Source organism: Epinephelus fuscoguttatus, linkage group LG7 (assembly GCF_011397635.1).
Source record: "Epinephelus fuscoguttatus linkage group LG7, E.fuscoguttatus.final_Chr_v1".
NCBI classification, from domain to species: Eukaryota; Metazoa; Chordata; class Actinopteri; order Perciformes; family Serranidae; genus Epinephelus; species Epinephelus fuscoguttatus.
In genome coordinates this window covers 4,584,503-4,728,681 of record NC_064758.1, presented here as the reverse complement: position 1 = coordinate 4,728,681, position 144,179 = coordinate 4,584,503, and the positions used below count along the sequence as shown (strand labels likewise).

Here is a 144,179-nt window from a genome sequence, read left to right as displayed (position 1 = left end):
AATACACTACATTAGGGCTGGGCGGTATGACAAAATTTTCATATGTTTTTTAAAAAATCATATCGGTTACGGTATTTGACAGTATTGTGCTCGGGTTCAGCCCACTTGACATGCTGCTGTGTTGTGCTATGGCGTATTCAAGTGCTGGAATTTGTTATTTACTTGACAATGCCATCGGGGCGAAACTCCGCCGTGCACGATACAGAGAGCAGGGGAGAATTGTAAACGGCAGTGCGCCGCTGCTAGTTGCATATAGGGGAAACACTGCTGAGTTCTTCTGGGTCATTGTGTACAGTTGCTTCGCTTTCAGGGCTCTCTCCGGCAGCCATTCTCGTCTCTAGCACGCCTGTGGTGTGCAGTGGTGAAATGGGTCCCCGCTGAAACACTTTCCCGCCTCGCATGTTCCGGATGTTGTTTGGGCTATTCACCAGTATTGTGGTATATGAAAAATTCATATCATAACGAAAATAAATACCGGTTTTCGGTAGGTACCGGTATAACGTGCAGCCCTACACTACATGCCAGGTTTTTGTGAAGTTGTGCTTCTGCTCCTTTGTTATTTCAGGTGTTGAAATGAGGAAGATCACAGACTCCCACACACCATCAAGTCGCACAGTGAACACCACCCTCTACTACATCCTGTCCTCCTTTGTGGCTCCCCTGCTGGATCGAAGATTGAGTGGCGAGGAGCGCGCCCATCTCGAGTCCAGCCTCAACTATGCCGACCACTGCTTCAGCGGCCACGCCACCATGCACGCAGAGAACCTGTGGCCCGAGAGGGTGAGCAGTACCGCTCAGATCCTGCAGCTAGTCACGCTGTGGACTCTGACACTGCAGAAGAGAGGCTGCAAAGTGCTGGTGGCGGCCGGAGCCCACGGAGCCATGCAGGGCATGGTGCTCAGTTTCGGTGGCCTTCAGTTCACAGAGAACCACCTTCAGTTTCAGGCTGACCCAGACGTGCTGCACAACAGCTATGCCCTGAGAGGAATTCACTACAACCAGGACCTTATTAACCTGGCAGTGCTGCTTGATGTGGAGGGGAAACCTTTTCTTCATGTGTCGGTGAAGCCACAGGAGAAACCGGTGAAGCTGTATGCCTGCGAGGCCGGCTGCCTCAACGAGCCTGTGGAACTGACATCAGAGATCAAAGGTCACACCTTCCCTGTGATGGTGACACAGCCCATCACACCACTCCTGTACATCTCCACAGACCTGCGCCACCTGCAGGATCTCCGCCACACCCTGCACCTCAAGGCCATCCTGGCCCATGAGGAGCACATGGCCAACAGGTACCCAGGCCTGCCCTTCCTCTTCTGGTTCAGCGTGGCCTCGCTCATAACACTCTTCCACCTATTCCTCTTCAAACTCATATACAACGAGTACTGTGGCCCCGGCGCTAAGCCCCTCTTCAGGAGCAAGGTATAAACACCGGGTAATACATCATAACTGGAAAGAAAAAAACTGCAAACTGTTCAGCTCTGCTCCTTTTTTTTTTCGACCTGTGCGTGTGGTGGCAAAGATTTCCTTTCTCCCTCTCAATGCTCTCTCTGTGGGTTGGTTTTTCAGTTTTGACTTTCACTTTCCCTGAGTGAACTTTGTTTTCCTTCTCATGTGGTACATTTTTGGAATAGGCTGGCATAATAGCCTTACACACCTCCCTTACCCCCCTCTCACAAAAGGTGATTCCACAGTTTTTGTTCTGTGTTGAAGGAGTTTTTAGCAGCTGTTTGCATTTAAGAGACTGTGAGCAATGAAAAATCTGATCTCAGTTAAAAGCATCAGTAGAATAACAGTCCCATTCGAGATCACAGACCATGAAGATACAAGTTAATATTTGGTCTGTTTTGTCATTTTAGCACAGAACCTGTTCCACTGCACTCGTATTTGTGGAATGTAAAGCATTTGTTGATCGCAATGGAAGAAAAAAAAGCACAAGAGTTACTTTCTTTCAGATTAGGATGTTATTTTTTTCCTGTATTTTTACTACATTCACATTGTTCTGACAGAGCATCCATAAAGGACCATACCAGTGTTTTTGCATTTGGAAGAAATCACGTTTACTTAAGTAAAGAAACATTTTCAAAGTGCAACAGGTATTGAGATTTTCAGATGTTTTTTGTCTTTCTTTAAGGAGATCATTCGTTTTCATTAATTTCAGCATAATGTTAAAGTCAGTTTACAGAGACTTGTTTGAGTTAGGTAATCCATTCTGGTCTGTGGTGGTTTGCTTTTATTTTTGTAAAAGTGACTATACTGTTTCCTAAGGTATGAGACATTTCAGTTCCAGCTTTCACCCACAACATTTAAAGATACCCTGTGTAGTATTTGAACTTGAATTTGTTTCATGTGGACAGTTGGTGGCAATAATGTGCCAACAAAGGCAAGGCAAAAATAGACCACAAGCCAATGTAATAAAATGTCTTCTGAGGAAGGAAATGGATTCAACATGTTTGTGACACCTCAAAGATACACAAAGTGGATTTTGTTGAGAAACACTGAATGTAAGCAGATGTTTAGTTTGTACCTCCAAAGGGTACCTTTATCTAAATAACAGCAGCTTTAATGCTTGCTATGACCACGCCCTTACATAAACAAGTTCATAGTCAATTGATTTTTATACTGCAACAGAAATAATGGAAGACATACAGTACGTTTACATGTACAGTGAAGTCGAGCTATGACATTAACTCAACTGGGCCATTTGATTGGACTACTGTCCTTGTCCCAGTATACAAGCACAGGAGGGGAATCCATTACATCACAGACCAAACAATCAACAAACAAGTTAGCTATGGTTAGCTAGCGGCAAACTGGTACCATGGTGGACAACTTTACATTTACATATGTTAAGTTCCATATGCAGTCTCATAGGTAAGTATTAGGGGTTGGCGATATAACGACTATGTGCAATATATCGATATATTTTCAAGCAAGATATAGATTTAGACAGTACTGTTTATATCTATATAGGGTCAAGTTGCGTCACATAACGCATACCAGTGTTCATCCCTCCTCTCATACTCACACTCTCACACAGCTCCGCCTGCTCACTCCCAAGTTCACATGCAACACTCAGAGAGACATAGAGCTGCTCCTCTGTTTGATCTGTCTGTTCATTAGTCTACAGTGCGACATCAGTTTATATGTTGCACAAGCTATGCTAAATCAGTCTGTGAGATGAATGAAGTCACTGCAGTAACACACCTCCGATACTGTGGGCCTTTTCCTCCATCACTTTTGGCCATGCTGAATCAAGCCATTCTGCGCCGATATGCGTTTCAGTTTATTGACCTAAGTATGTCCATCTCTGCTATGATAGGTGGAGATATGCCCCGTTTCAGCTTGTTAGTATTCGGCCAGTTGACCTATTTTGCCACAGACCAAACAATGAACAGCAAATGAAGTCATTGGGGACCGCATTTAACAACCGCCAAACTATTACACAACATCTGTTTACAAACTCTCATACAACTCCTGCAGTATAACCATCTTACGCTCAGTATTTCCCAAGTACATGTAATTTCTTAAAATGTTACAATATAAAGAACTTGTGCCTGTGAGAAGCGTGCCCTAAGCATGCCTTAGCATGGGCCTGTGTATCAGTAGTAAAAGTAATGTTTTAGTGAAATTGCATGTGTTTGGGAAGTACTAAGCATCCGCCTGGATAAATGAGACCTGGATAATACTGCACAAGCTGTGTGAGAGTTTGTCAGTAGATGTTTTGATATAGTTGTGCTGTTGTGAAATGGGGTCCCCAGTGACTCTGATTCATGAGGAACATTTTTGGATTCTTCATTTACCGTGGAGGCATGCAATTAAAAAAAACCCCCAAAGTTTTCTTGGTGAATTCAATGTAACATGAGGTGAGTAACTGATATACAGATGGTCACTTTGCAGGTGAAGTGTACCTTTTAACCTAAAATACTGCAGAATGCTGAGAAAAACATGCTTATATTACTGGTTTGGTGTAAAGTCACATGAGCATGATTTTGAGTAACTTAGCAGTAACATTGGTATGGTCCTATTAAATGGCTCTTTAAGGAAAACTTTATTACAGCTTGAATTTAATTTCCGTAGCTCTGTTGCTTGTCATTTATGATAACTGTTGTGTACTCTCCAAGTGGATTATGGAAATCTGGAATGATGGCAACATGGTGAAAAAGGCCCCAATCACACAGAAAGTGTTTTTGCAGGTGGCAAAACGCAAGGTGCACTGCACTGCCTTTTTTTTCCTTAATTGAATGCCACTAGTAACAAAAAAAATGCCTGCTGTGCCTTGTTATTGCTGCCAGGAAACCACCCTATCACCTCCTTACCCTAACCTTTCCATGGAATCAATCTACCATTCATTTATTTTGTTTATTTCACAGTAATTAGTATCTAGTTCCTAAAATGGACAGGCAGAGGATACTTGCTGTAGCTCTGGTTGAGGGTGAGAAGCTATCAGCAAATAGTTTGTTGGGCACAGGGAACAGAGATCTGTGTGAGTACATGAGACCCTAAAAAAGAGGGTGGATCAAGGGCAGTACCACCAGTTGGACCAAGAGCTTCGTCTCCATGATGGTATATTTTAGGGTGACTGGGGGGCAATTTGACAACCTGCTGTCTATCGTCAGGCAATGTAGATCTGGGTATCCAACAGCCACTACCCCCAGTTTCTCCTCCATTGTTTACCAACTGTAAACTTGTTTTCTTGACCACCACAGAAGGCCCGCCTCTCAAATCATCCGATTGGATAATGGGGGAAAAAGTGGAGATAATGTGGGGCACTTTCTTCTCTGAGTTGAAGTTTTTTTGACTCAAGGAGTTCAGAGTGCTTCGGCAAAAACGCGAGGCACCTAGAGTGGAGAAATGCGAGGTGCGAGCAAAAAGCTTTATTCTCATTAAGAACAATCACAAAAAGACACATCCAGCTGCTAAAACACTTTCTGTGTGATCAAGGCCAAATAGGTCCAACGCACATGATCAGACTGTAAACAAACCTTCAGGTTGGCTAAATGTGTTTGGAGAAAAAAAACAAAAGGTGAACAGTAACACGTTTACACGTTTTGCTTGTGCAATGAGGGGTTATTAGCAATATTGCATGTTTGATCACTTGTGGTTTAAACCTTCAAATCAAGTGGTTTAGATAATCTGCTGAATAAGCTGATAGCCTGTTTCCAACCTGTCTGACAGTCCGACTGCTAATGTTTTCTGACATTTCCAGAGCTACGAAAACTAAAATTGAAAGTTGGAATAAATTTCACTCTTCCTTTAAGTGAGATGATTGTCATGGAAACCCAAAGCAAAATAATCCTGAAGAAAAATGAATGAAGCCTAAATTAGACTCGGTGTAGTAAATTGGTGCTAAAAGTCCATAACGTCTATTGTCATGTCAAACAGCTACTTGTTTACAGATGTCCTTACAGAAAGAGATGTTTACCTGCTGCAGGTTAAATGTTCCTTTCTGATCAGCTGTGTGCTCACTTTGCCAGAAGTCTTTATCTATTCCTTTTCCCTGATGATGTTTTATATTGAATCACTCAATTAAATTAACAAGAAATGTATGTGTTGGCTTTGGCTCTTCACTTCTGCCCTGTCAGACCCTTCTATGTTCCAATCACATCTCTCATCCTCAGCATGTGCATGTTTCCATTTCTCCTCGGAGCCACTGTGGATGGGTTGGGTAGTGGCAGTCAGTTTCCAGCTGTTCTAATCTTCCCCTCTGACTTCACCAGGTCACCCGCAAAAGTGAGGATGGCTGCTGTGACACCAGGAATGCTGCTTGAAAACTGCAATGCTATGCACACATTCAACACGTCGTAGTGGCTCTGTTTGACCTTTGCCAACAAGGGTTATATTAAGATGGGTGTGCTGGGGCTGAATGACATCCAGTTTTTGGGGGGGTTTAAATCAATTAGATTAGCAATGATTAAGCGGAAGACAGATGACATGATAAGGCAAGAGAAAGAAGCAACCAAAAATAACAGTATTTGGGTGTGTGGTGTGAGTCAAGTGGCGTCCAAGTGAATGCCAGGACCAAAGGTTTCCCAGCAAAATACTGCATTGTAACGAGATAATGAATGTTATTCATGTTACCTGTCAGTGGTTTGATGTTGTGGCTGAAGGGTATATGTTGACCCACTTTTGCCCCACAGTATATTCTAAAACAGTGGTGAAAGCCTGCCACACACAGATGGATGATAAATGAAACCCAACTAAGCACAGGTGATCATTTGAGGTGTGGTGACTATGACCTCACTGACTTACTTACATTAATAAAGACTTGGCATTCATTATAAGTTGATGCTGATGTCATCAGTTTCTATCTTCTGTCTGTCTGTATCTTCAGCTCTGGATGATTTTAAGCTTTTCCTGCGGTGCGCCTGACACCATTTTTGATTTTTGAAGCTTTTTGTCTGTCCCTCCTCTTCTCTCTTACTTGTCAGCCCTATAATATTAACTGTTATCTAACATTCTGCTGTTGTTTCACTCTGATAAATCTTCCAAGTACAATCAGCCTTGTAACACACTTCTCTGCCTGAGTGAACAGGGTAGAGAGTTTGGAAGCAGCTGCTGCATCGGCTAAGGATTTAGAGAAAAAGTGGTTTATAACAGCTTTGGTTTTATCTCAATACATTTGGCTGTTGGTTTTATTGGTTATGATAGCATTGTACACACCAAAACAACCAAACAAATAGTGATGCTTGATACTGGATTTTTTGCTGATATCTGATATGCACCAACTTATTTGACCGATACCGATAACAATATATCAGCTTTATTCCCAATCTAATTTTAGTGATTATCAGGTCTCTTCTGTGGTGAAATTAACATCATATTATACACACATACTCTTAATGTGATGACCCACCAGCAGATTCTAATTGTTCATTTTAAAGCTAATAATGACTGATACTGATGATGTGCTGATATTTTCATGCATCCCTATAAACAGACCACTTTTCTGTTCAAATGTGACCTATTGGATCAGCTGTAGCTGTGTACACTTCCAAGTGTATGTATTTCACCAATTTAAATGTTTTTTACATTTTGTTCAGGAAATTCACCCCAAATCCAGCCCTCTGCTCGGATCAGGATAATCCTCATTTTTTGGATCAAAGGTATCCCGATCCTACTACAAAGTTTTCAACAACACATTCTGATTTAAGCTAGATCTGATCTGATTTCAGATAGGATCAAATCTTGGAAATTGGCTGATCATTCTGAACCAGATTAAATTTTTAACTGGGCCTTGGAGTTCAAACACAAACACCTGCTGTAATGTCACTGGCTGGTGAGAGGCAGGAGTGCAACATGCTTCAAAGTTTTAACCCATAAGTAACCACATGCCTGTTTGCCACATGTATGTCTTGTTTTTTTTCTTACTGGTTGTTCCTCTTATTCTGACAGATCAAGTCAATTTGATGATGCAACATACTTCTAAGGCCTTGTAAATAATAATTCAAAAATAATGTGTTAACAGAATATTTAAAGATGGTTAAGCTTTTTCATTTTCTGTTTGTGAGTTTTATCCTGTCCTTGTTTCATGTGAACTACTGAGTGTGCCTTCATGGAAAAAGAAGATAATGCATTTAGCTCATGGCTATAGCCATAATCACATAGAATCGTACTTGAATGGTTTGTGATCATAAAAAACTGAAGTTAAACAAAATGCTTTGGGACAGATTGGGGGAGATTAAATCAGGGAACTATTGTGAGAACATTTATAATGATGTCTGACAGTTTATTCCATATATTACTGGGTTTGGACCAGCAATGTGTTTTTGCCACATATGGGGTCTGGGGTGTACCACTGGAATTATACACCTTACAATGTTTAATTCTGATCAATTAAAAAATACATTTAAAAGAATACTTTACCCACAAAATCATTAGTTGTATCAATTACTCACCCTGGTTACACTGAATTCATGCCTATACGGTGAAAGGAGAATTCTACAACAGGAACATTCTTGATGAATTGAAGTAAATGGGGACCACATTTAACAGCAGACCCTATATCAAAGTATCCATTTACAAACTGTCACACAACTCATGTAGTATAATCCAAGTCTCATTTATCCAGTCTTGTGCTCAGTACTTCCCAAACACATGCATTTTCACTAAAACATTACAGTATGAAACACTTCCACATAAACAGTCTCATGCACAGATGAATAGTGTACCTGGGCAAGCGTGTGTTTAAACTCTGTGCACTGAAATGAATGAGCAGAGTTCAAACACACGTTTCAGTTAAAAGTCATGTTTGGGAAGGACTGAGCATACGACTGGATAATTGAGACCTGGATTATACTGCACGAGTTGTGTGAGAGTTTGTAAATGGATGCGTTAGTATAGTTTTTCTGTAGTTACACATGAGCCCCTTCACTTCCTCAAGAATGTTCGCCATTTTTGGATTCTCTGTTCACCGTGGCATGAGAGAAAAACAAACTTTCTTTATGAATTCAACGTAACACACGGTGAGTTATTAATAAGCAAATGATGATTTTGTGGTTGAAGTATCCCGTCAAAGCTGTAATGTTTTTATATTAAAACTTATGTACTGTGAAAAGGGTCACTCATGGTGATAAAGCCACAGAGAATCATCACTGACTTTGCAGTTCCTCTCAGCTGTCTCAGCTGTAAAGAGCATTTAAGCCTCTTTCAGCTCATTGTTTTGGTTTCACAGCCCACAGCACTAGTTTGGTTCAGTCTCAGCAACCTGGTTTCCAGCAGAGGCAGCAGCAGCAGGAAGCTATTTTCATTGTACACACCTGCTGAGCAGCACACAGCAGGCAGACAAAGTTAGAGACTAGCTGGTGAACATAGTGGAGCATTTAGCAGCTTTCATACCTTTACCAGTTGGACACAAACACCACTCCAAATTAATGATAATGTCACTCTGTGTCTGCTGGATGTGTAAATGTGTACAAATAATCTAAACCCTAAACACGTCTCACAACATAAAGATAATGAGGAGCCTCTAACACAGAGTAATACATCTAATCAGTGTGGAGAAGTAGGAGAGAGGGAGGTGCACTCCAGGCACTCAAGAGGTACTACCAGAAAGATCCCAGTAGGAGTCCTTTATTCTATTTAGAGCCTTCAGGTTGAGTCAGCAGTCAGCACCTACTGATGGGAGATGTATATGACATCACCATGACATAATTCATGAATTACAAAATAGCATAGACAAATGGTTAGATTTGCCTATAAACGTGATGGGAAGGATAAATTTAGAATGATATGGTTGCCTAAGTTTCTTTTTATTTTACAAACTATTTAAAATATAAAACTAACGCACACCAAAAATTATTACAAGGTGCTGATCACTGGCAGTAGACTTGATTATAGAAAACGCTTGCATTTCCTTCATTTCGATGATGACGTTTCTGCTTTTAGGCCCTCTTCAAGATCACCAATCATACTGAGACACAGACACACTGATCTGTCACGTGTACTTGTGTCTCAGTATGATTGCTGATTTTGAAGAAGGCCTGAGGTCCATCATCAACATCATCATCATCAAAATAAAAGAAATGCATATGGAGCAAGAGTGTGTGACACTTGTTTTCTATAATCATTTTCCAAACTATAATATTAATCCCCCCAAAACATGTCTTTGTCTGACTCTCTGAACTCTTTTGTCTGTTCTAATAAAGCACATCAGCTGAGAATGCTTATTCAAAATCCAAGAACAGAGGAAAGTCTTAAATTTCCAAATTTAGAACTGTATTTTTATGACTCACAGACATTTTACGTAGATCACATAATTAATAACGCAGCTGAAGAGCCCTGGATAAATATTGAAAGCAAAAAACGAAAGCCTAACAACCTTTTTACATGTCTGTTAACCAAAACAATATGAAAGTATTTCATTTTGTCTATAACAGCACATTAAAATTATGGAATAAAATAAACTATATTAGGGGTGCGACTTAATATCCCTGGGACCACAAAACTTTGGAATAATCTGTCAATAAAAATCCAAAATGCAGAGTTTAACTGGGACACTTGGAGTACAAGGGGAATTAAATATTTATCAGAAATAATGTTGCGCAATAAGGTTCAATCATTTACAGAACTTCAGGATCAAATCACATTGACTAATCAAGTTTTTATTGGATATTTACTACTAAAAAAACTGAAAACGGAACATTTTGATTTACACTATGATTTGACCCTTTGAGGACCTCCTGTTTAAAGAAAGAAAAATTAAACAAATAATAGGTAGAATATACAACATGCTGCTTAAGGAACAATCTAAAGGTTCTCACTGTTAAGGATGTGTAATGAATGGAAAAAAATGCTTAAATCTTACTAACAGCCTTACGACCAGTGAAAATCTATGGATAATACAATGTAAACTGATGACTAGAATATATTACACTAGAGATAAAATGAATAAGCAGACTCCTCTGATAGCTGTGTGAAGTGTGGCTCTTATGACTCTCTGTTACATTCTGTCTGGCTTTGTACAGAAGTGAACAAAGTTCGGGGTGAAATCCAAGAGTGGATATGTATTACTTGCAAAACAAAAATTCAATTTGCAGCTGAGCTGTATATTTTTTCAAGAATAAATAAGATATCCAACAGGATGACAAATTATGTTTTCTTCCCTTGCTGATAATCATTTTAAAACACTGGGGGAAAAAACATGGGCCCCTATTTTACAGACTTGAAAAGGACTGATGACATATTATTTGACCATAGAAAAGACATTATCTGAGGACAACAATAAAACAAAGCAATATTATATGCGTACTCGTACTCGTCGTCCTCCGCTTATCCGGGTCCGGGTCGCAGAGGCAGTAGCCTCAGCAAAGAAGCCCAGGCAGTCCTCTCCCCAGCCACTCCTGTCAGCTCTTCCGAGGGAACCCCGAGGCATTCCCAGGCCAGCCGGGTGATGTAATCCCTCCAGCGCGAGGTCTCCTCCCAGTTGGACATGCCCGAAACACCTCCCATGGGAGGCGCCCGGAAGGCATCCTTACCAGATGCCCGAACCACCTCAATTGGCTCCTCTTGATGTGGAGGAGCAGCAGCTCTACTCCGAGTCCCTCCTGGACGTCCGAGCTCCTCACCCTATACCTAAGGCTGAGCCCAGCCACCCTGCGGAGGAAACTCATTTTGGCCGCTTGAACTCGCGATCTCATTCTTTCGGTCACTACCCAGAGCTTGTGACCATAGGTGAGGGTTGGAACGTAGATCAACCGGTAAATTGAGAGCTTCGCTTTCTGGCTAAGCTCCCTCTTCAACACAACGGACCGGTTAAGCACCTGCATCACTGCTGACGCCGCCCCAATCCGCCTGTCAATTTCCCGCTCCATCCTACCCTCACTCGTGAACAAGACCCCGAGATACTTAAACTCCTCCACCTGAGGAAGGACCCCCCCCCCCGGCCCCCACCCCAACCTGGAGTGGGCAATCGACCCTTTTCCAGCTGACGACCATGGCCTCAGACTTGGAGGTGCTGATTCTCATCCCAGCCGCTTGCAAGAGCTGGAGGTAACTGTTCGATGGGGCTAGGAGGACCACGTCATCCGCAAAAAGCAGAGACGGGACCCTCCTGTCACCGAACCTGACACCCTCCACCACTCGGCTGCGCCTAGAAATTCTGTCCATAAAAGTTATGAACACAACTGGTGACAAAGGGCAGCCCTGGCGGAGTCCAACTCTCACCGGGAACAGGTCCGACTTACTGCCGGCCACGCAAACCAGACTCGTGCTCCTTCGGTACAGGGACTGGATGGGGGGCCACCAACCCCATACTCCCATAGTCTTTCTCCATGGCCTCACCAAACTCCTGTCACGCCCGATTTTTTGCCTCCGTGACTGCCGCTGCTGTGCTCCGCTTGGCCCGCCGGTACCCACCAGCTGCTTCCGGAGACCCACAGACCAACCATGCCCTGTAGGCCTCCTTCTTTAGCCTGACGACCTTACCGCTGTGACTGGCCCCAGCGGCCTTGCGGCCACAGCTCACAACCACCGCCTCGACAATGGCAGAGTGGAACAAGGCCCATTCAGACTCAATGTCCCCCTCTGCCCTCAGGACGCGGTCAAAGCTCTCTCGGAGGTGGGAGTTGAAGATCATCTTGACCGGTTCTTCCACCAGGCGTTCCCAGCAGACCCTCACTGCTCATTTGGGCCTGCCAGGTCTGCGCGGCGTCCTCCCCTGCCATCTGATCCATCTCACCACCAGGTGGTGATCAGTTAACAGCTCTGCTCCTCTCTTCACCCGAGTGTCCAGAACATATGGTTGCAGGTCAAATGATATGACTACAAAGTCAATCATCGACCTGCGACCTAGGCTGTCCTCGTGCCACATGCACCGATGGACATCCTTATGCTTGAACATGGTGTTAGTTATGGCCAAACTGCGACCCGCACAGAAGTCCAATAACTGAACACCACTCGGGTTCAGATCGGGCAGGCCATTCCTCCCAATCATGCCCCTCCAGGTCCTGCTGTCATTGCCCACATGAGCGTTGAAGTCCCCCAGCAGAACAATGGAGTCCCCAGTTGGGGCACTATCCAGCACCCGTCCCAGGGACTCCAAAAAGGGCGGGTACTCTGAACTGCTGTTTGGCGCATAAGCGCAGACAACAGTCAGGACCCGTTCCCCGACCCAAAAGCGCAGGGAAGCAACACTTTCGTCTACTGGGGTAAACCCCAACATATAGGCAGAGAGTCTGGGGGCTATCAGAAAGCCCACCCCGGCCCTCCGCCTCTCACCCGGAGCAACTCTAGCGAAGGAGAGAGTCCAACCCCTCTCAAGAACTTGGGTTTCAGAGCCGGAACTATGTGTCGAGGTGAGGCCGACTATATCTAACCGGTAACGTTCAACCTCTTCCACAAGCTCTGGCTCCTTCCCCGCGGGAGAGGTGACATTCCATGTCCCAAGAGCCAACTTCCATAGCCGAGGATCGGACCACCAAGGCCCCCGCCTTGGTCTGCTGCCCGATCCACAATGCACCACTCTCTTCTGGATCACTCTGCGGGTGGTGGGCCTGCAGGGGGACGAGCCCATGTAGCCGGTTCGGGCTGGGCCCATGGGCGAAGGCCCGGCCACCAGGCGCTCGCCCACGGGCCCCAACCCCAGGCCTGGCTCCAGGGCGGGGCCCCAGTAAGTTCGTCTGTTGTTGTCCATCATGAAGGGTCTTTTGAACCGTTCTTCGTCTGACCCTTCGCCCAGAACCAATCTGCCATGGGAAACCCTACCAGGGGCAAAATGCCCCCAACAGCAGAGCTCCTAGGGTCACTAGGGCACTCAAACTCCTCCACCATGATAAGGTGACGGTTCTCGGAGGAGTAATATTATATGGAAGGGCATTTATGAGGCCCTAGAAGACTAATTAGAAATACAATAATATTTATAAAAGAAAAAAAATGATATACTATCTTATACATCAAACTACTAGACCCACGTTTTTCAGAATACAATTGTGAACAAAACCTCATGGTGCAAAGTATTAAATCAAATAGAGATAATTATCAAGATATCACCATGACATCACATGTGACAGTAGCAGAGAATACCACATAAACAGCAAATCCGGTGAACAAGAGACAGAATAAACAGCAAAAGCACTCAACAGATTTCATACTTCCATCTTTCAAAAGCTCATTTCACTGATGAAGATTATGAGTTCCAGTTGAAAGCTCAAAAATAAAACCAAGTGGGCCTTTGAGTTGAGATCATTTTGTCACAAAACATATTAACCCTTGCCAACAGTGACATCGTACTTACATAGAACAGTGTTGGGTATCCTCCTGCCATGTGCACTAATAGTTAAGGTAATGTAGAGGTGATCTTGCTGTTTGACATAACAAACCTGTTCTCCACAGGATGTGATGGTTAGTTCCAGCACTGATGAACAAATACAGTAAAACTGTTTGAAACTGATCACATGCAGTAAAAATTGTTCTAAAGGTTTTTGAGTTTAAAGGTTCAGTGTGTAGGATTTAGTGGCATCTAGTGGTGAGACAGTGGAACTGAAACTTCTCCTGTGTGCCACACATGAAGGAGAACTACAATGGCCGACACAAGAACAACAATGGCCCTCTATAGGGCCAGTGTGTGATTTGTCTGTTCTGGGCTACTATAGAAACAACATGGTGGACTCTGTATACAAGGAACTGCTCCCTATGTAAACATAAACAGCTCATTATAAGGTTAGGAAGACACAACGATTCTTCTCATAAGATTATACCCTCATGAAAGCATAATTATTAGTATTAATTTCTGCCAATACACCCCCTAAATCCTTCACACTGGACCTTTACCCATTTGGTATTCTCTACAGGGTCTCCACTAGGGCTGTCAAAATTGCTCAAAAATGACGTTCAAATATTCCTTCTAAAAATAACTCATAGGTTTGAACCATTCGAATTTTTTTTTTCGCATTATGTCCACAAGAGAGCAAACTAATACAAGGAAACATAACTACTAGTAGGTATTTTTATTTCAACATAAACGTCTTTGAAAACATTTACATACCTACACATTAAAACACATAAAACAATTATCTATAACATTACGTTATAAACGACTGCGGACCTCTCGCTCGCCCACCCTCTCTGACCTGTCATGCATTGCCTTCAGTGCAGCGGCCCAGGCCAACACCCACTTGCAAAGAGGACAGCTGCAGTGCTGGGTTTTTTTTCTCCACAATCGAAGATATTATTCGTTGACAGCCCGAGTCCCCACACATTTTTATGCCTCCACGCCAGCAATGGCTGTTGCTGGAGGCAGTATGTTGTCAGGTTGTCCGTCCATATGTCAGCACGCCTATCGGTACATCCATCCATCCCATCCTCGTGAGCACGATGTCTCAAGAATGCCTCAAGGGAATTTCTTCAAATTTGACACAAATGTCCACTTGGACTCAATGATGATCTGATTAGTTTTTGGTGGTCATAGGTCAAATGGCAAGGTCACTGTGACCTCATCTGTCTCATTCTCATGAATGCAATATCTCAAGAGTACCTTAAGGGAATTTCTTCAAATTTGGCACAAATATTCCTTAGACTCAGCAATAAACTGATGAAAATTTTATGGTCGAGGGTCAAAGATCAGGGTCAGAGTGATCTCATAAAATGTATTTTTAGTCAAACTTCAAGAATTCGTGTGCCAACTTTGACAAACATTCTCGCAAATGTCTAATAGGATAAATAATGAAGGATGACATTTTATTTTCAAAAGGTCAAAGGTCAACTTCAATGTGACATCATAATGTTCTGTAAAAAACACTTTTCTGGCCATTATTTAATGTCGTATTTCAGGAAGAGAAAGGGAAATATTTGGTCAGATACTGACTGGTGATATTTATCTTGGGTGTCCATCTTGAAACTGTGCTGATTGTATGAATCTTCTGTGCTGTCATGGGGGAAAATATGTGTGAAGCATCCATGTTTTCACAGACATGAATGTAAATTGTGAGAGAAACTCGAGTGGTGTGCTATGGCACGCAACCGCGGGCTGGTAATTAACCCAACCCCCCCCCCCAAAAAAAACGAACAAACGAACTGCATCTTTGAACCGGCTCTTCAAAGTGAATGAGAGCCAAAGAACCAGCTCTCACAAGTGAACAAGAAATCCCATCACTAATCTCCAGAGCGCACACAACTTTCAGGGAGAGCATCAGTCCTGCAGAGCGTCTGTGCATCTGCCTATGGTGAGTCCACCTCCTACTCAGCTGTGGGGTAGGAACTTTGAACTCTGACCAATACCACCACCTACAGGTAGTAATACCAAAGTTTAAAACACTCTGTTCCAAGTAAATGCCATGTAGTCATAATCTTATTAAAGTAAAAGTGCAAAAGTATTAGCATTAAAATATACATTACCAAAAGTAAAAGTATTATTGCAGAATGGCCAATATCAGAATCATGTTCAGACTCATGTTTTATGTATTACATAACTGTTTTATAGTGATACATACTATACTGTGTTAATCTTTTAATGCTACAGCTGGTGAAGTCATCATCATGTTTTATTAGTAGGATTTGTGTTAATGTAGTTAGTAACCTTGCCACCACTGTATGGGTTAGAATCGATTACATGTGTGTTGCTGTAAAATCTCTCAATTTATATATTGCCGGAAAAATAATTAATTTAACTAAGCTACTTGCTTTAGCAGCTGAATCTCTTGTGTTGAATAGGGTTCTAATCAGCTGCCATCAGTCCTGAAAATATTTTGGCATGCAATGGTTGCATTATCCAGATTAAATGAAAATGATTTTTCCCATATGATAAAACAAAATATAATTTCTGTTAGAATTGTGCATTCATTGAATTGAGTCAAATCCTGGCAGTGAGAATTAATTCTGATTAGAGTTCTTAAAAAAAGATGCTATGTGCTTAAACTGACAAAATAATTACAACAACATTTGTCTCACATTATAGGTTCCTTGCAACAGGGGACTCTTATAAAACAATAGCATTCAGCTATCGCGTGGGGCACTGCACAGTGGCACGGATAGTGAAAGATGTGTGTGAGGCGATATGGAGCTGCCTTCTGGAGACCTACATGCCTGTGCCCAAGAGGGAAGACTGGCAGAAAATTGCGGCAGATTTCAGTACCCTGTGGGCATTTCCAAATTGCTTAGGTACTATTGATGGGAAGCATGTCATTATCCAAGCCCCACCTTGCAGTGGTTCCCTTTTTTTCAACTATAAGTTAGTAAGTAAGTAAAATTTATTTATATAGCACTTCTCACAGAGAGGACTCACAAAGTGCTTCACAAGATAAAATACAAAAAATACAATAACAGAAACAATGCAAAATACACAAAAACAAATAAAAAGTAAAGTGCAGCGAAATACAGAGATGATACAATGGACAATTAATGGAACGCAAGCCTAAACAGATGTGTTTTTAACTGCTTTTTAAAAGTGTCCACAGAAGAGGCCACTCTCAGCTCATGAGGTAGTGCATTCCACCATTTCAGTGCAACAGCCTTAAAGGCTCTATCACCTTTTGTCTTTAATCTTGTGTGAGGGACAGTAAGTAGGTGGCCTTCAGCGGACCGCAGTGACCTGACAGTGGACAGTGAAAGAACACCAGATCCGTCAAGTATGCAGGTGCTTGACCATGGAGGGCTCTGTAAGTGATGGTTAGTTGTCTTGTGCTGGATCCTGAAATTAACAGGGAGCCAGTGCAGGGATGCCAGGACTGGAGTAATGTGAGCGAACTTATGAGATCTGGACAGAAGCCTGGCGGCAGCGTTCTGGACTAGTTGGAGGCGGTCTAATGAAGTTTTACTGAGACAGGTGAAAAGAGAATTACAGTAATCCAGACGTGAGGAAATAAAAGCATGGATGATCATTTCTAGCTCGGAATAAGTTAACATGGATCTGAGTTTGGAAATGTTTTTGAGGTGGAAAAAGCAGGAGCGAGTGACAGTTTTGATGTGGTCATCGAAGAGCATGGCCTGATCAAATGTGACCCCAGGGTTTCTCAACTTGCGGCGCACATTTGCACTGAAGGACCCTAAGCAGCTGGCCACTTTAGATGCTGAGGCATCAGGTGCAATAATTAAAATCTCAGTTTTAGCTGTGTTCAACTGAAGGGAGTTAGAAGACATCCAGTCCTTAATTACATTCATACAATCAGTGAGTCAATTTCATCAGTCCTATCAGGGTTAAAAGAAAAATATAACTGGAGGTCATCTGCATACATATGGTATGAGATACCTTCAAAATTGCTGATGACATCTCTGAGAGGGAGCATGTATAGCGTAAAGAGGATTTACCGGCTTCGGAGGCCATCATGATGTCATTGGAGACCCTGAGAAGAGCAGTTTCTGTGGAATGTAACTGACGATAACCGGACTGAAATTTATCTAAGATATTGTAACTGTTCAACGCTGTCACTAACTGGTTTGCAACTGCTTTTTCTAGAATCTTAGATACAAAGGGCAGCTTGGAAATGGGCTGGTAGTTACTAAGAACATCGGGGTCCAGATTGGGCTTTTTGAGAAGCGGTTGAACAACCGCTTGCTTGAAATGGGACGACCACCACGACCAGAAATCAGTGAGCTATTGATTATGGAGAGCAGAGATGGACCAATAGTGCTGAAAACATTTTTCAGCAAAGTTGTGGGCAGGATATCCAGCGGACTAGAAGAGATCTTCATAGTGCACACAAGATCTGCTAAGTCTTGTAAGGAGACAGGTGAGAAATTGTCAGTAATTGACTGTTGTTTGGGAGGATCAGGAAGGGAGGAGGAGGAGGGTGTTATACTGGCCTTGACACTGGCAACCTTATTCACAAAATACATTAAAAAATTGCTACAGTCCTCATCAGAGGACACAGGTAGAGCAGGCAGTTACGCACCAGTAATGCTACTTATAGTGTCAAAAATGACCCTGGGATTTCTCTTGTTGGAGATGATGAGATTTTTAAAATAAGAGGCTCTGGCTACCCTAACAACAGAATTGAATTCAGCTAACAGTTCTTTAAAATAAAGATGATGTACATGAAGCTTGCTTGATTTCCACAAGCGCTCAGCTCTCCGACATTTATGACGAAGGCAGCAGATGTCATCGTTCAGCCAGGGAGTGGGATTAGCTGCGGGGATAGTTCGAGGCTTTAAAGGAGCAATCTTATCAAGAATAGCAAAGCAGTGTGAGTTAAAAGTTAAAACTTGGGAGTCAACGTCAACATTAATACTAACAGGCTGCACCACACTGTTAAAAGCGAATGAGAATTTCTCAGCAGAGAGGTTATTTAACATACGGGTGAGTTTTGTACACTTGCTGGTTGAACAATCAGAAATAACAGACAAATTAAACAGGATGCAGTTGTGATCGGTGACGGGCAGCTCCTCAGAGACGATACAATCAATGTCCAAACCAAGTGTAAAAACAAGGTCCAGCGTGTTTCCCTTAATGTGTCCTTGGGGCACATATGAATGCGCAATCAGGCGGCCATAGCTCTTTCATGGACACATAATCTTCATCCCTTTGCCAGGTCTCGGTGAAAAACATGAAATCTAAATCTCTAGCGATGAAAAAATCATTCAGCGTGAATGATTTGTTGTTGATCAAGCGAGCATTCAACAATGCCAGCTTAAGAGACTTGGGACCAGCTTTGCAGACAGATTGTGATTGTGACAGTGGTTGCAGATACCGGAAATTGTGGGTTGTGTGGTTTTGACGTTTGTGATGTCTGTTGTTCATTACTACGGGTATGAAGGTGGGAGATTGTGGGACAGTAGAGACTAGGCCAGTAGTTGGGGTAATAGGAAAGCAGGAGGGATTGTCTGTAGAGGTTAGTGGCAGCTGGAGCCTGTAGGGGGAGCTGCGGGAGGCAATGTCTACAGAATGCTCCGTAGAAGAAGAGGCAGGCACTGAGAAGGGGGTGTGGCACGTAAACAGTCACGTGTGTGTGAGTGGCGTTGTGTGTACGGTATGCTGTATGTTGGCTGCTAACACGCGGCTTCCTAACTTGCTCGGGTGAAGTCCGTCATGTCGATAAAAGGAGGGGCGGTTCCAAAATAAGTTAAAATTGTCTATGAAATAAAACCCGTGGATATTGCAGGCGGTTCGGAGCCAAGACTGGAGTTGGAGGAGCCGACTGAACCGCTCTGCGCCGAGGCCGAGTGTGGGAAGAGGGCCGCTGATGAAGATTGACATCCCGCAGTCTTTTAAGGCAGAAAACAGACTGTTAAAATTGCTCTTTAGCAGCTCAGACTGACCCCGGACCACGTTGTTGGTTCCGATGTGCAAGATCAGACGTTTAATGGAGTGTGTAAATGATTGCAGTAGATCTGGGAGTTTATCTCTGATTTTTGTGACAGTGGCTCCTGGAAAACAGTGGGTGGTGGAATTAAAAAAGCGAATGTTCCTGGTTATGGAGTCACCCACTATGGCGGTGTTTGGGGGGAACAGTGGCCAAGGACGAGGGGGCGAGCACCGCTGCTCTGTGGGGACTGTTTGCGGAGTGTGAGGAGAGGTCACAACCTCAGCGGTGGCTGGGGGCTCACACGACCCTTCATGGCATGGAAGACCGCCGGAGCGTCTCGCCCTGAGAGCAGCCTCCTTCACGATCCTGCGCCTGGAGGAGGAGGTCGCGGACCTGAACGGGGGTCCCGAAACAGACCCCACAACCCCCCGGGCTGCTGGCAGTGAATCAGTCGAAGGGCAAACGGGAGGAGAATGGACAGTTTGCAGCGGAGGGAATTGGGAGTGGAGTTGTTAGTTCTGAACCTCGGATTTGGACTGAAGGTGAAAGTAGCTAAAATTGCACTGCTGCTCGCCCATTTAGGCTTGCCCCCCAGCAGCGGCCACGGGTCGTCCGCCGGAGGATGTGGGGCTGCAGCTGAGGAGGCCAGCCTGGATGTCGCTGTGGCGGCTGGATCATCAGCTTGGAGCTGAGGAGCCGAGGCTGACCGCTCAGCTGGGGCCAAGCCAGTGGAGTTGGGATCTGCTGTATCCATGGAGCCGGGACCAAATTCTGGGATGGTTGAGTACAGATCCGCAGGATTGCCAGGGGGACCAGGACCTGGAGCGACAACGGAGTCAAGCCGCGCCTCTTCATCCCTAATCCAGTAGAGGTTTGAAATGCGCTGCTCCAGCTCCGCGATCTTCTGGGTTTTGTGGATACAGCTGTCACAGTGGTGTGGAGAGGTGAGTGGAGCCAAACTCCGGCAGCAAAGGTGTAATGCGTAATTACGTGATTATATTCTCCAGAAAGCTACCTTCTCAAGTTGTTTTTTTTTTTTTTGTTTTTTTTTTAGCAGTTGGTATGAGCCACAGTAAAAACTTAAAAACTTACAAACTTACGCGCGGAGACTCCAAAAGTGTGTTGACTCAGATCAGGGTGGGTTGGGGTCCGGTAGAAAGCGGGACTTACCGGCGCGTAGAGGTGAATGAGTGTCCGGGAGAAACCAGTGAGTTTCGCCAGATAGCTGCAGTCACTCCGGTGTCCAGAAAATGGCACAGAAGGTGTAAAAAGGCTTCTGGGGTGGCCAAAGTGTTCACAGGGACTTTCACTCTCAGGCAGGCAGTATCATTGTAGTTAATCCAGTTGTAGAGCAGAGAAAAACTAGATTGTTGCTAAAAGTTAGTGAAACGCTAACAAAGTCCGCCAATCAAAAACACGAGATCGGCCATCCGGCCAACCACCAGACTTTAAACAAATAAAATCATTAAAAGTAGTTCATTAGACATGGCATAAAACTGGTTTAAAGTTATAAATTAAGAGCCGAGGTGACGGAAGACACCGACTCAAGCAGGAAGCGGAAGGCGGCAACTATAAGGGGACTTTCTCAATTGTTCTCCTTGCCGTGGTGGATGCCCACTACTGTTTCAGAGTGGCTGATGTTGGAGCATATGGGAGAAACAGTGATGGAGGAACACTGCATGCCTCTGCATTTGGCAGGGCCCTACGCCAGGGTACATTAGACCTGCCTGCGTGTATTCAACTTCTGGCTTTCCCATGCCAGGAGAATGGTAGAGTGCTCCTTTGGCATCATGGCTGCTCAGTGGAGGCTGTAATGGAGGGCTCTTTGTGTGTCTCCAGAGGTTGCTGAGAGCGTTGTTAAAGCAACATGTATGCTGCACAATTTCATGAGGTGGGAAAATGGCGGATCTGTGTAAGTGACTACACCATCAGAAGAGCCTTTCCATGGTGCCCAGGACATCCGAAGGGTTGGAAACAACAATGCCACCAGAGAGGCCATTGCTGTCAGGGAAACTTTTTCAAGATATTTCACATCGACAGGACAGGTGCCATGGCAGAATGGAATCATCTGAGGACCTCCCATCCATCTATCCTCCTCCAACCACAAACTTTAAGTCTCCCAAATGAACCATCAATGTAAAATTAAACAATAGTAACTGAAAATATTGTAGTGATAGAAGTGGTAGTAGTAGTAGTGGTAGTAGTAGTAGTAGTAGTAGTTGTTGTTGTAGTAACAGCAGCAGCGGTGGTAGTAGTAGTCATAGTAGTAGTAGTATGCAAATCAAATTTTTGTTTTTAAATGATGAATAAATGTTTTTAATACCTTCATCTTGTTATTTTTTATTTCAAATAACAACTCAGAGCTTAAGGAGCCATGAACAGAAAAAGTTTCAACAAATGACTTGACCAGGCTGACAGTGGTCACTTATTTAATGAATATTCATGTGTTGAACAGATGAATTGATTATTAATTTGAAAATAAAATAAAATTGATTGTTAAAACTGTAAGAATTACATATTTACAGATTATGATATATTGAACTGATTGTTAAAACTGTAAGAATTACATATTTACAGACAAGTGAAATGTTGATTAAATGTGTGTGTGTGTGTGTGTGTGTGTGTGTGTGTGTGATCAGAAAATTCAATGTCATATAAAAATTGCTGAAACTTAATTCTAACAAGGGCTTTTTGTCTGTTGTCCAGCCTTTTCATTGCTGGTGCAAGGCTTAAAAGAAAATGTTCCTCTCTCCCATGTCTCTTTTCAAAGCATGTAGCACGCTCTCCTGGAACACAGAGAGGGCTGCTGGTTGTGGTGGAGGTGGTGGTAGGGCTTTTCCCCGCAGGTGCAGCGGTGATCTCTGGGGGTGGTGGAGGTGGTCCTGAGATAGAGCACGGTAAGGTTTGGGCAGTACCCGGGGAAAAGCGGCTGACCTCAGGGTTTTGTGTTATTTGTTGCTCCTCCTCCTCGCTGCTCCAACCTTGGGTCATCTGTTTGATAAATTACTGTAAGAAAAAAAGCTACACATCCACAAGTAACATGCAGTTATTCAACAAATATTAGATATTTTTGCTATGTAAACTAACGTGCATATTTCTGCTATTATGCTTAATAATAAAAACTTGTCTATATCACCTACAATCCCTGATTGCACTCAATTGATCGTAATGATGATAACCTCAAGTAAATCATTACCTCTGTCATATTAAATGATGGAGACATGGACAGCAGCAAGGGCTCCACTATTTCTGCCTGTGTGTCCTCCCTGAAGTTGGAGCTTGTCTCCCTATCTTGGATGGGAGGCTCTAAAAAAGCCAATATGTTCATAAATTTCCATCGTTTTTTCTCCTGTCCACCTTCTGCCCCACTCTTCTTCTCTTTCTCTGCCTTTCTTTCCTTTCTATACTTATCCCTTAAATATTTCCACTTTGAAGTATCCACTGTCTCCTCATTGGGAACAGTTGAAAAAAGACGCTGGCCGCCTTCTGGAGCTCAGAAAAAGGCACAATATGGACACAGGGCTTAATGGAGGGATATCCAGTGGAAAACCTGCTATCCTATTCTTCTCTAAATCTGAATATGTATTTCTCAAATATTCTTCAACCTCTAGCCTTTCTGCTTTAAGCTGCCATCCCTTTTCCTGGCTAAACAATCCTTTAACAAACTTAAAAGGGTCCCTAAAAAATCTGTCCTTACTTGTTCCTTCTTCCTCCTCTTTTTCCTGAGACGCTGTCCTTCTAAGAACTGCTAGCCTGCTTCTCAACTCCTCTTGCAATTCCCTCCCTTTCTTCTTCTGTAGCCTTTTTCCACTGCTTTCTTAACTGTCTCCTTTCCTTGACTAACTTCTCTATTTCTCTTTGCCGCCTAGACTTACCTGACTGTACCATCTCACTCCTCTTTCTCTCATGCACCCCAAACCTCTCTGCACCATATGAGTAAATTACATCTCCCATCTTTTCTATTGCATTTCCTCTAAGCCTACTTAAGATTACTGACAAATCTCTATTAACTATCTCCCATTATTTACTGTCATTTGCCCTAGGCCATCTAACTCTAACCTTTTGCTCCATGGTTCTCTCTCTGACTGGCACACTGGCCTCATTGTCACCTGCATCCTCTCTTACTGCCCCTTCCTCCTCAGTGGCAGTATTACTGATATCCTGTGAACTGTTTTTTTCTACCTGTCGCTGGACTTCATCCGACTGACTTCTTAGGATGTACTGATCAATGCGGCTACTCTGCCCTTTCTTTGCCACACACTTCTTCTTTCCCTGATGAGTTCTGAGGCCTTTTATTGATGTTACTTTCTGCCAGCTGCAAGGACAAACCTGAAGCATCTTGTTCTCGACTGTGCTACTTTTGTCCTCTACAGATGCGCTCGCCACGCCCTGAGTGCTGCTAATTCTAGCAATGGTAGATAGGTCCATGCCCCTATCCTTCACTGAAGAAAGATGTGTTCGCTGTACTGTCAACAGGATTTGGCAAAAGTTTAATATACCAAACATAGACTTTATTAGTCTTGCCAACAGACAATCAGAGATCTCCACCTTCTGGGGACACTGCTTTCTAAAGTGTGTTTAACACAACGGAGAAAACGGCCGGCAACAAAGCAACGCCTCTTGCATTTTTGAAAAGGACACACCTTCTCTGAAATGTGCGCTCCCCCTTTTCTCATCCGCAACGAAACAAACACACAGAGAGCTTGAAAATGGATGCCGAGAGATTTAACTCCGCTTATCAAATGTGTGCTCAGTCCACAAGATTGTGGAAATGAAGGACTGACAGCGACTTTGTTTAAAACTTTTAACACAGTCTTACTATGTTTACAAGCACAAGAGTTCAGCGAGCCACCGAAGGACCGCCCTACAGATTTACTTTTGGTTCTGCAACGTAGGGAGTTTTTTTAAACTCTGAAATTGTATTCGCCCATCTAAACACAAAATCAGGGAGAAAGTCATCAGCCTTTAGTTAAGCAAAGCATCTAAAGACTGACTTGTGAGTCTAAGACTTTATATACTGTAATAAACCTTGATTTTAAATAACTCTTGAACCAACTGGGCAGGGTTAAAATTTGAGCTCCCACCACATTTAACCAGTTTGGTCAGGTGTCAGAGACCCGAGAAAACATACACAATACCACGATGTATGAGGAAATATGAGCACTTTATTTTATTGATCAATTCATTAAGCCACAGCAGTTTCTTCATGCAAAGGGTCCAGAACTGGCCAAACCTTAACACAACCCCCCTCCAACAAATCCACCCCACCAGCTAACCAGCCGCCCTCAGCACCACAGCACACCAAATCACTTTATATTAAAGGAGGCAAACATGGTTCTCAACAAGTGAACCCTCACATGGGAAAACACAGCAGGTAAGCACTCTAAACCCCATGCAGTAAATCACACCATTTCACATTAGGTAGACACACTGAGTTTCACACTGCATGGGGCCATGTGATTAGACTGGGCGGGACTTGTTACTCTTTGCCGACCAGCTAACCTCCTCCCAGCTCCTCCCCCTTTCCCACGAATCCCCTGCTGTGGTGGTTTGATTAAAATTCCTAAAAGCTACATTCAACAACAGAAGAAACTGACCAGGACAACAAGGGACCGAACTAAACGTATAACACTAATTTTAACATTTAAAATGTACAGTTCACTTAACTGGCCAGTTGGCCAAGACCCTCCCCCAGGGTCGAGGCTTGTGACACTGGTCTGACCCGGCTCGTAAGCAGCAAGAGCCCGCAGACGGAATCGTCGGTCAAGCACTGGAACGGTGGAGCAGCTGACGGCATGACAGACGCTCCTACTCAGAGCTGGGCAGTGGTAAGGCACTCCTAATTCCCCAGTCCCTGTATGTCAGCAGCCCTATCACAGGAATGTCTATTGCCTACTCTACCCGTCTTCACCGCTGGCAGTCCTAAATGGCTATGAACGGCCCCCACCCACCTTCCGCGAGTGCAAACAGTTGCTTCGCCGGGAATGCTGCCCCAACGTACCTGAAGCTCCGCTACCCAGATACACACCTGGGCTCTCTCTTCTCAGTTCACCTCCCTCAATCACCTGCAGCTGAGAATCTTCAGCCTACAGAGTCACCGGAAGCAGACACAACTTGGATCAGGTGAAACTCATCAGTCTTTAATTAGTTGTCACCGTCTCTCAGGGCAACCACAACCTCAGCTCACTAGGTGTTTCTCAATGTCAAGGAAGGATCCTCAAATGGCCGAATTTGAAGGACGCTCAAGGATCCTTCCGAGTTTCAAGAAGGACTGAGTCCTTCTTTCAGAGAAATTCGAAGGATGCATGTGTGGATCCTCCGCAGGTATAAAATCCCCACAATGCTTTGCACAGTACACGATTTGCTAGAAGTGAGGGCGGGGTTTCTTCAATGAAACCTGCGTCAGTGGAGCTCGGCAGGATTTAGATTAATGTTATTTATTTGGATTGATATATCCACCAGTTTTTATCATCCAAGCGTGAAAAAAATAGACAGAAACCTCATAATTTACACTTTCTATTGTGTCCACTGCCAAATAATGAGATTTTTTGAAATAACATGATTTAGATAAAACATAAAAGTTTTAAATGAATCATTCACAGCAGAGATGGAGCGTTAAGTGTCAATGTACAATCGGTGCGGTTAGCTGTTTCAGAACAGCGCAGCTCATCAGATCACATCTGTTCATATTATTGCAGCAGAGTGTGTGGTGACAAACAGAAATATGGATCACTTTGAAATGACAGTGATTCTGTGTGAGTCTGTGTTCATACTGTTAATGATAATTTAGAACTTTTTAGCTGTTGCCTTTACTGCATTTCTCCACTTACTCTTAAATATGATCCAGAAATATATTCTCCCTAAAAGTGTCATGGTTCTGACAATACTGATGTTTAAAATTGTACAATAACATTACAGAGTGCCAAAATGATCACAGTAACTGAAACCTCAGTCTGCTGAGGGTTAATGATTATCACATGGGGACACTTGTTAGTCTGTTCCAGTGTGTGTTCACTGAATGCTTGGGAGGACTCTTGCCTTGCCTCTGCAGGATCCTTCCTCCCAAGGAAGGATCCTTGACTTTGAGAAACACCTTGTGATACCAGCTCATCTCTGTACGCTGCAGGGACTGTTTAAATTTTTCTGACGCTCAGGCATTATTTTTTTCCCACCTGCTTAGTTCTGCCCTGATGTGCTGTGATTAGCTGGTACAACTGGAGTGTGATTGGCCATCTACACCGGGCGGACATGGTCACTGGTTGCTCAGTGCTTAGTCACATGTTGATAATGGCCCTTGGAAATTGAAAATGAACTGAGAGGTTCCAGACTAATTTCTATTTGTATTTTTTTATATTAAGTTTGGTCTGGAGATGTCAGCCTATTTTGGGATACAACTGATAAAATATTTAACACCATCTGCAGTAATGAACCAGGACATCAGCAGCTGTGGCTCAATGTAGAGCGGGTCCTTCTCCAATTGGAAGATCAGTGGTTCGATTTCCGTCTCTTCTAGTCTGCATGTCCAAGCATCCTTGAACAAGATACTGAAGCCCAAATTACTCCCGATGGCTGTGTTTAAAAAAAAAGAAAAAGACAAGCAGGTGGCACCTTGTATGGTAGCCTAGGCCATGGTGAATGTGATTCGTAATATAAAAAGCGTTTTGATTGGTCTAATGACTAAAAAGGCGCTATACAAGTGCAGGTCCATTACCATTTACTGTACCTCAACACACACACACACACACACACACACACACATTTGTAGTGACAGCAATTCAGCAGTGACACTCACTTGACTTTGGTAAAAGTATAATGAAATGACATATAAAATATCCACAGCCTTTCACACAATGTTTCAAGCCTGAATCATACTTCTCTGTCAGTATGTCCCATAGGCACTAATGGCAATCATTTCCTGTGTGCATAGACTTGACTTGATCACTGTAATATCACTGCTGCAACACTAAATGGCAGTTTTGTGGAACATGAGAAAATTCATGTTTGCATTCAATCTCCTTCACTGTTTCTGACCCAGAGTCATACCAGTGAGTGTGAACAGAATGTCTGCATTAAAATGGCTTTGCTACATGAAAAAAAAGCTTGTTTGTTGATATGTGTTCACTGTTATGTCCAGCTCCTGTACAGAGACACTGTGACATCTGAGTATAAATTAGCCTTGACCTGGAAACATGAAGTTTATTAAGTCAGTGTGTTTGTATTCAGTGCTATCACTTCCAAAACCTAAAATCATCAGTGTCTGTTCTCAGGCCAGTGATTCTTCCATTATCACAATTAAGAAACTGGACATTCAATCACAGCCTTTTCTGACAAGTCTGATATTTAGGGAAATAAGCTTGTGTGCTGTGGTAACAGAGTCACGTCTTTCTGTTTTTTACCTTTCTCCTGGGCTTCATCTCTGTGTGTCCAGCAGAGACAGGCCCAGGACATCTTTAGTCTGCTTGGCACAAAGACTGGGAGCAGAGATGAAAATGGACTGCAAAAAGTCTATCTTCCATTTACTTCTAAACTATTTTCTTTACTCACAGTACTGGACCTTGTTAATAGCTGCTGGTCAATATAAAATAAATCACAATGGAGCGGTGCAGGGAGGTTTATTTGTGGGCCAGTCTAGAAGTTAGCATCGCCCTAGTTGCCTCAACAAAAAAGTGGATTATTCCACTGGGTTTTGAGTTTTGCAGAAAATACGCTCTGTGGCAAACTAAAGTTTATGATAATTACATATTTAGTTTAGCAAGATAATCTTCACAGATGAACACCACTTTATGATTTTTGAAGCCTAAATGTAATGGCTGTTTAGTAAAAATCCAATGTTAGGCTGTAAACTATCAACATTACGGTCACATGATTTAACATCGCAACCACAACAAGGCTGCCAAGCCTTGTTTGGTGTGATAATGCTCTGTAGTCTCATTTAGCCACTTGTTAGCAACCATCTTTTTTAAGAGAAATAAATGCGTCAAAATTCAGAGTGGGGTATTTCCTGATGTATTTTGTGGTGGAGAACAAAATGTGAGAGTCTATTAAGCTTGTGTTAAAGGTTAACTTTGGCATTTTCATAAAGATCTGAGCCGCTCTATAGTGAAAATAATCACTTTTAATGGACATACAGTAACAGTGTTCAGTTGCCCATGTGTTTCTATTACCACCTGTTGCGCGGCTGCTGCCCACTTCCTCACTGCTGGACCAATTTCAAAAACTGTTGTTCACTTTAGTCCCTTTGACCAATTTACATGGGGAAATAGGGTTCAAGTTGAAAAATGCCAAAGTTATCCTTCAACCACAGACCTTATTTCACAGGCATATGACCAAGAATCCTTTCAAAAAACCCACTGACGTCAAGATGAGGGAACAGGGAGTGCAAACATCCTAACTCATTACTGGTATTAAAAGGACTCATTCCTGCACCACTCTGTGTCAGTCGTTACAGCTTTGGAGTTGTTGGATGTTTTTTGTCACAGCTGCTGCTACAGTTAGGCTGGCAGTTTCCTGCTGCTTCCAGTCTAAACACACACTGTGGACTTTCAGTATCTTAGCCCTCGGCAAGGACTGTCAAACTACTGCATCACAGTCCTGCATCGTCATCATCAGTCACTGAGCGGCTGATCAAATTTATGCACGCACGCACGCACGCACACACATCACAAAAAAACTGAGTAAACTCCATCTGCTGATGACATCATCAAGGAAAATGTCCATCATTGAAGTCATAACAACCATGTACAATTGAAGATGGCACAGGGTTTCTCTTTGGCTGAATCCAAATGTCCAGACTTCAAACCAAAACCAAAACTCATTCAGTCCACAAGGTGCCTCAAGGGGACTTTCTGCAGACCTCCAGTGAGTCAGCTTGGGGTGCAGACTTAACTGATTTAATTACCCATGATTCATTGCAATATGGACAAGACACTGCAGGGGTTTTTTTCACTTATCGCCCAAGGTACTGTAAAAGTGTAAAGCAGTTATTGTATTTAAACACTATCTGGTTCCTGTGGGCCAGAAATAATTTTCAACCACATCATGATACAGAAATGAAGGATATATAGGTATAGGTATAAAGGTAGCCTAATCACAAAGCATTTTATTGTTGCAGCCTACTTGACAGGCTAAAAGCTGTGCAGTGTCATGCCAATTATATAGACAAAGAAAACTGGCAGAGAAACAATAAAAGGTCTTCAATCTAATAAGGGTATAATGATCCATCGATCTGGATCGATATATCGATTTAGTGATCAACAATGCACTATCATCGATGCAAAGTGAAAACATCGATCCATCTCGTCATCTTTAGCATAGACTTTTATTTTGAAAGCCTGTGTCACTGTCAAACAGCGACAGGCAGATGGCAAGCAGCCAAGAGAAAGACAATGAGGATAACATTATTTACTCGGGAATAAATCAACAGAGTGGAAATATTTGGGATTTTGGAGAAAATACAGGACAACAGACAAAGCAAATGGCGTATCTAAACATGATGTTACGAGATAACGTAGCGTTACCTGCCTGGACGAGCGTCTCACTCCGCTAACTTCTCACTACAGCAACATTAGCTGTTCTGTTTCAACAATTCTCGGCTGAAAAACCGTGCATGCAGGCTGAAATTCAACCATGCTGTCTGTCAGGAGTTGCAGAGACTTTAATCACCAGTGATTAAAAAAATTATAACGCTGCATTTATTTTGTTAAGCTATGAGAATAGGAAAAATGTCTGTTAGCCGCTAGGCTGATTTATGCAATGTAAACATGCTAAAGCTAATAATGGGTAATTAGCAAAAAACAATTGTTTTGTCCGTGAACCTTGACAGTTATTACTGAACTGAATGTTATAGTTTTGTAGGATGATCTTGTTGTTAATCTGTGTTTTATGGAAGTTTGCCCTCAGAGCTTTAAGCCAGATATTCCTGAAGTCTTATGGAAAAGATGAAGGTTAACTAGTCCCATTTGCTGTTTTGTGTTGGTGGAGTCAGTTTAGAGTGACTTTACTGTACTTAGTATTTATGTGTTGTTCATGTGTTTTATGGCCAAAAGTAAAAAAGGAAAGGGGTGGCAGCATCTACAACAGACTGTTAAATGGGCATTTAATGGGCATCGCCTCAGATCGATCACAGACCCCTGAATCGTATTTAATGGAAATCATATTATGGTAGACTTTGTAATATCAGACAATATTGTATTGTTGTCCAAAGAATCGATATAATATTGTATCGTGATGAAACTGGTGATTTACACCCCTACAATCTAAGTACTACCAAAGTTATTTAGTCACAGTCTGGTCCTGGTTTACAAACATGTCTGCATTTGAATGAATGGAGCCTGAATTGTTACATAGGAATGTATAAATATCATTAAGTTCAGTCCCAAAAAAAGCCTGTAGCCTACATGGGATTTAGCCTATATCTTGTTATCTGCAGGTAAAGATGAATAAACAGAATATGACAGCAGCGATCACCATGTACATGACTGTAGTTGTTGCTCAAACGTTTCCACGGCAATTAGTGAAACAGACTTGAGGCCTGTCTATCAGCTGTTTGCAGTCTTTACATGTTGACAGTGAACATATCACAGTATGTACAACTGACTTTCGTGAGGGCTAAGTCTGCAAGTCCAGAGGGTGGACATTTGGATTCAGCCTTCCACAACTGGGAAGCTGTGACCTCAGCGCTGCCACTGGTGGCTGGAAGAGATAGTGCAGCAGGGCACCAGGTAGCTTAGTGGGTAGAGCAGGCATCCGATATACAAAGGCAAAATCGTTGCCGCAGTGGCTGTGGGTTTGATTCCAGCCTGCAGCCTTTTGCTGCATATCTGATGTCATTATTTTTTTTTTACCTTTATTGCTATCCTCCACTGATTTTGATTTTTTCAAAATTCTCCCTCTTATGAATTTTAGGAGCACAAGTGACTGATATGTCCAGAGGTCAAAGAGACTGCAGTGCAGGGCCTTGATATGTAGGTAGTATAAACTGACTGTAGCTCTGCACAAGATGCACAGGACACTGATCTTGTAATCAAGTGGCTATTTAGTTTAGTTTTCCAGAATGTTGGGCACACATCTGAAACCTTGAGTCATACTCCTGTGAGAAATACTAGAACAAATCAACTGCTAACCTTCAACCTCCCCTGCGGGAACCCAAAGAACAGTAATACATTATGAAAACAACATGTTCTCAAAAGAAAAAACACTTTTCCCAACACAGCCTACCTAACAACCATTCTTGTCAAACTATGGGCTGAGGTTTCCTGAAGTAGTGCCAGAGTCATGTTACCAGTGTAAAAGGTGATTGGAACAGTCCCAGCTGATGTCCTCGTGTTCAACAGGCCATGACAAAACGTCCAGCAAACAATTCTGGCCCAGTACCTGAACTCAACACACAGTTAAGACACCTTGTGGGATCCTGAGCACATCATGTTTGTCTATCACAGCAAAGCTTCCTTTGACAGCAGTGTGTGTGTGTGTGTGTGTGTGTGTGTGTGTGTGTGTGTGTGTGTGTGAAGGGTCAGATGGGCTACGTGTCTTTAAGTGTGCTGATCTGGGCAAAGATCTTGAGCGCAGGGCCCAGTTTGATGTTCATGGTTCCCATGAGATGGTCTTCCTTCAGCAGCAGCAGGGCCTGTCCATCGATCTCCTGAGAACGGAACTCCTCAGCAATCTCCAGACAACCTGCAGCCATAGACCACCAACAGTTAGCTCACATGTCTCATGATAATCACCATGATGGCTAACTTCATCCATTTGTCACCAGAGTTTTCTTAAAGTTACAATGTGTAATTTACGTGGTTGTTTATTAGCAAATATCAACTATTGCTTTCATAAATATATGTTTACTTAAGTGTAATGCAATTCACATACAAATGGAAGCTTTCTCATAGGCTTAGAATGATTTCTCTATATATACACAGGCAGGGGGCGGTCTGCTGGAAGCTGCCCTCTTGCGTCGCCATATTTGAATACAGTGGCCGAAAGGGATATACACGCTTTGCCTTTCGCGTTTACCTAGAACTTGCCGTCACTGGAGACGGTTAAGGTGAAGATCAATCCGGGGCGCTTCTGCGTGAACCTGCTTTGTACTTTTATGATTCTGTCACACTTTAAATGGAGGACTACACATAGGTTTTGCCCCGCAAGAGGGAAACCACGCCATCAAATAAAAGAAAAAGATCAGATAAGCGAGGACGGGACAAAACGCAAGTGAGTATCGGTGTTGCTTATTCCAGGTGGAAAGAACTCCTGAAGGAGAAGAATTTCACAAGGGATGCGGAGGTTGCCTGCTTTCTGCTAGACAGGTAATTCAATCTGATATTTTAAAATCATTTTGGCTTCATGTTTGCAACTACTTTTCCCTCTCGTCTAAGTTCAAGTGACGGCTACGTTGACGTGTTAACGTTATCCTAGCCTTGGCTAACGTTATCCTAGAGCTACAGCTAAATGGTTAGCCTAGCCTACAGCCTAATCTGTTGATTCCTCTCGCGCTGCTGCGAAGGCTGTCACCCTCTCCTCCTCCTCTTCCCTCTGGGTAGCCAAGACACACCTCTTTGCCTGGCCGTTCCTGCACTGCCTCTACCCCTTTGCCTCCTTCCTCTCCCTGGTCTTTCTCTTCTCCCTCTCCCTCATCTCCCTGTGTCCTGTGGAAGAACACTCTGGAAACGCATATATTATAATCATACCAACCTATATTTGCCGCACTGTGCCGTGACTATCACATAAAACTTGTTATTTTAGCATTACTGTGCTAATGCTCGTGTTACCAAAACAATTAGAAATAAAACACTCCTAACATATATCTCACAGATAACCTATATCTCACTGGTAAGCTATAACATATTATAACATGGTTTAGATTCCTAAATAAATATTCACCTCGTCGCTAGATACTCCTGAAATCTTGAAAAACTCTGCTGTCTGCGCAAGGCTTTTTGTCCTACGAGGCCACCATCACTTACCCGACGGGAGGGGTGAGTGAGAGCGAGTGAGCGCTGCAATCTAGAATTTGACCGCTGATGTCACTGTTACTCACCATTTTTACACACTGAGGCTTTAACATTGTATGTATTACAAATATCTGTATCCGTATGTAAGTCCAAATAAAACCTATTTTTATTCATTATTCTTTATTTTTAATTTGTTGTATTGTTTTGTATTGCTGAAAGGAATAAATAAGTCTTTGGAGATAATCAGAAATGCTTCTTTAAAAGAAACAATATTTTCTCGTGTAATAATGATTAGCATTGGAGTAGGGATTGTAGAAACTTTCAAGGAACCTCTCAAGGATCTGGAATGGAAACATAGTTTCACTAATCCCAGGTTCATGTAGATCCATCTGCCCTATCACAAAAAGGAACGGGTAGGCAGGACAGTGAGAAACCAGAATTACCCCTTTGCGGTTGTATCCCTATGTGCATCAGTCAAGTTTCCCTTACAGTTTACACCCATGTCTCTGATAACATGGATGCTTCACACACATCCTCTCTCCGACAGCCCAGAGGATCTATACAATCAGCACAGTTTCAATAATAATAATAATAATACATTTTATCTATATAGCGCTTTTCAAAACACTCAAAGACACTTTGCAAAAACAAAAAAACAAGATAAAAACAACATAAGAGCAGTAAAACACAGTTAAGAGAGGGAATCGAGATTGAATGCAAGCCTGAACAGGTGGGTTTTGACCAAAGATTTGAAGGAGTTTAAGTCTGTACAGTTATGGATGTGTTGGGGGAGAGAGTTACAGAGGGAGGGGGCAGTGGAGAAGGCAAGGTTCTGGAGGGCGGGCCTGATATGGTCGCGGGAGAGGCCTGGATGTACTGTAGTTTGTTGAGGACTTTAGAAGATGAACCATGCAGAATGTTATTGCAGTAGTCGAGTCTGGATGTTATGAATGCGTGAATCAGAGTTTCTGCAGTGGAGAAGGTGAGTGAGGGGCGGAGCCGAGCTATGTTTTTTAGATGGAAGAAAGTGGTTTTGGTGATATGATTAATGAGCGGTTCAAATGAAAGGTTGCTGTCGAAAGTGACTCCGAGGTTGCATAGATGTGGAGATGGACAAAGTGTAGAATTTGTAACATTAAGGCTGAAATTATGGATGTTTTAGTAAGGGAACTGGGACCGATTAGGATCATGTCTGATTTGTCACAGTTGAGTTGTAGAAAGTTAGTTTGCATCCAGGATTTTATTTCAGTGAGGAGCAGATTGCTGTAGTGATGGATTTGGTGGCAATGTAGATCTGGACATCGTCAGCACAGCAGTGGAAATGGAGGCTACATCGGTGGATGATGTTACCAAGCGGGAGGATGTAAAGGATGAAAAGGAGAGGACCAAGCACAGAACCCTGGGAGACGCCATGGGACAGATCTGAACCAGGGGATAGCCATGCCAGTGATGTTGTAACAGGTTTTAAGACGGGAGAGGAGGGTGGAGTAGTTAATCATGTCAAACGCAGCAGTGAGGTCGAGCATGATGAGGATGTTGAGGTGTCCAGAGGCGGCGGAGAGGAGGAGGTCATTGGTGACTTTGAACAGAGCTGTTTCAGCGCTGTGTTGTGACCGGAATCTGGATTGAAACATCTCAAATAGGTCATTGGAGGTGAGGTGGTTTTGAGGTGAGTGGCAACAATGCGCTCCAGGATTTTTGACAGAAAGGGGAGGCTGGAGATGGGCCGGAAGTTGGTCATGATGTCGGGATTGAGTCTGAGTTTTTTGAGGATGGGGGTGACAGCGGCGAGTTTCAAAGGATATGGGACTGAGCCAGAGCTGAGGGAGGCATTGATAATTCTTGAGATGAGTGGGGACACAGAAGGGAGAAAGGACTTAACAAGTGAGGAAGCGATTGGGTCATGAACTGATGTAGAGTTACTCATACCTGTAGTGGCTTTTGTGAGGTCCAGAGGAGTCAGTTGGGGGAAGTGTGACAGTGGCGGGACAGAGGTGGGGGGGAAGAGCAGGTGGAGGGGTCGGGAAGGGAGGGGAGGTGGTCAGGTTGCTGTAGATGGTGTTGATTTTTGTTCGGAAGAATGACAAGAATGAGTTGCACTTGTCGACTGTGAAGGATGTGGAGGTGTTGTTGATGGGTTTGAGAAGTTTGTTTATTGTGGAGAAAAGAGTTTTGAGGTTGTTGGAGCCAGAGTGTATGAGATGAGAGTAGTAGTTGGACCGGGGTGTGTGTTGAAGACATTCTTGTAGTGTAGCAGGTGGTCTGTGAAGGCTTGAAGATGAACTGTAAGGCTAGTCTTCTTGTTGAGTCTTTCCAGCTGACGCCTTCGAGATTTCATGGCATGGAGCTCAGGGGTGTACCAGGGGGCAGAGTGAGTGAAGGAGACGGTTTTAGTTTTGATGGGGGCCAACTGATTTAGGCAGGAGGAGAGGGTGGTTTTATAATAGTGGACAAGGTCAGTGGGGTCGTGGGAGAATGGGGGAGGGGATGTAGATATTATGTTGGTGAGTGAGGCTGAGAGAGCTGAGGGAGTGAATGATTTGAGATTTCTGAAGGATATTGTGCGTTTTGCTTTAGGAGTGGGGATGTCCATAGTGATTGCCAGGTGGTCAGAGATATGAAGGTTGATGCTGGAGAGGTGGTGTAATGTTAGACCAGTTGAGCAGACCAGATCCAGGATGTGTCCATGTGTGTGAGTGGGGAAGTTAACAACAAGGTGGACACCCAAGATTAGTGTCACCAATTCAGTACCTGAATAAATGTCTCCTCTTCTGTTGCTGAGATACGATGTCCAATAATGGCCAGAGAAGTGTTTTATGCAGAACATTATGATGTCACAGTGAAGTTGACCCTTGACCTTTTGCATGTAAAATGTCATCGCCCCCCTATGGATTCTTTTTTTGTTATTGTTGTTTTCTTTGTTTTGTTTTTTGTTGGTTGCTGTTGTTGCGCTCTGTAAAGCCTCTTTGAGTATCCTGAAAAGTACTATATAAATCTAATGTATTGCTGTTATTCTTCTTCTTATTATTATTATCATTCATTTATCCTATTAGACATTTGTGTGAAGTTTTGTCATAATTAGAATATCAATTCTTGAGTTATGGCCAAAAACCTCTTTCGTGAGGTCACAGTGACTTTGACAAAACATAATGCCTCGGGCCATGGCTCTCATCAACATGGAGGCATAAAAACATAAACAAAACTTAACGCTTTACCGTATAGACTGCCGATATACACACCTGGACAAAATTGTTGGGACCCTTCTGTTAAAGAAAGAAAACCCCACAATGGTTACAGAAATAACTTGAAACTGACAAAAGTAATAAATAAAAATTTATTGAAAATTAACTAATGAAAATCAGACATTGCCTTTGAATTGTGGTTCAACAGAATAATTTTAAAAAAAACAAACTAATGAAACTGGCCTGGACCAAATGATGGTACCCTTGACTTAACTCTCCAGCTAATTCAGAATGCAGCGGTACGTGTACTAACAGGAACTAAGAAACGAGATCATATTTCTCCTGTTTTAGCTTCTCTGCACTGGCTCCCTGTAAAATCCAGAATTGAATTTAAAATCCTACTGTTAACTTATAAAGCTCTAAATGGTTAGGCTCCATCATATCTTTGAGAGCTCATAGTGCCATATTATCCCACCAAAATACTGCACTCTGAGAATGCAGGGTTACTCATGATCCCTAAAGTCTCCAAAAGTAGATCAGGAACCAGAGCCTTCAGCTATCAGGCTCCTCTCCTGTGGAATCATCTTCCCATTGCGGTCTGGGAGGCAGACACCGTCTCCACATTTAAGACTAGACGTAAGACTTTCCTCTTTGATAAAGCTTATAGTTAGGGCCGGCTCAGGCTTGCCTTGTACCAGCCCCTAGTTAGGCTGACTTAGGCCTAGTCTGTCGGGGGACCTCCTATAATACACCGGGCACCTTCTCTCCTTCTCTCCCTCTCTCACGTCCTGTTACTGCATCTTACTAACTCGGCCATACTGCATGTCACTACCTCGGCTTCTTCTCTGGAACCTTTGTGCTCCACTGTCTCGCAGGTTAACTTATATCACAGCGGTGCCTGGATAGTGTGACGTGTGTGGTTGTGCTGCTGCCGTGGTCCTGCCTGATGCCTCCTGCTGCTGCTGTTATCATTAGTCATACTTCTACTGTTATTATACACATATGATTATTGTCACATATGTATAATATCAGATTGATATATACTTTAAACATTATGGACCACACTAGCCAGAATTATAATTATAATATTATTACTTTCATTAATGTTGTTGTAAGCCAAAGTGGGGGGGGGGGTCCTTATCCGCTGCGAGGGTCCAAAGGACAGAGGGATGTCGTATGCTGTAAAGCCTTTATAAATAAAATTGATTGACTCAATATTTTGTTGCACAACCTTTTGAGGCAATCACTGCCATCAGGCGATTTCTGTAACTCACAATGAGACTTCTACACCTGTCGACAGGTATTTTGGCCCACTTCTCATGAGCAAACTGCTCCAGCTGTCTCAGGTTTGAAGGGTGCCTTCTCCAAACTGCATGTTTCAGCTCCTTCCACGGATGTTCAATAGGATTTAGATCAGGGCTCATAGTAGGCCACTTCAGAATAGTCCAGTGTTTTGTTCTTAGCCATTTTTGGGTGTTTTTAGCTGTGTGATTTGGGTCATCATCCTGTTGGAGGACCCATGACCTGCAACTGAGACCAAGCTTTCTGACATTGGGCAGCATGTTTCGTTCAAGAATGCCTTGATAGTCTTGAGATTTCATTGTACCCTGCATAGATTCAAGACAACCTGTGCCAGATGCAGCAAAGCAGCCCCAGAACATTACTGAGCCTCCTCCGTGTTTCACAGTTGGTACAGGGTTCTTTTCCTTGTATGCTTCATTTTTGCATCTGCGAACATAGAGCTGATGTGACTTGCCAAAAAGCTCCAGTTTTGTCTCATCTGTCCAAAGGACAGTCTCCCAGAAGCTTTGTGCCTTGTCAATATGCATTTTGGCAAATTCCAGTCTTACTTTTTTATGATTTGCTTTCAACAGTGGTGTCCTGTCCTCCTTGGTCATCTCCCATTCAGTCCACTTTGGATCAAACAGTGACGGATGGTGTAATCTGACACTGATGTACCTTGACCTTGGAGTTCACCTCTAATCTCTTTGGAAGTTGTTCTGGGCTCGTCTCTTCAATTTGTCATCAATTTTCCTCTTGCGGCCACGTCCAGGGAGGTTGGCTACAGTCCCATGGACATTAAAATTCTGAATAATATGTGCAACTGTCGTCACAGGAACATCAAGCTGCTTGGAGATGGTCTTATAGCCTTTACCTTTAACGTGCTTGTCTATAATTTTCTTTCTAATCTCCTGTGACAACTCTCTCCTTAGCTTTCTGTGGTCCATGTTCAGTGTGGTACACACCATGATACCAAACGGCACAGTAGGGCTGCAACTAACTCTCCCAAACCCCAAAATTATGTCATCTAATGTCTTGTTTCATACTCACGCCAAAGGGTTTATTTCACCGTCATGGGAGAGTGTGTAAAGCTGGCAATATTTGAAGCTGCAATAAGAGTATTTTGGGGTACTTTTATAGTACTTTTCTATGAAAAATGACTCAATAAGTCGACTACTAAAATAGTCACCGATTATTTTTATAGTTGATTAGTCATCGATTAGTCGACTAATCATTGCAGCCCTACAGTACAGTGACTACTTTTCACCGTTTAAATAGGCAGACTGACTGATTACAAGTTTGAAGACACCTGTGATGCTAATTACAGGACACACGTTAGTTTAACATGTCCCTATAGTCAAATTATTTTCAATCTTCTCTAGAGGTACCATTATTTTTGTCCAGGCCAGTTTCATTATTCATTATTTATCTTTTTTTTTTTTTTTTTTTTTTTTTAATTATTCTGCTGTTATTCAAAAACAATGTCTGATTTTCATTAGTTAATTTTCAGTAAATTCTTATTTATTATTACTTCTGTCAGTTTCAAGTTATTTCAGTGACCATTGTGGGTTTTTCTTTTTTTAACAGAACGGTACCAACAATTTTGTCCACGTTTGTATGGAGTTACATTGATGACTGTTCCTATTAAACGTGGCCAAAGTTTCAAAAAATGAGGTGCAGAAGTACACCTCATCATGTAGAAATAATCCGTGACCTCAGGTTTTCAACCTGAATACTTGTTTCCAACAGTTTTTTCTGCTCTGGCTACAGTATGACATCATGGTGTGCCAGATTTCTTTATGTAGTCATCTGCTCCAGGGATGCTAATGTCAGGGAAACATGGAATCTTGGTTGCTGATGTTGTTAATTTCTTCACAATTTCAGATCAGTTCCTGTTGGAACATGTCCAATGTGATTAAAAGTTTTAATGGGAATTTTTCACAGTAAAGTGCTGCTATTCTCCATTACAATCATTCCATGGCTTTAAGTAGACTGCTACGTACATGTAGCTACATACTAACGTCAGGAAAACTTAGTCTTTTAGTGGTTGATGTAAATTTCTCCCTGATTTTGGATCATATTCCTGCTGGAACGTGTCCAGTTGTGTTTTGAAGATTTAACTGGTGATTTTTCCACAGTACAATATGCCATTATTCTCTGTTACAGACATTCCTCGGCTGCAATGACAGTGCAGAGACGCAGAAACATAGAGACACAGAGGACCTGGAAACGCTGACCAATCAGAGCAGATTGGGGGGGGCTTAAGGAGACCATTGACCATTAAAGCATGTAAACATATTCTCGTAGACACCTTAAATACAAGTTTTAACCTAAAAATAAGCATAAAAGGTCCTCTCTGACATCAACATTAGGGGTGGGGAATGAATTATACACAGAGGACTCATCTGAGCAACTGACTTCATCTCCAGTGATAACAGGCCAGGACAAACTGGAACAAGAAATTACTTAAAGGGATAGTGCACCCAAAAATGAAAATTCAGCCATTATCTACTCACCCATATGCCGAGGGAGGCTCAGGTGAAGTTTTAGAGTCCTCACATCCCTCGCGGAGATCCCAGGGGAGAGGGGGTAGCAACACAACTCCACTTAATGCAGGCTTACGGTGCCCCAGATTCAAACATCCAAAAACACATAATTGAAACCACAAAATATCTCCATACTGCTCGTCCATAGTGATCCAAGTGTCCTGAAGCCCCGACATAAAAAGTTGTATGGAGATATTTTGTGGTTTCAATTATGTGTTTTTAGACGTTTGAATCTGGGGCCTCATCAGCCTCCATTAGGTGGAGTTGTGTTGTTAGCCCCTCTCCCCTTGGATCTCTGCAAGGGATGTGAGGACTCTAAAACTTCACCTGAGCCTCCATCAGCATATGGGTGAGTAGATAATGGCTGAATTTTCATTTTTGGGTGCACTATCCTTTTAATGGATTACATCTGCCAAATTTACAACAAGGCAATATTTAATACTAATTTGTCGTAGTGAGCATTTCACTACAAGTTTGTCATTTGTTTGTAATTTGACAGAAAACAGAGTATTCATTGCTTACAGTGAGAAACTGAAAATAGGTTTTCAGTTTCTCATCAGGTGATGTACACGCAAAATCAGCATCTCAGGTTGGAGTCTAACTAGGGACCTGTATTGCATGCCTCCTCTCTCTTCCATCATTTCCTGTCACCTATACACTGACACTTAAGGCAAAGGTGCCACTAAAATCTGCACATCTGGTTATGAATGAGCCTGTAACAGCTGAGGCAGTACCCACCTGGCAGAGAGGAGATGAACTCGTAGACATCCTCTATGTTCCACTGGCCGGGGTCACTGGGCAGAAAGCTGTGGGGCTGGGTGGCCAACTGGGGGGATGGGGGTCTTTTGTAGCCAGACAAGTCTGAACATTGGCTGGACTCTCCCTGTGCAGGCTGGAGCGAGTGACCAGTGGACAGAGGAGGAGGAGGAGGAGGAGGAGGAGCAGCAGCAGCAGCAGCAGGCTTCTGCATAGAGGTAGCAGACAGATGGGTTTCAGAAAAGACTGAGCTGAGGGGAGCCAAGACTTAAATGATATTTGCCTCAGACATGATGACATGATCTAACATAGAGATCAGATCACAGCTATAAGTCAGATAAAGAAGACACACTGGATTGATTTTTTTTTTTTTTTTTTTTTAAAAAAGCAGGTTTCTTGTTACATAAAGAGGGCAGTTACCCTTCACAGTACTGGACAGCACAAAATAACATTAGAAATTAAAAGTCAAAAGCTCACTGTTTCTCACCTTCTTCTTAGATTCTAAACTGCAGTTTTTGTAGTTTCCATTCAGTGCTCTTTGTTTCTCCAGGGTGGTTTTACGGTTTGGGAAGAGACCCATTCTCTTTGTGCATCCAACATTGTAGCTACAAAGAAAGTTAACATGGTAAGCTGAAATTCAGTCTTTAAGACCCCGGCCTGATACTAAACCTTCTACCACTTGACAGTCATGTGCTGGCTTGGTTTGGTTTGGGCCATCAGCCCAGCGCAACAGAGATTTGCATTTCCATTACATCAGGGCTACCTGCTTGAAGGTAATTTCAATTTCAGGCAATACTAAGGAGGCATGTTGATTTAGAACAGCCTCAATAGCAGTGTCTGTCTTGTCTATAGTGCTTGCCATTTTGTTGTTACTCCTTATTGGTTTTGGCGCACAGCTTGACAATGGCATCAGTCGTCTCTGTCATTAGCTGATCACTTGTCCTCCTGCAGTGTTCACTGGATTGTTTTTTATTTTAACTGAGAAACTGCTGTTTCATGTCACAATGTCAGACAAATCAGTCAACTAAAACTCAGTGAAGTGGGCAGATTCAAAGGTCTGGACCCAGGCAAAGCCTAATGTCCACTTTGTCTTCTTAATTACTGCAATGGTTAACAAATCAAGTGCAATAAATGAATAAAAAAATGTGTACATACATTTGACAAATTTAAAAGGTCTCTAACATTTTGTTACTGAAATCCACTCTGAAATCACCATTCTCCTGGCTTCAGGACAATTCCAATGTTTTGGAACCAAGTAATTTCAATCCTACTAAAAACTACAGAACAACACACACTGAGGGTTTGATCCAGATCAAAACCAAGACAGAATTTCATAATCAAATCTGTTTTTTAAACTTTTTCCTTTCCAAGATTTGATCCAATCTAATAGCCGAAATCCGATCAGATCACTTTCAAACAACTGGGTCCTCGTTTTGAAATACCTAGTTTTGAGATTTAAACCCATTCTGATAATTCTAATCTAGATTAAGTGTTTCGAAATACTGGCCCAGGTGCTCGTTCGTTTCTAAGTGTGAGCGAGAGCAAAAACAGCCCCTTTTCCACCAACATTTCCAGGAAATTTTATTCCCAGGAATTTATTTATCTGGGTAAAAGAATTCCTGGTAATCTGAGTGGTTTGCTTTTCCACCGCACCTCAAAGTTCTGGAAAAAATTCTCTATTAGCTGAACTAACATGCTGTCCTTGTGTAAAACATAACGTTAGTGTCGGTGAATGAGAGACTGTGGACAGAGCATACTGAATATCTCTGTCTACATGTTTACATGTTCATGCTTGCTGAACACATGTATTGATAAAGTATTTGCTTCTTACTCGCTAAGGTTTAATGTCACTTACAGTAATGAGTGTAGCTGCAGTCAACTGGAGTCATTTTTGCATTACCTTCACTTTGTTTCCACTGCAGCCGCTCAGCTGTTCACCAGTTACCGTGTCATGTAGGCGTGTGTGTGTGTGTGTGTGTGTGTGTGTGTGTGTGTGTGTGGAGGAGTTCAGCGCCGGCACAAAAGAACCAATAGCGCTAGGCCTGTCGCGATATGCGATAAGTCGGTTAATTGCATGGTAAATCAAAAGGGAGACGGTAACTTTTCCGGCTGCGATTAATTGCCATACTCATGCGTGTTTGTTTTTCTCGTCTGTCTCCACCAAAGAGACTGGTTGACAAGAGCGTTCACTGCCGTGCATCGTCTGGCAGCCAGGTGAGTTGGTTCATTAGCATAATGAATGGAAGGTTAGCTCTTGTCATCGAGTGTCTTTGTCTCTGTGGGGGAGGCAGGGCTATGGGCTACACACACACACACACACACACACACACACACACACGCACACACACACACCAGAGTCCTGCATGGGTCCAGTTTTCAAGATCCGCCCCGACCCGACCCGGGGACGTACAAACCCACACCCGAACCGCAAACCCGCGCATCAGGCCAACGGCCCGTTGAAACACGACCCACAGCCCGACCGTAACCTGGATTTAAAGTAATCATTTTGGGTCATATTGGCTGAATATTGAACAGCATATCGCCACAGTTAAGATGCCAGTAAGTAAACAACGACCTGAATGAAGCAGCTCTCACAATAAAAACCTGACTTCAGCACCATCATCAACCCTCTGTTTTTCTCCCATACGAGTGTAAAAGCACTCGTTTGTTACGTTTAATGCTTTTAAACTTTTAATCTATGTAAAGGAACTTTACATGTGTAATAACAGACTTACATTCTGTCCAGAGCGACGTTCAGCAGTTACGAGCCGTCACATGTTTTTAGAATCCATCGAGGAGAGAAGTAATCCATCAGGGAAACACTTCAGAAACATTATAAAGTGATAGTTGTACGTTTTATCCACTTATTTCTCAAATACCTAAATAATTATTTACTGTTTTGGAAGCGGCGCTTGTTAGACGGTGGCAGCCATGTTGATTCTGTCGTCCAATCACAAATTGTGTTATTAGATGATGAAACGCGTGTAAACAGCTGAATCAATGACCGTTGCGAAATAGTGGAGGCTATCCTCAGAGAGTAAATAATGACCAAGATAGTTATCTGTAGTTTACCAAACTAATGACTTATGTGTTTATCTAAAACCCGCGATCCGACCCGCATGTTATTTTTTCAACCCAGATCCGAACCCAGGAAAAAATGTTTTTTTTAAAAACCACCCGCAAATCAGCTGTTTTTGCGGGTACCCGACCCAGTGCAGGACTCTGCCACACACACACACACACACACACACACACACACACACACACACACACACACACTGCGATCTTCATGAGGGGGAGATGAGGCGGAGAAAAAAACAGAGAGTTGAGCGTAAGAGAAAGACATGGAACTTGCTCCTAAACCAAATGCCACGGCCGCTGTGTGGGAGTATTTTGGATTTAAACCAAAAGACAGAGGGGAGCCCAGTAATTTGGACGAGCCGGTGTGCCGGGTTTGTTCTAAAACCATCTCAACAAAAAGAGCGAATGCGACCAACTTAACCGCACACCTGAGAGTGAGACTGAGAGTCTATTTTTTTGTATTTATTTATTTCTTTTGATATTTTTACGTGTTATTTCGGATATTTAAATTTTCTTTTTTGCATTCCTAAATATTCTTGTTAAATAAATGTTTATTTCTCTTTAAAAGGGTGTATTTGTATCAATATGCCTTTATTATCATTATGTAAGTTTAAAAAATGGTCTAAAAACAGCAAAATTACAACAATACTAAAAAATGGTCTTAAAAGCACAATATTACACAATATTATTGCTTATCGCAATAATTTCTGATGCAATTAATCACCCAACAAAATTTGTTATTGTGACAGGTCTAGTTAGCGCTTATCAATGCTACGGTCTTTGATAATTTAGCCCCGGGGGCTTATTTAGTACCGGGTTTCGGTACCCATCCTTGATCGAAACACAAATGAAGTGAAGCTTGTAGAAATGAAATAAAGTTTGCAGCCACACTGGCACGGATGTGCGGAATGCTGCAAGTGTGTGTTCCACCAATCAGCATTCTTCAGCACACCACCCTGCCCCTCAAGAATTCCAGGGAATCTGAATATCCTAACCCCCCACTGGGTAATTTTTTCAGGGAAAGTTTGGGGTTGAGGGAAAGATTTTTTTCCCCTGGTAATTTGGGTGGAAAAGTGCCAAGGTTTTTCAAAATCCCGGGTAAATGATAACAGTTACTGTCATGGAAAAGGGGCTATTGATGACTGCAGTTCACTTAACAGCCACTGGTGTCAACAAGTTACATACAGAACCTTTAATCAACATTGAGGTTAATAACAAGCATCAGTTTGGACTCTGTATCTGCAGATTTACAACATTACTCAAATGAGGATTGGGTCCAAAAAATTTGATCAGGACACAATTTTCACCACAGAGGGAATTGTGGAAATGAGGGAAATTAAGAGACAGTAATGTCTTTCCTGCACTGCCTTACCGTTTGGCACACACTGTAGAACAGAACCTCTTGGACCTTTTGAAGACGTAGGCGAAATCGACCCTACCACACAGCTCACAGGTCAGCATTGGCTCCTGCTGGGCTTTTAACTCTGACGGAACACACAGTCAAGACACGGTCAGCTGGACACAGACAAACACCAGGAAAAAATGTTAAAAATGTTAATTCTCTGACTGCTGACTTTGTGTGTCAGCTCTGTCTCCAGCTGGAATATGAGAGCTGTTTCAATCACGTGTGTTAACAACAGACGTTTACTGTGGAAATGCTCTGCTCATTAATAGGAAAGTAGAAAAAAAATATCAATTTGAATTGTATTTCTAATTGTCTTTATTTTGGAATATATTATTTTAGTTTCACATGTATGAAATGTCCCAAAATGATCACTTTAAACATGCTGCATATCTGAGTTATTTGAACAGTGTGCGGTTATCATAGGATTTGGTCAGGCAATGTGCGGGTGGCTGGGCAGGTGTGTTATTTATTTTTTTTAATTTAATTTTAATTTTATATACTTTATTAATCCCCCTGAGGGGAAATTCAATTTTTTCACTCTTGCTGTCAATTACACACAGGTCCAAAAGACACACACATGCACAAACAGGACCTATACATGCACAAAGTGGAGAGATGTCAGAGTGAGGGAGCTGCCCTTGGTGAGGCACCACAGCGGCTGGGGGGTTCGGTGCCTTGCTCAAGGGCACCTCAGCAGTGCCCAGGAGGTGAACTGGCACCTCTCCAGCCACCACTCCACACTCCATATTTGGTCCGGACAGGGACTCGAACAGGCGACCCTCCAGTTCCCAACCCAAGTCCCTATGGACTGAACTACTGAGCTACTGTACAGCACAGTGCCTGTTTGAGAGCAGGTCTTAAAAATCAGTCTTGTGCAGGTTTCTGCAGCAGATTTAGCATCACCAGCAACATCCACTGAAAACATATCTGTGTATTGACCAGGGCTAACAAGACTAACAAGACTCTATAGCTTGGCTCCTGGTCAGAGAACTTAAAGGACAACTTCTGTATTTTTCAACCTGGGCCCTATTTCGTATGATTCATAAGTACAGCTTGTTCTAAAATTGGTTCAATATTCAGGGAGGCGGATGCAACCGGTGCCGCGAAATGAGCTAAAACGGTAACGGGGGCAAATGCGTCTCATATAAGTTTGCGCATTAAAAGTGCTTTTTTTCGCCACTGACTGGTTCAGATCGCCAGTGCTATGAGTGGAGTCAGCTGTCAGTCAGTGTTGGAGCAGAGAGGGGGAGGGCTGCCCCACTGGGTACTGTAAGTGAGTATGTGTGTATGAAGTGTGTGTTTTTTCGCCACTGACCGGTTCAGATCGCCAGTGTTATCTCTGTAAATAGCATACTAACTTAGCCTTTCCCTTACCTCTGAGCTGTGTGATGTCACGAGCTTTGCTCCACTGTGTCTGTAGCTCTCTCTATTCGTGGGACAGCCGTTTTCTTGAGGAAGAGGTCTTTCGGGATTGGATATCTTCTCTTCTTCGGCTGGCAGTAGTCATCTTGGGAGAAGTGAGTACTGCAGACCTGATGGTCTGCAAGATGCAGTGTCTGGACAGGAGTGTTAGCATCCATTTGTAGCACAACTAGCCACAACTTTAGCATCTCGCCGTCCGACAAAGGCAGCCTGTGAAAGCTGTACGGGGTGTTGCGCGACATCCTGTTCTTGTGTTCGGGAAAAAGGCCCTTTTATTTGAGCACTCCAAAAACTCCGGTAACACTCCAGGGGGTAGCACGTAAAAGACTCCGTCCTCTGACTCTTCTAGCACTGACTGGCAGCTGACTCCACTCATAGCACTCATAGCACTGGCGATCTGAACCAGTCAGTGGCGAAAATAAGCACTTTTAATGCGCAAACTTATATGGGACGCATTTGCCCCCGTTACCGTTTTAGCTCGTTTCGCGGCTGCCGGCTGCATCCGCCTCCCTCAATACTGAACCAATTTTAGAACGAGTTGTACCCATCAATCATACGCACACATACACATGGGGAAATAGGGCCCAGGTTGAAAAATACAGAAGTTGTCCTTTAAAATCTACAGGCGGTATTACCCTTCGGTGAGAGGCTGTTCATCTTAGAGTCTGAAGTGTGTCTTCTTAGGCTCTCAATTGAGAAAGATGGACGTTCCACCTGCAGATAGAAAAAGTATGCCTCAAAAATTGAAATTAATCACAGAACACTATGAACAAATTTGCTCTGGTCTCTTGCTTGACATAGATGGTTGAGTATGAAAAATGGACAGATGGATAGTTATTTATTCTTTTATTTGATAGATGACAGGAAAGAATAACAGGAAATGGAGAGAAAGGAGTGGGGGTTAGGGCACCCAAAGATTTTGACAATGAATGCTTCTTGCATAGGGTGGTCAGAAACTGCTAAGGCTCTGTTTCATTCTTGTTAACAGACAATTTCCACCACAGGAACTTTTTCAGGACCCTTTAGACTGCATGTACCAGGGTCTACATTTAGCTCCTCTACCACAGTCCCCGGTAGGGCTGCGTGATATTTGATTTCTGTATCAACATTGCAATGTGTGTATGTGCAATAGTTGCATCGCAGGACTTGCAATGTCAAGTAACACACATAATTAAAACATGTCATGTTACAACTTTGCTTTGCTTGTTGATAAAAAAGGAAAACCCACATTGTTCTCATTTTTCATGATTAAAGGGATACTCACCCATATACCGATGGAGGCTTAGGTGAAGTTTTAGAGTCCTCACAACACTTCCGGAGATCCAAAGGGAGAGGGAGTAGCAACGCAACTCCACTTAATGGAGGCTTAAGGCACCCCTAGATTTTCTGTGCACCACGCTCATGTGTGTGCGCTTGCGTGAGACCAGCGAAAGCACATGAACACACATGAACGCCGTGCCCATGTCTCACGGTCTCGTGCAAGTGCGCACACGTGAACGCGATGTACAGAGAGGCAGTTAAAGCTACAGGCTACAATGAGGCTAACAACAGAGTTCAAATGACGTTTTTCCAAACAACTTTTTATGCTGGGGGCTTCAGGACACTTGGATCACTACGGATGAGCAGTATGGAGATATTTTGTGGTTTCAATTATGTGTTTTTGGACGTTTGAATCTGGGGCGCCATAAGCCTCCATTAGGTGGAGTTGTGTTGCTTCCCCCTCTCCCTTTGGATCTCCGGAAGTGTTGTGAGGACTCTAATACTTCACCTGAGCCTCCATCGGCATATGGGTGAGTAGATAATGGCTGAATTTTCATTTTTGGGTGCATTATCCCTTTAATATTACAAGCCACTCCTTCCCCTTTAAGACAGGTTACATGTTTTGTAACGTAGTCTGGCAGCGTTTGTATGTCGAGAAGTACCGGGCCAGCAAGTGCCACAGATGCAGTGAAGCATATGCTTTTCCACAGCTACAGCGGTCAGCAAAAAGTGTCTAGATAAGCTCAGTTTCCACTATAGCACGTCTCGTGTTCTCTGCACAGAAGAAATAAAGCACCTGTTTAATGCAACATTTTCACAAAGTCTCCTGACCATTCTTCACTGCAGAGTTGCCAGACTGTAAAAGCTAGTCACTGGCTAAGAGCCAGGTTAAAACTAACTCAGTTGGCCTACACTACAGTTCAAAACCCCAAGGCTGGAGAGGTAACATTAAAGTCCGGGTGAAGAAAAAAAAAAAAGTGTAATGAGTTCGTTACACCACAGGAAAATGTGTTATTAAGCACCCAGCCAAATCAGAATGATTAAAAAGTCAGCAAATATATAAAAATACATTTCAAAATCATGAAAAAAATAGGGAGTATTGTCTGCTCTGAGACACTGGGGGCGCGTCCACTGAATGTGCCGAAGCCATGCCTACTGGCAGGAAAGCTGTAGCCTCATTTAACTGTAGCACTTAAATGGATGCTCCATCTAGCAGCTTTTTTGGACTGGCATGTTTGAGCCACCAGAGCAAGAGTCAAAGTCAGAGCCAGAGGATAGTGACCTGCCCGAAAATCAACATTCATTCTTCTCACTCTGCAACAGAATGGTCATTTTGATTCATTTCTCAGACAACAAAACTCAACGGCTGTAGTTCTTACTTGGTGTATGGGCAGAGCTTATGCTAAGAGTTGCTCCATTGTGTCATCAAGCAGGCTTTCAGCCCTGCCCAAAAAATCCTGGACACAGAAATGGTGAAAAACAGTTCAATGGTCTAACTCCACAATTCGCAGTTTTAAGTGGTCATGAACTTGGATTGTTGTAAATGAGAAGCCTGTCAGTAAGAAACCCCTAGGCCCAGACACACCAAACAGACATCAAGGAACTAGCGGCAAAGACTGACTGTTTTGTTGCATCACATCACCTGTGTCTTGGCAAAAAAGTTGCACTTGAACAGACCACAAAGGCTACAGCCAACAGCAAACCAGCATGTTCATTCTGCCCCTGAGTAACAGGAAATAACTTTCCAGAGCAGCAGGCAGCGGTAGTCTGTATTTGTCATCCAAAAAGGGTAACCAGCAGACCGACAGTTCAGATTCAAGATGCTTATTAGCCAGTTAGCACAATAACAACACAACCCGATGCTGAAAAACAAATTATATTTACATATTTATATGTTTGTTTTGACTTCAATCCCTCATGACTTTAGTGGTTTGTTTGCTATCTTTAACTCTGGCTTCTCCTCTTGTGCACTGATTTGCTCAAGTTGAACAGCCAATCAGAAATGAGTCCTTTCATCAACTGGCTCTGCCGCCTATTCAACATGCTGAATCAGCTGAAAAAAACGGACAAGGGCCAACTAGAAGCAACGGTGCGGGACACACCGCAAAAATTAGGGTGACAGAGTGTCTGTCACCCTAGTTTTTGTGGTATGTCAGCCCAATACTGGCCAACAGCCAACCGTTGGCTTGGTGTGTGTCATGGCCCAGAACTACCAGGGCAGAGTTTGCAGGACTGAACAAATCTCACTGAGAAATTTTCATGTGAGAAACAAAAGTTCATTTTCTGATTGATTCAATAAACTGTCATACTAGTGAATAAATAAGTCCCCATATACACAGATCATTTTTAGTCAGTTTTTCATCTTGTTACCCACCTCAGCATGTCTGTTTTGCATTCAGTCATACATTACATTTTTTAGAGGAGGCACTGGTGCATGGTGGGATGTTTACATGACTGTGAATAGTGTTTTTTTTTAATATATATATTTCTATTGAAATTTTGCCATAGTTACAGGGCAACACAGTGAACAACAGCCACACCCACCCCCCTCCCACAACCTGTAACAATAGGAGGAAAGATGGAGAAAGTAATAACATAAATAGAAAGGCAATAAAATAAATAAAAAGATATACTGTACGAAAACAAAAATGATACAAAAAAATAAATAAATCAAAATTGTCACATGCAGTAAAAGCATCGTTCATTGGTAGAGGTAGTAGAAAAGTGCACCCTGACTGTATCATAAGCCATCAATGATGTAATGGTATACAGGTGCCCAGCTAAGTAAGAGGGTGACATAACATATGGGGCACAGGGGGCACAAGCTACGGGAGATGGCATGGGGTAGAGCAGAAACAAAAATTAAAAATGATAAAGTAAATACACAAGTAACAGAATAGGTGAATGAATAAATAAAATAAAATAAAAATTTAATCTGCAAATTGCTTGGAACGTGCGCTGACAACATACAGAAAGTGGTAGTGATCTGACAATGTGACGATTAGCACTGAAGATTACAGTCCGTCATCTGAAGGGAGATTCTGCAAGGCAGTGAAGGATTGCCACTTTGAGACAAATTTATCATTTGAACCCCTCAGAGAATATTTAATTTTCTCAAGATTGAGAAAGAACATCACATCTGTAAGCCAAGTAGAAATGAAGGGTGGCAGTGAGGATTTCCATTTGAGACTGTCCATCTGCGACGTGCCAGTAAGGTTGAGAAATCGACAATGTCTATTTGCGTAGAGTTTAATGAGGACAGATCAGTGGGGACACCAAAGATGGCTGTTATGGGGCACAGTTGCAGACTGATCTTGAGAACACCAGAGATGGTTTCAAAGATTGAAAGCTAACAGGCTTGCAATTTTACATTTGGATATATCTTGGATAGCCTGGATTTGGAGAAACCCAATCTATATAAAACTTTGAACTGGATGAGCCCACGACAAGTACAAGAGGTTGTGGTTCCCACTCTATCAATTGCTTTATCCCACTATTCTTCAGCCAGTTCAACCCCTATCTCTTGTACCCAGGTAGTTTTTATTTTAGTTATAGAGTGTGCGTCCATTAACATAATAAATGAGTAGATGGGGCGTCGGTGGCTTAGTGGTAGAGCAGGCGCCCTATATACAAGGCTGTTGCCGCAGTGGCCTGGGTTCGACTCCAGCCCGTGGCCGTTTGCTGCATGTCACTCCCTCTCTCTCTCTCTCCCCCTTTCACGCTTGTCTGTCCTATCGATTAAAGGCCAAAATGCCCCAAAAAATATCTTTAAAAAAAATGAGTAGATGTGGGGAACAGATGCCCTCTGTCTGGGCAGTAATATTATAAGGGCCTCCCGAGGCTCTTTTGGCAATAGAACAGGAAAGTTAGGAAACATAGTGCCTGACCTGAAAATAACAGAAAAGATGGGATGGAGGTAAAGAGAATTTGGAAGCCAGTGGGGATGGGTTCCGAAACCCAGTACTAAATTTGCCCTGGGGCTAAAATATCAAAGACCGTAATATTGATAAGCTCTAGCGGTATCGGTTCTTTTATCAGTATTTTGGTTGAATTAATTATCATCCTGCAGCCTCTCATCTGCGCTTTGTGCCAGGGCCGACCACCTTCACATACACACACATTCACACATACACACACACACGATATGACAAACACAACCGGTGAACAGCCGATCAGCTGCGTTGGAAACAAAGTGAAGATTACTCAAAAATTACTCGAGTTGACGGCAGCTACACTCATTACTGTAAGTGAAATTAAACCTCAGCAAGTAAGAGGCTAATAATTTATCAATACATGTGTTCAGCGAGCATGAACATATAAACATGCAGACAGTGATATCAATATGCTCTGTCCACAGTTTCTCACCTACCGTCACTTACATCTTACATGCTGATTTAGACAGCACGCTAGTTTGGCTGATAACAAATTGTTACTAATAAGCTAAAACGACAGCTGTCTGTATATAGGCTAACTTAGTTTGACACTTATCGTAAAATTGGGCAAATACTTTTAATCTTTGCTGCTGCCTGAGACAAACAGCCCCTCCTCTCTCTACCTGCGCTAATGTTACCTGCACACAGTGAATCACATCAGCAGAGAGGGAGCACGACAGAGGACAGAGGAATGGAGGACAGGTGGACAAGAGGACAGAGGACTGGAGGACTGACTGATATATACTAAACTTCACTCAGTAGTAGGGCTGCTCGATTAATCAAATTTTAATCTAGATTACGATTTGGGCTTTCAACGATTATGAAAACAAAATAATCGACATAAAACAATTATGCGCTTCTCGTCAGTTTACTTTCATTGTCTTGTGTTGCGATGTCGAAGTGAGAGATTGGGTCTCTAGTTGGCACAATGGAGTATCTGGAGCATATAGCCAGAACAGGAAATTCTCGATATTCACTGCCCAATAATAGTATAAAAAGTTAGGTAGTGCAAGTCCCCCACTCAGTTTGCATCTCTGAAGTAAGGATCTATTGACCCTAGGCACCACACCTCCCCAGATGAACGTAGTGATGGTTTGGTTAATTGACTTAAAAAAAGATTGGGGTAAAAGTATCGGAATGGACTGAAATAAATACAATTTATTAGAAATTTTGGTAAGCTATTCATTTTAACAGCATTAATCCCATCTATGAGCTACAGTGGTAGATTACCCTACCTATGGAGGTCTGATTTCATTTGAGTGATGAGAGGAATGATGTTTGCAGAAAAAAGGGTGGGTAATGAGCAGTGATGGACACTGTAATTTTACTACTTTACCCAGTAACAAGTAAAGTATTACAATTTCCCAAACAGTAATTTTATTACAGTTACTAAGCAAAGTAAAGCTGCAATACTGCGTAACAAGAAAGTGTTTTTTTTTTGTTGTTGTTGTTTTTTGTCTTAAACTTAGATTATGACGTGGCTCGCGGCTAGTCAGGTCGGGTCAGACTCAGGTCACGTCCGCGACAGTTAAGCAGCATGGAGAATGAAGAGCGAGAGCACACGGCATTTGACAGCTGGAAATACTCCCATTATTTTGAGTGTGTCTCCATCAGAGATGCAAAGAATATTGGCATCCGCTGTAAGCTCTGTGGTGGCAGCAAAATACTTGCAAGCACAAAAAACACCACGTCGAATTTGATGAAGCACCTGTTAGGGCTGCACAGCAACATCAAACTTGTCACGAAAAACCCTGCTGGGGAGACAGAGTAAGAGGATAGGCCTACTACCAGTGCCAAACAACAGAAACTAGATTTCAACGCAGCAAGACACGATGCCACACCGTTAAATGGAGATAATCTGAAGAAGCTCGTTGCTGGATATATAGTAGAAGAAATGTTACCCATTTCCACCGTTGACTCCCCCTCATTCCGCCACATTATAGACAAGATACCGACAAGGAGCAACGCCAAGTTGCCACAGAGAAAGACATTTGCGGTCTACTTGGAGAGAGAGCATGCGGTGATGGAATCGAACTTGAGGGCCACACTCAGAGAGGTAGACTTTGTGTCCACCACTGCGGACATTTGGACAGCTAACAACAAAAGCTTTATGGGTGTTACAGTTCACTGGATTAGCAGCTCAACTCTGAAACACAACAAGGCCACCCTTTCATGTAAAAGAATCTGAAGTAGGCACACGTTTGATGTGATTGGCGCAGAGATCGAACAAATTCATGCATCGTATGGACTGCACGGCAAAGTTGTTGCCACTGTGACAGACAATGGCTCAAATTTTACCAAGGCTTTTAAAGTATACCAACCTCAACCTGTAGATTCGGATTCTGAGCAAGATGAAGTCCATGACAAGGAGGACGTCACTTTTACAGATGTTGCATAAGTCCTCGCCGAGTCTGATGGCCAGCAGTATACACTACCTCCACACTACAGATGTGCCTCGCACACAATTAATCTAAATTCCACAACTGATGTTGAGAAATACTTAATAGCTAGTGCAAAGACAAAGACTATATATAGGAATAGTATCTTCAAAATGTACAGCCCTTTGGACAAAGGCAAGTCGGTCCACAGTTATATCAGAACATGTGGAGGAATTCAGCCACAGAAAGCTATTGGTACCATCATCCACAAGGTGGAATTCCTTCTACGAGGCTGTTGCGAGAATCACCGAAATTCCAATGAATGAACTGAATTCCCTGTGTGTAAAGCTTGGCATCAAGTGCCTAAACGAAAGGGAACACCAATTCCTGCCGAAATACTGCTCAGTTATGAAGCCGCTGACAGCAAGCATTGGACATCTTACAAGGGGATGACAGTGGAGTTTATTGCCAACCCTCGAAGGCCCCACCCCCAGCTAACCTGAGTGAGGCCCCCCCCCCCTTAGGAAAAAAAAAAACAAAACAGGATTGAAATATATGTCTGATTTATTGTTGTTTTATTGTTCAGGCTATCACGACTCGTTTTGCTGCAGTACTGGACAGCAAAGACGCACTTCTCGCTGCTGCCAGCTGTCCGAAGTTTAAACTTCGATGGCTCTGAGATAAGGCAAGGAGAGACCATGTAAAGGAGCTTCTGACAACAGAATGCTGCAACACTGTTCCTGCTGTAGCCAACCAGGCTGAGTCTACCGCTGTATCAATGACGTCAGCCAGCCCCGCTGAAAATGACTTTTTTGCTTTTGAGGTACAGACGGACAGCTACTCTGCAGAAAAGGAAGTTGCAGGCTATTTAAGGTCAGGGTATGAGGTTGTGATACTGAACCAGTTCCCAAATGTTAGAAACATGTACATGAGGTACAACACTCCAACTCCATCTAGCGCACCTGTAAAGCAGCTCTTTAGTTTAGGAGGTTTGGTGCTTACCCCTAGAAGGAACAGGCTGTCTGATTCAAGATTTGAGAAGCTTCTACTAATGAGATTCAACTACTGTTTCACTTCTGATTCTAAACATTAGAACCTTGCTTAATGACATGCTCGTTTCACTAGCCTGCATTTAGTCTGTACTGTTTGGGTTGATAGGCTACAGTATTTGTTTACTATAGTTCTCAAAATATTGAGGTCTAGGCTACTGTCTTGGCCTCTGCCAATAATATTTAGGCTATAAGGTGCAAAGAAATCAATCAGATTCAAGTTCATTAATTGAAGAAATTATTGTTGATTGGTAATTCTGTGAAATGCAGGCCTAACCTATAATCAGTTTTGTTGTTTTAATTAAATCAGTAGTAGGCACAGCCTACACACTTTTTTTTCTTTAATGCAAACCAATGTTGAATCTTACTAGTCTATGTAAGTGCAGAGTTGACAGATATATCACCCTAAATGTGGTGTGCTATCCAGTATTTTTGTTTAACCAGTTCTGTATGTCATATGTGAGACAGAAATTAGCGTCCCCACTATATCGGGAGACATATTTTCATTCTATGACTGCCCTTTTATAAATAAAAAAAAAATGATAAAAAAGCTAATATTGTGTGCATATTGATGAGTCAGACTAAACAACTAGGGGATGGAGGTGGGGGGATAATATAGTAAAGTAACGAGTAAAGTAACTGAATACTTTTGATACCAACTAATAAGTAAAGTAATTTTATTACTTTTTTGAGGAGTAATAAAAGTAAAGTAACTAATTACTTTTTGTGAGTAACTTGCCCAACACTGGTAATGAGCAAGTTACCGTCACACATAGGTATGTGAAACCAGAGCGGCGTATCTGGAAAGGCAAATTGGTCTGCTGGAGCTGAAGCTTGGCTGGATTTATTGGAAAACATTTGCTGATCTGAATATTAAGCTTGTATCCAGAGGAGGAGCCAAAATTCTCTTGAATTGACAATATTGTTGTGACAGGGGCAATAGGATTTTTGACACAGAGTAATAAATCGTCTGCATACAAGGATAGCCTTTGTTCCACACCCTCTCATGTCACACCTTGGAGGTTTAAGCATGTAGAGCTGCAGAAAGAGGCTCAATGGCCAGTGTGAACAGGAGAGGGGAGAGGGGGCAACCCTGATATGTACCATGTTCAAGGGCCAGATAATTCAAGCTGGTGTCATTGGTGCAGATGGAGGCTTGGGGGATGTGTACAAAAGGCGAATCCAAGAGCAAAAGTTGTTACCAAAGCAGAATTTCTTAAGGACAGAAAATAGATACTCGTTCAATCATTCAATCAATCACTGCGATGACACACGCCTTTTCTGCGTCAAGGATGATAACTGGTTCATGGGAGGCAGAGAATTTCTTAGAGTAAATTCTAAATAATAATTAAATAAATAATAATAATTTAATATAATTATGTTGAAGTGTGAACATATGTTAAAGAATGAGTATCGTCCCGTTATAAAACCAGTTTGTTCCTCGGATATGATTTCTGGTAGGACTACCTCCAGCCGCTGCGCGAGGACCTTAGCTAGTATCTTTACATCTACATTAAGGAGGCCGAGTGGCCTGTAAGAACTACACATAGTAGCATCTCCTCCCTTTTTGAGGTGTCAAGGGATTTGTTGTACATAGATGAAAGCAGAGGGGCCAATTTGGCATGGAATCATTGAATAAACTCGGAAGAAAACCCGTTGGGGCCTAGGGCCTTACTGCTCTGCATTGACGTAATAGCTTGAGCAACCTTGTCCAGGGTTAAGGGGGAATCAAGGCCATCTGCAACCTCAGGTGTGACTGAGGGAGTCACTAATTGATCCAAAAACTGGTTCATGTTTGCAGTGTTTGATGGGACCTCTGACCTATAAAGGGAGTTATAAAAAGATGTGAAAAGTATCATTAATATCTGAGGGGTCACAAATCGAATTATTAGAGGAATCTAGAATCTTTGGAATTAATGGGGACGCAGCAAGGCATTTTAATCGGTGTGCCAGCAGCTGACCTGTCCTGTTACAGTGCTTATAAAGTGTGCCACGTAAGCTCAGAAGCAAATGTTCTGCATCTCTAGTGGACAAGAGGTTAAATTCGGATTGGAGGTTCAGCTGCTGTTTATACAGTACTGGAGATGGACTAAAAGCACACTGATGGTCTAATTCGAGTATGGCCTTAGAAAGTTCATCCAGTTTAGCCTTATGTATCTTGTTAAGATAAGAAGAATAAGAAATAATTTGCCCTCTGAGATTAGGCCTTAATTGAATCCCATAGGAGGAAGTAGGAGGTGAAGCTTGTTTGATGAAAGTGAGAAAATCATTAATGGAGGCAGAGATTGCTTCACAAAATTTTCAATTTTTCAAATCTGAAAAACATTTTGTCATGGCAAATGGAGACCTCATATTGGAAGTAGAGCAGTCTAAAGATAGGTCAATAACACAATTACAGTCCCCTCCAAATATCAAAAGGTGGTTATTAAGACAGGGAATCTTACTTAATAAACTGTTGGCAAATGCAGTATTATCAGAATTGGGTGCATAGACATTCACTAGTATAACAGGAGTATGCCAAAGCTTACCAGTAATAATTAAATATCTCCCATGTTTGTCAGAAATAACAGTAGAGATGGAGAAGTGTACTGTCTTACCACTTACAATTGCAACGCCTCTGGCTTTGGAGTCAAAACCTGAATGGAACACCTGGCCAAAAACATCGATACTTCGGCCTGTGGTTGTCTTTAATTCGCAAGTGGGTCTATCTGGACTCAGATCCCTGTCAGCCATCTAAACTGTGTAAACTGGAGTGTGGGGCCCAAGCAATTGCTACGCCATGAGAGAGAGAGACAGAGAAGAGGGGGGGAGAAAAAAGAAAACAAAAAGGGAGAAAGAAAAGAAACAAAAAAGAGATACAAAAAACCAACCCAACAAGCAGCAAACGGCAAACAACAAACAACAAACAACAAACACTGACAACCACTCCCATACCCAGGTCTCCATCCCAAACGATGGCTACAGCAGTTCAGACAGTCTTGCAGCTGTGGTGCACAAAGGCGCACACCTCTAAGTGCTATACTCTATCACAGCACCAATAACCCCCCAGTTCAAAAATATGAATACAAAAAACAAGTAAACACATGATAAGATGGCAGCACACTTTGTAGGAAACTATCAAAAATAGTTTCAAACATAACACGTAGGAACCCTAGAAATGAGTCCATCTAATGTATAGGCAGTGCATTTGAGGCTGGTGTCGAGACAAGCTACAAGTTGAGAATACACAGACAAATTAACAACAACGTGGAACAGCAACATGCACAAGAGTCAGTGAAAAATAAAAAACAGTCAACTACGGTAACATACTGATTGACATCATGTCTCCAGAGCCCCAGAGCGACGCTTTGAGTAGTCCAGAGCCCCCTTTGGGCCGGTGAAGGTGTGTTGTTGGTCGATGGGGTGACGATGAGCCTCGCTGGGGCAAGCAGACTGCGCCTGACGCTTGGCATGTTACACGCAACTTAAAGACTTAGCTTTTTACTAAAGCCTGTTGATGTATTTTATCATGTTGTCCGTTTGTAACTCTTAGCATAGCATATTTGCACTGCCTTCGGTACAGTGTTGGGTGTAACTGCCAAAAATGGCTTTTCCCTTACTTAAGAGTTGGTGATGACAGGCTTCAGGCTGTTGCCAACGGGTCGTCCTCCGTGTCCAGCCGGTGTTGTGCCGTATTAAGCACGCCTGCCGTGAAAAGCACCCCACTTTTCACGGCAGGCGTGCTTACTACGGCACAACACCTGTAAGAGGCGAACACAGATGCGGGGACGAGCCAGAGGATGGGAGAGTTTCTGCCGCAAACAAGTACAGAGACCTGGGGGGACATGGGAGCAGCTTCATATGTTTACAGCAGATAGCAGGAGCGAGGACAGACGTCTCACTCCGCTACTCTGTGCGCAAAGGGACCGCACACTTCCAGTTTATAATTGTAACGTCCGTTGTCCTACTTTCCTAAGTACTGATGACACGCTTAGTATGTGACAAATGCGAGGTTTTGTTTTATTTGATGAATGTGGCGCTGATATGCAAAAATGAACTAAATGACTGTGGGCCAGTGGGCAGGTAATATAATCATAACAACTTTACACACAGTAACCACCCCCCGCCTGGCATAACAACTTCTATGGCGGAAACTCTGCAAATACTTAAGGAGAGAAAGAGGGAAGTCTGCTTAGGGGCCTACCTTGTGAACCAGCTGTGCAATGAACAAGAAGCTCTGGCCTGACACCTCATGCAACAGCCTAACAGCATAATGGATTTCAGTCATCGCTACAACTACACTGATGGGAGAAAACATATGCTTTTATACAAGTGAGGGGGCACAGTGAATGAGGTGGGGGGGCACTGCCCCCTGGTGCCCCCTCATGAAGCCGATTCTGGGTATATCCATCTAGTTAACTATACCTACCTTAAGATTGTTATACATATGTAAGGTTTAATGCTATATCGTTAATTGGCAAATTACGTGACAATGCATTTCAGGTAATTTTACAGAGTAGCTAGTAATGTAACAAGTATTGTAACTAATTACTTTCTCCAGGAAGTAATCAAGTAAAGTAAGCAATTACTTTTTTCCTAAGTAATGTGTAATGTGTAACACATTACTTTTTTGAGTAACGACCCCCAACACTGCTTCTGTAGCACTTTGAGATTTGTTTTTTATGTAAAGTGCGTTACAAATAAAATGCAGTATTTATTCATTTATTATTAACCATAAATCCCCTTTTACCTGACAGTCTGGCAGTTTCCGCTGTCAGGCGGGCCAACTCAGTCTGCAGCTGGGAGATGTCATTAGAGTGCTGGGTCTCAGCTCTTTTAATTTCTGCAATGGTTTCGCCAAGTGCTAGTATTCTAGCTTTGATTGCTGCCACTGCCATCTACGTGTCTCTCTTCATTATTAAGATTTCGTTTTTCAGGTCAGCAGTAACTGAACCGATACGAGCATACAAACACCAGCGCCTCCTCCGGGCCTCCCTCCGTTGCTTACTCTTTGCTGATTTAGGTTTCTCTGTCACTTGGGACATAGGCAGCTGTTAAGAGAATGGTTAAGTTGCGAGCTGGATGGATTTTAACTTGTTTAAGGATGTTCTTAAAACAAAACTGTTCAGCTAACGGGAAGTACCACTACAACAAAGTATCACAATATTTTTGTGGGGCAATATTGTATCGTCACACACTGCCAAGTATTGATTTTCTTTATTATATAAATTATTAGTATGACAAATACAAACTTAACTTTAGGTAGCCTATTTGGTAACCTACTAGACTAATATAATCAATTGCTTTTTCAGTCCACTGCCACAAAATGGCTGAAGTGAGATGACCAGACTGAAAACTTTATCTTATTAGATAAAACAGATGTTGACAAAGTTTACCTTTGAGGACATAATTTACAGTTCCAAAAAGGTAATATATTGCATATATTTTAACGCAATACTCAGTATTATGCAACATATTCAAAATCGCAATAATATTGTTTCATGACATCAGTATTATGATAACACTGTATCTTGGATCCTCTGGTGATTCCTATCTCAAGTGATTGATGAGGACTATCTGCCTGAAATGTTGCATTTATAATAACAGGAGCCGTTTAACAGTGTGTGGATTTTTTTTCGAATAAAATATGATCTTTTCTTCCTTGCTCTGATCACACAGGTGTCTCATGGTATTTTGAGCTGCAGTGATGGAATCAGAGTGTAAAATAGAAACATTATCACTGTGGATTAAAATAAACTTAGCACAAGTTAAAATGCTGCTAAAATCATGTGCTTAGTGTGTAAATGATCTCTGTGTTTGTTTAAAGCTCTGTTTTAAAACCAGTGGAAATAGAGCCTTGGAACAATCAAATGCTTCTACTGACATATAATGATAAACAGACTACGCTTTTTTTACCTGAGACTCTGGACTTTTGCCCATGGGTACATTTTTCTTCAGTGATCTTATTGGTCAGAGGTCAGGGTATTGACAGGTTATGATCCTATACTCTGAACATAACATGCTCTGGAGCAGGTTAGCGGTTCAGCATAAGTTACCATGGTGATTTATCCTGGTAAAAAGAGAACCAGCTTAATAGTACTGAAAACCCAGAGTTAACCCGAAGAGTACCTCACTAACTCCAAATCCTGCTTCTTAGTACAGGCCTCAGGTCAACCAGTCAATATGTCCAGCTGCATGCCTCCATAGGCAGTCGACTCCCAGGTCTTTATGACCATTCATGTAATGATCCCATTCAACGTGTGTATTAGAGACTTTACAGTTAAGACACATGCAGAGCTCCAGTACTCACAGGGAAAGGTTCAGCCCCCTCCTGGATCACAAAGCCTTCTATCAGATGGGTGAGGATGTGGGACTTGACTAGGGCCTGGGCTGGTTTGCTCTCTCCATTGTGCTGGCTGCTGTTTGTATTCCCATTGCCAGAGGTCATGACTGGAGCACAGGCTACCCCTCACCTGTCAACACAAAAAACATGGCAAACTCAACAAGTGCTGGCCACGTGGTCCTGAGACCTAGCCCCCGATGTTCAAATGCACAAAGAATGCAATACGCAAATCATTCCAACATGGCAGTTTCATGTTGACCTATTTTTTCTCCTCTGGTAGCTTGAGAAAGACACACCACCCCCATGGGTATATATGTATGTATGTGTATGTGTATGTATACATATATATATATATATATATATATGCATATACATGTATATGTATATACGTATACACACACACACACACACACACACACACACATATATATATATATATATATATATATATATAAAATGATAAAGCACAGTATCACAATATTTTTGTGTGGCAATATCATATAGTCACTCAATGCCAAGTATTGATTTTTTTATTACATAAATTATTAATATTAGGTAGCCTACTAGAATAATATAATCAATTGTTTTTTTAGTCCACTTAGTACATTTTGCTGCAAAAACAAAAAAAAAAAAGGCTGAGGTGAGATGAACAGACTGAAAACTTTATCTTATTAGATGCTGACAAAGTTTTCCTTTAGGGATATAATTTACAGCCGAAAAAAGGTAATAATCGCAACGCATTTTATTGCATTACTCAACACATCGCAACATATTTAAAACTGCATAAATATAGTATCGTGACTTAAGTAATATGATAATATTGTATCATGGATCCCCTGGTGATTCCCACCCCTAACAGGATCACTTGTGTTCACTACAGTGTTGTCTATAGTTAACCTTTATTTGTCCAAATCTGTTGTCTTTGTTTGAGTTGTGTCTTTTTCTGTGAGTACATTATCAATGTTAAAGCCGGAGTCGACTTCCTTGTATGTGCTTATATGTCCTCTGATTGTGACGCAGGATCACTGGACTAGTGTGGACATTGTTGTTGTGGAACCATCTACTTCAAATCAAGCTCTGACTATTGAAGTAGAAAAACTAATTTAAAAGCTGCCTTACACATCATTCTGTAGCGTTATTACTGTGAATAACACAACGGGTATCAAGTTAGTTGGCTGTAAAGAATTGTAAGTTAGTACTGAGCGTTATTAAGCCAGTTTAAGCCAAACTCGCTGACGCAAAGAAAGCCTTTCACGGTTTCCTCGATCCGTTTAAACTGAACAAATTACATTTGACTGGAGGTTATGGACACCAAACCAATTCAATACCTTTGGTAACTGCTATTACCATCGCTATAAACTTAGAGCTAGCCTTGTGTCAAATTAATGTAACCCAGTGCTTATAGTGCTAACTTAGTTGAATACGTGAATGAATCAAAGTAGAGCGCAATAAGCCCGCGTCTTCGTGCCCCCTTTTTCAAAACAGACAACTTGAGAGTAGTTAGCTTACTTTTACAGTCCGAAAGCACCTCTGAATTATATAGAAAACAGGCGCTGTGCTCGGTAACAATGGTAACGTTAGAGGGAAGAAAAGCTCTTTGTCCAACAGCTCCAAACAACGCTTTCATTTACTTACTCCCTCCGCCACAGCGGCGAGGAGCCAGTCCGCCACCGCTAACACTGACGAACCTTAGACCGAGTACACGAGCCACGGAGCCTCCCGTTACACGAGGACACGCAAACTTAGTAACTGATTCATATCCTCGTTATGTTTCGCTTTCTCCTATTTCTGGCAGCAGACAACAATCGTCTAGGTGCACGCGTGTGTGCCCACCGACCAAGCCACGGAGATTCATATGAAGAACTTCCGGCAACAACTTTCAAAATTAAAGCCTTTACATGTGGACCAAATAGACCCACTGAACGCCTTTCTCCTGAGCTTAAACCAAAATCCATAGTGGATGGAATCGGCTGAGTTGTCATATGGATTAAAGTTCATTAAAGAATTTGACTTTTATTTTTGTCAAACTACTGTTTTCCATGTCAGAAATTAATGTTCAGGCAAACTTCATCCGCTGTGAAAGACTGCGATGCGGGTGAAAGTAACAGCCAGGAAGCTGACTTTGTCTTTATTTCCAAAAACACTACTGCGTCGTCCAAGTTCGTACATGTTTACCGAAGTGTTCTCAATCTAGTATCATGGTGGCTACGCACGTTGTCTAGCTTTACACTATTGTAGTAGTAGCTAGTGGTGGTGAGAGGGAGGGCAGTGCAGTCACAGCAGAGTCTAAACATAAGGGACGAGCCTCATTTATAAAACATTGCGTAGGATCCATACTAAAAGTGTACGTACGCCCAAAAGCTGAAAATAGCGTGCACCAAAAATAATCTGATTTATAAAACCGTGCCTATACGTGCAAGCACTTTTCCCTTTATAAATCACAGTCCACCTGGAAGATTGCGCAGGTGGATTCACCTCAAATCCCGCACTCTACACACCCACATTTTACCATGAATGGTCAATGCAAAGTACCTCATGTATGTTTTTGCATAATAAGCCTGCTGATCAATGGCATTTTACGCTCAATCATGGCAGAGAAGACAAGGAAAAGGAATTTCACGGAGACCTACATAGAGATGCTTGTGGGTGAGGTGGAGGCCAGAAAAATTATTTTATTTGGTGGTCACAGTAGTGGCATCACTAATAAAAGAAAAACAAGTGAGTCGTCGGCACGTCGTCACCGCTGTAAATTGTGGCGATCTGTGGCAGAGGTGAAAAAGAAGTGGTCGGATCTGAAGGTGGAGGCCAAGAGGAGAGTGGCATGGCACCATCAAAGCCTGTCTGCTACAGATGGGGGCAAGGGCACACCCGAGCACACACCGCTGGACACCAAAATAGCCCCTCCATCCTTGGGACGGCCAGCGTGTGTGGCATAGTGTCGGAGAAGGAAGGAGACACAGATTTGGCAGAGACCACGGAGGAGACCGGTAAAGTACAGTTTTATCTGTTTATTAAATGTATAATGTGTGTCTGTGTGTGTTATGTTCAGGTGTTGTCACGTAAATAACAGTGTCCAAGCAATAAACAGGACAGACAATAGGATTTTATTTATTTTTACACTACATTTTCACTGAAAGCTGACCGAATCCGACCCGAGCCCGAATACAATTTATAGCTACATTTCTGACCAAACCCAGCCGACCTGTCGGGTACCGTCGGGCTCGGATCGCCACACTCTAGTGTGTGTGTGTGTATGTGTCCCCTATTGGGGCCTATCTGAATTTCTGTCTTTGAGAGATATTATTTTGTAATATAACTGAATTTTCTATCCATAGGCCTACATATACATTTTAAATATATTAAAATGATAAGGCATCTTTGAGTAAGCTGTGAGTATCATTTAAGTAGGCTATGTCGTGGCCAGCCGAGTGTCCTCTTTTTTGGAAATCAAAATATGGTCACCCTAAATTAAATATTTCAACAGAGACTTGTTAAAAGGCAGTGGACTTATGTGCTGTGTCCTCAGTCACTCTAGAGGTGGAAGCGGTGGGTGACGAGGAGGTTCCGGGCACGGCATGTCCTGGCACCGTGGCTGAAGGCTTGGCTGTCCCCAGCACCAGTGCGCCCAGCACAAGTGCGTCCCGAGCGCATGGCGCACCTGGAAGTGGCCGGGTCCTGACCGACACTGTCCTGCAAACGCAAAGGGACACCATCAGTGCAATAAATGAAGTCAGAGACGAACTCTAACAAATACGGACAATGATGAGTAGCATGTGTGATGTCATGTCTGAAATTGCCAGCTCCATTAAAGATCTTGTTAAAAAATGAAACATACTTGCTGTCTTTTTGCAAACACCGCATGACACCTTCACGGAGCCTTGCTCCCTGTTGAAACTCATGTCGGGGAGGTGGTTGTGGGTCGGGGTCCTCATGGTGTGGGGGAGGGAGGCCAGGCGGGAGGGGAATGGCATCCCTCAGTGCCACGTTGTGCAGAACTCCACAAGCCCTAATAATTTTACACACCTTTGCAGGGTGATAGAGCAGTCTGCCCCCCCGAGGTATCTAAACACCTCCACCGATTTTTAATGTTAATTCGCGTTATCGCGTCATTCACATAGCTCCGACCATGGCTGAGATAACCACCATCGCTACTTTGTACCTGCTCTGGAAGTCCCAAATGCGTCGGAGGGCCAAACACTGTCGTTTTTGGGTTCACCCTATCCTGCAGAAGCGCATCCAGCTCGGTGAGTTTCACCACCTCCTCCAGGAACTCCGTCTGGATGATAGCCGCTTTCAGCGGTACTTCAGGCTGACTGGGGCCCAGTTTGAGGACCTGTTGGCGAGGGTTGGCGCCAGGATCTCCCGGCAGGACACCAACTACAAGCGGTCCATTTCAGCTGCGAAGCGTCTGTCCATCTGTCTCCGGTGAGCAGCAGTTTATTGCCAGTGACGTCAGGAGAATCTCAACGCTGATTGGCTTTCGCAGCACAGCGTCACGCGAATTCGCTTCAAAAGTTCAATATTTTCAACTCGAGCGATGAGGCTTTGGATGCGAATTTCGCGTCTATCGCGCCGCACTAGATGCCTCAGGGACCTTTGATCTTATAGACCCAAAGTCGGAGATCTCTGTCTGGTGGCAAGACTTTTGATTTCTTTTTACTTGATTACACGCCACTCAGCAACAGTTACTATAGTAGATGTTTATCAGATAGTGCTGTCACAAAATTTAAGGAAATGATTACTCCGTCGTTAAATTCAATACCAAGTCCTTCAGTAACAGAGGTTTCCTGTACCGACTTTAACCTCTCCCAAATTGATCATTTTGTTGATAGCGCCGTAGGCTCGCTGTGAACAACACTCGACTATGTAGCTCCTCTTAAAAAGAAGTTAACAAAGCAAAGAAAGTTCGCTCCTTGGTATAACTCTCAAACCCGTAAGTTCAAACAAATATCGCGAAAATTTGAAAGGAATTGGCGTTTAATCTGGACAGACAGTCTCAAAACTTATAAGAGGGCTCATGCCTCCAGGTTTCTCAGCATTACTCAGCATTAATAGAAGAAACAAGAACAACCCCAGGTTTCTTTTCTATTGAGCCTTGTATTCCTTTAGCCCTTAGCAGTAATGATTTTATGAGCTTTTTTAATGACAAAATTCTAACTATTACAGGCAAAATTCATGACCCCCTGTCCTCAGATAGTACCTATCTAACCTCAAACACAGCTGTAAAACCTAATATATATTTAGATTGCTTCTCCCCAATTTCTCTTCAAGAATTGACCGCAGTGATTTCTTCATCTAAATCATCAACGTGTCTCTTAGACCCCACCCCAACTAGGCTACTTAAGGAGATCTTACCTTTAGTTAGATATGATCAATATATCCTTATTAACAGGCTATGTACCACAGTCTTTTAAGGTAGCTGTAATTAAACCTCTCCTAAAAAAGCCCACCCTGGATCCAGAGGTGTTAGCCAACTATAAACCAATATCTAATCTTCCCTTTATGTCAAAGATCCTTGAGAAAGTAGTCGCAGACCAGCTGTGTGATTTTCTCCATGATAATAACTTATTTGAGGAATTTCAGTCAGGATTTAGAGTGTATCATAGCACTGAGACAGCACTAGTTAATATTACAAATGACCTTCTGATTGCTTCAGACAAAGGACTCGTCTCTGTACTAGTTTTATTAGATCTTAGTGCGGCGTTTGACACAATTGACCATCAAATTCTACTGCAGAGACTGGATCACTTAATTGGCCTAAAAGGTTCTGGACTAAGCTGGTTTAAATCTTATTTATCTGATCGTTTTCAGTTTGTTGACGTTCATAATGAATCATCCTTACGTACTAAAGTTTGTTTTGGAGTTCCGCAAGGTTCTGTGCTCGGACCAATCCTATTTACTCTATATATGCTTCCTTTAGGTAACATCATTAGAAATCACTCTATAAATTTCCATTGTTATGCGGATGATACACAGTTGTATTTATCAATGAAGCCAGAAGAAAGTAATCAATTAACTAAACTCCATAACTGCCTTAAAGACATAAAAACCTGGATGAGCACCAATTTCCTGATGTTAAAGCAGCTGTGCGGAGCTTTTCGTTTTCGTTGATTATAGCGCCCCTTTGGTCGAAGCGGTATGACACCCACAGCCTGGTGTCGTAAAATTCTGACGGCAGCTGGCAATTACCGCATGCATTTGTTTTAGAGAGCGAGAGGATTAACTAACGTCAGGTCAGTCCAAGTAATTAGTGGCAACAGCAAAATTACTCAGTAACTTCTCCTGTCGTGTTTCTGTTCTGATATAATCTAATCTGTTGTCTATTTTGAGCTACTAAGGCTACCCTAGTAGTGTGAGCCTCAAGTTGTTCTGGGTAATGTAGTAACCGTTGTTGTGCTACTGGAAACAATGAGAAGCAGCCGTGTACATTTGGTGTAAGGAGGAATTAACAGTTAACAAGTCATCTGCTGAGGCCGCATTATTATGTGAAAAGAATACTCAGACGATTTGGGAGTTATGCCCTTTCTCTGTCATTTTCACATTGAGACAGCGGTTAGTATGGCACTTGTAGGGGGTCAGTACATTTTGCGCGGAGGGATACACCGGTGAGCAACAGCTGCAGCTGGCTCTGGGACAGGTACGCTAGGTCACTCGGTGAAAGCAAACAAAGAGACGACACGGACGATAGTACTCACCCAACTGAAAGTTGTCCATCAGCTCCTGCAGGCCTGGGCGTTTTTCTCAGTTCATCTTAGGAACATGAAAAAAAGCTTCAATCACGCCAGGATTAGTGATTGCTGCAAAGTTTTCACTCCTTGTGATGCACTCTCTGCAGCGCTTTTCTTCCTGATGATATATATATATATATATATATATATATATATATATATATATGAAATAGAGGTGGTTCATGAGTATAAATACCTGGGTGTTGTGATTGATGCCTCCCTCACTTTCAAGCCGCATATAGAGAAATTAGTGAAGAAGCTGAGGATAAAATTGGGTTTTTAATTTCGAAATAAGCTATGTTTTTCTTTTAATGCAAAAAAGCGACTTGTTGCTGCTACCTTTTTACCAGTGTTGGATTATGGAGATCTTTTATATATGAATGCGTCTGCTAAATGTCTTCATATGGTTGACACTGTCTACCATGCTTCTCTGAGGTTCATTACTAATTGTAAACCATTGACACACCACTGTGAGTTATACTCTTGGGTTGGATGGGCTGCTCTGGCCACCCGAAGGCTCAGTCATTGGTATACTTTTATATATAAGGCATTTCTTGGTCTACTGCCTTCCTACATTTGTTCCTTAACTGCACAGAGAAGTGCTGGTCCTTACTCCTTTCGTTCGCAAGACTACTTGTTGCTTTCTGTTCCATATGCCCGTACTGAATTGGGTAAAAAGGCTTTTGTCTACTCTGCACCTTCAGCATGGAATATGTTGCAAAATGACTGGAAACTAACAGGGTTAATTTCTTTGAGCAGCTTTAAATCCAAACTAAGAATACTTGAGGCCGACTCCACTACATGTACTTGTTTTTCATAATCTGCTTGTAATTCAATACTATTTGTTTGTGTTTTATCTGTGTAATTTGTAACTGTGCTTCATACTTGCTGCTGCCTATCTTGGCCAGGTCTCCCTTGAAAAAGAGGTTGTTAATCTCAATGGGATCTTCCTGGTTAAATAAAGGTTAATAATAATAAAAATAATAATATCTCCCCAACAATGGTAGCACCGAATCCCATTTTGTGCAGCAAAATGGGAGCAGAGGATTCAGCCTCTCTTCTCGCCCGCTCAGCATACAACACATGGAGTTCCTCATCTGTGTTCTCCGGCTCAAACAGGTATGGCTCTGGATCTGTGTCCGCTACAAGAAACTCTTCAAAATCGCGTTCAAAGTCGTCCATTGCAGCTACTAAAATCCGGAGATATCGCTAGGCTAAATAAACAGCTGAGTTTTGTTTACAAGCTACGTCTGTGCCTGCTCACTGGTGTATCACTCCGCGGATCACAGCGCAGGACGTACTGACCCCCTATAAGCACAATGCTAAACACTGAGACCCAGCCACTGGATGTACAGACACAAAAAAGATATCGATCATGTTGTCTCAATATGAAAATGATAGAGAAAGGGCATAACTCCCAAATTGTCGGAGTATTCTTTTATGTGAAGATACACAGTGAAGACATAACATAATCCTAACACAGCAAAGCTGTTACCTGCAGCCTTCGCTTGCAAAACTAACGCTACTAACGTTAGGTCAGTCCAAGTAATTAGTGGAAACATGCTAACATGCTAACGTTATACACAAATTAGTAGTAAAGTAAGACCTGTTCATAAATGTTCTGGTGTAGCTCTGAATTTCTTATAAACTGAGGACAACTGCCTGCTGTATATTTGTGTTCATGGTCACAGTCACAGATAATTTTAGATGATGCTCCTTCGTTATCCGCCATGACATCAAAAGTACAACCAAGTCCTCATAGATACATCTCTGGTAAAACTGTTAGGTGTTATGTGTTCAGCAATGCCCGCTGCGTACTGCTTACTCAAAGAACACTGTAAACACGGCTCCTTCTTCTTCTGTGGTTTAATCGCTGCGGGCGAGCAGAATCACTTCCACCTCGGGTGCCGTATTCTGGTTTGCTGACTTCCTCTGTGTGTCCGACCCAAGCAAGGCTACGCTAAATAGCCATATAGAAAGGCTTTTTTGTCACTGCTGGGTTCAAATAAATATGCGGATCTTCGGGGGGGACATAGTTTCTCTAGATGGCATTGCTCTGGCCTCTAGCACTACCGTAAGAAACCTCGGAGTAACATTTGATCAAGATTTGTCTTTTAATTCTCATTTAAAACAAACCTCACGGACTGCATTTTTTCATCTGTGTAATACTGCGAAAATTAGGCCTATCCTGACCCAAAAAGATGCAGAAAAATTGGTCCACACTTTTGTTACCTCAAGGCTGGATTACTGTAACTCTCTATTATCAGGTAGCTCTAGAAAGTAACTCTCCAGCTAATTCAGAATGCAGCAGCACGTGTACTAACAGGAACTAAGAAACGAGATCATATTTCTCCTGTTGTAGCTTCTCTGCACTGGCTCCCTGTAAAATCCAGAATTGAATTTAAAATCCTACTGTTAATTTATAAAGCTCTAAATGGTCAGACTCCGTCATATCTTAGAGAATTCATAGTGCGTTATTATCCCACCAGAACACTGCGCTCTGAGAACGCAGGGTTACTCATGGTCCCTAAAGTCTCCAAAAGTAGATCAGGAGCCAGAGCCTTCAGCTATCAGGCTCCTCTCCTGTGGAATCATCTTCTTGTTACGGTCCGGGAGGCAGACACCGTCTCCACATTTAAGACTAGACTTAAGACTTTCCTCTTTGATAAAGCTTATAGTTAGGGCTGGCTCAGGCTTGCCCTGTACCAGCCCCTAGTTAGGCTGACTTAGGCCTAGTCTGCCGGAGGACCCCCCTATAATACACCGGGCACCTTCTCTCTCTCTCTCGCTCGTATTCTATTACTACATCTTGCTAACTCGGCCATTCTGGATGTCACTAACTCAGCTTCTTCTCCGGAGCCTTTGTGCTCCACTGTCTCTCAGATTAACTCATATCGCAGCGGTGCCTGGACAGCGTGACGTGTGTGGTTGTGCTGCTGCTGTGGTCCTGCCAGATGCCTCCTGCTGCTGCTGCCATCATTAGTCATTAGTCATACTTCTACTGTTATTATACACATATGACTATTGTCACACATGTATACTGCCAGATATTAATATATACTTTCAACATATTGTACCACAGTAGCCAGAACTATAACTATAATATTATTACTTTCATTAATGTTGTTGTAAGTTACTGTCATTACCGTCTGTCCTGCATCTCTCTCTCTCTCTCTCTCTCTCTCTCTCTCTCTCTCTGTCTCATTGTGTCATACGGATTATTGTTAATTTATTTTGCTGATCTGTTCTGTACGACATCTATTGCACGTCTGTCCGTCCTGGAAGAGGGATCCCTCCTCAGTTGCTCTTCCTGAGGTTTCTACCGTTTTTTTCCCCGTTATAGGGTTTTTTTGGGGGAATTTTTCCTTATCCGCTGTGAGGGTCATAAGGACAGAGGGATGTCGTATGCTGTAAAGCCCTGTGAGGCAAATTGTGATTTGTGATATTGGCCTTCATAAATAAAATTGATTGATTGATTGATTGATTGATTGATTGATTAAAGCGCACCTCCTCTGTGCTCAGCGGGTTGGTGAAAGGAGTGAGGAGCCAGCGCCTTATGGGGTAGCCACTGTCACCTGCAAGGTATAACAGAAGAGTAATTATAAATCAGGCTTTAATGGTTAGAATTTCTACAATGGTGTTTATGTACTCACCCAGGAGCCAGCCATCACGCGCAGCGCCTGCCTGCAGTCTGTTCCCTACACTGCTGTGCGTCAGGATGAATGAGCCATGTGTTGACCCAGGCCACCATGCCACTAAATTTGTCAAAACCATGTTTGAGGTACAAATAACTTGTACATTGATTGTATGCGCATTTCTTCGGTTCACATAGACAAATTCATTTTCACTCAGTCAATGCAGTCAATTCCCGCTGGAAAGAGCCGGTTGCCAGAGTGGTCAGCACCTATATGCACCGGGATGGCGCGGTTCCGGCGGGTGGGTCTGTCTAACACTGGGCCCAGTTCAGCACATAGATCCAAGAGCACTGCTCTATCTAAATCGGCTTATTAGCCAGTCATCATCATAGGCCAGGAAATCTTCGTGGTCCCTAAAGACTCTCTCCATCCTGATCCTACCATTTTCATGATCTTCCAGCAGTGCCAGCGCATTCATTGTGCAACATTACACCGCACTATTTATATGCTTACTCAGCAATTAGACTGATTGTTACACACCTTGTCACAATTAATACTAATCAATCAGTGCTATCCACCGCTCTATATCATTTGAAGATGGAAGTATGATATATGAACATTGTGCATACAGTAGTAGGCCTAATGGCTTACTAAAGGAACACATCTATAACACTGCAGACTTGGGTGTTTATGATTACGCGGGTCTATAAGTCTGATATGTGATGACATTAAATGTATGAGATGAATCTTGCTTCAATTCACCACCTCACCATCTGTCTTCAAAATGTTCGTGCGCGAGGATCAAAGTTGACGTACCGCGCACATTCTCCCGCCAAGTTTATCTTTAGAAATCACAACCTTTGCATGGGAAGTGGCGTATGCCACTTTCAAACCCTGTTTTGTGTGTAAGCAAGCTTATAAAGCAAGCTTTATAAATGAGGCCCCAAATAAATATTACATACAAAACGGTGCGTAAGCAAGCTTATAAAGCTTGCTTACGCACAAAATGGGGCTTGAAAGTGGCGTACGCCACTTACCACGCAAAGGTTATGATTTATAAAAATAAACTTGGTGGGAGAATGTGCTAGCCTGAGTGTCAGACTGAAGCTCCCAGAACCTTCAGTCTGACTTGGCTTCCATTGAAGGCGATTTACAAGGGGAAGGGAATTTGATTTTTCCCTAACCAGTCAGTAGAGATCAACGACTCACCCGCAATCTGATGTCATTAGTATCCACGCCTCGGGGGTGCCGAAAACAAGCGAGCATTGCCCGTTTAAAATGTCTCCGTCATCGTGCACGCCCAGCTGCATCACCATTAAATCCAGTTTAGCAGCTTCCTTAATTTGGTCCTCCATCACCGTGAGTAGTGGCGAAATACCTCGATAGCATCGTTAATGTGGTCTGTAGGATCTGTAGCGGTCGCCATTGTTGCTATCCTCACCAGTTACCCACCGGCGTACAGCTTGACATCAGCGTGGCGCTGATTGGCTAATCGCTAGACCCGCCCCCACCCCCGGCGTTCATTGGTCTGTCCATCGTTTGGATGAGATAAATCGCAAATTCATTGAAGTATGCCAGACCAGAGATGCAAGCCTACTCAGTTGAGTGCTCGGGGTCTATGGTCTGGAACCAGGCTAAGAATGTGCACACCTGTAAGCAAACTCTGAGTCATGTGTGCGCACATTTTGGAGACACTGGGAAGTGCCGACGCAGACGGCGAGGTGGAGAAGTGGAGTCAGATTTTTATTGATGTCTCACACAAATTTAATGTCACGCTATATCCACCTTAGATCCACGTTATCATTGAAATAAATAAATCCAGCAGCCTTATTTTGCACAACAGGAGTGAGTGATAATTGTTTCATAAAAATGTTGTAAAACCCAACTCAAATCCTGAATTGAAATTCTTTCTAAATACGTATTTAATCCGCACTGCCTCTAATGTCTCATTGTCCACTCTGTGAGTGCAGGAGGGGGAGAGGATGGTGCGACTGCATGGAATATATTTATTTATTTGGCTAAATATTTCCAGTGCATTTATCATGTCTCGAAATACGGCCATTAAGCACAACTGTTACACTCATTTCATCAGCCCTACTTAGATGTGCTGTTCATGACAAAACCGGCATGAAGAAACGTGTTCGCCTATTACACTTTCATCTTTGAATTGTATTTCAAATTACACATTGTATTTTGGGACAGGGATACCACTGGTTCATGCTGTAATTCAGGCCGGGAGTCTGATCAGACTAATTGCCATAAACATATAAATACTGCGGTGACCCTCGTGTGTAATTGAGCAAGATGGCACTGGCACATACAGTACAGGCCAAAAGTTTGGACACACCTTCTCATTCAATGCATTTTCTTTATTTTCATGACTATTTACATTGTAGATTCTCACTGAAGGCATCAAAACTATGAATGAACACATGTGGAGTTATGTACTCAACAAAAAAAGGTGAAATAACTGAAAACATGTTTTATATTCTAGTTTCTTCAAAATAGCCACCCTTTGCTCTGATTACTGCTTTGCACACTCTTGGCATTCTCTCCATGAGCTTCAAGAGGTAGTCATCTGAAATGGTTTTCCAACAGTCTTGAAGGAGTTCCCAGAGGTGTTTAGCACTTGTTGGCCCCTTTGCCTTCACTCTGCGGTCCAGCTCACCCCAAACCATCTCGATTGGGTTCAGGTCCGGTGACTGTGGAGGCCAGGTCATCTGCCGCAGCACTCCATCACTCTCCTTCTTGGTCAAATAGCCCTTACACAGCCTGGAGGTGTGTTTGGGGTCATTGTCCTGTTGAAAAATAAATGATCGTCCAACTAAACGCAAACCGGATGGGATGGCATGTCGCTGCAGGATGCTGTGGTAGCCATGCTGGTTCAGTGTGCCTTCAATTTTGAATAAATCCCCAACAGTGTCACCAGCAAAACACCCCCACACCATCACACCTCCTCCTCCATGCTTCACAGTGGGAACCAGGCATGTGGAATCCATCCGTTCACCTTTTCTGCGTCTCACAAAGACACGGCGGTTGGAACCAAAGATCTCAAATTTGGACTCATCAGACCAAAGCACAGATTTCCACTGGTCTAATGTCCATTCCTTGTGTTTCTTGGCCCAAACAAATCTCTTCTGCTTGTTGCCTCTCCTTAGCAGTGGTTTCCTAGCAGCTATTTGACCATGAAGGCCTGATTCGCGCAGTCTCCTCTTGACAGTTGTTCTAGAGATGGGTCTGCTGCTAGAACTCTGTGTGGCATTCATCTGGTCTCTGATCTGAGCTGCTGTTAACTTGCGATTTCTGAGGCTGGTGACTCGGATGAACTTATCCTCAGAAGCAGAGGTGACTCTTGGTCTTCCTTTCCTGGGTCGGTCCTCATGTGTGCCAGTTTCGTTGTAGCGCTTGATGGTTTTTGTGACTCCACTTGGGGACACATTTAAAGTTTTTGCAATTTTCCGGACTGACTGACCTTCATTTCTTAAAGTAATGATGGCCACTCGTTTTTCTTTAGTTAGCTGATTGGTTCTTGCCATAATATGAATTTTAACAGTTGTCCAATAGGGCTGTCGGCTGTGTATTAACCTGACTTCTGCACAACACAACTGATGGTCCCAACCCCATTGATAAAGCAAGAAATTCCACTAATTAACCCTGATAAGGCACACCTGTGAAGTGGAAACCATTTCAGGTGACTACCTCTTGAAGCTCATGGAGAGAATGCCAAGAGTGTGCAAAGCAGTAATCAGAGCAAAGGGTGGCTATTTTGAAGAAATTAGAATATAAAACATGTTTTCAGTTATTTCATCTTTTTTTGTTAAGTATATTTCAATTTCAATTTCAATTTTATTTATAAAGCCCAATATCACAAATCACAATTTGCCTCACAGGGCTCTACAGCATACGACATCCCTCTGTCCTTATGACCCTCGCAGCGGATAAGGAAAAACTCCCCCAAAAAAACCCCTTTAACGGGAAAAAAAACGGTAGAAACCTCAGGAAGAGCAACTGAGGAGGGATCCCTCTTCCAGGACAGACAGACGTGCAATAGATGCCGTACAGAACAGATCAGCATGATAAATTAACAGTAATCCACATGACACAATGAGACAGAGAAAGAGAGAGAGAGAGAGAGATGCAGGTAATGACAGTAGCTTACAACAACATTATTGAAAGTAATAATATTATAGTTATAGTTCTGGCTACGGCGGTACAATATGTTGAAAGTATGTATTAATATCTGGCAGTATACAAGTGTGACAATAGTCATATGTGTATAATAACAGTAGAAGTATGACTAATGACTAATGATGGTGATAACTCCACGTGTTCATTCATAGTTTTGATGCCTTCAGTGAGAATCTACAATGTAAATAGTCATGAAAATAAAGAAAACGCATTGAATGAGAAGGTGTGTCCAAACTTTTGGCCTGTACTGTACTCCTTTTTGCCTCCACCTTTAATAAATGTGATTCTTTATGTCGCACATCAATGTCAAACATCCTCAAATTTAAAAGCAACACATTAACTACATGTTGGTAAAGGAGTAGAAATATTTGGTCTACCTTTAGATCAGACCACTTTTTGTTGTTGTTGTTGTTCTGTCACTGTCCGTGCAGTCCCACAGACACAGCTGACAGCATCAGCAGCGTTGATGTGTTGCCACTTTTTTTGCTTTATTAGTGACCCTGCTGCTGTGGCCACCAAATAAAACCTTTCTTCAGTCCTCCACCTCCTGTTAAAGGGTCTCTAGCTCAGTCTCCGAGAAATTCCGTTTTTTGGTTCGTTTCTCACCCGTCGCCGTGACACAACGAGAGAACACTCGCATGCCGGCTTATTTATATGCAGATCGCATTCATGAGGTGATTTGCATGACCATTTATGGTTGAACTAGGGTGTGTAGAGGCGGATCTGGGTGCGCACAACTCCAGGAGGTCTGTGATTTATAAAAAACATTGCGTGCAAGTGTGCGTGCGCACAGTTTTATAAATCAGATTATTTTGTGGGCGTACGTCAACTTTTAGTATGAATCCTAAGCACTCTTTTATAAATGAGGCCCCAGATCCGTAGTATCCACTGGGAGGAGCTTTAATAGGGCACTGCCAACCTGCTGTGTGGGAGATACACAAGTCCAGACGATGGACACAGTTTAACTTAGCACCCAAATGTAAATTTGGACCATGACATAAACTGTTAAATACTGCTCATTTGGACAAATGCTGTTAGAATTGTAAAAGTTATCGTTGAACTGTTACGATCTACCTGCGGTATAGTTGTCAAATGTAAACAATATTTATTTCTGATTTAACCCATATTAAAATTTTATTATAGCCTACCATAATCAATTTTACGTAGTCTATATAGGCTATTCACATTTTATATTAAAATAAATGACTTTTTTCAGTATACGTCTAAAACACTATGTATTTTAATGTATTTTAAAGACGAATCAACACTCCTCTGATACAGTGTCAACAATTCACTAAGTCGTTAAATTGAATTAAACTGTAGGCTACACAATAAGAATAGCTATATAAATATCTGAAAAAATGTTGACAAAACGACCCCTGTGTTTAAAGATTAGATTAGGTCTTCTGTTTATGGTATTATGCAAGTGTCAACAAGAGAGTCAGTGAAATATATTTTTAAAGTTAGTTATCCATATGTTTTCGGGCAACAATTTGTCCGATTTCATAGCCCGTTTATAGCAATGCTGATCGATGCATACTGTCCCTTTAACCAAATAAATACATCATTTTAAGTTCGTATTATTAAAACATTTATTTTGAAAAATGTAACCGGAAGTTGAGAAGACACTGCTGCGAGCTTGTTACTTCTACTGACATCCAATAACAGGCCATCTGTTCAGTGCGGTCCTCCCTCTGCAATGAGTGTGTGCTGTGAGGCCACCGTTTGAGGTAGTAAACTAACTGCAGCACGAGTCTCATGTCATCACTGGACTTGATGAAAAAAGAGTGTTTCGCATCTGGGACACTGTCCTCCGCTTCCCTCAAAAGAAGGTTCATAAGAAAGAGGAGGGTCGCTCCGGGGGCGCAGCAGGATGCGGACAGCGACTGTCAGCTGTGCAGGTGAGACTCACAAAAACTCTCTCACAAAGTTGGCTGGAATAAATCCAATCTGTTTCAGCTGCTGGTTGAGCTTTAATTTGTCTAAATAATGATGGTGGTTCACATAGACACTCTGCTCATGTCAGAATCAGGTCCTTCTGTACACACTACTTGATGTCACATTCAAGGAGAGGCAAATGCCTTTTATAATTATATGTCTTTAAAAGAACAGTACAGGCTATGCATACATACAGTATGCTGCTACAATGTCATGTTTTTAAGATTAAACTGAAACTGTAAATGACAAAGTGTTTTTCTTCCAAATGTATCATTCGTGGCAGTAACTAATAGTTATTAGCAATTATTACATAGATATTTTTTTAAATAGTGAAGTCACATATAAGTATGAAATGTGTAGGAGAAGACAATCACAGGTTCCCAGAGCAGCAAATCAAGTTATATTTGAGAGGCTGAAACAAAAGAACATTCATTTTGTGTCAAAGGGTTATGTAAGTATAACACCAATTTCACTTATATAATTCTAAATTCTGATCCGTGCGAATTTATTGAAAAAATGATGTATTCTCATTTAAACACGTAATGATAAATAACTGCAATTCTTGTATCAGTTTCTCAAGTCAACACTTCTGACAACACGTAGGTATACATTTTCTGTACTATACTGCTAGCCTCAAAGGTCCATTATGTAGGATTTAGGGAGATAAATTGACAGAAATGGAATATAATGTAATAAGTATGTTTTCTTTGGTGCATAATCACATGAAAATAAGGATAATTGGGTTTTCATTACTTTAGAATGAGTCATTTATATCTACATAGAGAGCATGTCCTCATCTATGGAGATCATAATGTTGCACCGCCATACTTCTACAAACACTCTAGATATGACCATTCATTTTGCAGTGGCCACCATAGTTAGCAGCCCATCTATGACGAGAGGGCATGGTGGAAAAAACACAGTGTGTTTTAATGTGAAACCAGGTCTATTTGTTTTGGAGAAGAGACCTCTGCGAATAATTTGGCTTCTGGTATAAACCCCCTGAACAATGACCACTGAAGGAATTTTAATTGGGAGAAGTTTTAACTGGTTGCAATCTGCAATCCTCACCGCAAGATGCCACTTAATCCCACTAAATCTTACAAACTGTTCCTTTAAAGTGTCAGTTCGCTTTGAACAAAGTACTCAGATGTTGGCATAGGGGGAATAAATCTTTTTTTTGTTTTTATTTTTTTGTAAAAACCAACAATGAAACAAATTTGCCCAACTCATTCAGCAGTTTGCTGTAGAGATATCTGCCTTCGTATCAGTAAAATGTATGTTTTTAGCATTTTGAGCACCACAAGCTAAGTGCCATCTAGTTCCATTATACTGGAGAGAAGGCAGACATCTGTACAGCCCATATCTCCAACACTGCAACTCACACCAAACAATCTAGACTGTTAATTAACACTAGGCCTACAGGTAACACGTATTTTATAGTTCTGTGTTGAATCGACGCCATAGCTACGGCGTAAGCTCCACATCGACGTAGAGCCGGGTCCATGTCATTGGTTCGACAGCCCATTGGTTCGACATCCCATTAGTCCGACTGTCCGGCTGAACGGCTCGCGGTGGGTGTATGGTGCGCTGCGACCGGCTTGAGGCGGAGCAGGCTCATGGCTTATGTGTTTGTCACTTTCTTTTTCATTTTAACCCACACCATGATCTTTTCCTGACCCTAACCAAGTGGTTTTTGTGCCTAAACCTAACCAGACCTTAACCACAGGGCATCATGATGATTTCGGAACGGACTTCGGAACAATGAGTTTAATATGGTCGGAACAATGGGCTGTCGAACCAATGGGCAGTTCCTCGTAGAGCCACGCCGACGTAGAGTCGGACGTAGAGTAATCAACGCCGTAGCCTATGCCGTAGCCTGACGTGCACCTCCCCAGAATTGTAACTACGCGTTGCGGTGACGCAAACCTCTAGTCTGTCACTGTATACTGACACCATTTCCCTCAGGGGAAACGGAGATTGTATTAACTTTTAGTTCACAGATAAGAAACAATAAATTGTGAAGACAGTAAAGCCATTAAAATAGCATCACTTGTGTGTGATTTATCCTTCAGGGATTTATACTTAGGGATTCATCCTGGCTTCATATGAGAAGAGGAAATCTCCACTCATCGCTAGGCTAATCAATATAATGTAAAATGCCATAGGCTTGTGCTAATAACGTTAGCATGATGTATCTGTGGGGAAAATGTGTCCAGATTAACACAAGTGTTTGTCTGTGAATGCTGCGAGTTGAAGCCGATTTGTGTACTTGTGTTTGAAATTATCTCTATTAAGCCATGTTTAATGTGTGTTTTGGGTGTGTTTTGAATCAATTAAACTTGTTTTGTGTTTTGGAGGTGTAACTGCAGAGTGACACAGACACACACAAGTAAAAATGCTCACGGCATAAGCGACGTGCGTAGGCTACATGCGTAGAGTCTACGCACAACCATAAATCCCCTTTAAGAGTGAAAATATGTGTTTTGATTTTGGGATGAACTGTCCCTTTAAGCCTCGTGTAGTGATTCACCAGTTGTATTCCTGTTTTTCCAGGTCTTCCATATTTTCCCTGTCTGGCAGTAGTCAGACTGTTCGTCGGATTCTGACAGCCTGTGTCCTTTCTTTCCTGGCCCTGCTGGGCTCTGTGTCCATTGACCTCAGCTCCAACTTTGACCTGCTGCACACTACAGAGGCCGCGTACGAGGAGCTTACTTCATGCAGGACGATAGCTATCCTACAACTCGTCAGTAAGCTTCAAAAGATGAGGCGTTTATTTACCAAAGACATGGGCAATGAGACATTGGAAGAAAGGTTTTCAGAGGTCGTGTCTCCTGTGCTCGGTCATCTCTGTGGTGAAATGGCAGGTTACAACAACAGCCATGGGCTCACTTGTAGCGTTGGGTTGGCTGGATTTTGCCACGAGATAAGGTGGAGCATTCAAGGATATCTAAATGCTTCATTAGATACAAATGGCACAAGTGAACATGATACTTCTGCTTACTCCCTGGCCATTGGAAGACTTCTTGACATTTGGGGTACAGTAGAAGATACTTTAGACAAAGCCAAGCAGAATTCTAACTGGAGAGATGTACTGTCTGCAAGACTTCTGATAAAATTCATAGAACTCAACCACCAGTTGATGGATTTACCCCACATGGCAACTCGCACTGACTTCCAGTACAAGTGGACTTATGCACTAAACTACCTCGGCTTTGCGCGGGTTATGACAGAGCGATTGAATGACTGCTGGTTACAGAACATAGAGCTTAGGTTAAACTCAAGCCAGCATGTAAAACATTCCTCTATTTTTGACACACATCTGTGGCAAACCTCTGGAGCAGGGACTGGGCATCTGTCTGGGTCTCAGGCTGGAATTAGGGCTCTGACAAACACTCAGCAGTGCTTGTTTGATCGTGCGGTGCCAGCTCTCAGGTTGGCATCTCGATCCATGTCTTCCGGCCTCAGTATGAGAGTCTGCCTGCTGGCCATGGCCTGCCTCATCTACCCAGTGGTGATGTTCTCATTCAAGCAGATGACTGAGTGGATACAGAACTACGCCCAGAGCCTGAAGGAGAAGACAGAGGACCTGAAGCGCCAGAGGCAGCTGGCAGAGGATCTGCTGCACCAAATGCTGCCCAAATCTGTCGCCAAGCAGCTCCGCCAGCATAAACACGTCGAGGCAGAGAGCTATGAAAAGGTTGGTGCAATTGCAGAGTATATTAAAATAATAGATGGTTGATAGTGCTCAAACCCTTTTTACACCTGAATGGACCAGTTAGCTACTTGCTAGCCTGTCATTGGTCTTTGCCTTGGCAAACAGGGCAGCTATTTTAAAAATGTTTAACTTCTCCTTAACTATTCACCAAAAATATTTTCAAAATAAATTTGAGATGACAAACTGTAAAGTTGAAAAATTATGTTTAATTGTACATCTTTAATTTCTAGTGTTAATAGCTGTTCAAAATGAAGCAAAACTAGTTCACTGATTTTGTCAGTGAAAATTGGCTTCATTTTAACTTGCAGGATTCACAGACAAAGCACTTGTCTTTATCTGGACACATTTTCCCTACAAATACAACATGCTAATGTTATTAGCACAAGCCTATGGCATTTTACATTGCATAAATTAGCCTAGCGACTAGCAGAGATTTCCCCTAATGATATGAAACCAGGGACAACAGCAACATTTAACAAAGCTAAGGTTACAGAATTCAGCTCCATTACAGCTCACAAGGTTCACAGACAAAACAGCTGTCTTATACTAAACATGTTTTCCAAATAAATACAACATGCTAACATTATTAGTACGTGCCTATGACATTTGACACTGTATAAATTAGCATAGCGACTAGCGGAGATTTCCTCTACTCATATAAAGCCAGGATAAATCACACACAAGACTTAAAAAGCTTTTTTGTATGGGCTTTATTTTCTTCACAGGTTATTGTTTATTTATTGACTGTTACGTCGTGTATGGACTGAAGGCTTCAGGAAACTTTTGGGAAACTGTGTGACTTGACCACAGCTTTTTGACATTGCCACCTGCTGCAGCAGCCTGATCTCATCCACTTTCCAGGCGAGGTGCAGTTCACCTCAAACAAGCCTACTAAGTTGCTCTGGTGATGTCGAACTATTTACAAAGAATGGAATAAAATATATATGTTAAATTTTTTTAGTGTCTATTATTCTATATAAATATAATGTCCAGTAATTATCCAGATTAGCTATGTTTTCTTTTTGTGTGAAGGTAACAACCTGTTGTAAATTTCATCACAGAGGAGGGCAAAAAGTTAAAATGTTTTAGCACTGGATGTTAATACCATCTGTTGTAATCACTGCTGGTATTCTCTGCTGGCCTCACATTATTTTACCGTCCTGCTCTTGTCCACTAAAATGATATGTGGTGTGCTGTTTATCATCTGTCTGATTCCATGAGAATGAAATAAGACTTAGGACTAGTTGGTCTGGACTTGGGAATTGACTTGGGGACCTGACTTGGACCTGTTGCTCTTGATTTGAAAAATGTTAGCTTTGACTTGGTACTTGACTCAGGATTCCAGAACTGAGACTTGAAACTTACATGTGACTTGGAAAACAACTTTTTCTCCCTGTTCCCTCTTTCTGCAATATTTTTTTCTGCGAATAACAAAGAGATGGAAATCACAGGGCAAAAGCTGTTGATAATCTAAGTTTGTTTTAATTTTGATGTCCCTCATGGAAACTTATCTTTATCCCGCAAAAAGGCGCAATAAAAACAATTGCATGTATATGCCAACCATAAAATCAGGTAGAAACAGACAGTGCTTTTGAAGACTCAAGGAAATAACCTTTCCCCTCCGTGTGCCTCCACATTCACTAGCATTTAACCGAATGAATTTAGAGCTCCTAATGTTGCAACTTGCAAGGATTGTGGGGCACTGCTGTGAGGAGGCTACCTCTGCAAGATCTGCAAACACGATGAATGAATGTGTGTTTGCTGCCTTTGTTGCTATTGTTGGCATAATTACCTATAATTGCCCTGTTCCATATTCATCAGCAGATAAAACAAGTTATGCGGGTGAAATTGCGTCTGGCTTATTGAAGAGGTTTGAAGCAGCTGCACCAAAAGCACTCTGCATGGGGTGTGAGGCAAGGTGGGGTGGCTATTACTGAATAGGTCCATGGGCTCATTTTTAAACTGATTTGGAGTATTCTGGAAAGAAAATGTAAGACCCACTAATTCCTCTTTTTGTAATTATCCTGAAAAGTAAAACATTACTTGCTGAGACCTGAAGGATGTGGTTGGGCAAAAACCTCCCTGATGCTGCTTGTCTGGTGTAGCACATGTATGTATGACATGCAGCAAAGGGCCACAGGCTGGAGTCGAACCAGGGCCGCTGCAGCAACAGCCTTGTACATGGGGCGCCTGCTTTAGCCACTAAGCCATTGACGCCCTGATACTTTTATACTCTTACTTATGATTTAGAATGCAGGACTTGTACATATAATGAAGTATTTTTACATTGTTAAATTAGAACTTTTAGTGAAGTAAAATAAAGACAGACAGAACAATAGAATAGAATAGAATAGAATAGAAACCTTCTCTGAAGGGAAATTCAGCTATCCAGAAGCTCATAAATGACAAAGAACAACAACCACACTTCCCCTCATCAACAGCAATACAGTGGTATTAAGACATAAAATAAGATAAGATAAGTGCATAAATAGAAATTAAATTAGAATAAAACTGTCCATTCCACAGTCCAGCCAGTTGTGGATCTCCAAAAACGCTCTGTTCTGCAACGCAGTGAGATGAGCCGACTACTGTAGCTGCTCCTCCGTCACTCCAGGAGGCTGTGGAGAGGGTGTCTGCTATTGTCCATTATATACAGTTACATACAAAGGACATATGGAAGTCAATGTGTTTAATAATTGCTGTGTCTGTGTTAAATTAGAACTGGTTTCTCAAAATCCATTTTTAGACATCACTGGAACAGCTATGGAAATCTACACATTTTCAAAATATCAGGGAGCTTGTTCTGTATTGTTCCTTACTGTCCTTGAATGAAAAGGCAGATGTGGACAGACAGTGCTTCTCTTGGGTACACTACAGTCACACGTGAAGCTCTGATTATTTGCAAAGTTGTATGTAGCTTTTCTGTGGTGGAGGTGCTGTATTTTCATATAAAAAAATAAATTTAAAAAATATAAATATTTCAAGCGCTTAAACACTTAAAATATCTCATAGCCCCAGGACATCAGAGATACAACTTTAGTTACATTGGTCGTGGCACTCTTATTCTCAGTACTAGTATCAGATGCTCAAGCAGAACTCTTGGGGTTTGCTTACAGTACACTCAGTGTCCAGTTGATTAGGTCCACCTCACTAAAACTAATGCAATCTAATACAACAGTCCTTGAAAAAATCCTTCCTCTGTGAAGGTAATAATGTTCAGTTTGTGTTGATGTCACGGTCTGGAAACCTGTTACTTGCCTGTTTCACACCTCTGTGTGATTTTTTTAATTTTATTTCTTGCTTGCCCTTTTGGATTTATTTGTCTGTTTGTACTGCCTACATGGGTTTGACCCCTGCCTGTGGCCAGGTGGACTGTGTAATAATAAACTGTATGTTTGCTTAGTACAACAATACTTTTGGTAAACAGACTTGCATTTATATAGTGCCTTCCTAGTTGTCCAACCACTCAAAGGGTTTTACATTATATGCCACATTCACCCATTCATACAGTGATGGCAGAGAGAGTAGCAATCTGCTCATCAGGATCTAATCTACTGACGGCACAGCTTTTAGGAACAATTAAGGGTTTAGTATCTTCAATACTAGGACACTTTAGTATGCAGACTGGAGGGTCTAGGGACAGTACTGTTGATTTACGGAATAGTGGATGAGTTATGGAGGCTTTTGCACATGGCATTACCTCTCTCCATTGTTTTTCAGGTGACCATTTTTTTCTCAGACATTGTGGGCTTCACCTCTATCTCTGCATCCTGTACTCCTCTGCAAGTGGTGGAGATGCTCAACAACCTCTACATGTGCTTTGACACACGCATTGATTCCTACGATGTCTATAAAGTAACAATGAAATGTCCACACACACACACACACACACACACACACACACACACACACACAAAGTTTTACTTTAACAATCAACACTTCTTTTCTTTAACATTTTGGAAGATATCCTGTTTGAATTAAAACAGAAATAATTTAAACTTATTGTTGAGAAATGTGGTGACACAACACAAAAACAATAGTTTAAGTAACTAACAGCCACATGGGTTTATCATAGCAGCCACATTTTAATGCTGAAACTGTCTTAAAATATTATATTTTCCACTGACTATAAAATGAATGTCCGCCTTTTTTTGTTTCACACAATAACAGGTGTTTTTAAAAAGTGAAACCCGATTTTCTAGGAGTACTTCCTCCAAAATAATAAACTTGGTGTTTTCCATATTACAGCATATGTACTGCCATATTACTTGTGATGCAATTTAATTCAACTCATTTTTTTGAATGGTAGTTTGATTGGCTGACTGCTGACTTCTCTTCCACAATCTAATATATCTGACCCAGCATTTTTGTATTTAATCTACTGAATGTTCATATCGAAGCTATAAAGTATGTCTCCTTTGCTGCTTTACTTACTTAAGAAGTACATGCCTGTGATGTGTTTGTTCTTTGCTTCATGACAGCTGACAGAAAAACATCATATTTGCCATTGGAGTCACCCCCTGATTGCTCCATGTATCTCCCCAGGATGATTTAATTGACAGTGGTTGGTCTTAAATTTTGCTTGAGCAAAATTTTTAACTATCAAACTAGGTGGAGACAATTGGGGATGCATACATGGTGGTGAGCGGTCTGCCTGAGAGGAATGGAGATAGACATGCTGATGAGATCGCCAAGATGGCGCTGGATCTGGTAGCAGCTGTTAGACAGGTCTCCATCCCTCACATGCCCAATGAGAGGCTGCAGCTTCGAGCCGGCATCCACACAGGTGAGAGAAGACACAGCAGGTCAGGTCGGTACTGTGTACTGTCATGAGAGGTCATTAGGGCAGACTGGGGTGGGGCAGTGCAACACAACTGAAAAAACAGTCAAAAATAAAAGGTTCAAAGTAAGAGTCACTTTTAATTCAGCAGGTCATCAACAGTTAACTCAGGTAATGTCTTCACTCAAAAATTAAAACCCAAGAACAAACTTTATGGGCCCAGCTTCATTTCTTGACTTCCAGCTCCTCAGTTTCTCCCATTAATTTCAACATGTCCCCTTTCTTTATATCTTCCTCTTCTATTCTATTCTTCAACAATTTATCCAAAGGTAGCCTTCTACTGGTAAGGCTTTTAAAGTTACAACAGTTAATGTGCAGTTCCTTTTCTCCATTGCATTGTGGGATGGTTGGAGCTTCTTGCAGCAGAGAAAAGCCCAGCTCTTTTTCTCCTTGTTTTACAGGTCCATGTGTGGCAGGAATAGTGGGCTACAAGATGCCAAGATACTGTCTGTTTGGAGACACTGTCAACACCGCCTCTAGAATGGAGTCGACCAGCCTGCGTATGTGTACCTCGACACACAAACACACTCATCTGTGTGCATGTATTGCCTCACACTTCACACAAACACTATAACAGCAGAAACTATACTGCTCAAAAAAAGTAAGGGAACACTTAAATCCCATATCAGATCTTGAACGAATTATTCAAGTTAAAAATCTTAACTGATGTAAATCGTACCATTCATTGAGAATAAAATGATGGAAACCAAAATCATCAACCCACTGAGGTCTGGATTCAAAATTACACTGAAAAGCAAAGTAAAAAATTGAAATCTCAGGCTGATCTAACTTGTTTGAATTTTATCACAACAACCCATAATGTGACTCAGTAGTGGGTTTGCCCCCCACATGTCTGTTTGTACTCCTGAAAACATTTGGGCATGCTACTGATGAGTCGGGAGATGGTGTTCTGGGGCATCTCCTCCTAGACCTGGATCAGTGAGCTCCTGGATGGTCTGTGGTTGTACTTTGTGGCGTTGGATGCACCGATACATAACGTCTGATAAGTTCTCAATTGGATTTACGTCAGGGGAACGAGAGGGCATTGTCCTGCACCAGGAGGAACCCATGGAGGTCTGTGCGACCCTCCAACGATATGTCTCCCCAGACCATCACTGACCCACCGCCAAACCAGTCATGCTGGATGATGTTACAGGCAGCATGACGTTTACCACAGGGTCGTCAGACTCTTTCACGCCTGTCACATACTCAGTGTGAACCTGCTCTCATCTGTGAAGAGAATGGGATGCTAATGGTGGACCTGCCAGTTCTGGTGTTCTCTGGAGAATGTCAGTCGAGCTGCACAGTGCTGGGCTGTGAGCACAGGTCCCACTAGAGGACCTCAGGCCCTCATGCCACCCTCATGGACTCTGTTTCTGATAATTTGGTCAGAAACATGCACACCAGTAGCCTGCTGGAGGCCATTCTGTAGGGCTCTGGCAGTGCTCCTTCTGTTCCTCCTCGCACAAAGGAGCAGATACCGGTCCTGCTGCTGGGTTGATGGCCTTCTATGGCCCTGTCCAGCTCTCCTGGTATCGCCTCTATGCTCTTGAGACTGTGCTGGGAGACACAGCAATGTTCACATCATGCATATGCAGCATCACGGGAGATGGAATCCTTGTTGCCAAGAAATCGCAAAAGGGAATCAAAAAGGCAATGTGACCGGCAAATTAAAAAAAAAAGTGTGGTCAACATCGGGGTAGCCTCTCCCGGGGTAGAAAGAGCTGCTGAAAGAGAAAGGTAGTGCAATCACAGGCCAGCGCCGCTGTTAGCCACAGTGATGCAAGGAGAGGGATGAGGTGTGTGAGGTTGAGCCACTTGTCACTGTTACAGCTGCGAGCGGCCAGCACCGCTGATAGTGGTGCGAGGTCAGGGGTGAGGTGTGTGAGATTGAGCCACTCTCAGTTGTCAAAAGACAAGATGTGATTGGTTTGTTTGCAACTCAAACGGGACCAAAAGATAATATTTCTCTATTATTATTCCTCATTCACTGCCATTCATATTTTTTCCGATCCAAGGTCCCATGAGCTTCACCGGAAGGGGCATGACTTTGGCACTCTATGCATACATGTAACCATGGCAACACATATGCACGTCAATGAGGGTGTTTACCCTTATAAAAAAGCTGTTAAAAGTGCCATCATCGTATCAGACTCCATTTACTCTGTCTGTCCATTATGTCCAATAAAAAGTGTGTGACAGTGATCCCATATTATTAAGCCCTGAATCATTACTGTACAAGACGCCTTCTTTTCATTCTGTCTTTATGTTAGTCATTATTCAAAATGTGATTAATTTGCAGTCTAATAATAGTCTACTTTTTTCTTGTAATAATAGCCTCCTAATAATGCTTACAATCAATTATTTCTCTGCGAGCTCTTTATGAAACCAAGAAATAAATATGAACACTTTAGAAGCATTAAAGTGCTTCCGCAGAAACTATAGTCAGTCACCACAATGTGATTTCCCCACATAGGTCCTGATGATGCACTGATGATGCAGGATGACAAGCAACAGAACTGTCCAGTTGACAAGTTACCTGTCAGTTGCCAGAACTTCACATTTACTGGTTTGTTTGCAAAAAGTCCATGTGAACAGGAACCAAACCAAAACTAAAATCAATCAATCAATCAATTTTATTTACAAAGCCCAATATTACAAATCACAATTTGCCTCACAGGGCTTTACAGCATACGACATGCCTCTGTCCTTAGGACCCTCACAGAGGATAAGGAAAAACTCCCCAAAAAAACCCTTTAATAGAGAAAAAAATAGTAGAAACCTCAGGAAGAGCAACTGACGAGGCATCCCTCTTCCAGGGTGGACAGACGTGCAATTGATGTCGTACAGAACAGATCAGCATAATAAATTAACAGTAATCCATATGACACAATGAGACAGAAAGAGAGCCAGAGAGAGATGCAGGACAGATGGTAATGGTAATAGCTTACAACAACATTAATTAAAGTAATAATATTATAATTATAATTACAGCTATTGTGGTACAATATGTAGAAAGTATATATTAATATCTGATAGTATACATATGTGACAATAATCCTATGTGTATAGTAACAGTAGAAGTATGACTAATGATAACAGCAGCAGCAGGAGGCATCAGGCAGGACCACGGCAGCAGCACAACCACACACGTCACGCTATCCAGGCACCACTGTGATATAAGTTAACCTGCGAAACAGTGGAGCACAAAGGCTCCGGAGAAGAAGCCAAGTTAGTGACATGCAGTACAGCTGAGTTAGCGACATGCAGTAATAGGACATGAGTGTTAGCAAAGGAGAGAGAGAGAGAGAGAAGGAGCCCGGTGTATTATAGGAGGTCCCCCGGCAGACTAGGCCTAAGTCAGCCTAACTAGGGGCTGGTACAAGGCAAGCCTGAGCCTGGTACAAGGCAAGCCTGAGCCAGCCAACTATAAGCTTTATCAAAAAGGAAAGTCTTAAGTCTAGTCTTAAATGTGGAGACGTTGTCTGCCTCCTGGACCGTAACAGGAAGATGATTCCACAGGAGAGGAGCCTGATAGCTGAAGGCTCTGGCTCCTGATCTGCTTTTGGAGACTTTAGGGACCATGAGTAACCCTGCATTCTCAGAGCGCAGTGTTCTGGTGGGATAATAACGCACTATGAATTCTCTAAGATATGACAGAGCCTGACCATTTAAAGCTTTGTACCTTAACAGTAGGATTTTAAATTCAATTCTGGATTTTACAGGGAGCCAGTGCAGAGAAGCTAAAACAGGAGAAATATGATCTTGTTTCTTAGTTCCTGTCAGTACATGTGCCGCTGCATTCTGAATTTTTAAAGACTTATTAGAGCTACCTGATAATAGGGAGTTACAGTAATCCAGCCTAGAGGTAACAAAAGTGTGGACCAATTTTTCTGCATGTTTTCGGGTCAGGATAGGCCTAATTTTTGCAATATTACACAGATGAAAAAACGCAGTCTGTGAGGTTTGTTTTAAATGAGAATTAAAAGACAAATCTTGGTCAAATATTACTCCCAGGTTTCTTACGGTAGTGCTAGAGGCCAGAGCAATGCCATCCAGAGAAACTGTGTCATCAGATAAAGAGTCTCTGAGTTGTTTGGGGCCAAGAACAATAACTTCAGTTTTGTCTGAATTTAACATAAGGAAATTGGTGCCCATCCATGTTTTTATGTCTTTAAGACATTTTTGAAGTTTAGTTAATTGATCAGTTTCTTCTGGCTTTATTGATAAATACAACTGTGTATCATCCGCATAACAATGGAAATTTACAGAGTGATTTCTAATAATGTTACCTGTAAGTACTATACTAAGGGAAGCATATATAGAGTGAATCCTATTGGTCCGAGCACAGAACCTTGTGGAACTCCAAAACAAACTTTAGTATTTAGAGATGATTTATCATTAACATGAACAAACTGAAAACGATCAGATAAATAAGATTTAAACCAGCTTATTGCAGAACCTTTTAGGCCAATTAAATGTTCCAGTCTCTGTAGCAGAATTTGATGGTCAGTTGTGTCAAATGCCGCACTAAGATCTAATAAAACAAGTACAGAGACAAGTCCTTTGTCTGAAGCAAGCAGAAGATAATTTGTAATTGTAAATGATCAGATGCAACAATGTATCATTTTTCCCCTCTGGTGTGACCGAATGAACCAAACCACAGGTGTGATAGCACCCAGTCCAATTCAAGTTGCAAGCCTTTTTTGATTTTGTCAAGTTTAGTCTAAAGTCAATGAATTTGTGACTCGAGTCCAAGTCATGTGACTGAAGTCCACAATTTTGCAAAGGCCACATGCCTAAACATGTTGGTTTGTCTAACAATAAAGTTGTTTGGTACACTATAAGTCTTGTGGGCATCTCCTAGTGGTAATATCCAAAAAGGATCCTGTGGCAGACAGCAGTGCATTTATTATGCATTTATACACATATGTGCTTTAATGAAATGCAAGACATTCTCACTCCAACCTCGTCACATAAAAACATTTGGTCATGGACTTTCCATGTTGACATACGAGGTGCAAGGTACCCTTGGTGCACTGGTTGTTGGCTTCTGGGATGCCGTGTCAACTTCAGCCTGTTACATGCATTATCTGTTTTAAAAATGCACTTCAGTTTTCACAGGAAATCTACTCTTTCAAAATAAACACACTATGTTGGTACAACACTGCGGAAAATACTTTTTTTTCCTTCAACAACAAACGCACATGGTTATGTTTAGCCAACAAAAGTAATGGTTGGGTTTAGGGGAAAAGAGCAGGGTTTGGCTTTACAATCTTACGGGAAATTTTATGGCCTCCTGGGTGAAAGTTGGTGGTTGTGTGACCCATCTGCCCCCTGCCACCTGCCCTGCTTGGACTTTTACCCTGGGCTGTGTATCATGCCAACGTGAAAGAGCAGCTTTTTTTGTCGGTGGCTGATGCAAGAGGTCACTGACCAAGTGCTGGTATTTGACGACTTCGGAGTGACACAGGGTTGTGATATGGGATCTTGAAAAAATGAATCCATGAAGATTTTAAATTGAAATGGTGATACTGCTAAGATACATGCTCTGCTTGACTTGTGCTCAACCTCAGTTGTGTTTTACAGTATGTATTATCATCTATGTTTCAGCTCAGAAAATCCACACCAGCTCAGAAACCTACTTGGCTCTGATTAAAGACAACGCCTACGAGCTGCAGCTCAGAGGAGAGATTGAGGTTAAGGTAAGGGATCGCAGCCATGCTATGAAATTCATTTTCTGTGTAATACTGAGGCAGTCAAACCTTAAGTTTGTTATTACATTGAGGAGGCCAGTTATGTTTCTAATGTAATTGTCAAGATTTATATAAACCACGCTCATCAGTTGGATGAAAATAGGATAAGCTTTTTAATGAAAGACTAAAACCTCACCTCATACTTGACTGTAAAATTTCAAAGTTATGTTAAACCATGGTTTTACATATGTTGTTTCATATCCAAGGACAATCACTTTTTACTTACAAAGTTTACAAAATTAAAGGGTCAGTTCACCCAAATCAACACAACTATACCTTTCTTACACAGTCCAAGAACTGTCTACTCTTGAGTATAACTTTTTCAGGTTTTATTTTACCTGGTTGCGAGATTTTGGGTGGTATCAGACATAAATTGGGCCTTTTCCACTGTCACTTTTGGCCTTACCGAGTCAAGCCATTCCGCGCTGATTTGCAGTTCCATTATCAGTTTAGACGCACCATGCCACACTGAGCTGCGTCAGAGATGGTCTTTCTCTGGAGTAGGTCCAAAAGCCCGGTCGCCTGGGCCGCCCACCCGCCCTCACAGAGGTAGCGGTATCATCTCGCAATCTTCAGCCAAACCCCAATAACGCCCCCCTCTGCCCCTCGAATAAGCCTTTTCATCAATAAAGGCAAGTCTATAATATGGCAGGGAGTAAGAGTGAAAGCAGAAACAGCCACAATGTGATGAGATTAAGAGCTGCAGACAACAGGCTCCCACTGCATCTCTGCAGCTTCTTTTACCTGCTGTGCTGTGTGAAAGATAAACACATGCAGCAAAAATCACAGGGGACTTTAGCCATCAGCTCACTGCTTTTCAACGTCATCAAAGGCCCATTTCCACCGCAGGAACTTCGGGGTAATTTTACGGGGCCGGGGCTGGGGCCATTGGTGCGTGTCTCCACCGCAGGAACCACCCCCGAAGGACAGAGTTCCGGAACTTCTACAGGGGCTAAACAAGTCCCTGCCTCGGAGTAGGTACTCAGAACGGCCCTGAAAAACTCCTAGCTGGAACTTGGGGGTTACTTGGTGCTGATTGGATATACTCAAGGGGGGATGTGACGTCAACAGAAAGCAACAAAATAGCCGGCATTTTTAAAACTCAGCAGACGAGAGTTAGCTCGTTCATAGCTTCCACCGCCATGTAAACAAACTCAATAACTAGTATGTGAAATTTTTTTTTTTCCAGTAGATATCTTAGTTACAACGTGATTGAGCTTGCAAAGCAGTTTTGTGTTGCTATGTGTGGTATTTATTCAGTTTTGGGAAATCACGATGTCTAGAAAGCATCAGTGGCTGCAGCTGACAGGGACAGCTAACAGCAGCAGCAAAGCTAACATCAGGACGTCATCTGTTAAAAGCCTCCCGTTGTCGGATACGACATGAAACTACTCCAGTTAGCTCAATCATGTTGTAACTAAGATATCCGCTGGAAAAAATATTTTTTTCACGGACCATTTAGTGAGTTATTTCAGACACCGTTATCGGCTAACTGCGTCCCGGTCAAAATGGTCGCACAACGATTACGTAACATCCAGAGCCCGTGACTTTACAGGAACCTTCCTCGTACTCTGCTCTCTCAGTGGAGACACGGCGGTTGAGAGGGCCGAGCGAGAGGATGTTCCTGTAGTAGTTCCAGCCCCCCATATAGTACCAGGAACTTCTTCAGTGGAAACGGGCCTTGAAACAAGTTGTCATCAGTTAAAGACACACCTTTAAGTGGGTAGCTCTGTTGTAATGGAAATGCAAATCCCTGCTGTGCTGGCCTGATGGGCCAAAATAAACCAAAGCAAGCCAAGCCAGCCCAGGACTGTCAAAAAGGGGTAGATATTTCTGAATCAGAATCAGAGTCGGTTTTATTGCCAAGTAGGTTTTCACATACAAGGAATTTAGCTTGGTGTATTGGTGCATAACAAAGAATATAAAATATATAAAAATATAGAGTAATTAGAAGCATAGGTATAAAAGGGAAATACTATAAAAAAAATAAATATAAAATCTGAAAGTAAATAACAATAATAGTAGTAATATAAAAAAATATGTACACTGTAAACATGAATAGGGTTGTGTGCAAATAACAATTGTGCAAAGTACGGATGAGCAAAATCAACAGAATGCAGTGTGTGACAGGTGAATGACCAAGGTGATGAAGAGATGTCTGACTGTGTGTTAGTTACAGGGGGGTGGGGGCAGAGTAGGTGGGGTTCTCTGGTCTTGTTGATGAGGCCAGCTGCAGATGGAAAGAAACTGTTTTTATGGCGTGAGGTTTGTATCCAGGGTGGGAGGGATCAGCCACAATGTTTCCTGCATGCCTCAGAGTCCTGGAGGGTACAGGTTCCAGAGGGCGGGCAGATTGCAGCCAATCACCTTCTCGGTGGAGCGAATGATACGCTGCAGTTTGCTTTTGTCCTTGGCAGTGGCAGCAGCATACCAGATGGTGATGGAGGAGGTGAGGATGGACTCAATGATGGCAGTGTAGAAGTGCACCATCACTGTCTTTGGCAGGTTGAACTTCTTCAGCTGCCGCAGGAAGTACATCTTCTGATGTGCTTTCTTTTTAAGGGAGCTGATGTTCAGCTCCCACTTGAGGTCCTGGGTGATGGTGGTCCCCAGGAAGTGGAAGAACTCCACAGTGTCGACTGGGGAATCATACAGGGTGATGGGGGTGGGCGGGGCTGGGTTCTTCAACCATCTCCACTGTCTTAAAAGCGTTGAGCTCCAGGTTGTTCAGCCTGCACCAGGTCACCAGCTGGTCAATCTCCCACCTGTAGGTGGACTCATCCCCATCACAGATGAGTCTGATGAGGGTGGTGTCGTCCACGAACTTCAGGAGCTTGACGGACTGATGACTGGAGGTGCAGCTGTCGGTATACAGGCAGAAGAGCAGAGGAAAAAGAACACAGTCTTGGGGGGATCCAGTGTTGATAGTCCGGGTGTCAGAAACATGTCTCCCCAGTTTCACGTGCTGCCTCCTGTCAGACGGGAAGTCAGTGATCCACCTGCAGGTGGAGGCAGGCACACTCAGCTGGGAGAGCTTGTCCTATAGCAGAGCCGGAATGATTGTATTGAAGGCAGAGCTGAAGTCCACAAACAGGATCCTGGCGTAGGTGCCTGGGGAGTCCAGATGCTGGAGGGTGAAGTGGAGGGCCATGTTGACAGCGTCGTCTACAGACCTGTTGGCTCTATAGACAAACTGCAGGGGGTCCTGGAGAGGGTCAGTGATGGCCTTGAGGTGTAACAGCACAAGACGCTCAAAGGACTTCATTACCACAGAGGTCAGGGCAATGGGTCTGTAGTCATTAAGTCCTGTGGTCCTTGGCTTTTTGGGTACGGGAATGATGGTGGAGGCCTTGAAGCAGGCTGGCACATGGTATGTCTCCAGTGAGGTGTTGAAGATGTAGGTGAACAGCAGGTCGGCGCAGTGCTTCAAGGTGGACGGAGAGACAGAGTCTGGTCCGGCTGCTTTGCGGGGGTTCTGCCTGTTAAAGAGCCTGTTGACATCCCTCTCCTGGATAGTGAGAGTGGTGGTGGGGGAGGAGGAGGCCATAGGTGCGGGCAGTTGAGGGGGGGTGGCAGGCCCCTGCTGAGGTGGGGGAGGTGATGCTGGTGGGTTGGAGCTGGTGGTTGCGGGGGATGGTGTCTGGACTGTCCCATTGTCTTTCAAATCAACAGTAAAACTTGTTCAGATCTTTGGCTAGGCACAGGTCGACAGAGTGTGGGGGTTTAGGTTTGTAGTTTGTAATCTGTCTGAGCCCCTTCCAAACAATGCGCACCAAAACACAGAAGCAGCCTTCCATGGTAGCCATCTTGATGTCATCATAACCTTGCCATACAAAACCAAACCTAACCTCTGGATAGCTTACCCATAGTGGTCCTGGTAGCTTTTGTAATTTGGGTGAAGAGACCTTTTAAGTTGGATTTTTCCTGACAGGTTATTTCTGATGGGTTGGTAGTTACATTCAAGTGTCACTGTGTCTTTCCTTTTCCTGTCAGGGTAAGGGCAAAATGAACACATACTGGTTGATTGGCCATAAGAACTACAGCGTGCAGAATGACAGTCTGGTTTGCCACTGGAATCCCAACAAAGCCAGAAAGAAGAAGACAGTGGCCAGCAGTGTCGAATCTGTGGGCAATGTGAGTTGAACTGGTTCCATGTGTTCAACATTAAGGGTGCCGTATTGCCCATCAAAATGTTTGTCCCCGTCCTGCAGCTGTTTCCTTTCATATTTTTAGTTTCCTTTGTTTGCTTTTTGTGCTTCAAATCAGCCACTGTTTGCCTGTTCGGATTATTCCCTATATGTACAAAAAGGGTTTTTTTTTCGTTTGGTTTCTTTTGTTCTTCTTCAGGGGGGAGCGGGGTGAGTTGAGCCAGTTTTACCAAGAGGCGGACTTTTAAGTGAGGGCATGATAGTAATGACTCCAACTAAGGTATGCACATATATTTCAGGATGTTGTGCATACCTGGAAATACGTACTTTGGATCTAAACTAAACCATTTTCAATATATGACTTCCCAAAAAAGCCGTCTTTTGGCGCAACTCTCTCACGATGAGGGGTGAGTTGAGCCACATGGGTGTAAATTGCTCCACTGATAGATTGAAGTAAAATTAAACATTTTCACCCCATACAATGCAAAACAAGACAAAACCGATACCAAATACCTTCTTAAAGTTTTTATTTTAAGATTAAGGGGCTGTCCACACCAACGCAGGTATTTATAAAACCGTGACTCTTTGCTCACAGTTTTGCTTTTCATCCACATGTAACCACAGTTTTGGGCCCCTGTAATTGGAATTATTTGTAACCGGAATCCAGGGTGAACTTTTTGGAAAAGTCCGGTGTCATGTGTGGACAGGATAACCGCAGTTATTTTGTCTCGTCCCCATTGTATGACGTCACAGTGTGAGACGTAAACAGAAAACAGCTGTGTTATTACCCGATGCAGTGTGTGCGAGAGACGATTTGAGGATGGACCTAAACAAAATACTGCTGCTATTTAGCAGCATATCAGCACTTTGTGGCTGTATCATACAACTAACGCTACTGAACCACATCCAGCAACAGAGGCGCAAGAGTGTGCTATTACGGAGACTGCTCCTGCTGCATAATAGTACCCCAACACATCGACACCGCTTGTTGTTTTTCCGGTAATGACGTTTTACTGCCTTCTGATTGGCTACAATGGCCTTACAGTTAGGAGTTATATCGCCACCTACTGCTTTGGCATGTGTATTACATTGCTTGATAGTGGAATTTGCAGTGTCATGTGGACGGAGGTATTTTTATTACACTGCTCGTATGGACGTAGATTTTTTAAAAACTGGAGGCCAAAAAAGTTCGGTTTTAAAAATACCTGTGCTCATGTGGACTAGGCCTGAGTCCATCTTCAAAGGCCAGTTTCTTCAACAAAGCCAAAGTTTTCCGAACAAGTTCAAAATGAAGAACAAAGTCCTTAAGTTCAAACAGCTCCAGTCTCCTACCTAACATCCCACTTGCCCACAGGGGAATATGAACACCTGCTCCCTTCTGGCTGTGCCACTGAGTTTTTGCAGTTTTGGTCGTTTCTTGAGCACATCAGCTCTCGGGATGAGTCCTTCATTATTCATGAAGGTGGGCTCTCCATTTGCAGTACCCCCACAACTTCACTTCAGAAACTTTGAACTGATGTCAGTACCCTCAAACTTCTGCACCAATCCAGTGTTACTGCAGAATTTGTTTTTAGACAGATTCTGGTTCCCATCATCATCACCATTGCTCAGGTCAGTTTTTGTTTTTTTGGAATACCATTGTGACATGTAACTTACAATGCACTAAGCAAAATGAATAAAGACAGCACGAAAAAAGGAAAAACATATACAATATACAAACTCTCAACATACCATACAGTTTAATCCATGTATACTTCTCAGTTCATATAATTTTCCCCCGAATGACTGCTTTCAAACCTTCCCAGGCAATAACTGGGTTGGTCTCTCCTCTATCATTAATTCAATTCAATCTATCCAATGCCCTTTTTATGCACATAATTGTTCATTAATTTCATGGACTGTAAGGAAAGGAAGAAAAAACTGAAAAAACAATTTGAAAGTGGTTTAATTAAAAATAACAATAATAAAATGATACATTAAAACTTAAAGTAAAATTCTTAGGGGGTGGCATTGTATTAACCTGTATAAAACAAAATAATAACATCTTCCAAATGCCCTAACAATTAGGCAAGACAGTTATACTTGTCATTTCATGATGACATTATTTTATCACTATATCAACCCCCCTATCCCCACCCTTCTAAATTATATTCTTATTGTTCAGCCTAAACTTAGAGGGGGAAAAGGATGTAAGAAACGAAAAAACAAGGAAACTGCCACACAGGTGGGTGCTAACTCACTTTAAATACATTTCTTTTTCAAGCTTAATACAGTAACTAATTCTACACGGGTCATCTTCTGATCATAGTCACTGATGTTGTGAAGCGGATTGTATTTTTTCACTTTCTTCTGAGCTACTGTAGACCAGAGATTTATTCTTGGTTTTGATTTGTTTTGACCCTTTCAGAGCATTTTTCCTCTTCTCCTTTCCAGCCCTTTTCTCCTCTTTTTCAGTCTTCTTATGCCATTTTTGTCCGTACACTACACGTTGGTCCACACCAATCATCCCTACTTTTACTGTTATTTCCGTCACTGTGTCTGTTCAAAAAAAGGGCCTGCAGATGGCAGGAGCTACATTTGAAGTACCATAGCAAGCATGCAAGTCACTGAATCCTCCACAACAAGCTCCTGCAAATGTTTCACAATAAAAGCCTTTTTAGAAAATGAAGGGATTCTCACAACCAAAAATATATGGGCTTTTAATTTGAAAGGAAGTGTTTCGTTTGAAATGACGGCGCGATGCATTGACTTTATCAAGGCAAACGTGAGCAGATAAAAAGTAAAAGTATAAAAATACAGAGGGAATGATAACTAACAGGCCATCTATAATGTAGTCTGTTTAAAATGAAGCTGGTACCCTCTGCAGTTGTAGTGAGTAAAAGCCCCGCCACTATTTGTTAATTTTCTCACTTTATGTCTGTCTCCATTATGAAGAAGTAACATTGTTTGATAGCTTGATGCTAATAGCAGTATCACAGGGTTGATAAAGTATCTCTGCTGTCTCACACCAGCATTTTCCCCTTTTTATTCTGTGTGGTAACATCCCTACAGAAAATATCATAGGGTGGGGTGCTGGTGACATTAGTCTCGCCACCAGACAATCAGAGATCTCCGCCTTCTGATAGTCTGGGGACACTCCTTTCTAAAGTGTGTTTAACACACCGGAGAAAACGGCCAGCAACAAAGCAATGCCTCTTGCATTTTTTAAAAGGACACGCCCTCCCGGAAATGTGTGCTCCCCCTTTTCTCGTCCGCAAGGAAACAAACACACAGAGAGCTTGAAAATGGATGCCAAAAGATTTAACTCCGTTTTATCAAACGTGTGCTCAGTCCATAAGATTGTGGAAATGAAGGACTTGCAACCCTGTTGTGTGGACGATAAATGAGGTGCAGACTTTCCTCTGTGTCACTAATGAAGAGGAAATCCAGCGAATACTGGACGGAGCAGTGAGTGACAACAACCCCGCCCACATTTAAGAGTACTGTATAGCCCCATTTCCACCAAACATTTTTGGTATGGTACCTTTGGAGCCAAAAGTACCCTTCAGATCCTTCAGGTACCTAGACCCTAGCATTTCCACTGCAAACCGTACCCTTAAATGTGGGCATGGTTATTGTCACTCATCACTGCTCCATCCAGCACTCACTGTATTTCCTCATTATTGGTGACACAGAGGAAAGTCTGCACCTCATTTATCATCCACAGAAAGAGACTGCACGCCAACATTTTCAGAACAAAATAGATCAAAACAAAACAGGCTGCAGTGACAGTCTCTCCATGGGATATTTAAAAATAGCGAGTTTGTGCATTTAGTCCTTCTCAGGCAAGCTTTAGTGTTGCATTGGCAAAACGCTACACAACCCTCTTTTCTCTGATTGAGTATTAGAATATATGCAGTTCACATAACCCAGCCGAAATTAATACATACAAACACTTGAAGATCCACTCATTACTAAAAATGTATGTCACATAAAATATAAAGTAATGGTCAGAGTTGTAATATAGAATATTTAAGGTGTGTTGATTGAGTCACGTCATCACCATTTGCACTGAGTAACATAATGGGCTCTATTTAGATGGTCTAAAATGTGAAGCGCCAGGCGTGCGGCGCATAGGCGTGTCCCAGTCACTTGCTAGTTAGACAGAGCGTTTTTAGACTGTTCGCCATGGTGGAGAGTCTAAAAGGGTTGGACTTACTCTGTGAAATAGTCATGGGTGTGTTTTGGGCGTATCATTCAATAAGCCAATCAGAGTGTCACCTCTCATTCCCTTTAATAGAGGCATGACTGGAGCGCATGGCGGAGAGCTAGTTAGATGGCGGACCTACCAACTGGAAAGAGTGAACATTTTACAGCTGAGTAGATTGATCTCCTCGTGCGGGAAGTGAAGATCCGTCAGAACCAGATCTACAGGGACAGCAGACAGGCACCCAAGCTCCCCGAGGTAAAGCAGGCGTGGGATCACTAATACAAGAAAGATCTTACTAAATATCTGTGGAATATTATTCAAACCTGTTTTCATCATATAACACAGCACAGCTGTCAGGGCTGACGCAGAGCTCCCCAGGGTGCTGATCCTGCAGCTAGGACCTGTTCAGCGTTTTCTCCCCCACCCACATTTGTTAATTGTTTTCACATGTTTCCTAGAGCTGTGTTCTGCCTCTTATTTACACTCAGATAACAATATAATAATATAATATAATGTAGCCTAGTATATAATGTAGCCTAGTATAACATGTTGAAATAAATGCAATGTGTGGGCTTTGGTTTTCAATCAAAAAAATGATTGATTGGTCAGATAATTTCACAATTTCATTTGTCATTATTACAAATTATGATGATCATTATTACTGCGATTAGATCATTCTGATTAATGACTGACCATTAAGATGTGTTTCTGATAAATATTTTAATGTGCACAATAATAACCTTTCACATTGTAATCATATTTTTATTTGTTATCTTTTGCATAGGGGCGGCTGCTCCATGTGTGTCTGAGCAGAGTGCACGCGTGTTCTGCACACACTTAGAGACGCATATTACTAACTTGTTTAACAGCGAAATACTGCGCCGTTGACTTTAGACCTGGTTTTTGTTGGTCACTGGCGCATTTGCTTTTCCCGTCATCTAACTAGCAACACACCATGACTGCGCCTGACCACTCCTCATTTTTAGACCAACACACCCAGAGAAGCGCAAGTTCATTTGCTAGTTAGATGACGGGGGCGCAAGGTGTGAAAATGACAATTGCGCCTGCATCTAAATAGCAATGACACTTGCGACATGGATTATGCACCCTTCGCCGTCCGCTTTAGACCATCTAAATAGGCACCAGCACTACCCTCTCCATACTCCAAAGACTGCGCCGTTAAAATGGGAAATGAAAAGTTCAATATTCTGAGCGGTGTTAATTGTCTATGCAAGACTGTCATTATTCAGTTTACTCTGCCACTGGTGTCTGATCTGCTACACTGTGAAGAGAATCAATCAGGAAAAATTTATGATGAAATTAATTCACTCTGAAGAGTATTTGGAATTGAAAAAATAAAAAAAATTACAAGTTCCACCTTAAAAATCCTGGCAGTCAGCCCAGTGAATGACACTAATTTTTCTCCGACTCCAGCCGCTGCAAGAGGCAGCAAAACATCCTTTCATTGCATATTTACAGTTTACCAGTTAAACTCTCCACAATATGGCTTCTGCCTCATACCCAGCCACAGCTCCACCTTTTAGTACCAGATCTGTGTGCTAGGTACCCCAACAGAACGGGCACCAAAAATGGTAACAGTCAGGAAAAGTTCCATTGGTACTATCCACAACTTTTTGCAGTGGAAATGCAAAAAACGCGTACTGAAATGTTCGGTGGAAAGGGGGCTTTTGTGGTGGAAACGCTAAACAGGCCGAGGGTCTAGGTACCATGTCTAAAGGGTTACTTTTGGCTCCAAAGGTACTATACCAAAAGTGTTTGTTGGAAACGGGGCTTACAAGCCTTCTCCAGCTCCAGTTTTTCCGCAACTGAAGCTGAAGCCCTGCCTATCTTCTGTTTATAAGCACATGGGAATGATGATTTCAGGTCTAAAATGAACATGATTTAAAATGACTTTATTTCAGTATTAAGAATGCAATATAGAATTGGAGTAAAATAATACTTTGATAATAACCACAAGTGGTTGAGCCACTGGCTCAACTCACGCCAGGCCTTTTGGCTTAAATCACCCCACCCCCACCATTTTAAAAAACTTGCATCATCCAGCAAAATAGAGCTAGATGTCATGCTAACAGTATGACTTCATATTGTAGCACTAACACATGTGACATTATTTCCAAATTGTTTGTAATTGTTCACATACAAGAAACATGAATCCTTTACCAAAAAAAATCACTTTGAACAACAACAACAAAAAAACAGTTTTTGAACTTAAATGTGCATACTAGTCATTCCGTGTGCCTCTCTCCTTCACATGGTGAGTACAGTAGCCGATTCTGTTAAAATGTAACCATTTGTTTATACAGTTGCCCAGAAACAAGGAGTGGCTCAACTCTCCAACTGAATCAAATCACCCCACTTTCCCCTATATTGCATATTTAACTTTTCTACTACATGTTATTGATTTTCTGTGAATACTTTACCTTCTCTGTTTTATTTAAGATATCCATATAATTATGTTAATTTACATTTCCATGTCATTCTGTTAATTCTTAATTTTTGTAAGATTCATCTATATTTCTTGTGTTTCTGACATGTGTGGTATGTTTAATGTAATATGGGTGTTACTGTAATTACCGGTTTCTGACTTGTAAACAGTGTGCACATCAAGTTGTAAGGATCACTGGAAAACTTTTTTCTCAAAGCTCTGATCCGTCTTTTAAAAGTGCCTGAAGCAAACTAAGCCACCTTACATCAGCCTAAAAGTCATTCAAGGTGGTTAAATCCATGTTCCATTGACACCGTGAGTGCTATAACATTAAGGCACAGTATCTTTAAACCTCACAATACCGACTGTGCAATCATACAGCTGTTTCATTGTCCAGTGACATGAACGTTTGCATGTTGTCAACATAGGAGCCTTTCTATGGTTATGATCCATCCCATAAGATGTGAACATGGCATAAATATTTCTCTGTTCTTTGTTGTGTCATGCAGTGTAACTTTGTGAAATTAACACGTACTGCATCAATGCCACAGGATGGTTCTGTCACTGAAGAGTAAACTTGAACATTGTTACGACCAAAGTTTCTATCCCAGCACAGCTCACAAATATGAAGCACAGTTTTGTGTAAAAACTGAAGGGTTTGAAGTGTTGAAAATTGGCAACCGAGCATCTTCAAGTCAGCAAACCATTACCCTTCAATCTCACTTTTCTCGATTCATTTATTTCTGCTGTTTACCTTCAGCCTTTAGTCCATAGATTAGCCATGATCCTGATCCTTGATTGCCATCTCCTGAAACCTGAACATTTTAGCTTCTGAGCAAAAGAATTTCAGAAAACTCACCAGATGATAGGAAGTCTTCTTATTGATTTCAAATATAGGTTAACAAATATGTCAGGCAGGTGCAAAGTAGAGATGCATTAGTCCAACTGTTTCTCTCTCAAGTCCAATACCTTGAGTCAGAGTATTGACTGATAGCAGTGGCTTACTCGTTACTTGTGAGTAACTCTTTGAGACCATTTTATGTGAGATAACATAAGGAGAGAGGGCCCAGGATGGCCCAGCCTAGAGAAGCCAGTGAGGGCACTGAACAGCACTCAAGTTACTTGATATCAGACAGAATTGTCAACATGTTACTTTCTGTTTCCATCTTCAGTCTAACATTATGGCCAGTCTAAAGGTGTGGACACACCAAACCGACATCAAAGAACTAGCGGCGACGAAAGCAAACTGTTGCTCGTCTACGTCGCCTCACATCACCTCACGTCGCCTCACGTCACCTCAAGTCGCCTCATGTCGCCCTGTGTCAGTTGCATTTGAACACACTACAAAGACTACATCCGACGGCCAAGTAGCATGTACATTCTGCACCTGCGTGAGAGGAAATAATGCAAAAAGGGAAAGTCAGAGGAATGCATGAGATAAACAAAGTAGCGGAGTGAGAGAGAAGAACATCCTGTCAGCCGAGGGGTTTCCTATCTGCGCAGCCGAGCACCGCAGCACCTCCACGGACTATTACATCCAGACAGTCCCGGTGTTTCCTCCGCAGGCTCCACTTCACTCAGCTGCCCGACAAATCCGCTGCTTCTTCCCACTTTAACCTGAATAACAAACCAGGGCTCGCTGCTCCGGTTGGATCCAAACAGAGAGCCAGGGCTAGCTCAGAGGCTAGTGGAGTCTAACTGGCTGTGCTTCCCTCTGGTCATGCTGCGGCTATTCAGGTTAAAGTGGGAAGAAGCAGCGGGTCTGTTGGGCAGCTGAGTGAAGTGGAGCCTGAGGAGGAAGCACTGGTTAGCCCCGGTTTCACTACAGGCAGATTCACTCGCTACAGGGGCGAGGAAATAAAACCTGAACAGCCAATCAGAGTGATCTCTCTCGCCGACAAGCTCCGCCGCTGATTCAACATGCTCAGTCAATAACATGGCCAACCGTCGGCTTGGTGTGTCAGGGCCTCAAGAGATTTCAGTGGGGGAGGGGGATTTGAGTTCCCCTCACCAATGTATCCAGAGCCGTGGGAACTATTTTAAGGGAGGGGGTGCTGAAAATATGAGGGTGTGGAGCACGCACGCACGCGCACACCACAAACACTCCTCTGCTGTTGATGATCGAACGCGTCACGTTTATCAACAAGGACCTAGGCTACAATGCAAAAGGTCGCTAGTCATTCACCACAGAAAATGATCAGGTCAGCAATGTATGCTTGTGCACAACAATTCCATAGCATGCATCAATACAAGTTACGCAACACAACCGAACACAAACCCGAACAACCAGGCTCAAAGACTGCAAACAATACACAACTCCGCTGACTGATTATGAGCATGGGCTTTGTTGCATTCACCACAGAAAACGAGAAACAATCAAGTCAGTATGTTGTTGCAAACGATATTTGGCTGAACACAAACATACATTATCGGCTGGGTACTGGCTCACAGGAAAGCCAGATTGACACAAGATGCAGTGATGAAAACAATGATCATCGATACTTGACTTATTAGGCATAACGTTATAAGTAACAGTTAATAATAGGCTAATATGCATTTAGGCCTACTTTACCATAGTAGTGCATGAAAATGTGTCGTACCTTATGATAGTACTCCAAATGTGTTTTTACGCTCTGGGGTCACACTAATGAAACTTCTCATCATGTCACGTATCCAATTGTTCAACGATGTCTGCGTGCACATGCATGAGTGTGAGGTGCGTAGGTCTCTTCTGTGACATACTGCTCCTCAGCCAGGTTTTAAGGCGTCTGAGTGTAGAGAAACTCCTCTCAGATGAAGCGACAGATATAGGGAGGCACATGCAAAGTTTAATTAGTTTCTCTGTTTCTCCAAAAAGAGCTCTGGTTTGCACGTGAAGTTTTGAGCAACCTGCGGCGACTTCCTGTACTGTGTTGCAAGGAGCAGTCTCTTTAAAGATGTCTCCCAGCATCTGGAGCTGAAGTTGCAGTTGGCCGAGGTCAAACTCTGCGGGGAGACTGAGAGACTGTGTGTCGAGTACTGCTGATGGCTTTTTTGCCGTGTTGATGATTGTCTTCTCCCTGGATGCCGCGACTGTCATCCCATCCTGATCAAATCACCTGCTGAGTTCAGACTGGATCAAGTCCACAGCTTCGTAAAACTCTGACCTCCATCTGACCTTGTATGGAGCCTGTGATAGTTCTTCTGTGCTTGTGGTCTGTCGATACCGGGCAGGTGTTTTGTTTTGCCTGGGCATGGCCATGGATTCAGCATCACTGGGCATTTTTAGACCACTCATTTTTACTTCATTGATCACCTCGGTCACCTTGCTCTCATCTCGCAGTGCCCTTACTCGATCCTTCAGAAGGTTCACACACTCAGTGGCACCCAGAGCACTTGCCTTTTTGCTCTGCAGTGTTTTCGCCACTGCCTCACAAGGGCCAAATAGCGCATCGCAGCAACGAAGGCTGAAAAGAGTTTTGCCTTTCAGTGCCTGTTTATGAGGTCCGGCTACTTTGGCCCTGGTTTCCCCTCTCAGACTTTTGTCCCCCTTCAAGCTTTCCAGTGTGGCCAGTAAGACAGGGTAGGATGAGCAGCAGCACTGAATCCCTTTAGTTCTCACACACCATCGCGTTGGACACAAGCCCAAAATATTGACGATGATGTCATCACAGTTGAATAGTGACTGAAACAGCTCCTTGCGTTTAGCTGACTCTTTGATGAGTGCAGAAACACCCTGCACAAAGTTCAGTCCTTCTGCTACTAGGCTCACCTCGCGTGTCAATTCCTGAAGTACAAGATCCAGGCAATGATTACAGCAGTGCACATATAGTGAATGAGGGCTTACTTCTTTCAGTCGGGCCTGGACCCCGGACACACGACCTGACAAATATAGTGTCTCTGCAGTAGTGTCAGGGCAGTTGTAAAATCCCAAAAAGTCACTGTGATCGTTGTCAACATACTGAAGAGAGCAGGAAAACTGCTCTGCAGTGCTGATATCGGTTGTGCCATCAGCTGTCAGCCCTTAAAAACCACTGCCTGATGCACGAGATACCACTGCCCTTTGCACAGAATGCGCAAACTGCGCGATGATCTCATTTTGGATTGTCTCGCTTCATGATCCATTCTCTTTCTATGGGTAAGTTATAGGTCCGATCCAACATCAACTCGTACAGGACATCATCCCGTGTTGTGTCTCCTCTAAAAGGCAGTCCTTTCCTTCCTAGAAAAGAAATGGAATGGAACAAAATCTCCAGGACATCCCTTACTGTCTGCTGTTCTTTTGCTGCTGCATCAGAAAGTAGGGCAGTTATTGGCGTTTGCTTTAACCCAGCCAGTGTTCAGATGGTATCTCTGTGTATTGGCGATTTCTCATGCAAACTGAATTTTGCTGTGGCCTTACGCCAGTTGGAAAAGCCTCTGTCTGCAAACTGCCGCCCATCCCGATCTTCATCTACAGCTACTAGCTTTTCTGCACAGCCTGGAGGCATGTAAAACAAAAAATACCATCTCTGCAGAGTAGTGTAGCCATCCCCACTTATCAAACCACCGAGGTTGAAAAGAACGGGAAAAGCCTTCCTCTCCAAAACGCCTACCAGGAAAAGAATGGTTACGAGGCTGGCAGGGAAGTGTTAACGGTGGTTGTTGTCCTCCTGTAACGTTAGCTGCTCTTGGTTTTGGGTGGGTGCTGCTAGTGCTAGCTTCCTTCACTTGGGTGCGGGTGCTGTTGGCGCCCGTTTCCTTCTCTCCCCCAGGCTCTCCTCATTGCACTGAGCTGCTGTTGCTGCTGTTAGCTTCGACCTCCTCTTCAGCGTCCTCTTGTCGCACGGTGCTAGCCTCCTCCTCTCCACTAGCTTGACTTGCACTTGTAGTATCATGTGTGCTGCTGCTGTCAGTTGTTGATTTTGAGCCGCTAGGTTTATCTTTTTTTGATGGACCAGGATTCATAAAGAAATCTGAAATCCGCTTTTGTTGTCAAAAGCCAACTTTATTGTTAAACGTAGTTTCAAATATAGCATTTTGTAATGTAACAGGTTATCCACTTTTGAAAAAAATAAAAGTTTCAAAAGTTTTATTTTATTTTATTTTATTTTTATTTTTTCCCCTTCCGCCAGGGGGTGCTGCAGCACCCTATACACCCCTACTTCCCACGGCCTTCAACGTATCTGCATGAATCTGATGTGATCTGATCAATGTATCCTCATAGAACAGTTTGTATGATATCCCATGATTTAGCTCCCCACAAATGTTGTTACGTACGTAATGTAAAGTTATGTAATTAACTTAAAGTTACGTCCATCCATCCATCCATTTTCTAACCGCTTCATCCTCTTGAGGGTCGTGGGGGGCTGGAGCCTATCCCAGCTGACACTGGGTGAGAGGCAGGGTACACCCTGGACAGGTCGCCAGACTATCGCAGGGCTGACACATAGAGACAAACAACCATTCACGCTCACATTCACACCTACGGACAATTTAAAGTTATCAGTTAACCTAGCCCCCAATCTGCATGTCTTTGGACTGTGGGAGGAAGCTGGAGTGCCCAGAGAGAACCCACGCTGACACGGGGAGAACATGCAAACTCTGCACAGAGGGGCTCCCACACCCGGGATCGAACCGGCAACCCTCTTGTTGTGAGGCGACAGTGCTAACCACCACACCACCATGCCGCCCTTTAAAGTTACGTAATTAATGTAAAAGTTACTGTGGTTAGGTTTAGGAAAAGAAACAAGGTGAAGACGTACCTTAAGTTCATGCAGTTCCAAAAACCTGCCTCTAAGGGAAAGTCCTGGGGCAAAGTCCTGTGTTTTGTGACTCATCCACCACCCCAACCTGCCTCCTTACAGACTGCTCAGGGCCGCTTTCTTGTCTATTGCCGTCAGCGCATTGGGCACATGATCTCAGCCTTCCAAAATACATGGGTTATGCACAAATTACTGGTTTGTGATTACATGGGATATGTATGAATTTGGGTGCATTATACTTTTCATATGAAAACATCAATAGTTTATGAGAGCAGGATGACACTGATGCCTAGCCATCCCAACTAAACATGCCTGGTTTTAAGAGTAGAGCAGAGCAAAGTAAAAAACTACGATGTCTGGCAAAATTAAGAGAATGTTGCTTTTGCACAGCTTCGATTAGGGGTGGGTGGATTGATCCTAAAATATCAATACTCTCAATACTATATTTTCATTTTGAAGATCGACCCTAATGTTAGTAGGATCGATGCCAAAAGAGTTTCTCTCTTCTAAATCTTATGTATTTGTATTTCAAGAATAACGTCTGTGCAAACAACGTTCTGTTGTCATTAACGCACCTAGTGCATGTACTTTTTGCCTCCTCACTGCTTTTGTGTCATCTGCACTTCAACAACTTACGTGAGATCCAGTGGTATCTATTTAGTTTCATTTTCATCCAATGTCATCAGCAGGAGGACAGTACTCACCTCCCAGCCCTCCTGTTTACTGCTGACGTAGACTCAATAGAAATTTGTGCGACCATAGCTGTCCATAGACATTCAATGGGGAAATTATGTCCGAGCCTGACTAGTTTAATCAGACACATAATAGCAGTGGTTAGGGATGCACAATAATATAGGCATCATCAGTATCAGCCAATAATGGCTTTAAAATGAGAGAAAATCAGATTCGTCCAACATGCTTTTTCTTATTTTGCACAATGAATTAACATTACATACACTGAAAAGCATTCCGTTTCATGTCTGCATCTGCTGGTGGGTCATCAAGATAAGTTTATGCATGCATAATATGATGTTAATGCCACCACAGAAGAGACTTGATGATCACTAAAATTAGGTGGGGGAAAAAATAGATACATCGATATTTGTATCTTTTATCAGCCAAATGAGGTGTTATATCGGCAAAAAAATCCAATACAAAAAAAAACAATAAAAAAAAACGTTGAGTTGAGCAGTAGCTCCTTATTTAGAATCAGAATCAGAATCAGCTTTATTCGCCAAGTATGTGTGTACATACAAGGAATTTGACTCTGGTAGACTTGCTCTCAATGTACCAGAAATGACATAAGTACTCAAATTTAGTCAAGAGGTGGAATATACAGAAATAAAATAAATAAATAATAAATAAATAAAATACAATATACAAAAAATATACAAATATACATCAAATATAAAAATATATAATATCCAAGGATGCAAGTGTTGTTTACCCTGCCATTCTGTGACTGTTAGGAGTTCATCAGAGCAACAGCCTGGGGGAAGAAATTGTTGTTTTGGCGAACAGTGCTCTGTAGCGCCTACCGGAGGGGAGGAGTTTAAACAGTTTGTGTCCGGGGTGTGAGGGGTCTATAGAGATGTTTCCTGCCCATTTCCTGACTCTTGACGCTGGATGGAGGGAAGATTGTCTGTTTCAGTCTGTTCCTGTCCAGTTTGGTGGCAGCTCCAAACCAGAGAGTGTTGGATGTGCAGAGAACAGACTGGATTATGGCTGTGTAGAACATGGTCAGCAGTTCCTGAGGCAGGTTGAGCTTCCTGTGTTGTTGCAAGAAGTACAGCCTCTGCTGGGCCTTTTTACAGACAGTGTCTATGTGGGAGGTCCACTTCTGGTCCCGAGAGATTGTGGTACCCAGAAACCTGAAGGTGTCCACAGTTGACACTGTGCTGTTGAGGATGGTGAAGCGGGGCAGTGTCGAGGGGCTTCTCCTGAAGTCCACTGTCATCTCTGTAGTCTTGAGCGGGTTCAGCTCCAGGTGGTTCTGACCACACCAGAGGACCAGCTGCTCCACCTCCTGTCTGTATGCAGACTCATCACAGTCCCGGATTAGATCGATGACCATGGTGTCGTCCACAAACTTTCACAGAAGGGTCCCCTGAGGTGCAGTCATTGGTGTACAGGTTGAAGAGCAGTGGGGTGAGGACACACCCCTGGGGGGCACCAATGCTGATGGACCGGGAGCTGGATGTGATTCTGGATTCTCCCCAGCCTCACACACTGCCTCCTGTCAGTCAAGCTGGTAATCCGCTGACAGGTGGGGGCAGGCACCGTGAGCTAGATGAGCTTCTGGTGGAGAATTTTTGGGATGATGGTGTTGAACGCTGAGTCCACAAACAGGATCCTTGCGCAAGTCCCTAGGGAGTCGAGGTGGTGCAGGATGTAGTGCAGTCCCATGTTGACTGCATCATCCACTGACCTGTTTGCCCGGTAGGCAAACTGCAGGGGGTCCAGCAGCGGGCCTGTGATGTCCTTCAGGTGCCGCAACACCAGTCTTTCAAAGGATTTCATGACCACAGATGTCAGGGCGATGGGCCTGTAGTCATTTAATCCTGTGATGGGGGGCTTCTTGGGGACCGGGATGCTGGTGGAGCATTTGAAGCGGGAGGGTAGTTCACACAGTTCCAGCGATCGGTTGAAGATCTGAGTGAAGATAGGGGCCAGCTGGTCAGAGCAGACTCTCAGGCAGGAGGGGGACACACCGTCAGGTCCCAGTGCCTTCCTGGTCTTCTGTCTCTGGAAGAGCAGACACACATCCTCTTCACAGACCTTTAGTGCAGGTGGGGGGGTCAGAGTAGAAGCTGTTCAGGTTGTTTGCTCGTCTGAGGTTTTCCACAGGGTGGGGGAATGGTCTCCTGTAGTTGGTAATGTCCTGTAGGCCTCTCCAAACTGATGCAGGGTCATTGGCTGAGAAGCTGTTTTTTAGGTTCTCACTGTAGCCCCTCTTGGCTACCCTGATCTCTTTTGTCAGCTTGTTTCTGGCCTGCTTGTACAGGGCCCGATCCTTGCTCCTATAGGTCTCCTCCTTGGCCTGGCGCAGCCACCTGAGTTTGGGTGTGAACCAGGGTTTATTGTTGTCATATGTGTAGAAGGTCTTGGTCTGCACACACATGTCCCCACAAAAACTGATGACACTCCAAGCAGGCATGTAGCTCCAGCTTTGACTCCTCAGTCCACTTCCTTTCAGTCCTTACTACTGACTTAGAAGTTTTTCATTTCTGCCTGTAGGTTGGGATAAGATGGAGTGGACAGTGATCAGAGACCTCCAAAGCTGCACGGGAGACAGAGCGATAAGCGTCCTTTAAAACTGTTTAGCAGTGGTCCAGTGTGTTAAAGTCCCTGGCGGGGCATTTTACATGCTGTTTGTATCTGGGAAGGTCACCACGTCTGTCACCTGGTCAGCCAGGTGTTGTAACACCTCCATTACACATGCCTGAGGTGGAATGTAAACACCGACCAGAACAAACGAGGAAAACTCCTGCGGTGAATAAAACAGTTTGCAGTTAATGATGAGGGTCTCTAAGTGAGGGCTCCACGACTTCTTCAACACTGTGGCATCTGTATGTACACCAACCTTCATTTATGTAGATGCACGTTCCACCTCCCTTCGTTTTCCCGAGAGCTCAGTGATGCAGTCCACTCGGAAAAGTTGGAATCTCGGTAGTCATAATGCACTGTCCGGGATGTGTTTCACTGAGCCAGGTTTCAGTGAAACACAGGGCGGCAGTTTTTATGAGTTAGGAGCAGCAACTTGCCCAGAGAGCGGGCTTAAGAGAAGAGGCAGCAAAGTTCTCCAAAATAACCGACCTGTTTGGCCGCGGTGTTGGTCGACGGGCTGAGGCTGCTGGTGTTGCTAATGACGGAGATGGAGCTGGAGCCGACAGTGCCATTATAGCAGGTGTGTTAACGTTAGCTAACGTTCGTGAGTGTGTAATGTGCAAGGTTGGCTTTGGCAAATTGCGTATTTCTTCTAGGTGTCTGGTTCAAGAGGCTGACTAGCCTACTAGGTATTGCATTAAGTCATTATAATTTAAACCTGTACTAAAAGAAAATATGTGCTTGCTTTTTGCCTGTGGATGCATCATGCAATTAACGTTAGGTGGTGCTCCCAGTCCCAAGGACAATGAAGCTGAGGGACAGACTAACCCCAGTCGTGATGAGGAGGAGGATGAGACCAGAAATATGACAGGTGCAATGTGAAGGCATAGCCTACTATTCATTACATTGTAGTCAGAGGAAAACCTTTTTAGTAGCATTAAGTGGGATTTATTTGTTGTAGTAATAAGTTGACTAAAAGTTGATTATAGGGCCTATTGCCCAATTTATACCTCCTTAGTTCATGGCTGTGAGCCATGGAGATGTAAATTGGGCTGGGCAGGGCAGACAGTTATATTGTGCATAAAATTAGATGCCTTAGGATAGAGTCATATGCTCTTATTTTAAGTTAAATAATAAGCACGTAGCCATTTGTGGCCAATTCATTATTGCATTTATTTTATAGTCTGGAATTAAACAATAACTGCTGATTTTCTTATGCAGTTGATTCTGAGGACAGTGTTTGTGTACTGTATACAAGCATATAGAAGATTATAGGTAGAAACGTATGGGCCAGTGTGTGGGCCGGTGTGTGGGCTGGTGCGCCTGAATGTCCTGGGCTGAATTTGTGTCCCAGTCCGCCCCTGCTGGCAGGGTCTGTTCAGAGAGGCTCAGACAAGGAATATCCAGGGAACAGTAGCCTTGTGAAATTAATACATTAGTCAAAATAGATAATCAGTATTGGTTAATGTTACATTTTCAGACTGTATGATTGGTCATCATTAACTGTTACTTAAGTAGACTGATAATACACTTTATAAATCATGGCACACTGTTTTCAGTGTCTATCTTGTCTTTAGTGCTCACTGTTGTTGTTATTACTCCTCATTGGTTACGGTACGCGTCCTGACAGCACTTGACAACAGCTTGACAACTGGGTTAGTCCTGCCTCTGTGCCGCTGATTGCCTGCACACAAGTCCGTCCGCATTGGTCACATTTTATTTCAGCGGAGAAACCACTGTTTCATGACACGATGCCAGACGAATCAGTAACCCAGTGGAGGGGGTGGATTCAAAGATCTGGACACAGGAAGGCACTCAGTACATTCTGTACCATTATTGATTTCACATGGTTTTACTGACTTTAATGGACCTTTTTTGCACTTGGAGTAAATCAGTTTTTGTTTTTACATTGCATCTCTTCACATATCTTTTTTCCACACCTTATAAATTGATAATGTCTGGTGTGTTCATATTCTCAACAGGTCTTCCCTTAAAGGATAACTCCGACATTTATCAACCTGGACCCTATTTTCCCATGTAAACTGGTCAAAGAGACTGATGTGAGCAACAATTTTTGAAATTGGTCCAGTTTTGAGAGAGCGGGCAGCAGTCGGAAGCTGCAGGATGGGCTGCAATAGAAAAACACAAGGCAATTAAACATTGTCACTGTATGTCTATCAAAAGTGGTTATTTTTGCACATAGCAGCTCAGATTGTTATTTTAAGTGTCTGAATTGTCTCTTTGACCTTTCACCTGATCCGATGTGTTTGTTATTGCCTCGTTAAGCAGAAGGCTCTTTCTGAATTATCATGAGATATTAGAGATGTCACTTGTTGCAGGAAAATAACAGTGGAAACGTGTGTGAGTTCTGGAGACAGTATAATAACTAGAGTAGTTTACAGTAAACATAGTTTAGCGATGTAAAGATAATCTGTGTCCTGTATGATTATAACCTGATTTCAATCATGAGGCCTTTGAATTTGACCACAGTCCATCTTTATGTGAGCGGGAGTATACGGATAAAGAGAGAGAGGAGAGAGAGAGGAAAAAAGACAGCAGGGGATGAGCCAGCAGCAAGGCCATGGAGCTGGGAGACTGGTGGTGTTCCTGTGAGTGCTGTGAGTGGTTTGTGTTTGTGTTTTTCCAAACTGTCCAAAATGAGGAACTACACTTTGAGCAGCTGTTATACACTATCTTTGTGGGTTATGGACACGCTGCAGTTTTGGCTATTTGTGTTAGGCTACTCATAGATCCTAACTTTTCTGTCCATACACTGTGCACACAGACCTGCAGGTCTGCAGTGACCACAGGGATGACTAGTACCTGTCAAAGAGGAGAAGAAATCCGGTGCTAATTTTCCTAAAGAAAACTACTGTTCCAAGAGTGCGTTTACCTGCTGCAGACGAGTGGAGGGAGGCTAATGCTATTTGCTAAAGTTATTATATTGACATTGCATAACGTTACATATGAAAGCACAGGAGGATAACGGCAAAAACAATCAATCAATAAAGGTATATCATCTGATTCAGCACTGATTATAAAAAAAAATCTATATAGACTGATTAACCATTTTCATTGGCTGACATTCATAATAATAAAATAATTGATATCAGCAAGCTGACACTATCTCTGCCATAGTGCGTGTGCATGGTAGAAAAATATATTTATGCTTTGGTATTATACAACTAATAATATATTACGATGATGTGTTGTGGTTGTGTTCCTGCCGTGGTCCTGCCTGATGCCTCCTACTACTGCTGTTATTATTAGTCATACTTCTACTGTTATTATACACATATGAGTATTGTCACATACATATATCACTAATATTTACTTACAATGTATGCTACCACAGTTACTGTTATTATGATTATAATTATTATTACTTAAATTTATGTTATTGTAGCCAATGTCATTACTGTCTGTCCTGCATCTCTCTCTGTTTCTCTGTCTCTGTCTCTCTTTATGTGTCATTTTGTCATATGGATTACTGTAAATTTATTATGTTGATCTGTTCTGTATGGGTATTTTTTGGGGAGTTTTTCCTTATCCGCTGTGAGGGTCCAAAGGACAGAGGGATGTCATCTGCTGTAAAGCCCTCTGAAGCAAATTGTGATTTGTGATATTGGGCTTTATAAATAAAATTGAATTAAATTGAATTGAGACTTCTGAGACTGGATCAAGTGAAAGGTAAAGAGACACTTCAGACACTTAGAATAACAGTCTGAGCCACCCTATGGTGAACATAACCCCTTTTAATGGACATACAGTGACGGTGGTCAGTTGCCCTATGTGCCTCTATTGCAGCCCATCCTGCGAATGCTAGCTGCTGCCAGCTCCCTCAATACTGGACCAAGTTTTCACATCTGTCTCTTTGACCAATTTACACAAGGAAATAGGGTCCAGGTTGAAAAAAGCCTAAGTTATCATTTAACAGATTTAAAAGATTATTCGGAGACTGCAATGTCCACATTTCAGGAGATGGAAATGACTAGCTAAAGCTTAGCTATCAAGCTAAACTGTTTAGCTAGCCTACAACTGTTAAGATGCTGAATGCCATTTTCATAGTTAAATCATTTGTCATTGACCAGAGACTCCACTTTGCCATTCAGTTTAGCCTCTAAGCTGACTTGTATTCTGAATCCACTGTGGTTAGATGTTCTTGGGTGGCTCCACCCAGTGACAGTTAGGGGTTTGCCTCCAAATATGTTTGCCACCAGCAAAATGTAGTGTGTGCCTTTATTTTTTGTGTTTTTGATAGACTTATTTTATTAAATTGTAGAAAAAATCATTCAGTGTTATCTATACCTATGTATATGTCATGATTTTACCTTACATACATACCTCTGTGCCAGTCATCAGTGACAGTGCAGAGCCTGAGTGAGAACGCCATCTCCCCAGTCTCCCTACCCTCCTCAGTGTTGAACCAAACCCTACCCCAGCCTCGGACAGATAAGCCTGGTCTGAGCGTGGCAGCTCAGATGGAGCCTTGCAGTGGCAGCTATGGTACTCTGGGCACCCGCCAGCCAACCAACCTGGGAGAACGATAGAAATCAGTTTATAATTGATAGTGTAATAACTGCTAAATTATATCATTATATGTCACCTTTAAGGAATAGTCAAATTTTTATGCTTATTTGCTTTCTGAATTGTGAAACATTTGAGTTGGAAACTCTTACAATAGTTTGTTTGCAAAATAACTATGAGTCACCTGATCTTTAGCTGATCTAATTGTTCAACTTTCTTTGGAGTATTGTTGTTGTTTTTCTGTGTTATGTATGTGTTATGTATATATATTTTTGTTTGTATATTTATATGTATGGTATGTCTGTTTGTGTGCTGTTTCCTTTTTGTCACTATGAAGCACTTTCTTAAATGTGAAGTATAAATAAAGTTTACTTTCTTCCTTCCCTTTGTTACTTATTTTTGACAAAATTCTGACTTTTGTAGGATGTTGGAACTATTTATTTGTTTATTCAATATATATGATTAGTGTTTTTTAAGAGCAAATAAACAAAGCCAACAGACATAGCACATCAAATCTAACAGTGGCCACAGTCAGAGCGATTAGTACAATGTGTTGTTAAAGAGGATATAAAAAATGTATGTATACAAAAAAGGAGAAATATACACAGCAAAGTGCTTCATCTAAAAATATGATTACATTAGTCTTTGCCCTGAAAGAATTTCAGTGCAGGATCCCAAATCTTATCAAACACAACCCGTTTATCCTTATTACAGAATCACAGTCTCTCCAGATGTAGTCCATCTCCTTTGCTATCACCATTCCAATAAAACAGACATTTTCTTTTATAAAAAAAAACCCCTTTGTTTTTAGGTTTATATCCTCAGTTTTAGGTAACAAAAGTACATGGTTAGGTGGAGGAAAAAACATTATGGTTTGGATTGAAATAAGTACACTTATTACCAATGTAATATAACATTATGTCATTAGTTTAGTATGCTAAACATACTAGCACACCATTGTCGTTATCAAAACAGCTCGATTGGCTTTTGGTTTCACACGATAAAAGGACCACTCAAAGCACTTTTACACTACGAGTCACATTCACCAATTCACACACTGGTGGCCGAGGCTACCACACATGGTGCTACCTGCTACTCGGCTTTATGACACTCACACACCGATGGAACAGCCATCAGGAGCAATTTGTGGCTCAGTGTCTTGCCCAAAGATACTTCAACATGTGGACTGGAGGAGCTGGGGATTGAACTTACAATCTTCCGATCAGTGGGCCACCCATTCTACCTCCTGAGCCACAGCCGCCCCTGAAATTTGAATTTGACCCAACCCCCTCCCCTCTCATCCACCCGTCACTCCTTATACTAAGGTAGTTGCCCAGAGCATCAACAAATGCCATTGCTTGAGTTGTCTCATGGCACTACTAAAGGGTGCCTCTCCGATGGGCCACTCATGAAGTGTCAGTCTTTGACGAGTTGGGAGAGAGATGGGATAGTGTGATACTGCTAAGATGATGACATGTCAATGTTTTGTTCTCTATTTGTTTCCGCTTCCCCCATGTGGCCAAAAACATCAGCTATTGCAGGTAAAAATATACACCTAAATCACACACACACACACACACACACACACACACACACAATAAGCCCAGATTACAAATAATAAAGTTTACAAATGGGGCTGCGATGATAAAGTTGCAGTATCAGTTGCATGTGGACAAGAGTGAAATGTGGAAGTCTGATTTTACAGTAATAAATGTCTAGTGCTAACTGTACAAATGTCTTCACAGAGCATATATGTTTAAACTGCAGTCATTCATCATTTTTTCATTAATGTGGAAATGTGGAAAATCATTGAGAGAAAAAAATCACTTTGCTGGTAGAAAGTGGATAGCAAAATCTATCTTTAATACAGCCATTAACATACACATTAATGCTGCAAAAAATAACTAACAAGGCCTCTGATAACTGCACACTAGATACACCAACATACCTGCTTTTGGAAAATTTAATCATTACAAAAGCTCAAGAGACAAAAGCAAAAGGTAAAACTGACAGACTGAAGTGAAATAGGATAAAAATAATAGTAATGAATAATAATAAATAAAAAATAAAATCATGTAAAAGGCTATGTACAGTATACTCCTTTTGTGTAAAAAAAAGGTGTGTAACATTGAAATTTAAAACATATAGATATGATGCCACAGCAGAACAATGCAATAATCTGAAACGTTTGGTCCTGGTATTCAAGTGGACGACACTTGACATGCTCCATCCACCCAAACACAGTTGCATACCAAGTACCCACCTTCATGGCTTTGGCACTCCCTATGCCAATGGCCCCCAGCAGGACAACACATCATATCACACTGCAGAAACTGCTCAGGAATGGGCCGAAGAACACACGACAAAGATTTCAAGGTGTTGAACTGCACACATATATACATTCACATACATGTTTTCCCTTTTATGTGTGCATTTACTGAGTCATAACGAAATGGAAAAACTCATGAAATGGCAACTATTTAGGGTTTTTTTTTTTTTTATAATTATTGTTTTTCACTGTGACTGTGTCCAGCAGAGAGCAGCATAGACCTGCCAATACTAAATACAAATGTCCATCATTAGAAGACTTCATTTTTTTCTCTTGTAGAAATGAATGAATTTGAAATATTGCGAATACTAGCCTCAGTTTTTAAATTGCCTTTGTTGCCTTTTTGTACTTAAAGTCTACAGGCTACATTGTGTAATATGGGACTGATTTGTAAGAAATGTCCTTAGAGGCCCTGTTGTGTGATGTGAATGGATTTTCTAGAATAGTGGCAGATTTTTCACATATGTTTTCAACTGTAAGAACTCAGTACCACTTTGTTTTTTTTCTTTAAGGAGTTTATTGACCTTCATTTCTATGCATACCATGAGGTGTTGCTGGTGTCGTCTAAAAGCCTGTAGCTCTTATAGGTATAGTGTTTGCATGGTGCTATTTCTCTGTAAGAATTTTGAATAAATGTCTGTGGATTGAAATGTCATGTTAATGAAGCGATTTTAAGTGATGGACAATGTGATTCTTGATTTGAAAAATGAATCAATGAAATTCTATCAAATTCATCAACTCCATGTGCTGTACATTAAAGTGCAAGAACAAACAACACCAACAACCACCCACCCTCCAAAAGACCACACAGGACACGCGCACACACAGACACACACACACACACACACACACACACACACACACACAAAATAACTAATCATGACCTGAGAAGTGAGGAGGGTTTTTAGTTTACTTTGAACGTAGACACAGTTGTAACAGATCTCAGGTCAGCAGGCAGTTTGTTCCAGAGAACACGACCAAAGAAGCTAAAAGTAGTTTTACCAGATCTCATTCTCATTCTAGGTCCGGTTAGAAAGCAGTCCCCTCATACTTCAAATGCTTGACAACAGGGGCGATTCTAGGATCAGAGGTTTAGGGGTGCTGAGCACCCATCTTGCCTGGCCTGCCTGGCCAGGCAAGATAAATTTTACTGTTTTGTACATTTTAACTCAATTTCATTCCCACATTTGTGAAAGAAAAACACTCTTTGGGAAAGTCTGTGACTAAACCATCAAATCTGATAAAGGTTATTTAAATGCTGAGCCACAGCAAAAGAGGAATGGATTGGAATCATAAAAGAAACATATCGTAACCCTAATTTCTGGGGGAGGATAACTCATTTTGATACAGCAGCTCCTCAACATACACATAAACAGTATGCATGTTTCTGGAGTAAACCAGCCCCCTATAGTGAGTACCAAAAATACCAAAAATGGACCTTGGACTTATTTTTTGGACTTTTATTTGAAATGCAATGCACAACATGTAACATTAACACATTAACAGTAATTGACTTTTTCAATGTTTGTCTCTGCCTTTTTCCCTTCTTGTCTGTATTACCGGTATATAATACAAATACATAAATAAAAATACACTTCAAAAAAGAAAAGGGCTTGAAATCTACAAAATAATAATAAATACACACAATAGGAGTTATAATGTTAATGGGCATCCAGCCAGTTAGCTAGTCAGTAGCACCTTGGCTTTAATATTAACACATGCACATGACACAACAGCTAGTTTCTCTGATTCCAATTCAAACAGTGGACAGTGGTACTGACCACCTGTAACGTTTCCTCGCTAGAAAAAACGTCAGCTAACTCCTACCTAACAACATAAACAGTGACCTACGATTACATGCAGCAAAAATGAGGACTGGTAATGATAATAATGTGTTGGTATTGAGTGGTAGAAGTTAAGAAATGTGCCACATATCCTGGTTTAAGCCAGGCACTTACACCACTACTGCATATCACCCACGTTGGAAGGCAGCGCATTGCTCTGTGCAGATAGAGCGCTCAGAGCCCGAGTCGGGGAAAGGTGGGAGATATGAGGTGGATCAAACCATTTGCTGGGGGGTGCTGCTGTATTTTTGTTGTTAAAATATTATGTTGAAACCAAGTACTGTATGGTTTTGACACATTTCTAGCTTGTTAAAAAGGGACATACAGTAAAAAAATAACAAATAAAAAAAAAATCTCTCAAATTTTAGGGGTGTTGGGATTCAATTTAGGGGTGCTTCAGCACCCCCAAAAATGAAACGCCTATTCTTGACAACCATCCTGGTGCTTGAAACTCCATCACAGGTCTCATGAGTGCACGCCTGTTTGTCTGACAAGTAAACCCTGTATCATGCGTACATATACATGATTTAGGATTAATCAGTTTATCCATGGTAGAGGTTTATCGCAGGTAAAGAAATTAATCTTTAACTGAAATTAGATGAAAATAGATGTCTGTCTACAAGATTTAATTTCATCCATTTCTTACTTCATTATCCTAACATTTTCACGATTCCCTCAGATTACATTTTAGTCAATCTTTAGTTTGGGTCAGATTATTATGGTCAGTAATCGCAAAGCATTTGTGATATTACCCTCTGTGGCTTGTGTGATCGGCAGGTCAGATGATGTATACTTTTGGTTAACATATTAGCAGCATTCTGCCAGAATGAAATGCCACTTAGCTTAATCTGTACTATCATGTTTGGAGCTGTATGGCACATTCAGGGCATTATTATAGCAGCAAACCACTTTTTACTATGTAAAGATTGAGTACCCCAGTACTGAGTACTGGTGTCCTGAGCAGAGAATGAAGTCACACTTCCACACTTGAATTTTGTAATGAAAGCTTCTCTGTTTTTGCTGAGGAAGACAGTCCAGCTGCACACACGTTAGCATGTGGGAGCCCAGGCGCTACCCACAGCGTTGGGAGGGCGATGTCACAAGCCCTTTTTAGATATGAATTGTGCAAAATTGCAGGAAAGCCCAATCAGTCTTCTTTCAGCATTGGCAGTATAAAAACAAAATCGGGGAGGGCAGAAAATTGTTGCCTACCTACTTTTGTTTATAGAATGCACCTTGTTCAGGGCAATGGGGAGCGTGAGCAAGTAATAAAACGTGCTGTTTCCTGTTTATCCACCGCCAGTGGGTCGCACATGCGGCGTCATCAACAGCTCCTCCCACAAGTCTTCAACAGCCCCTCCCGTTGCAGAAGGCCGCCTCAGTCTGTTTAAATTAAAAGGGTTCCGGCCATAGATAAAATATACAGTAGATACCTCGTTGACGGCTTCGGCCATTTCAGCGATTCTAAAGTGGCCATTTCCTAATGCTGAGGACGGCTATGAGCTGAAATGCGTCCGTTCAACTGCTGCTGTGCAATCCACTATATTAAAAAGTATACTTATTAGTGAGTGCTGTCAGGTTTTTTTTGGACTGGCACCCAATTACACTTTGAGACTTTTGAGTGAGCACGTCAAGTTTGCTGAGGGCTTATCTCCATACACAACAGTACTAGCCAGCTGGCAGTGACCTCCCCAAGATGGCAGCAACGTTGACGCACAATAGCGACAGGAATGAGTCTATGATTATATATATCTATGGTTCCGCCAATATGACTACCCTCCATGGTGGAAAATTGGGCGCCTCGGATCAACTCGCCTTTCCGCCTCTGTGTGTCTAAACGCTCGCAGCTGGCTGGCAAATCGGCCCAACATTCACGGAAAATCTGGCAGTGTAAAAGGGGCTACATAAACTTAGCACCCGCCGTTTTTTTGTTTTGTTTTGTTTTTTTTTAATATTTAGATGATTTATGAATTGTGTGTTAAAATTGTTAGTAGCTATGAGTGGTTAGCATTGAATAGAAACAGAATGCTTTGTAACTGTTAACATTAAAAATGTATTAACTAGAGCTGAAAAAATATTTAGATGTATATATTTATGTAAACAGTAAAGGAATGTAACCAAGTACATTTATTCAACTCCAAGTATGAACGAAATGACAGATTAGGTCCGGGGCTTTTTATTATTATTATTAGGCCTGTTGTTATTTTTCAAACATGGCCCATTTACAACCACATATTTAGATTCGAGGCTATTTATAAAACATTGGCGGATGAAGTTTTGGATGCCCTGGCCTAACGTCACTGTTTTTCTCGTCTTGACATTCTGACAAAATGTATAATGTATGTATAATATTATACTTCTGTAAGTGCATGACCTCAACAGTCACCATCTTTGTGATGTAGCAAACTTCTCAACTTTTGACATGGCAGCTAGGGACAACAAGGAGCCTGTTAGTTCTACATGTTTTTTGCACTAAGTACTGATGGACTTGGGCTCATCCTACTCTCCAATGTGCTATGTGTGAGCTCAGTCCTGCGTGTTCTTTAATGAAGCAATAGGAGAAGATATTCGGTCTCAGTTAATGTAGTTTATTAAGCAGTAAAGGAATAAAATTACAGAGCTCTGGGTCTCAACTTCACGTCTCTGACGAACAACAAAGGTGTGTCAGTTCACGAAGTCTGACCTCCTGTCCTTTCCCTGACCCAGTATATTTGAGCGTAACAGAGTGTCATTGTGCACGCAAGGCGTTGTCCTCTTCTCATTGGCAGTTCCACTTCCTCCTTCACCACACCACGCCCCTGCCTCGTGTTAATCTGACTCCTTCCCGCTGACAGTGGGGGCGTGGTTCCTGTTTTGAAAGACAAGAGAACAACACAACTCCCTACACGTGCTGTACCTTACTATCTGTACATCACTTTCTATTCTTTTTACCATATATGAAACTAATTATCTAAGCATTGCGGTATGTGCTCCTCAGACTTCATGTCTCTTCCTCTCCTGTACTTCTCCACTTCTGCAAAGCAAACACATTCAGATCAGCTGAAATCATCTCAGTATTCTCATTGTTCACACATCTAAAACTTATATAGTGAAACACAACTGATAGTAAAACACATAAAATCATTCTATTCCCAATAGTACCGATACTGTTGTTGAATAGAAGCTGTCAGTAACGATTGTTGGGTCTGTAATTATTTGGTACCATAAACAATAATGCAAGTGTTAGCTTGCTAGTTAACATTAGCATTTGCTATCTAGCTAACTTGCTCCTAGCTTTGGCAGCACATTTTAATAAGCATCAATGTTGTGGTGTAAGTTTGGTTAATGTGTGGGCGGAGATAGCGGGCAAATATTGGCGATAATGCTCCACCATCCATTTGCAATTCACTGTTAAAAATGCTGTCACTTCTGGTAACTGCAAAACGGCAGTGCCTGATCTCAGACACCCTGTTGAAATTAGTGCACCATGCAAGAAGTAGGCCTACATAGTGCAATTAATAATTATTGAAGTATTTAGCAACACAGAGACTTGTGGTCAGCGGGATGTGAGGATTCTTAAAATAACATCAGATGTGAAGTCCTGACTGTATCTGACTGAGCCTTAATGAAAGCTGTTGCCTTGTATTTTTTTTCCTCCGAAAATATTAACCTTATAGTCAAACACAGTTTATTCAGCCTGTGTAGTTGAGGGAACAGGTCAAACTGATAGGTTGCTGATTTACAGGAGAATTCATATCAAATAGAGGATAAATCATGAACATAAACTACAGATCACCTGTAAAGCATTTTAATAAATTAATCTATCATAATTAAAACAACTGGAGACTGAAAACAAACTGATAAATGGGTCTGATCCTGTATGGACTGAAGGCTGCTGGAAACTGTCGGCAAACTGTCTGACTTCACTGTGGCTTTTTGTCACCGCTCCCTGCTGCGGCCGCCTGCTTTCGTCTACTTTCCAGGCGAGGCGCAGTTTATCTCCAACGAGCCTATTGCCAATGTGGTGAACACACGGACGTCACATCAACCTCCTTTTCCTCAATGATATCTTTAACATTCCGGTATACACACAAAAACACAAAAGTGTCCTTGATAACTCAACAATATGACAGGTTAATGTCAAGGCCATAAAATAAAATAAATGTATTTTGCCAGCTTTGGATAGCGTAGGGTTTTAAGAGCATTGTGCTGTGGGCGGATGTGGCACATTCGACTACTGTTTTGTAGCTACTGTCTGCAATCTGTGGGTTTCATTCCATTTCAAATCGCCACCCATCTGCCGCAACCCAAATCTAAACGCCACTATCTCTGCTAAGAAAAGATAGTTTTGTCTGTGCGTGTGTGTGTGCGTGCATCAAATCTTGTACCATGACAACATAAACAGGATGAAGACGGTATTTCCGGACTATTATCAATCAATCAATCAATCAATCAATCAATCAATCAAACTTTACTTATAGAGCCAGCCTGATCTCACAGAAATACGTGAAATAACCACGACCTCTTAACACCGCATTCCATGGTGGCAGCACGTAATGGGTTGAAATAACGTGCTGGTACCACGGAAACGGGAACCCTTCTGTGCAGAGTTTGCATGTTCTCCCCGTGTCAGCGTGGGTTCTCTCCGGGTACTCCGGCTCCCTCCCACAGTCCAAAGACATGCAGATTGGGGACCAGGTTAATTTATAACTCTAAATTGTCTGTAGGTGTGAATGTGAGCGTGAATGGTTGTTTGTCTCTATGTGTCAGCCCTGCGATAGTCTGGCGACCTGTCCAGGGTGTACCCTGCCTCTCGCCCGATGTCAGCTGGGATAGGCTCCAGCCCCCCCGCGACCCTCAAGAGGATGAAGCGGTTAGAAGATGAATGAATCAATGAATGATAGTTCGGCTGTACTAGGTATTTGATATATTCAGTAGATTTACTTTTTTACAACACTATTTGACAACTCTACAACCGGAGTCCCAAAAACGCCATTTGTAGAGAACTTGCTAAATTATCTGAAATTAACCATCATCCTTTTTCTTAATATAGTTCATCTAGATGGAGTGTAATTACTAGTTCGGCTTTGCTAGATATTTGATATATTCAGCAGATCTATCTTTTTACAACTCTATTTTACAAGCTGCAAAAAACTACCGTCCCAAAAACGCCATTTCTAGAGCACTAGCTAAAATATCTGAAATTAGCCAACATCCTTACTTTTTCTTAACATAGTTCATCTAGGTACAGTGTAATTACTAGTTCGGCTTTACTAGGTATTTGATCTATAATTCAGTAGATATATCTTTTTTCAACCCTATTTAGAACCCTACTTTGCAAATCAGAAGAACTACAACTATGTTGCTGATATGTATCAAGCTGCATGGCGCGGTCCTAGGGAATTGTAGTTTTTAAAAAATATAAGTGCTTTTCCTAGATTTGGAAGTTGTAAATACTGAATTCAGAGTACACTGTGGACTTTAAGGGGATGGTAAACACATCTGTGTAATCTAATTTCTAAATGGGTGAAAATTATTTTTATCCATATTTTACCCACATCTGACACCACCCCCAGTTGTTGACTACACTCACATCATACTGTATATCGGGGAGGGAGGAAAAAAGGTGAGCAATAAATCTGTCATCGTCACCAACAGGGAAATATATCAATGATAAGATCACCAGGATGTCAAACAACTTACCCGCAACAGCTACGAATCGACCGTTGGGATCTTCGATAGACTTAGATGACTCGAACGTTTTTGCCGATAATGATGGCAGTTTCTCTCGCCATCATGTAAAACTTCATGGAATAAATGACTCATCCAGGGCCTCTTAATACATGCAATTTCAGAGGACCTGAGATGGATTTCCTGAAGGAAATAGATATCCCCTCCAAGTTGTTGTAGGTGTGACATTATTTTACCCCTTGTAATGGCTCCATTGACTCCCCTAACATTCCATGAAACAAATCTGCAGCCCTTACCTTGAGGTGTTGATGCACTACACATTACTTATCCATTGCTGAGTAGCTATATGCACAGGTGATGCTTGGGGGGGAGAAGGAAAAGAAAAAGAAGGGGGGCTTGGCTTTACAGTTTTATGGGAAGCGAACACTGCTTGGTATCTGCTGCATTTGATGTTGACTTGGGCAATTGGCTTTGAGTTGGCCTCTAGGGTTGTCTTCCACATTCCCATGGAGTTCTTAATGAAGGCCGTTAGTGTCCTGCTGATCTTGTATAGTTCCAGACATTCTAGTATCCATGTGTGGCATTGAGTCGTAGGCTTTCTTGTAGTCAATCCAGGCGTTGCACAGGTTGGTCTTCCTGCTCTTGCAGTCTCTGGCAATTGCTCTGGTGCTTGGCTCCTCTGGTGTTACTGCCAATTCCTTTCTGTGTCTCGCTCATGTATTGGCCCATATGCCTAGTTATCTTAGCCCCTATGATGCCTGACAGGAGCTTCCATATTGTGGAGAGACAGGTTATCGATCTGTAGTTGGATGAGATGGTTCCCTTCTGGGGGTCTGTCATGATCAGAATTGTCCTGCCCTGTGTCAGCCAATCTGGGTGGGTCCCATCCCTTAGCAGCTGGGTCATCTGTGCTGCTAGGCATTCATGGATCATATCAGGGCCCAGTGCTGTCCAGCTCTTCATCTTTGACACTCTTTCCTGGATGTCTGCCATTGAGATGGTTACTGGTTGTTGTTCAGGGAGATTGCTGTGGCCAGCTCTTCGGTCCACTAGCCACTGGGCATCGGTGTTGTGTGATGCCTCTCTTTCCCATATGCCCTTACAGTATGTTTCCATCTCATCTCTTGGTGGGTCAGACCTGCTGTTATTTCGAGATGAAAGAACACTTTGGCTGGTTCAATGGAGAACAGTGTTGGGAACATTACTTTAAAAAAGTAATTAGTTATAGTTACTTGTTACTTTCCTCAAAAAGTAACTGAGTTGGTAATTGAGTTATTGCACTATAAAAGTAAATAATTACCTGGAAAAGTAACTATAGCACTACTTTTTTATAAAATGCTCAAATATGTCAAATTGCTTAATGGAACTGTATGTAATGAAACTCAACATTGAATATGTTAAATGAATGTAATTGACACTTAATAGAATAAGTCATTATCATAAAACATTGTATACTTATCTACACTACACTGCATTGTTGTGTGTGGGTGTGGGTGTGTGTGTAAGAACCTCCATGCACAAAGTTAAAGGTGAAAAGTCTCACTGACTGACCGTCACCTGTGTGTATGCAGAGAAAGAGAGGGGCGGAGGGAGCGGAGCTGTGGAAACATCCTGCAGTCCGACATACTATCATGCGTTTAAATAACTTATTAGACAGATATATATAGAGAGAAAGGCGACATTTAGAGAGCAAGCCCAAATAAGCAACTCCACTTAAGAAACAAGCCCAAAAAACGCAACCCGCGACTACCAATATTTGTAAGCGACTTTACAAAAAAACAAGCCCAAAGTCGCGGCTAATAAGCGGAACTGGCAACCCTGCCCCTCACCTGCCCTCACCAAAGAAAAAAACTCCAGAGCTCCGCTGAGGAGGAGCTTGCTTGGGTGAAAGCCGCTTTAGTAAACTCAAGTAAAGCCAAGTAACAGTGCATTTTATTGTGAGTAACGGTAACAGCGTTATAACGGCAGAGACAGTAACTTTTTTGATTACTCGTATTGAACAAAGTAGCACTGTTTGTAATGCCGTTTATTTATAACGCTGTTATTCCCAATATATATCCTCTTTATTCTCCCTTTTTTTTTTTTTTTTAAAGATTATTTTTTGGGCTGTTTTGCCTTTAATGGACAGGACAGGGTGAGGATTGTGAAGTGGGGAGAGAGAGAGAGAGAGAGAGAGAGAGTGGGGGGACAACATGCAGCAAAGGGTTGCAAACCGGAGTCGAACTCGCGACCGCTGCAGTGAGGCATTGCCACTATGCGTGGTGTGCCGGCACTATCCACTAAACTACCGACGCCCCCCCTTTATTCTCTTGGCTTCTACTTCTTTGGTGTGTCTCTTTAGACGGGTGGCCAGAGCTGTTAGTCTTTGTTTGGCAGTTTCGAGTGCCTTAGGAATGGAGATCTTGTTGTATTTCCTTGGTATCCACTTATTCACCATGTTACCACTGTGAAGCTCTGCTAGCTGGCTAACTTCTCTCCATGTTGCCTTTATGTTGGCCTCCAACTGTTTCTTCCATAGGGGGTACTGGTTCTTATGTACCATATTCATCTTGTATCCAAGCATCTCCAGGATTACCATTGCTGTACTGTGAACCATGTTGTTGGTCTCAGTGATGGTCCTTGTAGGGATGGTATTTAGGGCAGTATTCACATCTTCTAGCAGATCATCTGAAGGTACTTAGCAACTTAGCTTCGGGATTCTTTGGAGGCTCCAGGTTTCCAATTTGCTCACAATCTTCCTTCTGGGGTCAGCTGCTCTTTCTGTCGTTAGCCTTGATCGCGGGTTTCTAAGTATCCATATGAAACTGGCCCCCTTTTTGGTCCATTATTATTATTATTATTATTATTATTATTATTATTGTTATTATTATTTCTCCGTACTCTTTTTGTTTGTTTCCGCCGGAAACCGTGTTGATTGGGGAATGTTTAAGTGGCGCACCTTTGTGCTGTCAGTCAGAAGCCATTTCTCAATATGTGTTCTTGTGCGGACTTGTGTTCTTGTGGACTTGTGACACGTCATCAGTCACAGCCCAAGTACTGTTCCAATTCAAAGTTCACATCTGGCCAAGTTCAGTCGAAATTCCCGGATGTGTTCTTGCCACACCCATTTCATCGGGGATGCATCGGAGCAAACTTGTGTGGACTTCAGACAGCCAGGTATCCCAGCATGCAATTCGCAACAATCATTGGAAAATGACAAGTGAGGGAAAGGCGCACAGTTGCAAGCCATAATTACCGATATGTTACTGTTGCTTTGTCACAGAACGTAGTGTTTTCATGTGTAGTTTAAATGTCAGACCCATGGTCGATGTTTTAATATAGAGCCCAGTTGAATGTGAGGTCCGCTAGATGACAGCGGTGTCAGCCCTCAAGTGTTTATAAGCGCTGACACCGCTGTCATCTAGTGGTGTCAGCGCTCATAGATAATAAACGTGTGTATGAGCGCTCAGGCTGCCCCAGAGAGCAGCCTCTCTCGGGTAGTCCTTTTGAAATTCGTGGCTGATATCTCTGTAGTGGTTAAATATGAAATGTAATCCATTTGGGGAATGTCTAAGGGGCAACATTCAGTCTCAGTATAAGATATATTCTTATATTATTAAACGTTGTAACATGTTATTGTTCTTTGCATTATTTTGCTTATTTAGGCCTATGTGTTTTTACCATTCAATAATGATTTTAAGAATTTATTGTAATTTATTTTTTGTATTTAAAGATTAATTGTCTTTATTGTAGTAGCTATTTATTCAACAGCATTTTAAATATTGATTATCTGATATGAATTGTATACCTGATGTCTGAAGTGTGGCTGAATAAAATTTTCCTCCGAACATTTGACCTGTTTGACACATTTATGTTGGTGAGGACAGACGAAATGAGAAACTGCTGTCAGTATAATCAGTACAGTTCAACAGCACCACAATCTACAACTCAACACTTGAATAAAATGTTAGACTGAATATTAAACTGCTGTTGTTTTTTTAGGTGTACCAAGTAAACTGTCAAGTCTCCATAAAAATGTAGACAGAAAGCATAATGATGAGACAAATGCAGCGATGGACAGTAACTAAGTATATTTACTCAAGTAGCTACTGTACTTAAGTACAAATTTGATGTACTTTGGGTATTTCCATTTATTTAGAGGGAAATACTGTACATTCTACTCAAGCTACATTTATTTGATAGCTATAGTTACTTTTCAGATAGTTTGTTTTATATGTTGTTGTTTCATATTTACAAGTTGCTGTGTGTTGTTATACATTAGACTAGTATACCAGTGAAAAGTGTTAAAATTAGTTCTACCATGACAACATTTAAATGCTGCTCACATGTAGCCTACGTTGATCAATTAATACTCAATACATATTCATGTATATGATGATCACGACACTTGAAATTGGGTCACTCTGCATAATGCGTACTTTGAACTTTTAATTTTAAGTAGGCCTACATTTTGCTGACAATACCCAGATACTTTCACTCAAGTCAAATTTGGTATGCAGCCTGGGTACTTTGTCCACAACTGGACAAACATATCGAACAGACATGTAAGCATCGCATGTCTCATCCTCATCCTCATCCATCCAAAAAAAAAAAAAAAAAACAAAGCTATAAAAGACTTTCTGAGACATGAGATCAGGAGCCAGAGCCTTCAGCTATTAGGCTCCTCTCCTGTGGAATCATCTTCCTGTTACGGTTCGGGAGGCAGACACCATCTCCACATTTAAGACTAGACTTAAGACTTTCCTCTTTGATAAAGCTTATAGTTAGGGCTGGCTTAGGCTTGCCCTGTACCAGCCCCTAGTTAGGCTGACTTAGGCCTAGTCTGCCGGAGGACCCCCCTATAATACACCGGGCACCTTCTCTCCTTCTCTCTCTCTCTCTCTCTCTCTCTCTCTCTCGTATTCTGTTACTGCATCTTGCTAACTCGGCCATTCTGGATGTCACTAACTCGGCTTCTTCTCCGGAGCCTTTGTGCTCCACTGTCTCTCAGATTAACTCATATCGCAGCGGTGCCTGGACAGCGTGACGTGTGTGGTTGTGCTGCTGCCGTGGTCCTGCCAGATGCCTCCTGCTGCTGCTGCCATCATTAGTCATTAGTCATACTTCTACTGTTATTATACACATATGACTATTGTCACACTTGTATACTGCCAGATATTAATACATACTTTCAACATATTGTACCGCAGTAGCCAGAACTATAACTATAATATTATTACTTTCAATAATGTTGTTGTAAGCTACTGTCATTACCTGCATCTCTCTCTCTCTCTCTCTTTCTCTCTCTCTGTCTCATTGTGTCATGTGGATTACTGTTAATTTGTTATGCTGATCTGTTCTATACGACATCTATTGCACGTCTGTCCGTCCTGGAAGAGGGATCCCTCCTCAGTTGCTCTTCCTGAGGTTTCTACTGTTTTTGTTTCCCTGTTAAAGAGTTTTTTTGGGGAGTTTTTTCTTATCCGCTGTGAGGGTCCTAAGGACAGAGGGATGTCGTATGCTGTAAAGCCCTGTGAGGCAAATTGTGATTTGTGATATTGGGCTTATAAATAAAATTGATTGAATTGATTGATTGATCCTCATCCTCATCCTCATCCTCATCCTCATCCTCCGCTGTCTTTCTGGGATCTGCCTCCTCAGCTGGGCAGCCTCCTCCTCAGCCTGCATGTACAGCAGTCCTGGCAGTCCTACAAGAGGGCTGCCGGTTCAATCCCGGGTGTGGGAGCCCTTCTGTGCGGAGTCTGCATGTTCTCCCTATGTCAGCGTGGGTTCTCTCCGGGCACTCCGGCTTCCTCCCACAGTCCAAAGACATGCAGATTGGGGACTAGGTTAATTGATAACTCTAAATTGTCCGTAGGTGTGAATGTGAGCGTGAATGGTTGTTTGTCTCTATGTGTCAGCCCTGTGATAGTCTGGCGACCTGTCCAGGGTGTACCCTGCCTCTCGCCCGATGTCAGCTGGGATAGGCTCCAGCCCCCCCGCGACCCCCAAGAGGATGAAGCGGTTAGAAGATGAATGAATGAATGAATTTGTATAGTGGGAAACAGAGTAATATAAACGGAAACAAATGTTTTTGATGGAATGTATTTTTTGCTTGTTTTAGTTTCACGGTGCCGAATAAATAAAAGGACGTTTGCACCTATCGAGATTCGTCTGCTTGTTCGTTTGGGCCAGAGGCCGCTACAGTGAAACTCAACTGTTAAGGCACTGCTGCAGGCATCCATTGCGCTCGTGCCCGCGCCTTCCGTGGTCACAGCTGATGTCCTGCTCATCGACCCAGGTGGCAGTGAGAGACTTTGGAGCAGAGGTTAAAACACAATCACACACACACACAAGGAAAGTTGTTGTGGCAAATGGACTTTAACTTACCTCATTGCTGCGTGCTCTCATCATGTATGTGGACTGTTATGAGACACTCTGAGTCATCATTTTAAAATATTTGTATGGGTTTTGAATGAGTGACATTGAAATAAGCTAGCGTGAATCGTGCAAAAAAAAAAAACAACAAAGGCTGAACTTAATGCAATTTAAAGGGTGAAGCTGTCTAATTTCTGATTGCAATTTGTTTGCTATTTGTGTTTATGGGGTCCTGCTCTGTTTATTAACTTGGTGTGTCCTTAAGTGTAAATGTCTGATGCAAGTGGTAGTAAAGGGCTCTAGTTTCGCAGACTGGGCACGGCGGAGGCGCAGCGCACCTGCGCTTCGCCAACTGGGTGTGGCCAGGCGGATTTTGCAAGTTTGGCACACTGTGCGCCTGGCGCAGCTACTCCTTTATCCCACCTCTGTCCCTCCTACCGGCGCAAATCGGAAAGAGGGAGGAGAGAAGGCGTGGAGTGGGTTTTACACACATCACACCAATCAAATGAGCCCCTCTCCTCGCCCTTAAATGCGCCGCGCGAAGGAGTGATGAGAGTTTTCTCAATTCGCCATGGCAGAAGAGAGCAGCAGCGTCGGACAGCCAAACTTCTCCCAGGAGGAAACTGATGTTTTGGTCCAGGAGGTCCAAGCTCACAGTGTCCGAATATACGGAACTGCGAGCAGACCTCCACGGGCTGATGACGCAAAGGAAGCCTGGGAGGAGGTCACCACAATTGTAAATCAATGTTTCTCTCGTGTGCGCGCGCTCTCTCTTTCTCTCTCGCAGTCTCACTCGGTTTCTTTTCTTTTGACTTTTCTAAGATGACAGATGCTGAATATATACTCCCTATCTGATGCTGTGGCTGTTTGTGGTTGGCTGAGAGGGATGTGAACTCATTTGTGTTAATCAAATCAGGTTGGGTTTCCATTACGCGTGCCAAACGTGCCAAATGTGCCAAACGGTGCCGATCCCCTTTGATCTGACATCAGATGTGACGGGACAGTCGATATAGAGATACATTTATGTGCTGATTGCAGATAGTTGCATTGAATAGTGGTTTTTTTTGGGTAATTATTGCATTGTTAATGTGCCTGATATTCTGGAAACCTGCCTGTGAAGTTTTGGTGACGTGTGCGCACTGTCCGCCAGTCAGCCAAACTTCGGCTTACACCAGCTGCGCTTCCCCTGCACTGACAGTAGACGTGGTTTCAGTTGGCGAGCTTTTAGCGCACCTTCGGCAAAGCCTTTTGGCACGAAACTGTCACTGTGCCAAGCTGGATCTGTCGACACCTCCCCCTGCTGTGCCGCCACACCCATCTCAGCGCACCTTGGTTTGCCAAACTACCAAACTGAGCGCACCTCGGGTTGTGCTGCTCGAAACTAGCTCTGCGCAGGGTTCACCACCCTGCGCCACCCTGCCCTGCGCCGGGAAACTAGAGCCCATAGTCTTTAAGTTGAAATTAAGGGCCCATTCTCCTCAATTTTGAGATCAGACATAAAACACTTCAAGATTTGAAAGTAAAACAGATACACAACATTAACACCATGCCAGCAGTTGTGGACAAAGCTGCAAACGCCCCAGAGACAAGACCAGTTAGGTCCAGCTCGCGTGAGTGAACTCTGACAGAAAAAGGCAAGGAGTTGCATGACCAACAAGCTAGGAAAAATGGGAAAGCATTCAACAGAGCATATGAATTATGGAAATGAGCAGCAAAGGAGATAAGATCTAAGTTAAAGACGTGCTGCTCACCTGAGGACCTAAATGAAGCCAAAGGTGTCATTCAGTCCACTCATTCTGCAGTCTCAGAGTGTTATGAGTTGTTTCTACGCAACCGCACTACATCCCTAGAAATCACTAAGAAGATGGGCGCATGCATTACCTTAACCACCGACGCGCTCGACCTTATTAACAAGTGACTGGAGAACACAGATACAACATTCAACAATCGACTTGAAAAGGAGAGAGTGAGGATGGTGTTGAATAAGGACGACTACGGTTCCATCTTCGGCAAAAGACAAACTGAAACAGTGATTTCAGAGTCACCACAAGAATTGGGTGACGATTTAAACACCATCTCTAGATCCTTAAGCAAGCTCGCAGAAGCAGACCTCGCTGCCAAACTACAGCAAGCAAAGGCCCTGCAAGCACTACATGCTCAACAAGCCAAACTTGATAAACTGAAAAGTGAATGGAAACAAAGAGAAACACAAATGTTGGCAGAATTGAAGCAGAAGGAGGCTGAAGTGAAATCAAAGTTGGAAGAGGAAGAAACTAAACTTCAACAGCTTCAAGTGGATAATGAAGTTAAAATAGCTGAAGCTCGGGTTAAAGTTTATAACAGCTTCTATGTACCTGAGGGTTGTGAAGAAGTGTCTGAACATAAGTGCCTACAGGACAGTCAAAACACTGAATATAAATGTTTCCTAAGTCCCCAAGCCACACCCTTTCAGCCTGGACCTGTATTATTCAACCCACTAAAAGCTCAAGAGGAAGCCAGTCTCGCCCAAGCAATTGCAAGCTCGCTCACCTCCAGTCGTCTTCCAGTTCCAGAGCCAACAATATTCACTGGCGACCCTTTGAAGTATACAGATTGGAAGATATCTTTTATGGCCCTTATTGGAGAAAAGCCCCTCCCGACCAGCGAGAAGATGTTCTATCTCAAAAGTTACCTCGCTGGGGAGGCACGCAAAGCCGTTGAAGGATTCTTTTATCACAATTCAGAAGACGCCTATAAGGGAGCCTGGGTAACTCTTCAGGACCGTTACGGAAGTCCATTTGTGGTGCAAAGAGCCTTCAGAGACAGGCTCACGAAGTGGCCCAGGATAGCTGCCAATGATCCTATAGCACTCAGAGACTTTGCAGATTTTCTTCAAGGATGTGTGGAGGCTATGCCCCATGTTAAAGGTTTAGCAATTTTGAACGATTGTGAAGAAAATCATAAGCTCCTTAAAAAACTACCTGAGTTGTTGGTGCATAGATGGAGTTGCAAGGTGGTAGAAGAACTGGATAAGTCTGGAGATTAGTTTTGCCCACTTTGCAGAGTTTATGCAAAAGGAGGCCCGGATAGCGGCAATCCCATCGCCTCCCCCCTTCTGATGAGCTTTAAGGCCACCGACGAGAGGGTTCCAAAGAAAGCCAAGTCATTTAAAACCAATGTTGAAACATGGAAATCTACCATTACAGCAGAGACCACGAGGCCAAAGCCACCTTGTCTGGTTTGTAAAAATGAAACACACAGTGTTGTAAAATGCCCAATTTTTAATGAGAAGACGATGGAGGAAAAGAAAGCCTTTGTTCATGAAAATCATCTTTGCTTCTGATGTTTAAGAAAGGGACATACAGTGGTGGAAAAAAGTTTTTGGACACCCTTAAAATTTTACACAATCTCAAATATTATCATGAAATATTTGTGGAAAAATCTTTTTTTGTGTTTCAAAAGGTGTGGCTGCATTAGACAGATACAAACAAATATAAATTATATTTTTTTTGTTTATTGTTTACAAGAAAAACTAACAAAACTAAATTCTTGACAGTTTCAATATGTCAGTTCTCAACATTGTCAGTATCAAAGTCAACAAATAACAGAGAATGTGTTCAAAACTGAACAAAAAATAAATAAACCATCACATCATCAAATTAATATTTAGTAGTCCTGCCATTGGCACGTAGTAGAGCTCTAATCCTGGCTGGCATGTTCCCCACGAGCCTTTCACACTGTTGAGGGATAATCTTGTCCCATTCTTCTTGAATTACTGCTTTTAATTCTTCTAAATTCTTTGGTTTATGCTTTGAAACAGACCTTTTGATAATCCACCACAGATTTTCAATGGGGCTCATGTCCGGGGATTGAGCTGGCCACTCTAAGACCTGGATACTGTGCTCCTGCAGCCAAGTTCTACTGGCCTTGGATGTGTGGCAAGGGGCATTATCTTGTTGAAACATCCAGTTTTTACCTCGACGGAACAGTGCACGTGCAGAAGGGAGCATGTGGGTTTCGAGAATGGTACAATACTTGGTAGAGTTCAACGTGCCATCACAGACAGTGAGATGACCAACACCAGCAGCACTCATGCATCCCCAAACCATAATACTGCCTCCACCATGCTTGACAGTAGGTACTGTACATGCTGGAGATAATGCTTCGCCTGGTCTTCTGCGTACCCTCACATTAGTAGGAGGAAGATAAAGCTGGAAACCGGACTCATCTGACCACAAAATCTTCTTCCAATTCCTGGCTGTCCAGTTCTTGCGTGCCTGGGCCCAACGACGCCGGGCTAACCTCTGTCTCTCATTGATCAGGGGCTTCTTGATAGCCTTGTAGGACCTTAAGCCATGATCTAAAAGTCGGCCACGTACAGTACGGGTGGAACACTGGACACCAGTTTGGTTTGACCACTGCTGCTGAAGCTCCTGTGATGTCATTCGGCGGTTTTGCCTACACATGCGGATCAGGATGCGGTCATTTCTTGCTGAAGAAACCCTTGGACACCCAGATCTTGGTTTGTCTTCCAAGCTGTTAGTTCGTCTGTATTTCTACAGAGTGTATCCAACTGCTGAAGGACTGCATCTGCACTTCCTGGCTATCTGGCGGCAGCTGTACCCTTCCTGGCTGAGAATCTTTATCTTCAGGCGTGTTTCCTTCGTTAGGTTCCTTGTTTTAGCCATTTTTGTGAAACGGGTGTGGTATGGACCCAAATGCAGTACACAGGCGCTTTGGAACAGTTGATAACGACCTTTATTCCCACCACAACAAACAAGGTACGGTGCAGATTGAATAAACACAGAATAAAGTTTGTTCTTCGGGCTGCAAGCCCTCACACAGTCTCCGGGGCTCAGACGAGGGGAAGAGAAGTAGCTTACTTCAGCTGAAGACGATGAGGAGGAAGCTCCGTGGTCCGAAGAGCCGGCTGCACGTGTGGAGGTGCCGACGGGGAGAGAGCAGAGGAGTGGTCGGAGGCAGGTGGGGGGGTCGTAGCCAGATGAGCAGTCCGCGAAGGTAGAGGCACCGAAGAGGAGCAGGCAGGAGGATAAACGAGGACAGGTGGAGGAGTCGTTACCAGCCGAGCAGTCAGATACCAGAAACGCTGAGGCAGAGCACGAGGTCAGGGACAGAAGGCAGGTGAGTTTACCGGGAGGCAGACGAGGAGAGCAGGTCGGGAACAGGCAGTGTCGGCACCGGGAGATCAGGCAGAGAAACGCTGGAAAGTCTGGTGCAAGCATTGAGAACAATCTGGCAATGGTGAGAGTGCTGGAGAGGCTTAAATGCAGGGCTGATTATGATGAGCTGCAGCTGTGTAGGCAGGTGAGCAGAGTTGGGCTGATGAGGTGGGCGTGGCTGGCAGGTAGAGTGGAGCAGAGGGAGGGAGAGTGGAAAATCACTGCAGCAGAGTGACAGGAGGGGAATGAGAGACAGGGACTGTGACAGAACCCCCCCCTCAAGGGACGGCCCCTGACGTCCCAAACAGTTCTAGAGGAGCCGGGTGGGTGGAGGGGGCCTGGAGGAGGGCTAAAATTCTTCTGAGGCCTCCGTCCCAGCCTCTCGTCCTCTTCAAAGACTGACCCCGTCTTCCTCCTCAGATCCAGATGTCTCAGCTGCAAGAGGACTGAGGATTGGTGTTGTGACCCCTCGTGCCGAGCGATGTTGGAGGGCTGATCAGGGTGTTGGCGATGGAACTCCTCAATGAGTCGCGCATCCAGGATCTGACGGGCCGGAACCCATGACCGCTCCTCCGGGCGTACCCCTCCCAGTCGGCGAGGTATTGCAGACCCCTCCCACGGCGGCGAGGCGCAGCAGGCGGTGCACCGTGTAAGCAGGGGCCCGTCAATGATGCGAGGAGGTGGAGGTGGCTGGGAGGCGGGCTGCAGGGGACTCTCCGGAATGGCTTAATCCTGGAGACATGGAAGGTGGGATGAATCCGCATAGTGCGGGCAGCTTGAGCGAACAGCCACTGGATTTACAACCTTCTCAATGGGGAATGGTCCAATAAACTTGGGAGCCAATTTCATCGACTCCACCCTCAGAGGAAGGTCCCGGGTTGACAGCCACACTTTCTGTCCCACCTGGTAAGGGGGGGCCTGGGAGCGGCGGCGGTTGGCTGCTGTTGAATAACGATCTGTGGCCCATAGGAGAGCGGTCCTGGCCTGTGTCCAGGTCCGCGGCAGCGGCGGATGAAGGCCTCCACCGACGGGCAGGCGGTTTCCTTCTCCTGGGCAGGAAACAGGGAGGCTGGTAGCCATAAGCGCACTGGAATGGAGAGCCCAGTGGCAGAGCTGATGAGGTATTGTGGGCGTATTCCACCCACAGCAGTTCTGTGGACCAGGAGGCAGGGTGCTTGGAAGCCATGCAGCGGAGCGCCGTCTCCATCTCCTGATTCATCCTCTCGGACTGGCCGTTGGATTGGGGATGAAACCCAGAGGACAGGCTGGTGGAGGCTCCCAGGAGGCGGCAGAATTCTCTCCAGAATGCAGAGGTGAACTGGGGGCCTCGGTCGGAGACCACGTCGGACGGGAGGCCGTGGAGCCGGAACACGTGCTGCAAGACTAGCTCAGCAGTCTCCTTGGCCGAAGGAGCTTGGGCAGGGGCACGCGAAATGAGCCATCTTAGTGAACCGGTCTACTACTGTCAGGATGGTGGTGTAGACTCCTGACAGCGGCAGCCCGTGACGAAGTCCAATGAGATGTGGGACCAGGGTCGATGAGGCACAGGCAGAGGTGCAGGTGACCGGCAGGGGCCCGTCGCGGGGCCTTGTTCTGGTTACAGACTGGGCACGCGTTAACAAAGTCTCTGGTGTCATCATCCAAGGTGACCCACCAGAACACCGTTGTAGAACCTCCTTGGTTCTATGAATTCCAGGATGACAGGTGAGTCGGGAACCGTGGGCCCACTGCAGAACCTCAGACCTCAACTCCTGAGGGACAAATAAGCGGTCTTGGGGCAGGAGCTGGGCCCGGCTGGTCCTCCAAAGCAGCTCTTACCCGCTCCTCCACCTCCCAGGTGAGAGCGGCCACCAGACGGGAAGCGGGGAGGATGTTGTCTGGGCTGGAGGGGTCCTCTTCCCCGACCATGAACTGTCGGGACAGGGCGTCAGGTTTAATGTTGCGGGAGCCTGGCCGGTAGGAGAGGGTGAAATTGAATCTGGCAAAAAACAGAGCCCACCGGGCCTGACGAGAGTTCAGTCGTTTGGCCGCGCGGATGTACTCCAGGTTCTTGTGATCGGTCCAGGCGAGGAAGGGGTCCCTCCAACCAATGGCGCCACTCCTCCAGCGCCAGCTTCACCGCCAACAGTTCTCGACATGTCATAATTCCTCTCAGGTGGAGACAGGCGCCTGGAGAAGAAAGCGCAGGGGTGTAGTTTCTGGTCCTTGGCGGGCGCTGGGAGAGGACGGCCCCAGCCCCACATTAGAAGCGTCAACCTCCACTACGAACTGTCTCTCGGGATCAGGGATCAGGAGAATGGGGGCTGAGCTGAATCGCCCCTTCAGGTGCTGGAACGCCTCCTCGGCGGCCGAAGTCCATCGAAAGGGGACCTTGGAGGAGGTAAGGGCGGTGAGAGGTGCTGCCACCGTGCTGTAGCCCCGGATGACCCTCCTGTAGAAGTTGGAGAACCCCAGGAAACGTTGCAACTGCTTGAGAGTCAGGGACAGGCCAGGAGGTGACGGCTGAGACCTTAGCAGGGTCCATCTCCATGCGGTCTGGGCCGATGATGTATCCCAGGAAGGAGACAGAGGAGGCGTGGAACTCGCATTTCTCAGCCTTGATGAACAGGGAGTTCTCTAGCAAGCGTTGTAGCACTGTCTGGACGTGATGTATATGTTCTTGCTTGGACCGGGAGAAGATCAGGATATCGTCTAGGTAGACGAATACAAACTTGTTGAGCATGTCCCTTAGTACGTCATTGATGAGGGCTTGGAAAACAGCCGGGGCATTGGTGAGCCCGAAAGGCATCACTAGGTATTCATAGTGTCCTGTGGGGGTGTTGAAGGCTGTCTTCCACTCGTCCCCCTCTCGGATCCGAACCAGATGATAGGCGTTGCGGAGGTCCAACTTGGTGTAGATGGTGGTCCCTTGGAGCAGCTCGAAAGCTGAGGCGATGAGGGGGAGAGGATAGCGGTTCTTTACCGTGATGTCATTCAGCCCTCTGTAGTCGATGCAGGGCCTCAGGGAACCATCCTTCTTGTCGACGAAGAAGAACCCCCGCCCCAGCAGGTGATGAGGAGGGTCGGATGATCCCGGCGGCCAAGGCATCACTGATGTAGGTCTCCATGGCCTCCCTTTCAGGTGCGGACAGGGAGTAGAGGCGACCCTTGGGGGGAACAGAGCCCGGAAGAAGGTCGATGGCGCAGTCATAGGGCCGATGAGGGGGCAGAGAGGTGGCCCTCGCCTTGCTGAACACCTCCCGGAAATCGTGGTAGTCGGGGGGCACCATGGAGAGGTCTGGGGTGGAACAGGAGCTGGCAGGCGGCGTGGGTGCAACTGTCGGTCTGAGGCAGATCTGTTGACAGGAGGGGCTCCATCCCAGGATGGACCCGTAGACCAGTCTATATGGGGTTATGGCGGCGAAGCCAGGGGTAGCCGAGGATCAGGGAAGGTTGGGAGACCTCAGGATATGAAACCGGATGGTCTCATGGTGTGTGCGGACAGGAGCATCGAACTGGGGATGGTTTGATGAGTGACGGTCCCCAGAAGATGACCATCCAGAGCGCTGGCCGGCATGGGACGAGGGAGAGGAACTTGACCAATGTCCAGCTGACGGGCGAGTTCCTCGTCGATCAGGTTGACATCTGCACCTGAGTCGATGAAAGTGGCGAGGGTGTGGGAACCCTCTGCCAGCAGGAGCTGGACGTGAAACAGTGGTCTTGGGTTGGGGGCAGAGTTCTGGGACCGGCTCAGCAGAATGCCCCTCTTTGCTGCTGAGCCCTCCCTTTTACTGGACACCGGGAGACAAAATGGCCGGCCTGGCCACAGTAGAGGCAGAGATTTCCCCGGCGTCGGCGCTCTCGCTCCTCTGGCGTTAGGCTAGTGCGCCCCACCTGCATGGGCTCCGCCCCCCCATGCATGGGTTCAGAGGAAAGGACAGGGGTGGCTGGAAACCCACGCTGACGGGCGGAAAGCCGATGATCTCCTCCCTCGTGGCGTTGCTCCCTCCTCCTCGCCTGTATTCGTCTGTCTAGCCTCGTGGTCAGCTGGATGAGCCCGTCCAGGGAGCTAGGGAGGTCAAACGAGACCAGCTCATCCTTAACGTAAGGAGCTAGTCCGTTGAGGAAGGCGTCGCATTGGGCAGCCGCGTTCCAGTCACTGAGGCGAGCCGGGTTCTGAAGTCTATGGCATAGTCCGAAACTGTCCGGTCCCCTGCCTCTGACTCATGAGTCCCCTGTAGCATCAGGACCCAGGGAATCGGGTCCGAACACCTTGCGAAGCTCCTCTGAGAAGGCCTGGAAAGAGGCGCAGGCTGGCGTGCCTCTCTCCCACTCCGCCGTACCCCACAGTCGTGCCCTTCCAGTGAGGTGGTTGATGGCGAAGGCGACTCTAGCTCCCTCTGTGGCGAAGGTATGGGGTTGCAGGGCAAACAGAATTGAACAGTTTGTCAGGAAAGGGTTGCAACCCTCAGGATCCCCAGCGTAGTGTTCTGGCGCCCCCACCGGGGCTCAGATGTGTTGCTGGATGATGGCCCCGGGGTCGGAGCAGGTGGGGCTGGAGCTGAGGCAGAGGCAGCGTGTTGAGTCATGGAGGCTGCCATCTGTTGTACCTGGGCGGCTAAGCGAGGTTAGTGCTCGTTCCAGAGTTGGCGCTGACTGACGGGCCTCCGCGCGTTAGAGGCTAACTGAGCCTCATGCTGCTGGAGCATTCCCTCCACCTGGGCTAGGCGAGACTGAGGAGAAGCGGGGTCTGCTGGGTCCATTTCTGGCCAGATTGTACTGAAACGGGTGTGGTATGGACCCAAATGCAGTACACAGGCGCTTTGGAACAGTTGATAACGACCTTTATTCCCACCACAACAAACAAGGTACGGTGCAGATTGAATAAACACAGAATAAAGTTTGTTCTTCGGGCTGCAAGCCCTCACACAGTCTCGGGGCTCAGGCGAGGGAAGAGAAGTAGCTTACTTCAGCTGAAGGCGATGAGGAGGAAGCTCCGTGGTCCGAAGAGCCGGCTGCGTGTGGAGGTGCCGGCGGGAGAGAGCAGAGGAGTGGTCGGAGGCAGGTGGGGGTCGTAGCCAGATGAGCAGTCCGCGAAGGTAGAGGCACCGAAGAGGAGCAGGCAGGAGGATAAACGAGGACAGGTGGAGGAGTCGTTACCAGCCGAGCAGTCAGATACCAGAAACGCTGAGGCAGAGCACGAGGTCAGGGACAGAAGGCAGGTGAGTTTACCGGGAGGCAGACGAGGAGAGCAGGTCGGGAACAGGCAGTGTCGGCACCGGGAGATCAGGCAGAGAAACGCTGGAAAGTCTGGTGCAAGCATTGAGAACAATCTGGCAATGAGTGAGAGTGCTGGAGAGGCTTAAATGCAGGGCTGATTATGATGAGCTGCAGCTGTGTAGGCAGGTGAGCAGAGTTGGGCTGATGAGGTGGGCGTGGCTGGCAGGTAGA

General features: G+C 43.2%; 3 protein-coding genes across 4 annotated transcripts in view; 2 read left to right on the top strand and 1 right to left on the bottom strand.

The window, feature by feature from the left end:
- kiaa2013 (KIAA2013 ortholog) overlaps positions 1-7,489 on the top strand; it is a 14,391-nt gene extending 6,902 nt beyond the window's left edge. Inside the window, exons 2-3 of the mRNA XM_049581676.1 lie at positions 566-1,419; positions 5,718-7,489. Coding sequence (XP_049437633.1) covers positions 566-1,419; positions 5,718-5,768 — 905 coding nt within the window. The 3' untranslated portion in view covers positions 5,769-7,489. The remainder of the gene's footprint in view (positions 1-565; positions 1,420-5,717) is intronic.
- Positions 7,490-24,817: 17,328 nt separating this feature from the next.
- phc2a (polyhomeotic homolog 2a (Drosophila)) lies at positions 24,818-64,089 on the bottom strand. Of its 2 annotated transcripts, none has more exons than XM_049581764.1 (7): positions 63,863-64,089; positions 62,195-62,357; positions 47,922-48,000; positions 45,832-45,943; positions 41,866-41,983; positions 41,361-41,586; positions 24,818-32,345 (listed from the first exon to the last, which is right to left on the bottom strand). In XM_049581764.1, exons 2-7 carry the CDS (start codon positions 62,330-62,332, stop codon positions 32,191-32,193), a joined length of 828 nt encoding a protein of 275 aa, XP_049437721.1. In that variant the 5' UTR covers positions 62,333-62,357; positions 63,863-64,089; the 3' UTR covers positions 24,818-32,190. The 2 variants fall into 2 exon arrangements, with proteins under 2 accessions (XP_049437721.1, XP_049437722.1); XM_049581765.1 differs by having other exon boundaries at positions 63,737-63,869.
- Positions 64,090-82,251: 18,162 nt separating this feature from the next.
- Positions 82,252-93,660, top strand: LOC125891541 (atrial natriuretic peptide receptor 1). The gene is made up of 6 exons (XM_049580900.1): positions 82,252-82,416; positions 86,155-86,289; positions 87,046-87,220; positions 87,676-87,774; positions 92,888-92,979; positions 93,535-93,660. The coding sequence occupies exons 1-6, from the start codon at positions 82,252-82,254 to the stop codon at positions 93,658-93,660; spliced, it is 792 nt and encodes a 263-aa protein (XP_049436857.1).
- The last annotated feature ends 50,519 nt before the right edge of the window (positions 93,661-144,179 follow it).

Bases quoted from the DNA above. Each gene is read 5' to 3' on its own strand.
- phc2a (XM_049581764.1), bottom strand. From the start codon at position 62,332: ATGACCTCTGGCAATGGGAATACAAACAGCAGCCAGCACAATGGAGAG. The intron at 45,944-47,921 runs GTAATACCGCCT...GTGTTCCGTCAG, and splicing joins GAACAGCCTCTCACCGAAGG to AGTTAAAAGCCCAGCAGGAG. The intron at 41,984-45,831 runs GTAAGGCAGTGC...CTTTCTTTGTAG, and splicing joins TCTACAGTGTGTGCCAAACG to CTACAATGTTGGATGCACAA.
- LOC125891541 (XM_049580900.1), top strand. From the start codon at position 82,252: ATGACTGAGTGGATACAGAACTACGCCCAGAGCCTGAAGGAGAAGACA. The intron at 82,417-86,154 runs GTTGGTGCAATT...ATTGTTTTTCAG, and splicing joins AGGCAGAGAGCTATGAAAAG to GTGACCATTTTTTTCTCAGA. The intron at 87,775-92,887 runs GTATGTGTACCT...TCTATGTTTCAG, and splicing joins AATGGAGTCGACCAGCCTGC to CTCAGAAAATCCACACCAGC.